We start from the raw sequence: 120211 nt of genomic DNA on the forward strand, positions 1-120211 counted from the left end.
GCAAGAGATGGAAAGATGACTTTTCCTTTTTCTTTTTGGTTCGTTTTGGTTTTTCGAGACAGAATTTCTCCGTGTAGCCCTGGCTGTCCTGGAACTCACTCTGTAGATCAGATCAGCCTTGAACTCACAGAGATCCTCCTGCCTCTGCCATCTGAGTGCTGGGATTAAAGGCGAGTGCCACCACCACCCAGCCAGTGCTGCACACTTTTAATACCAGAATTTTTGAGAGGCAGAGGCAGGCAAATCTCTTTGAATTTGAAACCAGCCTGGTCTACACATAGAGAGTTCATGAACAGTCAAGACTGCATGACTCCATAACAAAATGAACTATCCCAGAAACTGAAGGCCAATATGAGGGGACTGTTTCTAAAACCTTAATGGAATACTATGCAGTAACAATGCAGAATGAAGAGTTGGGATCTGGCTTAGTGTAGCGCTTGCCTGGCATGCATGAGGCCTTGGGTTCAATCTCAGCATTGCACGAATAAGTTTCCATGATGAAAGGCACAGTATTCTTGCATGGTACAGCATGTTTCTCCATATAGTGCACTTCTCCCAGGATGCACAACTATGACCACTTGTGGTCTGTAGGGAAATGAAATGACTTTTAAACCATAGTCAAAAGAAAGACTATCCCAGGGGGCTGGAGAGATGGCTCAGAGGCTAAGAGCATTGCCTGCTCTTCCAAAGGTCCTGAGTTCAATTCCCAGCAACCACATGGTGGCTCACAACCATCTGTAATGGGGTCTAGTGCCCTCTTCTGGCCTGCAGGAATACACACAGACAGAATATTGTATACATAATAAATAAATAAATATTAAAAAAAAAAGAAAGACTATCCCAGAGTAAACCAGACATCAGCCACTTCCAACGTTCACCAGTGTGACTGCTGGGGTGGGGGAATTCTGGCTTATGGATGCAGAGGTCTCAATCTGTGGTCAGCCTGTTCCAAGTGAGGGCCTGAGATCAGGCTGATCGCTCAGCGAAACAACCCACCCTACCGAGGACAGAAAACAGAGAGCTAGGAAGGGGCCGGGGCCCAGCATGCATCCCTAGGGTCTCCCTGGAGAAAGAGAGTACTTTCTACCACTTCCCAATCGTGAAAGACTCCAACATGGATTAAACCCTGCCTTAAGACACCCCACCTTCCAGTTGCTTCTAACAGCATCAACAGCTTGAGGGGTGCACCTAAACCCCAGCCGTGTTGCTCCTCTATGGCTGTGATGACACCTGACTTGATCACCTATTGTCTCTATTTGAATCTTAATCCGCTCAGAAACCCTGAACAGGCATATTTATCCCCATTCTACAGATGACCGTTTACAGATGTCACATAATCCTAGGTTGATTTGCACTCTCTCTCTCTGGCCTCTGTTGTCAGAAACCTGGCGGCAGGCAAACCAGCAGGAAGACGTGGGAAGCTTCAGAATGCTTATTATGTAAGGCCTTACAGGTTCCAACAAAACACCACCAACGAAGAGACTTGGGTTTAAAGTTTTAATAATAAATTGTGCCAGTAGAAGCTTTCAAAGGCAATGATATATCAATAAATAATAGTTAAATCGAGTTCCTGAGAAAGAACCTACAACATGAAACTACATCAGAGCATTGTAAATGACACGGCGTTACTATAAACTAGCGAGAATACTGTAAGTCACAATACAAGCACAGCAGACTTCAGAATTCGCCATTCATACAAATGTAAACCACGACACGGGAATGTTTCTTAGACATAGGTAAATCTGTGAGTGTTTCTGCCTAGATACATACTATGTAATGGATACATTATGCTAAGACCCTCGAGGAAAATATGTGGGGTAGTATAATGAAAATGTGATGCATTCATCTTTTAAAAAGCAAAAGAAATTGAACGTATTCAAATATAGATCACTTTAAATAGGAACCATACTAATTTGAAACAAGGAATATTTTGTGTTTATCTATAGTTATATATACACCCATATGTCTAAGAAAGAATGTATGGCTTGTTTTTATACTGCAATGTCACTCTGAAGAATCTTTTTCTTTTTACAAAGTTAAAAAATGTGTTGATTAAGCCATATTAAGATTTGACACCTCAACATATGAAAGAAACACAGTCTCCTGGTAACACCTTGGCTGACTGAGGTAACAGGAAACAACACTTACCTCGCCTGTTGGTGTGGGAACCCGTTAGTGAAAAAATTAAGTAGTAGGCCCCTGTCACAACCTTCCACATACCAAGACTGACAGCGTACTGGACTAGAGAAGCGGACAGAGTGATATGATTATGTCCAGTGTTTTGGCATAGCTGAATCAATCCCTTTTGATGTGTTTTATATATGACAAACGTTTACATTTGCCTCCAAGGAACCCAGTCATATGCAAGACACACACGTTAAAGAAAAGAAAAATCACACTTCAGTTACACATATGCATTTCTTTAACAATAAGGGCTACAATCATCACCCACACGATACATCATCAGCACACTTTCTAGAATACCTCATTTAAAAACATTCACAGGACCTGCTGTGAACGGCAAGATACGGTAATTTTATAACAGGAACCCTGCCCGTGCAGCGCTCCCCACACAGACACTGAGTCACCACCTTCTCTGCTCACTCTTTCTAGTGTAATATGCAAAGAAAAAAGCACAAAAGCAGCTTTTAAACATTACATCACAATTTTGAAATGTGGGAAAATATAAAACAAAGCCACTGTGTAGATGAACGGTCTCCGTGACTTGGAGCGAGCGCGGTCTTGTTCTCTCACCTATTGCACAGATTCTTATCTCACGTTCTTCTTTCTAAATGTGGACAAGTGCTCTCAGATAAAAACAAATGGAAGGAACAGCAGCATGATTTGTCAGAATTAATCCTTATAATTCAGTAAGAAAAATGGGTGTCCATAAAATAAGTGCTCTTTCCATATTGTACTGAATTTTTAAAAATATTGTTTTAACGCAGTGAAGGTCCTCAGAGGACCAATTCGAAGTCATGGTGACCCTCCCTGTTGCCCATTAACCAGAACTAGAAACGAAGGATCCCTAACTTGAGTTTGTCTTTAAAAAATCTTGTTTCGTGTTTCCTTGACAAAGATCAAGGCCACTGGCATTTACACGTACACTGGCTGGCAGCTCTCGGTAGCACCCTCCAGCTCTGCATCCCCCTGATCTGTGCTCTCGGCTGGCTCTGACGGCTTCGGGCACCGGAAAGGGTAGCCGTTATCGTCGAAGAACCTGCGGAAGGTGAACTCGTAGAAGGCGTGCTCCGGGTGCTTGCTGCTGGGGGATGCCAGTGTGTCCCAGGCCTTGGTGCTCTCCCCGCTGGCCTCGTGCCAGGGGCTTTCTTCATCCACCGGGTCAAAATTGGAGGTGTCCATGGGGTGGCTGATGGTGGGGACGTACGGTGCGGGCTGCTTCCGTATGTCGCGGGAGAAGTCGATGGCGCTGAAGAATGGGTGTGCCTTGAGGTCGTCTGCCCCATCCCTGCCCAGGCGGTTGTCTGCCGAGCAGCACAGCCTGGTGATGAGGTCGCGGGCCTCGGCACTCAGCTTCACCTGCGATGGGATGTGTAGCGTGTTCTCCCAGTTGATCACCTGTGGAGAGCAGAGCTGGGGTTAGAGCTTCCCCAACCCAGGACTGCAGGGCTGCGGCCTCGGACAGCTAAGGACAAAAATCTTCAGCTATGGCAACAGGTTTCTGTTGGACGACCACAGCGCTCGCTTGGTGTTTACTGAGGCTGGTGGCTGGTCTCCGGAATTTTTCTTTCCTTTGAGGTAACTGATACCAGCCGGCTGTGGCCTCATCTGGGTGGTCACTAAGTATATCTATCTGCCATGAAGCCCTGTGTCCTTCCACATACTGTGAGGAAAAACCTAATGCTGTCTGCATTGTTCAGGCTTAGGCCCAGAGTGGGACTGAACAATGGAACTGTAGCTGTTGGGGAGGCCTGATCTGCAGCAAGCGTTTCAGCGGGACCAAAACTATGAAATGTGACCCAGGTCTTCTTGACTATGATACCAAGACACCAGCAGGAAAGAAACAGTATGTCGGATTTCATACAAATCAAAAGCTCTCTGTCATGTATGACGGCACACATCTAGTAATCTCAGCTCCTGAGAAATAGGGCAGGCCAGCTGCAGGCTCAAGGCCAGGCTGGTCTACATGGTGAGTTCTGGGTCAGTCAGGGGTATGAATGAGACTGGGGCCTCACTAGCTGGACTTACTAAGAACGAAGTAAGACCATAATTGTGTCTGCAAAGCACACATGTGTAAAGGACTTACTATCTAGAATACATAGAGAAAGAACTACACTAACAAATAATCTGACTTTTAAAACTGGGTTAAAGACTATGGGCCATTTCCATAAAAATACATGGGTGGTAAATGAATACAGGAACATATGCTTGATATCACTAACGACCACAGAAACCTGACCGAAAACCTCACACCCAACACACTACCCCCGCCCCCATGAGGATGGCTGTTATTCCAAAAAGGGGGTTGGGCTGGGTGTGGTAGTACACGCCTGCATTCCCAGCACTCAGGAGGCTAAGGCAGGTGAGTGAACACTAGTAAGGAGTGGCAGGGAGGTAGGGAAAATGAAGCCTGGGCACACTATCGGAGGGAGATGTAAAACAGATGTTACCAAGCACAGGTGGTTCAAATGTGTAATCTCAGAACTGAAGGAACTGGAAACTGAGACAGGAGGATGTCTCAAGTTTAAAGCTAGTCTGGTCTATATATAGCAAGGCCGTTTCAAAATAAATAAATAAATAAAAGGATGAAAGAATGAATACATAAATATAAACAATGTGGCTGTTCTTAACAGTTTGGCAGTTCTAAGAGGGAAACAGAATGATTGTGAGGGGGGCTTGAAAGAGAGGCGATGCACCTGTGTGCACTAGCCTCAGTAGCCAAGAGGCAGGAGACATCCAGACACCTGCCGACCGGTGAACGGAAAATAAAAACACGGGACACACACTAATTCAGTCTTAAAGGAAATGTACACATGCACAAACAGGGATGAACTTTAGTATATTATGCTAAGTGAAAGAAGGCAGTTAAAATAGGACAAATTAAGTGTAGAATTCCACATCTATGAGGTTCCTACAAATGGCCGGGAGCGGGGATGGGAGAAGTTATTTAATGGGTACAAAGTTTCTGTGTGAGACGAAAATATCCAGAAATGGTTTGCAGAGCCCTGTGTGAGCACACTTAAGGTTAACAAATCATTCACTTCAAAATTGTTGAATGTAAACTTCATGTCATACCTATTTTGCCACTAAAAAAAGGTCTGGCTTAGTATCACGTAGGCAAATCAGTGAATGGTTCAGCAGTTCGACTAGTAAGCAGGAAATGCCAAAACCAATCGTGCTGTTCAGAGTTAAACTGGGTTTCGATTCAGTCTCTCTCTCTCTCTCTCTCTCTCTCTCTCTCTCTCTCTCTCTCTCTCTCTCTCTCTTGTGTAGCCTGGGCTGTCCTGGAACTCCCTTTATAGATCATGCTGGCCTTGAACTCAGATACACCAGCCTCTGGCTCCCCAGGGATCAGAGGTCTGCACACCTCCCCTCCCCCCGTGGACCAGTGTCTTCCATTCCACCATGGACTGATCAGGACGTAAGCACCCTAGAACTGTGCTTCTGTAAGTCCACTAAAGAGTTCAGGTTTTCAGCTTAACTCTGAATTAAGGATTAACTCATTCAGAAAGTGGCTGTGAACCTAAAATGAATTATTAAATGATTAACTGAGAGATACAGTTTTTTCAGTGAGGACTGGGAATATACACAACTAGCCATGGTAACACAGTATCCAAATAAGCACACTGGCTTCTCTAGCCACAGGGCTGGGTTTTCTTCAGGGCTCAGGCAGCGAGCTGCTCCACGGCTGCCACTTGTACTTCAGTGTGTGTGGTTCCTGCTTGGGAACACCAAGAGGGCAGACGGATAGATAACAATGGCCTAAAGAAAATTACAGGTAATTTTAAACATTAAAACTTAGGTCTAGTTTTGTTGTTTTAATATAAAAAATTCAAAGAGAGTCTTTTCTTTGGAAAACCCACTAAAATGACTGCCACTTCCATTCTAGTCAGAATAAGAGCACAGGGCTCTGCATCACACAGGCACACACTCCTTGCTTACCTTCAGCTGGGTTTCCGTGGGGGTAGGTGCCAAGAAAGGTGGCTGCCCAACCAACATCTCAAAAAGAATCACACCGACACTCCACCAGTCACAGAGCTGTGTGTACCCTGAAAGACAGCAATCCCTCAGTCCCTCAGCGCAGGCTCCCCTTGGCCTGAGCACCCAAGTGGGCTGGCTCAGAGGTGGCACTATGCTAATAAAAGGAGAGATCTGTGTAAATGCACGCCCTCAGGCAGGGGCTCAGGCTGCAGCTACATCGGGTTCACACAAAGGTTCAAGTAGACACGGGGCCACGGGGATTTCTTTATTTTTACTCACTGGTCTTCATAAACACAGGATGCTGGGGCTGGAGAGATGGCTCAACGGTTAAGAGCATTGCCTGCTCTTCCAAAGGTCCTGAGTTCAATTCCCAGCAACCACATGGTGGCTCACAACCATCTGTAATGAGGTCTGGTGCCCTCTTCTGGCCTTCAGGCATATACATAGACAGAATATTGTATACATAATAAAGAAATAAATAAATAAATATTTAAAAAAATAAATAAACACAGGATGCTTTTAGAGTAAAGAGACAAGACAGTCATTAAATATTTTTATAACTTGAGTGTGTGTGTGCGCATGCGTGCCTGCAGGAGTGGGCACACTATGGCATATGTTTGAGGTCAGAGGACACCTTATGGGAGTCCATTCCTTCTTTCTACCATGTGGGTCTCAGGGATGGAACTCAGGCTTGGCAGTGCTTTCCCACTGGGTTGGGGCAGGTGTAGAGGGCAGGACAGCTTCCTAGAAAATTCTGTAACTCTGTTGAGGATGATGCTGAAGAACAGGGTGGTGGGGCTGCTACGAGGAGGCAGCAGAGCCGGTTCAGTCATCTCTCATGTTCTCCACATCTCAACCAAGTCAGGTTTGCTAGTCAGCTCTGGAGCAGGAACAGCCAGTAGGGGTTTTGAACTCTACCTTCATCTCCCTCCTGGCAGTGATGGCTGCAGAACAACCCTTGCCCATGGCTGCTACAGAACACAGAACAGTACTCATGGCTGCAGTGTGGCTTCTCTCCTGGGCACCAGAATTAGCATTTGCAAGGTCTCGGGAGAGACCTTTGTGTATAGGGCTGAATGGATCAATAGCCTCTATCAGTACCACGCTGAAGGGAAATCTCATCCTGCACCCCAGTCAGACTAGGTCCAAAGGTACAATGTGCACAGAAAGACTGTCTGGATTAGCTGCAAGGTCAAGCTGACAGTCCACTGTCTCAATGGACCACAAAAGACACACTCAGGGTTCCTTCAGTTCTGAGGCAAACACTGTGTCCAGACTATCTACCCAAGAAACCAGTTTCACCAACTAGTAACTTGATGCTCATAAAGGTTTGCATACTATTACCTCCTAGGAGTTTTGGGCCCAACATGGAGAATTAATTTGTGTGTCAGACATGGAGTAGTCCAGTCTGGACAAAGGAGAGGTCAGTTAGAGCTTGAAAATGGTGGGCTGGGGGGGGGGGGGGCGGTGGCCCTAAGACCCCCAACAGTTGATTGCATTTATTAACTTATTTTTATGTGTATGGGTGTTCTGTCTGCATGCATGTGTGCAGCATGTGTATGCAGTGCCTGTGAAGTCAGAAGAGGGCACGGGATTCCCCTGGGACTACTATTAGCTATGAGCAACCACAAAGGTGCTGGGAATTGAACCTGTGTCTTTTGGAAGAGCAGTCCATGTTCTTACCAATGAGTCATCTGTCCAGCCCCTAGCCAACCCTGAAAAAGTCAGTTAGTTGGAGAATCATTCCCTTGGATCTGAGGTGGAAAGCCCACAACCCATACTCCTCAGTTAGAGGGTGAAGGAATATATCGGCTTAATCATGGTGAAAGCAAAGGCCCCTCCAGATGGAGCTTTGTTGCTAGGGAAACCATCAAGCTCCCAGGTGTTCCTAGGCAAAAAGTCCTGGACACTTACTGCTGAAGCTCTTACAAGACCAGGCAGTGAGCTGAGGAGGGAGCAGGCTGGCATACCTTTGCGGAGAAGCACCTCGGGCGCGATGTAATTTGGTGTCCCAACCAGAGAGTGAGCCAGACACCGCTGGTGCTGCCTCTGTGCTCTCTGCTCCAGGGTCTTTAACCTGTCTCCACAACGACAGTTGGAAACATCGTCCCAGAGGTCACCGGGCTCCATGCTGTCCTGTCTGATGTGGTTCCCTTTACCAGGGGAAGAGGTGTAGTGACAGAAAAGAGCAGAAAAGAACATCATTTCTGAGTCAGCACTGCAGCTAGTCCACAGCTTAGACAGAAAAGGTAACTCTGGCCATGTCAGCACAGACTCCTCCCACTGACAAACCCAGGCCTGCTGCATGCCAGGAAGCTCTCACTGAACGACTACTCCAGGAGCTTTGAGATTTATTTCCCAAGGTTTCTTTTAATAGGGCAGTGCGGAGGAAAAGAACCCTTCAATGGTCAAAATCTATTGCAAGAAATCCACTAACAAAGAAAACACCCTCACAGATACCATACCACTCCCTTAGGAAGGGAAGATGCCACACCAGATCACAGTAACATGCCAACAGGTCATTTTTAAATGAGTAGGTAGCATAAAGACTATGCAACTTCCTGGTGGGGCTGCCCTCATGTGGGTGCATGTGGTACACATGGTAGACCCGAAGCAGTACCTTTCTGGTAGTACTTGGAATTGTGAGTCCACCTGAATCCAGTGCAGAGGCCAAAATCTGTCAGCTTAATGTGGCCATCCAGGTCGATTAAGATGTTGTCGGGCTTAATGTCCCTGTGGATGAAGCCCATCTTGTGGACACTCTCAATGGCCAGAGTCAATTCTGCGATGTAGAATCGGGCCAGGTGCTCAGGGAAGACTTGCATCCGAATGAGCAGGCTCATCATGTCCCCGCCAGGGATGTAGTCCATCACAAAGTAGAGGCTGTCCTTGTCCTGGAAGGAATAGTACAGCTTGACCACCCACTCGTTGTCCGCCTCAGCCAGGATGTCCCTCTCAGCTTTGACGTGGGCCACCTGGTTCCGGTTCAGGACATCCTTCTTCCTCAGAGTCTTCATGGCATACAGGGCGTGAGTGTCCACCTTGCAGGCAAGGCACACTTCTCCAAAGGCACCAATGCCCAGAGTTTTGATTTTCACAAACATGGATTTGTCCATCTTGGCCCTCTTCAGTCTGTTGTAGTTGGACTCCTTCTGGTAGAGGATCTTCCTCATCTGCTCCTGCTCAGCCTCGCAGAGTCCGGCCTGCACACAGGAAAACCACAAAGTGGTGTTACAAGGACCCACAGCAGTCAAGTGTGGGGGCTGGGACACCTTGAACAGTGAGGACTCTTCAAAAGGACGAGGTCTATCGGATTACAGGCAAGACCCCAACCAGCCTTATCTTTAAACTTGAATGTGGACATCTACCTCTGCGTGCAACATCCATCCACATGCATGCAAATATGGAATCAAAGAAAATTCTTTCTCTAGGTGATTTTGGGCTCCTAAAAACCAGGGAAAACCACTACCATGACTACGACTAAGAAAGTATCTGTGGAAAACATTCCTGGAATCCATTGACTGTTATCATTATCTATCCCTGGAATTCATTAACTATTTCAGAAACTTAAAGAAAATGGGAAAACACAAAACAAGCAATGAATCTGGACCAAAAGGAGATGAGAATACAAATTTAAGTTTTAGAATTTGAAATGACTGATTTGTCCAATGTAAATTTACTATCTCTTTTATTTTTTTTTTGGTTTTTCACAATAGTTTCTCTGTGTAACAGCCCCAGTTGTTCTGGAACTAGCTCTGTAGACCAGGCTGGCCTCGAACTCACAGAGATCCGCCTGCCTCTGCCTCCTGAGTGCTGGGATTAAAGGCGTGTGCCACCACTGCCTGGCATTTACTATCACATTTAAATTTAAAATAATGTCAAAATCCAGAGGTCCCCAGATCAGTCCCCAGCACCCACACGACGGCTCACCATGTAATTCTAGTCTATATTTTAGTTCCAGGGGATCAAAAGTCCTCTTCTGGCCTTCAGAGGCACAAACATGGTATAGAGATATATATGCAAGCAAAACACTCACATGAAAAGAAACCTAATCTAATACAATACATACACACACACACACACACACACACACACACTCTCCTGGGCATCTGAAGCTGCGGCAGGACTGGGAGACCCAGTTCTATGGGGGTTACAGATGAACATGTAGTCTCAGAGAAGCAAGCCAAAAACACTATTTACTAATTTGGATCAATGGACCAGCAATATTCTATTTCTCTCTAAAATATCTAACTTAGAAAACTTTTAAAACATTCTTTTAAAATGTTAATAGCAGGTAATCTTTGATGTGCTTTCTTCAAAAGTAAGGACACACATTAATCCATTTGTAGACTGACTTGTAGCCAGGGTCCTCAGGAGAGAGGCAGAGAGGGGCCACACATTGCGGCTTCTCCAAGTGTCTGGCTCATGCCCGGGTCTATGGGATGGACGTGTGACGACGGTGCACAGCTGCTACAGTGGACAGGGGAGCTTGGAACAGGGTAAGGAGGAAGTGAGAAATTACTTTGGCCATTTCCTGCTCCAGCTGCAGCCTCCGGCTGACCTTCTGCTGGTAGGTTTTGATGACATTCTCTACATGTTGTTCCATGAAGAACTTGAAGGCATACGGGGAATAGCTCTTGATGCGGGACTCTCTCTTCTCTTCATCCTTGCTATTCTTGCGGACGGGCACCGGGGAGGTCTGGATCTGCTTTTTGTCCCTGCTAGCTTTGTCTCCCTTGGTACCCTTGTGGCTCTTGTCGCTCCTGCCCTGCTCGGTGCCCCCACGCAGACTCTGCTCCACACTGGCGCACAAGCTATCCATGTCCAGGTTGTATTGCTCGGCCTTGCTGGGCAGCAGCAGGTGCTTCGGGTAAGGTGGTGGTGGGCACCTGCGCTCAGAGCCACCATAGTCCACGTCCAGTGGGTGCTGGCTTGTGCTGCCCTCCTTGGTCTCCAGGCTCTCGGTGGAAGGTGCTGAGGGTGCAGGCACCCAGGCAGGATGTGAGGGCCCCACGGCTGTCTGGGGCTCGGGTCGCAGTACACGCACACTCTTTACAGGGTGCAGGATGTGCGCAGCTGTCACTGCGGTGACTGTGTTGGGGGCGGGAAGCGAGGGCTCGGGCTGTGGGCTGCTGAAGGAGTTGGTCCTGCTGGGCCCTGTCCGAAAGGCCACGTGCTGCCGGGCGGCCTCTAGACCCTGCTTCTGCAGCGAGTCGCGGCGTGTCAGTGGGGCTGCAGACCAGGGTCCTGGGGAGCCCAGCTCATACAGGTCCGCATTGAGGCTGTTCCTGGATGGCGTCAGGACTGCCTGCGTGGGGCTATCGCCAGCGAAGGTGGGGCCCCGGGCACCCAACACATGCAGTGGGTGGGCCCCGGGAGCCACAGTGGCCGGCTTGTGGTGCGCAGTGGTATACAGCCCAGTGTGGGCAGGGAAGGCCAGGCTGGCAGGAGGGCCACCCTGGGCCTTGGCCAGGCCGGAATAGGCATCTGGTGGTGTCTTGCTCTGGAAGGAGGGGCTGCGCTGCACCCCGTACCCCGGCTGCTCCGCTAGCAGATGAGCACGACCATAGTGTGTGCCCGGGAAGTGTGCGCCAGCGTCCGCCGCTGCACTGTAGCCTTTGGGAGGGTGCTGGTGACCAGGGGTGCTGTGCGGGCTGACCCCTGGGAAGAGGAAGTCTAAATATTGCCGTGGCATCTCCTCCAGCACAGCGGGGCCCTCATAGTTTGCCCCTCCCAGCTGGTGGTAGGATGGGAATGCTTCCCCTGGGCCCTCGAAACTGGGCCGCTGCGTCACCGGGGTGGGCACCACGCCCTTTCCTACGAGGAAAGAATGAAAAGTCAGTTTAAAAGCACATGGGGCCGGTGGGCTGCTACTTGCAGGCTGGTCTGGGCAAATGTGTAAGGTCTACTGAGAGTCCCGGCAGGGTGAGTCCTGTCCCAGCAGAAACCGCTCTCTAAGGTGGCAGGCAAGGTGGGGGGGAATGGATGATGGGATTGAAGGCCAAAGAGCATCTGGAAAGTCATGGGTCAGAGGGGTCCGGTGTCCTAGAGGGCACAGCACCCAAGGTCAGGCTCCAGCCATGCTAGGGAGCTACCTGGGCAGCCAGCTCTGTTTTCTCCATGACATGCAGTTACTTGGGGGAGCCAAGTTTACTTACTGTCACGGTTTCGAAAAGGCAGAACTATACCCACTGTCCAAATAATCATTTTCCTTTCGCCTATTTCCCAAATTAAAGATTTGCTGGGTTTCTGTCTTCATTAAGGACAAACAAGGTAATATATACCCAACGTAACTAAGAACAAAACCATGAAGAGGAGATGGAGAAATAGGAAGAGTGCAGGGAACCCAAGTTTGGTTCCCAGCACCCATATCAGGTAGCTTCCAACTGCCTATAATTCTAGCCTTTGAGAATTCTGTCCTGGCACAATATTGCAGTCAAGTGCACATGCATGTGCGCACACATGCACACCCCATCATTAAAAATAAAAAGCTTTTAAAAACTCCTTAATAACAGCCCACAAAGGGTCCCCTTCTCTACAAACACCAGGCAGGCCGATGGCTGCTGCTGTTTCCTTATTCCTGGCTTCTCCATTCTGAAAATCTTTCCTCATTTAAAGTGGATGCCTGGACAAGACAAAGGCCCCTTTCACTTTGCTGCGTGGACTCCTCTGCTCTGCCCCACCTGGCAGAGGACCCTGATGCACAAAGGCTGTGTCTTACCCACTCGCAGCACCACTCTCCAGGGCAAACCCCAGAAAGAGTGCCAGTCAGAACAGGTGAGCAAAATTCCTTTTCTCAAGAAAACAGAATTGTATATCCTCTAACAACACAAACACATCGAAAGCCCCTGAGATGTCCTCATTAAGGCTGTTCCTGAGGTCTTTACTGAGCAGGGATTACATACATCCTTTATCATACTCCAGGAACCCATCCACTCTATCTCTGGAGAGGAGCAACCTAACAGCTGGGGAAGCAGAGTGGGCATCCCCCCCACCTCCAGAGCTGACAAGGATCAGCACAGCCCATCTCGCTATCTCTAGAGAGGAGCATCCTGGCAGCCGGGGAAGCAGAGCGGGTAGCCCCTGTCCTTCTGGAGCTGACACACTGCTCGCAGCTGCAGCCCTGAGAGCTGTCTGCTACCAGATGTGAAAAAAGTGTGTTTGGAGTTGGAAAAGCCTTCCTTTTTGAAGACCCTCCCTAGGCCCAATAAAAGGTTTAAAAAAGTTGAACTCCCCCCACACCCTGAGATGAAAAAATTCAACAGACATATAAACCCTCTAGACAGTAACATAGGCAGCCATGAAGAGGGGTCAGAGGGTCAGGTAAGGTTAAATTCCAGAACTGACCCGCAACCCCAGATCGACTTTCAGGGACAGGTCTTACTCCCTGTGTACGCCGCACTCAGACCACAATAATTTCCAGTTCACAGTCACCCTCACCCGGGGAAGTCTGCTTGATGACCCGGACAATCTGCTCATTCCTGGGGTCCAGGTAGCCCATCTTACTGATGTACTCCAAGGCTGCTTCAATACTCCTACTGCCTGTTTGCTTGAGAGCTCTGCCAGCCATCTCCTAGGAAGAAAGAAAGCAAGGGATATCACCGATGTCACTGTCACCACCACCACCACCACCACAAAGCCCTGGTGACTCCTCTCTGTGGCTGCTGGGGCCCTGCCACGTGCTGCAGATGACCTGGAGCACACACAGCGGTTGCAACCATAGTCCATACCACACCATGCACCATTAAGAGCTTGGGTCAAGCATGTGCAGGGCTCTGATGGTGGGGCTGGAATGAAGTACGCTGGCAGTAGGAAACTGGCCTGGATCCCAGCTGCTCAGCTCTATGCTAACTCTGGAACAGGGAGAAACTGCTGAAGCCATTTATGAGATGCTTACTGAACGCCTCCTGTTGACAATGTTCTCTGCCATCTATAGCAGTTAAGGAGTATAGCAACCTTCATGAAGCCCCTAGAGCTCTGTCTGCACAGGACATGTCCCTTAAAAGTGTTTGTAGGTTGGCCGGTGGTGACACACGCCTTTAATCCCAGCACTCAGGAGACAGAGACAGAACTCTATGAGTTCGAAGCCAGCCTGGTTTATAGAGCAAGTTCCAGGACATACACCGTCTCAAGACAAAGCTGGGGCAACTCTGGGGTGTAGTCTTCAGGCACTCTGGGGTAGAGATAAAGGAAGCAGAAGGGGGAAGAGCCAGGACAGCTAAGCCCCTGAGTCTTTAGGACTGGAAAGACAGCTCAGCAGGCAAATGCAGCAATAGAGGCTTTGGGGGCTGTGAGAGGGTACCAAGCACAGTAAGAGAGAAATGTGGGAAGAAGGGACTGAAAAGGGGGCAGGATGGCAGCAGGGAACACACAGAGGTGCTCAGCAGTGGGCAGGCTTGCTGTGAAGCAGAGAAATATTGATGGGGGGCACTGTCCTTGTTGTTCCTGGCACCTGATCATTTATCCCAGTCTGCTTCCGGGGAGAAATCAGGTATGGTGGTGCACTAGCAGGCACGTCTCTCTAAGTCTGAAGCTAACCTGCTCCACAATGCAAGTTCCAGGACAGCCAGAATTACATGAGAAAACCTGTCTTAGGGGGAAAAAAACTTGTGAGTAATCTGGCAGGGTCTCAATCGCCACATCACAGAGCTTCATCCGCCCACTTCACACAGTGCCTACAACAAACCAAGCACTTAATACTAACCATGTGGTCATCAACATTAAATCCTGTTCTCTGTTCTTGGCTGTGTGACAGTTGAGTGGTAAAACAAAGCGGGGGGGGGGGGGGGGCTGGACTCACTGTAATGTCATTGGCCAGATCTGGGATTCTACAAGACTGCAGGGATGAGCCTAGATGGAGGTCTGTGGTGCCACTACAGACAGGAGGGGTGGAAGTGAGAGCTGAAGAAGCAGGCTGGCCAGTGTTCACCATCTGCAATGTGGGGGGAGGCAGCAGAGCTCAGCCGTGAAGCACTATCCAGCTCACCTGGAGCGAGGTGATGACATCTCACCTTCCTGACTTCATGGCTAAGCTATGTGATGAGGTCATGTCTACACAACTCTCAAGGACTCGGAGGAAGGCTGCTCTAAGACTGCATCTCAGCATACCACTTGAAGTCTTTTGTTCCCACTAAAAAGGTGTCAAGTGGAGCTGCCCCTAACCACAGGCCTTTGGCTTTGTGTGAACTGGCTGTGTCTCTTCCAGGGTAGGCTATCTGCCTAAGTTCCTTACTTTCAGGACCTGCCAACAGCAGGAGACAGAGCTTGTCACCTGTATATGAGGTCAAGCTCCTCTGACTTCAAGATCCATGAGCTTACCGTGCTTCTGATCTAGGGACCTAGCCAGGAGTCTAGTGAAACCTCAGGGCAAGACATGGAACGACAGGCATGTTTAAATCATGAACCCAAGTGACATTCATGAGGCAGCATGGTTATAAATAAAACCTTCACTTCTGCCCTTTGCATCACTATCTGTCCTTCTCCACACGGTTAGCAAATCCATACTTTCTACACACCAACCCTCAAATGTGCTCCTGAACATATTCCAAATGACTGTTGCTCTTGTTTCATTTTGTGGTGCTGGGGATGGGACCCAGGGCTTCACATACGCAGGCAATGCTCCACCGCTGAGTGCCCCCCCCCACTTGTGTGTTAAGAGCTAAAGGAAGCTCAGAATCTGTTTCTAAATCCACCACGAGCATAGGTCTCAGCAAGCAAGGACAATACATATTAAACTATGATGGGTGCGGCAGGGGGTCTCCTAAGGACCCAGTGTGGCTGAACTCCAGCAGAGGAACCTGGCCTTTCCTCCTTTCTCAGAGCACTAAGCCAGTGAGTGTTCTGACCACTCCAAAAAACAGTGCTGAGCTCAGAGACAGAGGCAAGATACTCGGTGCATATGCGCGCACATGTGCACACAGCCCACTCCTGACTGCTGTGCAGCTGTGCAGTCATCATAAATCTACCTATTGACTCTGAGCCTGTGTTTCCTCATCTGGGCAACAGAGCTACCCAGAGCTGCACTAGGGAGGAAGGAGAAGATCTCCACATCAGCTGCAATACTTCCCTTACGTGTCTCTGGTAGAAGATATAAAGATGATATTTGTCCATTTTAAGTGCACTCGGGATCAAATACTTCTAATATTTCTCATTTTATTCTTTTAACCATAATTACCTAATACAATGTGCTGAGCTCCTTTCACCAGCCCTTAATACCTACCTCTGGTTTTATCTAGATTACAAGCCTAGGTTAGGCTCATGGAAATGGCCAGGTCTTCCCTCTGGGTCTATATGGGAACGTCAACAGCATGTACAGAGAATGTCTACCATAGCTCCACCCACCCCACCACCATTAGTGCCTGGACACTGCTCCCTACAGAGACTGCACACTGAGATCAGCTAAACCTGCTTCCTTGGACCAGCTGTACACTGTAAACCCCGCCTCCTTGTTTATCTAGCCTTATAACCACATCTGTTCGGCTGTATGCAGCAAGGCTGCCTCCGTTCAACCATATAATAGACACACTACGGTTATCTCCATCTGCGAGTCCAGACCCCCCATGCCAGCTTTTCTGTTTTTCTGTGTCTAGCTGGCTGTCATTTCTTCACTCCCTTGCCCTGCAGCCCAGTCGGGTCAAGTCCCTGGTCGCTGTACTCCATTCCTAGGCACCAGGCTCAGCTGCCCTCTTGATGCCCTGGCAGAGTCTCTCAAGGCTGGCCTGTCATGTGAGGGGACCTGCCCAGCTTCTTTTCTGTGGCAGCTGCATCGTCACTCACTGTCCTCACTGTCCAAGCTAGGAAGCCCCGCCTTGTCCGCCTGGCTACCCACATGACAAGAACCAACCAGCTGGGAGGCCGCCATCATACTGGAAATACCAGTGATTCCACCCTCTGTGGCTCGCTTCCCCACCGCCAGGAAGGTCTGGAGGCTGCTGGGGGAGCAAATCTGTCCTTACAGGTTCACCCAGCTCCCAGGCAGGCAGAGGCTGGACTTCCAGCTGCTATACAGCTGAATGGTTTTACTAGCATCCCCTGTGACTGCGAGTTATTTAAATTCAGTGACAATTTATTATGTATGAAGGAAAGAATTTCCTATGCAGATCCTCTCCCACCCCTTCCTGGTGAGGAAGCATTTTTGAAACATTAGCAAAGCCGTATCCCATGCTTTAACACTCCAACAGTGAGGTTTGGCTGGGACTGGAAACGGAGTGCTCTGGCCTTGCCAGTCTTCCAGCGCCTGCATTGGCCTGCAGCTGCTGTTTCTGAGCCTCTCAGAACCTGTGATTTTCGCCCACGGTTGGGAGAGAGAGGCTGGGTCTGCCGACCATGGTGACTGTTATTTATTTCAAAGCCTGAAGGATTCCATTTCTTGGAGAACAGAGCGTGCGAGGGAAGGCCAGAGTGGAATGGAGGAAGCCAGAGGCTTAAGCAGTGGTTGAGGCCTCAGCTCCACCCACTGTCCTTCTCAGGCTGACTCTGCCTTTCTCTAAGTGGCTTCCAGGAACCTTCTGGAAGCACAGTGGAACACAGTGTTTCAGAGTATCCCACTGACAGTTGTCAGCCCTAACCAGAAACATGGCCCAAGGGGGACCCATGTGAGACTATTTCCACTGCCTTTGTACTTTCTGGGGAGAGCCTGGAGGGCTTAGTGTGGGCCCTGAGAACATGTCCAAGCAAAGCCAGAAATGGAAGAAAATGGAAGCAGTCTGCGCAGTTTCAATGGGTGGACACAAAGGGAGCTACGGCTTCACACCTGTATGGTATGGCATGGCACATGTAGTGCGTTGGTGCAGACAGCAACTTCCAAGTCTGCTGGGGAAGCTGCGGTTTGCTCATTGTACCATTCTCTTTACCCTGGGGCTGTATGCTAACCATAGCTGAGGAAAAGATATTTTCAAAGGTATCTTATATGTGGGGAATGAAGAAGAAATTTATTCTAAATCCAAACCAGCAAGAAAAATTGTCAGCCTTGCCAGTGATAAAGAAACACTAAGACAGCATTTTCTATCTTGTCAGCACCAAAACAGATTAGTAATTATTCAAGAAAAAAAAAGGGGCTGGTATAGATTCACAGCATGGCTCTGAAGCTATCATAAAACCACTGGCAAGCAAAAATAAATAAATAATTAAGAATAAAAAATTTGGAGCTAGAGAAATGGTTCGGTGCTTAAGAGTACTTGCTGCTCTTGGAGAGGACCCAGAATGAATCGCAGCGCCCACATGGGGAACCACGCCCTTTTTGATACCACATGTGGCATACAGACATACATGCAGGCAAAACATACATGCACATAAAACAAATCTGTAAAAAAATGAATAAAAGATTATCATACTAGTGAGCTGTCTCAGGTGAAGGCGTAGGCCATCAAGACTGACACCTGAGTTAGCAGGAGAAACACAGCTTCTGCAGGCTGTTTCCACACTGTACATCCTTGCCAAACAATACACTAGATAAATGTAATTAATTTAAAAATTGATACTTTTCTTCTAAAAATTTACTTTTAGTCTAATTTAAAAGAGCCAGTTAAAAAGCCTATCTATAATGATGTCTGTCAGAGTCTATCTTCAGAGTCGTGGGGGAGGAGTTAGGTAGAACGAGCCCGAATTTCTAGAAATGGAGAAGGCTGGTTAGTGTATTCTCGGAGTACACACAGCACAAGCATGAAGAAGCCCCCACAATCACAATTCGATCGACAGATACTTGCAGAATATCCATGTGAACAAGGCTGGGAACACTCACTGTCTCCTGGTAACAACCCAGGAGGCTCGTGAGCAAACCTTAACTAGAGCATGAGGAATAAATTTGGCTTAATTTGTTTTCATTTTGAAGTTATGGCTTCTTTTTTGGTTAAAGACAAGAACATTTATTTACTTCAAGTCTCACTGTGCTAAAAACTGCCTGTGCTATTTTATTTCCTAATAATGGACGGGCAGATCACAAAAATTCTCCAGATAAAACTGAATCCCAAGAGTGTGAGACAAGTAGCTACAAAGTTCCTCTCAACTCTATAAACTCCAGGATTGAGAGATGTCTGACAAAACACAACACAACTCTGCCACCACAAGCACAAGAATGTAATCTATCCACAGCACCCACGAGCTTTTACACAGCTGCATGCATACTTGACGGTTGTGAGCCCACATTTCTGTTCCTGTGTCCCTGGCTATGTGAGCAACCAAACATGAGCGCCAGCAAGTCCTCCCCGTCCTCCCCCTCCATCTGCATAAGCCGAGGCTCTTCTATTTGCCCCAAACAATAGATTGATATGAAGCAGTTCTATGCCAGTTCTGGGCTTTGCCCTCAAGAAGCCTGGCCGTTTCCGCTTCCTCTCCTTGGGACCATATTGCTAGACACCCAGCTGACGCAGCCAGCCTGCTGCAGCTCTGACCCATGAGTGAAGCTATTGTGCACGTCCAGCCCCAGCTGGGCAGTTGGGACCAGGCTACATGGAAGAGAGCAGAAGTGCCCAGCGGGGCCAAGCCAACCTAGGGTCATAAGCAAGGACAAGTCACTGCTGCTTTTAACCCACAGGATGGGGCTGACAACTGACAATCACTGCCTTTTCTGTGATCACCGGAGACACACCTACCTGTTAATCTTAAATTTCAAATGATCTGACCTCCTAAATTTTACCTGGATAAACTTTGATGTAGGAGAGTCTTCTATCTATCTGTTGCTTTCATTGATTAATTAATAAAGAAAACTGCCTGGCCTGATAGGTCAGAACATAGGTAGGTGGGGAAGACAGAACTGAATCCTGGGAGGAAGAAATGGGTCAGGAGAGCTGCCAGCCATGAAGCTGCCAGATCAGAGATGCTGAATTTTTCCCAGTAAGCCATGACCTCGTGGTGAGATACAGATTATTAGAAATGGGTTGAATAAATCTGTAAGAGTTAGCCAATAAGAGGCTACAGCTAATGAGTCAGGCAGTGTTTAAAAGAATACAGTTTCCGTGTAATTATTTCAGGGGTAAGCTAGCAGAGATCTGGGCAGGAATGCAGCCCACCGCTCCTTTTGCAACAAAACTTAAACTTGCTCTTCAGGTTAAAATATTTTTATCTGCCAGGCGGTGGTGGAGCATGCTTTTAAACCCAGCATTGGGAGGCAGAGGCAGGTGGGTCTCTGAGTTCGAGGCCAGCCTGGTCTACAGAGTGAGTTCCAGCACAGCCAGAGATACACAGCAAGACTCTGTCTCAAAATAAACAAATAACCTAAAAGATTAAAATATTTTCTTAAAAAGTAAATCTATACTATTAACACATTGTTTCCATGGAACGAGATTAATAATCCTATGCTAGCTGCTGATGCAATTAGTGAGGTTGGAAACTAAGTTTCATTTCCATGGATTCCATTCTAGTTTTCTATAACTCTACCTGAAAACAGTGCTGAAGTATTTACAGTCTGTGTATTTATGGGCTCTAAAGTATTTAACAGAGTTAATATTTACCTCAAAGTCATTGTTCTAGTTTTTTTCTTAATGGTATGCCAAACTCTATTATTAACGTCCAATCTCTTTGTGGGAAAAAAAATGCACTTCAATCTTTCAAAAATAAAAACCAACAGAAGGACCAGGCAGTGGTAGTGCACACCTTTAATCTCAGCACTCGGGAAGTAGAGACAGGTGAATTTCTCTGTGAATTTGAGGCCAGTCTGGTCTACAGAGTGAGTTCTAGGACAGCCTGAGCTACACTGGCTACACAGACAAACCCTGTCTCAGAAAACAAAACAAAACAAAATCAGCAACAACAGAAGATTGAAAAGGCACTTACAAAATCACTCATGGATGGACGTGGACACACACGTGGCCAGCTACTCCAGGTGCAGGAAAGCAGCCCCTCCACTAGCTGCAGGTAGGAAGTCCTTGGCTCTAACAACTTCAGGTGACACCAACTCACCTGAGACTACATACACTAGAGCCTCCCCCAGCAGGACCAACCAACCTCCTGATCCTTCTAAATAAGACATCTCTACTTCTAAGGAGGACACCCGGTACTCTATAAGCTAATTGGTATGATTCACCGAAACAATCCCCACCCCGCAAAATCCAAAGCAAATATTCAAAATCTAAAGAAGTGATCATTCACCTTACTTTCAGTGGAAAGAAACTCTTAAGAAAAAGAAAGAAAGAAAGAAAAGCAATCCATATGGAGCCAGGCCAGAGACCACCAGGAATCCCTGTGCAGCCAGCACTGGAGAGGTACATCCCAGGCAGAGGGAAGACAGATCCATAGAAAAGGAGTGCTTAAGAAAGTTCTAGAAACCACAAGTCAGGTAGGCAGACAACACCCAGACAGAGCGTCTAGTGTGATAGATGGGATGAAGCCAGGCAGGGTCAGGAGGTAGGTCTACAAACCACCACCTAAAAAGATCACAGCACGGGGGAGGTAAACACTGACCCTGACAGTGGGTTCTGAAGAGGATGGTGGACGGGATGGGAGCCAGAGCCTTGTACAAACTAGGCAAACATTCTACCTCTGAGCTTAGCTGTAGGTCCTAGTTAAGGTCTTGTGTATGTTCCAAATCACTATAGTATGATTTTAAAACAAGAACCACCAGTAAGTAGGGTTTGTTATCTGTGTTAGATTGAGCCTGCAGGAGCTATGCCACCCAGGCTGATCTTGAAACTCTGGGCTACAGTTGTAATGATTGTTCTGTCTCTTTAAGAGACAAGCCACACCCACTCCCTCCCCCATCTGCTGAGGCAGGCTGATCTTTCCGGCCTGAGCGCTCTCTCTTTTCCCGCTCTCTCTTTTCCATCTTCTTCTCAGAGAGGCAGTTTCTGCCTCTCTCCCCACTTCTCCCCTTCCCCCGCTTCTGTCTCTCCTCCCTCCCTCCCTCTCTCTGTTCTCCTTCCCCCTTTCTGCCCTTCTCCCTTCCCTTCCATAATCCCTAAATAAATGTCCAACTCCACTCTGTATGGTGTACCTATCCGTCTCTCTCACCCGCAGCTGTCAAATGGAGACCTGGAGACCTGCCGCATTGTCTCGTGCACTGTCCCTGCTTGGGACTGGCTGCTTTCAGACCCTGCAGCAAGTTGCCGGGGGACTTGCAGCAAATCCATTTCAACTGTGACTCTCCCATCTCAGCTTCCCCACTGTTTGTTTATCGAAGGTGTAAAATCTCTGCAACAGCCTCAACAGTTTTGTGTCAGACTGCAGAAGGACAGTGGAAGGACATGGCCTCTACTCCACTGCAGCCAGTGATGCCTCCAGGCACACCCATTAAACAGTGACCTGCACTGAAGGTCCTCTTAGACGTTCTGGGCAAGGAACAAACATGCCAGGTCAGATAGAGACCTCGTGTATGGTCAGAGAGATGGATAAGTGGTCCAGTGAGATGGCTCAGCTAGGGCACAGACCTGAAGACCAGAGTTCAGTCCCCAGACCCCACACGCATCAGGGCAGACCAGCTCCCAAGAGTTGTTCTGACTGCCACATGTACATCGCAACATGTGCCTGAACGCGGCATATAAACACAAAGTAGAAAAATTAATTAAAGGGGCCTTAAATTGATGTGATGCATATGTGAGAACCAAGATACAAAGTACCTTCCTATAAAACAATGAAGAGGATCAGTCATGTGTAGTTCTGGCTGCAGCTTTCTCCATGGCAACTGACGCCAATATTTGAATTAGTGCCTCTAGATCCTTATCTGATGCACACTGAAGGCTTTCAGGGCTGGAGGAAGGACATATGTGCAGGGACAGGAATCCTATGTGGCGACATCAGAAGAGTCTCCTAAGAGTCCTGCATTATTTGTACATTAGGAAAATAAAGGCAAAAGTGTCATTAGCATATCCTGCCCATGGCACACAGACAAGCAAGTAAGGCTCTGCCGCTGTGGGAGCTCAGGGCCCTTTACCTGTGTCCTCCTCTGCCATATCACATGCTATGCTAACTTCCCTTAGCTGCCATTCCCTTTCCACCTGTGAGTGACCAACCATCATTGAGACATGAGGTAAATCCCTTTGGATGTGCAAACAGACCACTAACTTCCACCACCCAAAGGCTCAGAATGTCATCAGATGGCATGAGGCCAATGGCTGAGATCTTCCTGCCCCATCTACCTGATGTTTCCACAGACCAACTTAGAAGGTCCCTTGGCTTATGACTGTCTTTATTCTGTTACTAGAAAACTTCATGACACCATTACCAAGTTGGAGCATGTATTTGGGGTAACCTAGATTTCTGTTCCAGGGCCATCATCACTCTGATTCTGGCTCCAGAATAAATGTGTCCTACTCCCTTTGAAGTGAGAGCTATGTTTCTACACCCTCAACTAAAACAGACAACCCAACTGCTCTGTGCAGAGCTACCCAAGAGGGCAGAGGTGGGCAGCTGTACTGACCACCGTATCCAGCCGCCACCCTGAGCTGCAGGTCCAGAGGGTTCTCCTGAGACTCCTGTGGGGGCTCCAGGAGGGTTTTGCCAGTCCCAGCCAACCTCTTTGCCTAGTTCCAGCTGCTCCAGACATTGGGGTCTCACTGGTTGGCAGAACCCCTCAGAATGACTCAAGACCAAGACATGCTTAGAACCAGGAAAAGAGCATGGCCCTTACTCCTTACTCTAAATTGTGGCTATATATCTTTCAAAACCAAGAGATCAACTCTTGGTATGAGTAGCCATTTCTGACGACAGGCAAAATCTGAATTTTCAAAACCTAAAACCTAAACAGGGGCTGGAGTTTAATGACAGAATGCCTGTCTTAGTAAGACCCTGCCCCAATCCCAGGACCTTAGCAGACAAAACCCAAACACAAATAGTCAAAGAAATTGAATGTCAGTAAACACAGAGCTTCATCCCATAAAACACAAGCAATGTCTCACACCCAATACACTGGTGAACATTCAGGATGCCCAAGAGTGGCAAGGCAAGGGACTTGCACAGACACACTAACAAACAAGAACTGGGCCAAAGTCAAAAACACTCAAAATCGCACAGCCCCGAGGTAACACACCCACCCTCACGGTGACTATTACACATCAGCAGAGACTTCTGTCTGCAGTGAAAACTAGCTTATCTGAATGTTCACCAACACGACAACGAAAAGGGCAGTGGTGCAGGTGTCCCCATACACCGTCCACCAGGTAAACTGAGTTGGCATCACCCATCAACAAGGCTAAATTGCAACCACACAATGAAGAAAGCAGATCACAAAATCCTACTGTACAAATCAGACACAGTTTGTCTTTGGAAAAACAAGCCAGAGCACAAGTTGGGTGAACAGCCCAGGTGAGGGGGGCAGCACACGAGAAGGGCATGGCGAGCGCAGCTCTGAGGCACATGCAGCAGAAGCACTTGTCTATAAGTCTGCAAGAAAGACGGCTCAGTGGTGACAAGCACTGGCTGCTCCTGCAGAGGACCTGGGTTCGATTCCCAGCACCCATTCGGAAGCTCACATTACCTGTAACTTAGTTCCAGGGAATCCAATGCCTATTTTGACCTCTGCAAGCACACAAGTGATGCACAGACATACAGGCAAAACACCAATAAACACAAAACAACAAACAAGCATCTCTGAAGCAGGGCTGGGGAGATATTTCCTGCCTTACCAGCAGCAGGACCTGAATTAGATCCTAGTACCCCGTCAAGTAAGGCAAGGTGTGGACACAAAGACTTGTAATTCCTGCCCAGGGAGAATAGACAATTGATCCCTGGGCTCACTGGCTGACCAACCGGATCCACTGGCAAGCTTCAGGACAGTGAGAAGACCATCTCAACAATAACAACAACAACAAACTGGACGGCACCCGAGGAATGACTAAGTTGTCCTCTGGCTTCTACTTACTTACATAGGTCTGGGTGCGTGTACACACACACACACACACACACACACACACACAGTATCTGAAACATACACGAGAAGATGTTATATTACTCTTATTGCTTTCATAAACATTGTTGTCATCAGTCACCACCAACTGGGCCCTGCACTGACAGTAAAAGCCTTGGCTGTGAGTTCCAAGCTCCTGTTGTCCACAGTGTTGCTCCTTGTCCTGTAAGCTCTTTAGGCCAGAAACTGAGCTTGTGGCCATCGTTCCAGGCCAGCACGAAATGCTCAGTTACAGGTGGGAAGGAGGGAGGGTGCCAGCCTCTACGGTGTGGCTCTGCTCAGTTCACCACTGCAGGTTAGCCCCAAGAGGTAGGCAGATGCTGGTCCTCCAATTCAGAATCATGGAGGACTTTCCCATTGGGCCTGCTCCTCTGCCGTCCTCTCCTCCAAGGAGTTCTACAGAAAATGCTCCTGCAAGCTGTTCCAGCTTCCCACGACAAGACTTTTTTCTTCTCACAAATGATGTATAAGGACTTAGGGTGTGAATAAATGTTGCTATGTTTGGTTTAATAAACAAACCAATTGGCCTATAGCAAAGCAGGATAAAGTTAAGCAGGACCATCAAACTGAAGATGCTGGGATAAAGAAGGGCGAAGTCAGGGCAGGGCAGCTGCCAAGGAAGCAGGACATGTAAAAAATGGGGCAACAAGCCATAAGCCCTGAGGTAAAGCACAGATAAGAAATATGCGCTAATCTAAATGTAAGAGTTAGATAGCAATGAGCCTGAGCTATTGGCCCAGCATTTTTAATTCATGTTAAGTCTCTGAGACAATTATTTGAAAAGTGGCTGCTGGTTGTTTGGGAACAGGCAGCTGGAACAGAAAAACTCTGCCTACAGATTTATCTTAGATGCAATTCAAAACAGCTACTTGAACTCTTGAGTTTGGCTTAATGGATAAAAAAATTGCCGATATCCCAAACGTCTCTGAAAAGCGACAGTCTGCAATTTTTTCAGTAGAATACACTACTCTGGTTTGGTTTTGTTTTTTTAATGTGTTAAGGGATAAAACTGAGTGGTAACCATTTACAGCTAGTGCTAAGTAAACGGCAATGTCAACAGCAACGAGACACAGATGGTGACCCGCTGCAGAGCGCAAACAGACAGGTGAGGAGGTGGCCTGCTCCGCAAGCATGAGGCCCAGAGTTTGGATTTTCACCACCCACTTAAGGTAGGTGTTGTCACAGGGCTAAGGATGTGGACAGAGGCAGATGCCAAGTGTTTACTGCCTGAACCAGTAAACCTCAGGTTCAGAGAGGAGGAGGAGGAGGGGGGAGGGGGAGGAGGGGGAGAAGGGAGAGGAGGGGGGGAGGGGGAGAAGGAGGAAGAGGAGGAGGAGGAGGGGGAGGAGGAGGAGGAGCAGCAGCTGCTGGAGGAAGACAAGCATTCCAAATAGGAACGCCACAAATCACTGTACTTCAAGAACTTTCCAACACAAAGCATACAAAATGATTCTACTTTTTGTAAAATTTTAAAAAATGTCAACATGACAGTGGTGGTTCCCTCCCGCAGTGGCTGTGTGACAATTAATACAGAAATACACACTGGTGAAGTGTCGAGCAGGCCAGGACCCAGAAGGCTTTCTGCCTCTCACCAATCTTAGAAGCAGCCGCTCCCCTCCACAGGCCCCAGTCAGTGAGTGTCAACTTTGGCTAGGTCAGAATCTGAGTCCCTACATCTACTGGACTTTCTCAAGGGCTCTGAGGCTCATGAAATCTGCACTCTGCCACTTTGCTGCATTGGATCCTACTGAGGTGTAACTTCTAACGGGGCACTGTGGAGTTTTGCTTCATTTGTTTTGGTGTGATACTAGCTGTCTTCCTCTATTGCTGTCCACCTTATTTTCACAGGCCTGGAGCTGGCTAATTCAGCTAGACTGGCTGGCCAGGAGTCCTGTTTGTGCTTCTCTGGTGCTGGGATTACAAGTATACACTGCCATGCCTGTTTTTTTAACACGAGTGCCTGAGATCTGAACTCAAGTCCTCATGCATGCTTAGCAAGCACTTTACTGACTGATCCATTTCCCAGCTCCAAGACTGCTATTTTTAATGAAGCCACTCCACTCACATTACAGAGTAGGCTGAGGGGTGCATGCTGCGCTCCATGGGTCCCGCAGTCACAGCAATGTTCTCAGTGTGCAGCCAGGGCAGGTTGAGGTGTGCATGCCATGTACTGGGGGTTCTGCAGAATGGCTAAGACTGTCTGCCTGGCAAATAAACACTGTCAAATTCACTTTGCCGGAAAAACATGATTCCACAGCCAGCATGGCTTCCAGTAGTCTGAAAGTCCACCCTAGCAATGAAAACAGGCATCACAGTGTAAACTGAGATTGCTTGTGCGTTTTCTGACTGCTCAGACCAGAATAATCACATAGAAACTACATTAATTACAACACTGTTTTGTCAATGACTTTAGTGTATTCCTAGCTAGCTCTTACATCTTGAATTAACCCATTTCTACTAATCTGTGTATTGCCACGAGGCTGTGGCCTACCAGTAAGGTTCCGGCAGTACCATCTTTCTCTTTTGGCAGCTACATGGCATCTCTCTGACTCCGCCTACTCTCTCTCAATATTTCTGTTTGGATTTCCTGCCTGACTTTGCTCTGCTAAACCATTAGCCAAAACAGCTTTATTCATTAACTAATGGTAATAAAACATATTCACAATGGTAACAAAACATATTCACAGCATACAGGGGGGATTCCCACATCATCATAGTGCCAAGGAAAGGAAGAACAATATGTTGAAAAGAAAGAGAAAAGAAAAAAAAGGAAAGATTATTTGCTTGCTGAGTGGTTACATTCATACATGCAACCAAACTAAAGCTCCTTCCTCAGAAATGTACAAATAACAGTAACACTATTCTCCACCTCCAACAGTCTATGCTATTCTAAGATCTTTAAGAAAATTAAGCTGTTTTAGAAAGAGGTCCAGACAGCACATGCTGCCTGGTGGATGAAGCCGGACCATAAGCTCCAAGAGGGTTCCTCAGGTCCCGTCATGGGAACCAGAGTCGGGTCAGCAACTAGTAATGTGCACTATGGCATTCTAGGTTAAAACTGGACAGCTCTCTTGGTTGTCTGTGTGAACAACCGGACAGCTCTCTCAGTTGTCTGTATGAACAACTGGACAGCTCTCTCAGTTGTCTGTATGTACAACTGGACAGCTCTCTCAGTTGTCTGTATGTACAACCAGACAGCTCTCCCAGTTGTCTGTGTGAACCGAACAGCTCTCTCGGTTGTCTGTATGAACAACTGGCCCTTCTTAAATCAGAATTTGGGACCTATGGATTAAACCAGCCTTGATCAAGAAGGTCAAAAAACTTGGGGTACTGGTACACACCCTTAACCCAGCACTCCAGAGACAGAGGCAAGCAGAGCTCTGTGAGTTAGAGGCTAGCTTGGTCTACATGGTGGATGCTAAAAATGTGGTCACTACATAGTGAGGCCCTGTCTCAAATAAATAAATAATTGAGCCATGTGTGGTGGTGCATGCCTTTAATCCCAGCACTCAGGAGGTAGAGGCAGGTAAGTATCAGTGAATTCAAAGTTAGCCTGGTCTATAAAGTTAAGTTTCAGGACTGTTACACAGAGAAAACATGTCTGGAAAAATCACACAGACACATAGACAGACAGACAGACAGACAGACAGACAGACAGACACACACACACACACAAGGTATCCCAAACATATACTGGAGAAAAGACAGCTGGAAAACTGAATATCCACATGCAGACCCACCCGGAAGAGTTAAGAGCTCAGAAGCGCGAGGACAAGAAGTCTAAGACGCAGACACAGGCACGGCTTTCCTGGAAAAGACTGATAGGCCAGGATAACGGAAAGAATTGATGAGTAAGATTCTGTGGAATTAGAAGGTTCCTGCAGAGGAAAGTCAGTGTGAGAGCAAAGAGACAGCTTACAGGGTGGGGGAAATAGTTAGCTGCACATTTGACAGGAACTTAATTTCCAAAATCTATAAAGAAATAAACAAAATCTTAACACCTGGAAAACCAAATCAATCAAGGAAGGAGGAAGAGGACTGAAGTTCCCTGAAGTACAGACAGCGGAGACGTATAAAGAAGTTCCCCATCGCAGTCACCCAGCACTGCAGAGGCCGCCCCAGCCCCTCTACCCCACACAGGACAAATGGCCGGCACTGGTGAGGATGTCGAGGAGAACAGGGCTGTTGTGATGTAGCCTGATGCGGCTCCTATGGGCGTATGGGTGGAAATTCTAGAAACAGAACTGCTCTGTGACTCAGCCCTATCATCCTGGGTCCCCCAGGAAACGAGGCCACAGACAACAAGCAGATCTGTGCTCACTGGGGCACTGTTCACAACAGTCAAACTATGGAACCAGTCTGACTGCCCATCAATAAATAAAGACAAAGGTAAACAAACACAGAGGAGCTTTACTAGGCCATACAGAAGAACAAAGTCACATTTGTTTAAAAAAACAAAAGTAGATGCAATTAGAGATCATTCCACAAGGCAAAATTAGCCAAGTTCAGAAAGATGCTATGTTTTCTCCCCTCTGCAGAACCTAGCCTTAATAACATGTGAACATAAAGGGCTGTGAAGATGGCTCCATGCCTGGGGTACACGTGTGAAGACATAAGTCTGAGTTCTGGAGCAACATGAGCATCTGTGATCCCAGGGCTGGTACCCGGGAGATGGGAGGGAGACACAGAAGCCCCAGGCACCTGCGTGCATCTGGACTATGTGTCCCAAGGGAAAATGAGGACTATGACCTCTATACACACACACGCCCATACTGCCTACAATCACAAATACTACACATGTGCACATACACACTGTGCAGATACACACACACACACACACACACACATTATATAGTGAAAATTTAAAAATACGAATCTAAGACATGTAAGTAGGAGAACTTGGGGCATCAGGAGAAGGAAGACAGGATAATGGAGGGAGTGTTCAGAGTACAGAATATAGACATACAAAAATGTCGTCATGGGACCTGCTGCTTTGGACAATGAATATGCTAACTGGAAAAACTGCCTGGACTTTCTTCTTGTTATTTACTAACTAATAGAATGTAACAGCTGCTCAGTGCTGAGGACGTAGCTCAGTGATTGAACACCAGCCTAATGCCCAAGATCCTGGGTGCAATCCCGGGACTATAAACCAGGTATTCCTAAAGCACTTACAATCACACTGGATTTTAAGCCACTTAGAGGTGGCCCGAGTCTCTGAGGAGGACTCAGAAGACTGAGGAGAAGAGACTTGAGCAACCCCAGATTTCAGTATCCATGGCTCCTGTAGCCGAGCCCTGGAGGAGACCTTATAATGGTTGTACTCACGAACTGACCAGCTCAAGATTTACCCTATAGTGTGAAAAACAGGCATGAGGGCCACTCATTTCTGGCGCATGCATTTAATCCCAGCACTTGAGAGGCTGAGGCAGGCAGATCTCTGTGAGTTCAAGGCCAGCCTGGGCTACCTAATATACTTTGTATCTAAACGAGATGGCTCAGTGGTTAAGGGCACTGGCCGCTCTGGAGGACCTGGATTGGATTCAGAGTACCCACATGGTGGCTCACTGCCATCTGAACTTGAATTCCAGGGGATCTGATGGCCTCTACTAGCCTCCATAGCACTACACACATACGCAGGCAAAACACCATACATATAAAATAAAAATAAAGTTTAAAAATGAGGTGTTGGAAAGTGCCCCTTCAGTGAAGTGGCAAGCTTCTCTGTCTAGCGTTAAACTGAAGGTGGCTAAGCCACCTCAGTGTCAGCTGTGTGGACTGCTTTCCTTGGCTCCAGTCACACAGAAGATGTACACTTGGTTTTGCCTTGGAAAGAGGCTTTGGTTGGGGGGGATTTAACAGATATGTAAATTGGTAGAGAGACCAAAGAGGCCTCTAAAACCCAGGCATTCTCTGAAAGTCAAGTGTAAAAATACTCAGAATTCAACTAGAATATAAGCATTTACTAAAAACAAAACAAAACAACCGCCTTTCTGCTCTGGAGCGGAGAGCTGTAGCCATAGCAACTGTCATGTGTGGGTGCTGAGGTCAGTGTGCAATACCACAGAATTTACTCTAGTCCAGCTGCAGGACGAGAGGACGCTCTGACACCGAGGGAAGCTGTGAACAAGGCAGAGTAAGGCTGAGAGGAGGGAAGAAGGTGAACACAGTTCAGCTGAGGCCACCTGGGCTGTGACAGTGTGGCTCAGGGAGACCATGTCCACTGGATTCTGATATTCTTTACCCAGAGGTCCAAGAAGAAGCCATCGCACACAGACGTTCTCAGAGTCCCTTCATTCTGCAACTGGCACCGGGTTTAAATGCAGGAATTGAAAGATTTGAGCCTGAATCCTAGGCCAGCCATCTTTTATGCTGCCAAGGGAAGGAGGTTCCTTAATCCCTACACGAACTCTGCGTGTGTGTGTGTGTGTGTGTGTGTGTGTGTGTGTGTGCGTGCGTGCGTGTGTACGCGCACGCGCGCGCGTGCGTGCACAAGAGCACAAGTGGAGGTCAGAGGACAACTTGTAGAAGCCAGCTTTCTCCTACCATGTGGGTCCTGGGAATCAAACTGAGGTCACCAGCCTTGGCCACAGCGCTGCTCCCTACTGAGCCTTCTCACAGTCCCGTCGTCAAAGCCTACAATTAAAGCCCATGCCTGCTATAGAGTGGACCCCAAGTAATTGTTTACTATTGTGACAGATGTAAGAACTCAAAGCATGAACCATGCAAAGGAAATTATTTTGTATTTTTTGGTTGTGAGTCTAGCCTTTAACGACAGCCATCTCTCCAGCTCAAAACTTATTTTGTATTTTTAGTTTTTAGTTGAAGTTGTTTTTTGTTTTGTTTTGTTTTGTTTTTTGTAGCACTGGTCTTGAATTCACAGAGATTCACTTGCCTCTGCCTCTCAAGTTTTTGTGTTTTGAGATAGGATTGTCACTGTACAATCCAGGGTGACCTCAGACTTCAAAGGGCTGGGATTACAGGTATGTTCCACTGTGCACATCTTGGATGAACATTTTTAATCTCTCAAACAAAGGTGAAGTTTTTTCTGTGTGATGGAAGTGGTGGGTTTGAGACTAGGCCTCATGATATGGCCCAGGCTGACCCTGAACTCAGGTCTTCATCCTTGCACACCAGCACTCTACCCAAGGAGCCATCTCTCCAGCCCACAGCCTCGTGTCTTTGTCACGTAGAGAGCAGTACACTTAAGTGTTTGTGAAGGACATCATGACAGTATTTGCTTTTAAACTACCTAGCTACCATACCCTAGCTGAAGTTGTGTTTGTTCATATCTAGAGACAGATGAGCCAAGCAGCAGAGTGAATAGTGTGTCCAAAGCCCTAGCTGATGGGTATGCCAGCTTCATGTGCTGTCTGTAAAATAAGAAGTTACAAATTCACACAAACAAGAAACAACAGTGCCCTGGGCGATGAGCTGATGGCTTAGTTTCCTATGTGAGAATGTTACGCTGTAGTTAAGTGGAGGGGACTGCTCCCTCCACCCCTTGAACTCAGCTGTACAGCGCCATAGCTCAGGTACCATGTAGTTGAACTCAACTGTGGGCAAACTAGATGGAGGTGGTAATTCCTTCTAATCCCTAGTAGAGGGAATCTACCGGGATTCCAAAGACGGCACACACACAAACAGGAATTCAGAAAACTGAGAGGCCAGCCTGCATTGAACCAAATGGTCGCAGGCACCATGGGACAGTGGGGGTGTGACTATGTGGCTCGGGACAGTGGGGGTGTGACTATGTGGCTCGGGACAGTGGGGGTGTGACTATGTGGCTCGAGTAGTGGGCTGCACTCCAGCTAGAATGACAATGAGGAAAGCCAGAAAGGAGAAGGTCACAGAGCGTGGGGATGAGGTGTAAAAGGGCAGACCCCTTTGAAGCAGGACACTTGAACCAGTAATAGGAGAAATAATGCAGTCTGCTAGGTAAGTGCAATTAGATGGAAGGAGTAAGGGACGCGGGTACCAAACGAGGAGCTGGAGGCCACATCTGGAAGCTTGCTGGAAGAGTCACTGTGTCAAGGCAACGGCATGAGAGAACCTACACATTCAGCAGATGGGCAGTGAAAAGCCCCACTAACAGAGTGACTGACGTTACAAACATTGCCAAACCCAAGTAGGATATCCAGACACTAGGAAGAATCCCAGGACTTTCCTGGATCAGCGAGTGGATAAGGGGGCTAAAAGGACTTGCAGGAAGGGAGAAGCACTAGAGAGAGAAGCCAGGGTAGCAGAGCCTCCTCTCCAGGGAAAGACCCTGAAACCATCAATGGTATCTCAGAGAGAGGCGGGCCTCTGCTTCTGATTCGCTACTCTCTCTCCTGGGACACCCAAAGGCAGAGCTGTGAATATGGCCAACCAGAAACCATTCTACCAAGACTCACTGGCTCATTCTTCTCACAGGGGAGGCTGCTGCTGCTTGCCAGAACATTTCCAAAGTAAAATAGAAAACCAGGAAGCAACAGCAAGGCGAAACAAAGGCTGGAGACAAAGTCAGAAGGTGACGGAGCTACACAGCTTTCCTTGAAGCCATCTATAAGACACCCCGAGAGTGATAGCCGACCAGGTTCAATCTGTTCTGTTCTGCCACATTCTTGGGACTCCTAGATGTCAAATGTCACCAGTCAAGACTCTTTTGCTGGATAAAAGCTTTTATAAACCAAATTAAATTATGTAAAATTTACACTGAATGCTGACTTGCTGGCTGGGGCAAAATTTGCTGTTAATTATCTATTCTTGTACAAAACAACTTTTAGGTCTAACACATGACTAAAAATTTTTTTAATATCAAAGCCAGTCAGATGTATGTCCATCCAACCCAGAGGTCTCTGGGTTTGAGAAAATATTATCTATGTGATTCCATGGAAAAGGGGATCAGAACCCCGAAAGCTGGTCAAAGGACAACAACCTTACTATTTAATGAAATATGGCAGATGGCATTGGGTGGTGCCATCACCTCCTAACATGTTCTAGCCATGTGCCAGCCACCATGTAGGCATTCTTTCTATTCCACAAGATAGCTCATGGTGCAGGATCATTCTCCTCAATAATCTAGAGACAAGATTCTCTCTGGTGAAACTGCCAGATGCAGCTGCACCACAGACTCATAACAAAAGCCACTTTTCTTTCTTCCTGATGGACAGCACACAGTTTTGCTATTGGCCTTGTGCTGGTTGACAGGCCTGTTGCCAAGGCTCTTTGGCTCCAGGTCCTGGCCTGGGAGGAGCTCTAGGAGAAACAGCAAGTGGAGTGGAAGCTCCTGTTGCTCCACCTGCTCGTGGGCATGATACTGGATGAAAAAAACGCCACTGGGGAAGTATGGACAAGACACACGAGTCCCCTATGTCAGCCACATTCCTCCTGCCCACTGCAGTTGCCCTTATCTATCTCCAGGCAGTGAGCCCCAGGGCAGGGGTGTACTACCAGTCTTGACATGGCCAGCACACTCAGGAGGTACTTTACAGTTGTCTGCCTGACACCTGAGCATCACTGAGCACCTTGCCCCTGACAGTGAGGCTGGTGCTACATAGCCCAGCACAGATGTAAGGAACACTTCATGTACATCTGTACCCTACATGCATGCAGTGCCTGAGAAGGCCAGGAGAGGGAGTCAGAGCCCCTAGAACTAGAGTTACAGAGAGTTGTGAGCTGTCAGTGTGGGTGCTGGGAATCAAATCCAGTCATCTGGAAAAGCAGCCAGTGCTCATCACTGCACCATCTCTCTAGTCCCTCCTCTACTCTATATCCACAAAATGGTTTGTGGGCAACACAAACAGTCTTTAAAAGTCCCCAACAGTTGTGCAAACCTAAGGCTGAATTCAGAGCCTCGCCCCCAAAACTTCTCCTGTCAGGTAGCTATGATTCTTAACCTGAGATACATTTGTGTTACAGCTGGGAGTCCAGCTGACAACTACACAGCTGGTGGGAAATATTATTCTAAGGTGCGTGACTTTTGTTTACGCTGCACTTGTTTAACTCTGTGAAGCTGCATTGCTGTGCCTGTCTGGAACAGCCGATGGTTTAATAAAGAGCTGACACGAGGCAGGAGCAAGGATAGGCGGGGCTGGCAGGCAGAGAGTGTAAAGAGAAGGAGAAATCTGGGAGCAAGGTGAAGAGGGAACGTCAGGGGTCAGCCACAGAGAAAGAGTAAAAGTAAGATATATACAAGTAAGAAAAGGAAAAAGCCCAGAGGCAAAAGGTAGTTGGGAAAATTTAAGAAAAGCTGGCAAGAGACAAGCTAAGGTCGGGTATTCATAACTAAGAATAAGCCTCCATGTGTGATTTATTTGGGAGCTGGGAGGCAGCCCCCCCCCCCAAAGAATAAAATACCATTAACAACACATAATTGTGCCAAAGAACTGCAGGGTAAGAAAATAGGCTTTAAGTAAAATCTATCTGTAATTGCCAGCAATCTTCCCATGATGGCACACACAGAAGATGCTTGGGATTAGGCCAAAGGCTGCGAAAGTAGACAGAGGTCAGCGCTCAGCTCACTAAAGGCTATGAGGATGAACGCCTTGCGCACTAGCAGCTGCAGTGGGGAAGGAAGCATGGCTCCAGGGTGCCTGTCGCTTGTCTCCCCATCTGCCTGACTCTCTTGCAAATTTACATTTAGTGGGGCTTCAAAGTCAGCAAAGACTTGAGAATTAGAGAGGAAATCACCCTTAAGTGTAGTCTGAATACAAGCAGGTCAGCCCAGACACTCAGCGGGAACTTCCAACAATGTAACAACTGCCAGCAATTTAAAGCCAGGAACGTTCCCACTTTCTGTTGCCTGCTGTTGCCTGCACACACGCACTCCAACGATCAAACATGGCGGAACAACTACCCTAGTGCTTTCTTGGTCAAAGTGAGCAAGGCTGGATGCCTAAGCACATTTACTAACTCACAGGTAAAACTATAAAAATGCTATCACACTCATAATTCTACTTCTAAAATTTACACTAAGGAAATCAGTGTCTTTTGTTTGTTTTGAGATAGAGTTTCTCTGCATAGCGGTGGCTGTCCTGGAACTCGCTCTGTAGACCAGGCTGGTCACGAACTCACAGAGATCTGCTTACCTCTGCCTTCCGAATGCTAGGATTAAAGGTGTGCGCCACCACCATCCGACTCAGTCCAGCTTTTTATGATAAAATAAAGGACTACACTGCAGACCTTAAAAGCAATGTTTTAAAATGGTATTAGATGACATGAAAATGTTCATGCTGAAATTTAAGTTCCTTGGTTTGATTTAGGCATTTCTGTGCTTGCTTGGCTCAGAGTTCCAGAAAGGGGTGGCTAGAACAAAGCTGTTCTTCCTGGGCTACAAGTAAGGCCTCCAGTGCTCTGCCACTTGGCAACAAGCGCTGACAGATGCTAGGCGGGAACTGCAGGCTAATGAGGGAACAGAGGAATCTAATTTAAACTGCAGGATGGGAAAGGCTCACTCCAGTCACTGGCTGAAGACAGGCTGGGAGGAGAGGGGAGAGGGCAGCAGCAGGAAGTCTGAGAACAGAACCCCTAGGACGGGGACAGCCTGAGGCTACAGGTGCTCAGTGCCTTCCCAGGATGGTGGGGATGCTTCCGGGAGTGAAAAGACCCTTGGGTGCTAAGGGAGCTTAGCAAACCACTACATGCACTGTGAACCTACTTTGCTGTACAAAAACAGAAAACAAAACAAAACAAAACAAAAAGGGGGGGAGGGCATATATAGTACATCCATCCACTGCTTAACCAGTCACAGAATACACACATCTTTAAATTAGGAAAACACTGCCCAATTAAAAAACCCAGATGGTAAAGAGGGGGTGGATCTGTGTCCATTAAATTACAAGCGATCTGCTTACAGCTACAGCACCCTGCGATGGGAGAATTGCAGGTGGTCTGTTCTTGTCTTCACTCTTCTCTCTATTTGCTAGACTTCCACAAAGGAGCACGCCTCACTTAGTAATTAGGGAGAAGACCGCACAGCAGGGTAGACAGAGAGGTAAACTCCTGGACCTCCTCAGTCATTTTATTTACTTCCTTACCGGGCTTTCTAGGCACATACTCTGCCACTGAACTACTCTTAAATCCTTTTAAAATATCCTTTCTCAAAAAGTATGTTGTTTACCTTCTGGCAGGGCCGAATTTGTCTTGAAAGCCATTGGAAGAAGGTGCCGAGGCAAACAGCTGTCCCACCCAAAGACCATTGTAAGCAGTTTCCTGTAACAGCGCTGCATTCTGTAACAGGGCTTCCTCCTTCCCCAATTACTAGTATTTTGTGTTGAAAAGTGGATCCCTTTCCAGATAAAAGGAAACAGGAGGAAATATCTGAGACCTAAATCCACTGTCCTTCCACCGGCCAATGCCTGTACTTCAGAGATTCACATGAGGCAGAGCCCATCACAAAGCCAAGAATAGTCTAGCCTTCTTCACACCCTCTTCGTTGCTTTGGGACAGGGCCTTCCTATGTAGCCCACGGAGGACTCAAACTCTGCCGGCTTACAGGTGTGCACACCACATCCAGCTCTCTATGGTTCTTTTCATGTTAACCAGATAAACTTCATAAGGAAGATCTGCTTTGTACATTATCGATTATCCCTTATCTGGTGTGGGGGGCGGTGGCAGAGGCTTTTGCCTAGACTAGTACGTGAATCACATCTGCTTGGCAAATATTAAGCAGCAGCTGGGAGGCCTGTGGGAGAATTCTTAGGAGCCCAGCCCAGGCCTGAGAGGAGGGAAGTCAGACAGCAGTACTCACAGCCTGCCAACACAGGCCTCACGAATCAATTGCACTAGAGTCGGAAACAAATTACCGTGGAGGGCTAAACAGGAACAGCTCCAGTCCACATGGGGGCTTCAGGAAAAGCCTGCTAAAGCAAAACAAGCTTGGCAGATACTAGGATCCCTCTAGGAAGCTACGAAACGGCACCTTGAAATAAATAAACCCCAAATAAACAGACAGGAAGTCAGCTCCGGGAGGAGAATGGGCAGTTGGGAGTGTGCTGAGGACCACAGCTGCAGCTGGAGCACTGGGGGTGCCAGCACTTGCAAGGGCTGTGCGCTCAACCAGCAAAATGCCAGAAGAGGAGGTGATAATAACCCACACCCTCAGTAGATACAAGGGAACAAGACGGAAAAGTCACAGCACATGGAAAACAGACTGTGAAAAGCCAGCAGCCATCCAACACTGAGCCTAGTGACAGACACTGTGTCCAAACCAGAACAGGCAGCCACCACTCAGGGAGTCAGGCACTCCAGACCTGCACTGGCAGGTACTCTGCAGGTAGGGCTCTCTGACTCCCCTCAATTCACTGTAGCTGAGAGCAGGGACTAGAGCCCCTGTCACACGGCTGCTGTACAGCTGTAACAAAGGACAAGCTCGGAGGACCTGCTGCAAAGAGCACACTCCCTCCTAAGTGAGCTCCTGCCCCTTCAGGTGCTGCCAATGACTCGTGTGACTGCTGGGGAACTTCACATTCTTCCCTTGATGGCTTAAAAATGTCACGAACTGACTTCCTTTGCTCGTTTTCCACAGCATCCCACCATCCCTTGAGGGCCTGCTGTCAGGAAGCCACTGTGAGAAGTCACATCCTGGCCACTGCCTGTGCTCCTGTCCCACCGTAAAGAAAGTCTGTTTGTTTACATTCTCTCTACCCTGGTCCCATTAAAGATCTGAATGACTAGAGCACATGCAGAGTGGGTTAGGAAAATTACGGCTGACACAGAAATCCCGGACCAAGGAACTGTTAAGGACGTGTACAAACCACAGGAGTCTGGGGGAGGGGGAGATCACTCCTCAAGGGAGGCAAAGCCATTTTGCATCTGAAAGAAATTTCTCATCTAAGTCTTCCTCTAGGGTACACAACCTGAGAAAGGAGCTCTAGCCAGGAGCCACACGTCTGCACATCCCTCAAGACCTCAGGCTCCACAACACCCGGGGCTCCCTGAGAACAGGAAGCCAAGTAATACCCCTCCATCTCTGAATGCAGAAGCTGTCTACCAACCCAGCAACACCTCTGCACCGTAGCCATGCCACCTAGCAACACTCTGTACCCCCATGCAGGTGCTCCACCTGTCACCCAGCAACACCCCTTTATCTCATACACTACCGTAACAGGTACTCCGCCCGTCACCCAGCAACACCCATTCATCCCATACACTACTACCATACAGGTGTTCCGCCTGTCACCTAGCAACACCCCTTCATCCCATACACTACCATACAGGTGCTCTGCCTGTCACCCAGCAATACCCATTCATCCCATGCACTAACATACAGGTGCTCCGTCAGTCACCCAGCAACACCCATTCATCCCATACACTACTATCATACAGGTGTTCATCTGCACCATATGGAAGCTCCTGTCACCAAGCAACACCTCTGTACCGCCATGCACATGTTCAGCCTGTCACTCAACAACTCTGCAACCCTCCTCACCATGCAGGTGCTCCACATGACAATCCTCAACATCACCTGGTTGTTCCCCACTACAGCTTAGGGAGATAATGGGACCCACATATGCTACCCACATGAACCAAAGCTGCAGAGTGTCACAATGTAATTGGACCCTTACCTCCCAAGGCCTGAATCTCTAGCTGAAGATCAGCTAACTTCTCCTGAACAGTAACCTAGTCACCTACTTATCTCAGAAGGCTTTGTTAAGTTGGGAGCGTAGCCCCCAGCCCCTGGCATCCATCTCAGCACCCCTGGCCTGGGAGTTGCTTTGGTTTGGACTCCAAATCCCAGCATGCCAGATCCTTACCCCTGGGGGGGGGGGGTCAGGACCACTCCCACAGGGTATTTAAGTGGACTCCCAGAGGAGAAACACGTGGTTTTCGGGTCTGCATGGGCTCCCTGCTTTCCTGTCTCCCCACCATGCGTTCAGCCACCCAAGAGCGTCATTCTTAATAAAACGATGGGCATTTTGATTCGGTTTGATTTGACCTAATTAGATTTCTTGTGCCGGCGGAGCTGCCTCTTTCTTATTATTTTTACTTAATAGGCTTCACGCCATCTTTTACAGAAGTTGGTCAGATTATGTAAGCAGTACATCATTTGGCAAACACATTACACTGTTATATTGAAAATACCCTAACGTCTTTCACTTTTCCCTGATACTTCCATTTTAAGAGGTTTGATTACAAAAGTACCCATGCATGCTAGATGGGTATAATTAATGTATGAAAATTAATGGAGGGCACAGGCTGGAGAGATGGCTCAGAGGTTAAGAGCATTGCCTGCTCTTCCAAAGGTCCTGAGTTCAATTCCCGGCAACCACATGGTGGCTCACAACCATCTGTATTGAGGTCTGGTGCCCTCTTCTGGCCTGCAGGCATACACATAGACAGAATATTGTATACATAATAAACAAATATTAAAAAAATTAATGGGGCTGTAAGTTTATAAACTGTGCACGTTTAAGATGTAAACTTATTTTAACGTTTGAAAGAAAATGCTCATTTCAAGCAGTCAAGTAAATATTTTCAACTAATCATAGTACAAATAATATAGAAAAATACATGTGTGTGCGCACAGGCAATAAGCTACTACTTTTACAGTTAAATGCAGTAAAGCAAAAGGGGAGGGTGAGAGGGGTGTGTGTGTGTGTAAAAAGAATGAGTCACCACCACCAGGGAAACATGATGCTATGGCCGCTCAGTAGGATTTCAGAAAACAAAGCCAGCACTTTAAGTCAAATTAGCATCTAAACAATGCACCTGATGTGACAGGGACAAAGAAGCTACTCGGTAAGAATGCCCCTCACCTGGTACACCAGATCTAACAATGAGCCTGAATCCACCCATACACAGCTCCAGGGCACTGTCAATCTTCCCCTCCGTCTGTGTTCACATAATGACTTTCCTACCAGAATGCTCAGAAAGCAGATGCACTCCTGTCTGAGTTGGAGGGGAAGTGGGGAGGGTGCAGCTGTTCTAAGTTTTAAAGTAACACTAGACAGCAAACTGACTGAATTGTTTCGGGAGCATTAAATATGGTAAAAGGGAGGCCTTTCTGCTAGCAATTAACATAAATTAGATGTCGATGGGCCCTTTGCAAGCATCATGAGCCTTGGCTTCCCTGTATTTGTATTTCATGTATTAGAGAAGCAACCAATTCATTTCTGGCTCTGCAATTAACACTAATGGGTTTTACTAATGAGTAAGGATCCCACCTGTACTTTGGATTACTTGACTTCTTTCTCTTATATTTGAAGTATAACTCCAAAAACACCAGGCTCTGATTGCCTCTTTTGTTTGCAGTGATTTACATTAGAAGAGGATCTTAAAATTTGCTGCTGGCCTGAAAGCCCCCATCCAACCTCACAGGCTGTTTCCCAGGGCTTCCTCCCCTGCTCTGAAACTACTCTGTTCTGTTAGGAAACAGCACTGGCAGCACACCGACCCGCACACTCTCACAAGGAGATGGGCCCTGCAGCTACCATCAGACTCCACTGCTAGCGCAGGCCACGTTCCTCAGGAAGCTGTGCTGCACAGAAGGGGTTCACTGACCAAGCTAATCCAGCACAGCCCAAGTGTCAGAGAGGACAAGACATAAAGGTGGGGTGTTTCACAAACACATCATCTCAGTAATCAGTTCTCTAAGATCTGTATCAGCAAACTACAAGAGGATTGACACTCCCTTTGGAAGTAAAGAGTCACATGGTTAGCCTGTGCTATGACTGAGGCCCAGTCATTAAATTATTTCTAAGAAACTAAAAGTATTTAAGCCATCCTGATGCTCTTTGAGCAAATCTTACTAATTGTCTAAGGCAGCAAGAAGACTTCACTTAATTCTAGTTCACACAACTGTGACTTTTACAATGGTAAATGGAAGTAAATTATGAGTTTTCACAAGTCATTCCACAACATAATTACATGTCTGCTAATTACATTTTACTTACATTTAATTACATTTTACTTGGCTGGACACTAGCTCCCTTTCTATGGTCCTGTCCCTCAACCTGGATTCAGTCAGGTACAAAGACTTTGAGGAGATCCTAACCACGCAGCTCTGAGTTGATGCTGTCAACATATGCTCTCTGTTCCCTCAGTGCAGACTCTGACTCTATGCAATCCCATGTTGATGACTGCCACACAGTCTAGCACACCTTCTGCCTTTCTGAACATGGCCATGACTTCTGGAACAGTGTGCACGCTCTTTAAACAGGAGAGGACAGCTGACTATGGTGGCACACCCTACAATCCCAGGACTAGGAGGTGTGGGCCGGAGGACCAAGGCCAGCATGATATATGGGACTTTGTCTCAAAACAAATAAGTCAAATAAATCAGAACGAACACAGGTATAAATTTGCCAAAGAGTAAAATTTTTAAGAAAACAAAAATAATAAACATTAGTAAATACATGTTAAATAGCACTCCTACAGGAAGGAAATAAATGTACAAAGCAAAAACAAGGTAAGAGAAGTCAGGCTCTTCCCCAGAGAAGCTCAAAATAATCCCAAGCAGGTCAAGGAAAGACTAAGAATAGAACTGGAAAATGGCGTAGCTCAGTAGGGAAGCATAAGCTTAGAGTGCACAGGGCCCTGGGCTCCATACATGTACACACAAACCACGACAGAATGAAAAGGTCACAAGGAACAACTTCAACAAGGAAAAGCAGCTAAGATTTTCCCTCGGAGAGAAGGAGCCCATAGGCTCAGGACACAGAAAAGGCCATGTGTTAAACAGTTAAAAGTTTGCATGGAGCTGCTGAAGGTGAAGGGTGCTAGCGCCTGAACCCACCTGGTCACACCCGGCGTTCACCAACTCCTGAAGCATCTGCCGGTTTACTTCTGCTGTGGCCGAAGTGCCCGATTCATTGGCAAAAGGCAGTAGGGAATATCGGATTTCCCTGAGCGCTTTTTGATAAGGTCCAAACTTGGGGGTGGCTCTCATCTGCTGCTGCCTGGAGGCATCTTTGCTCCCCAGGACTTTGGCATCCAGGGAGGTGTCACTGTTTGGTCCCACAGGCAGCCCCTGGGTGGAAGACTTGGAAGGCTGCTTTAGCCCCTCTCGGATCTCTTGCAATCGCTGCCGGCTATTTCCAGAGTAAGTTGTGGCAGGAAAGGTCTTTGGCCTCATCGTTAGTCCAGTTTCCTTTTACCATAAATACAATCTTCTCAAAGTGTCTTATTATTTAAAAAGCGAGTGGGCAATCGCATCAGTTAATTGTAAACATATTTTCAGAACAGCTTCCTTTCAAACATCTTCTGTCCTTCAATTTCTGTAGTTCTAAAGAGAACCTAAAATTTTCCAGAGTTTTCATTTTGAAGATCATCATTCTCTGAAAAAAAAAAAAAACAGGACAAAAGCATTCGTTTGTGGATTTCACATCCTGTTAAAGCTGCTTTCCAGAAATGCATGGTGATTTTGGAGATATTCTACCCAGAGAGTGAAGAAGCGGCACATTGCCTTCAGAAGGGTCAGTACGATCTTGCTCGAGAGCTGTCCCAAGAAAGCTCCTGTAACAGGAAGCCTACAGCTGAGTGCACCCCCACAAACACCATGCGGGCAACACTGTAGTCTCAACGATTGCCAGCTCACTGTCATGTAATTCTGGACACAGCGTGAGGATTTGGGGTTAAATGTACTAAGTAGATTTCTGGCTTGTCCCTAGTATCAATCAATTCCTGATCCATACCACTGTCCCTGTGGCTCTCCCCAACATCCTCAACCACCTGAGGCTGTGATCCTTCACATTTTTTGAAAATTTCCCTGATGAAACCCTCTCCAATATTCTGAAAAATCAGATCAAAACTCATCATATTGAAGGTATCCTCCACTGCAGTTCAGAGTGGTTTGCACTCAGTACCTTGAGTATGCTTTATGCTCTCCAGCATAAAGGGGCTGGAGCGATGGCTCAACAGTTAAGTGTTGTTCTTCCAGAGGACCAGGGTTCACTTCCCACCACCCACAGGTAGGACACAACCACTGTAACTCCAGTTCAGGGGATCTGATGCCCTCTTCAGGCACCAGCCACAAATGTGGCGCATATACATACATGCAGGCAAAACACTCAGCCGTGTAAAATAAATACATCTTTAAAAGGGAAGTGCGAGAGAGCCTGAGAGTCCCTCTTAGCAAAGTCACGCTTAGGAGTCTTCAACTCCAAGTGAGGAAGAAGCAGGCACTGGGAGACTTGTCCCTGGCCTGGCCAACATGTGCGCTGCTCCTCTCGACGCTCGTCTACAGCCCAGCCACTAGCTGCTCCAGGATCACAGGGAGAAGCACGACACTGCAGCGTTCTGAGCTGTGAGGGTCTGTGGGCTGAATATATCTTCCGCTTATAGTATTTCCAACTTACGATGCATCTACCAAAAGGTAACCCAATCACACACCAAGAGGCACTGGCACTGGCAGCAGCGAAGCCCTGGCCCTCTTCACTGTGCCCACTCACAACTGTCTTTACCCGCAGGGGCCTCTTACCTGTTGTCTTTTGCCCTCCCCCAACTCCCTCTCACTCTACAAAGCCCAGTAAGTTGACTTCAAAGGATAAACTTTTGAGTTTCAATAAACAAGGGAAAACTGACTCCTCAAAGAACAGCCTCTAAAGAATCGGGGCTTCTAGCTTCAGTAGGTAACCCCACAACCACAAACAAGACCCTGTTTATAGACATCTTCATGTGTGGTAGAAATAAGAATAGTATTATCCAGTACTGACTACAGGCCAGAGACTGTCACAAGTTTTATTTGAATTAACTCATGCTACATAACCACATACAGCAGGAAATACTAGAAATGACATTAAAATGACTGCTTTGTATGGGGACAGCGGTCTTTACTGCCACAACTGTCCACGTTATTGGAAGAACTGAGGAGAATCCACAAAAAGAACCAGACTAAATTCTCAACATGAAATCTCTATTTTAATGCAAGGTTTCTAGTATCCTGAGTCACTGAAATAGTTATATAAGGCAATAAAGAGAACGGGCTATGAGATCCAGACAGCTGAGCCCCTGGGCCCAGGCTGGCTAAGGCCCAGGAGCCCAGAACTCTGCTGGACTGATGTAAAACGGGACATATTGCAAGCACATGCATTTCCAGGGACTTCCTGGTCTGAGCATCTGTTTTGGAAGACCTAGATCTCTAAAACCATAAGCTCACGTTTCAACAAGCCCGGAGGGCTCCCAAGAGCCCGCAGAGCACGTGCGGAGGGTCCTGGAGAGGCTCGAAAAGGACACTGCTTTCCCGCCCAGAACTCACACAGACGTGTGCTGTCTAAGCTTTAATTTTCTTCCCTTTCTTTGAAAAATTACAAGAGAAAATACCTGTGATAAACACCTGACAAAGGCACTTGGGGAGAAAGGGTCTGCTTGGAGCCAGGTTACAGCCCATCATTAAATGACACCTGTCAAATGCAGAGAGAAAACGCAAGCATGCCTGCTCCCTCACTCTGTACTCCGACAGCCTGGGATCCCCCAGAATGGTGGAGCTCACATGAGTGAGTCTTCATCAATGGAATACAATATAATCAAAACTGTCTCTGCAGACACGCCCACAGGCCAAACTGATCAAGCAATCCCAATAAGACTCTTTCCCATGTGACTATGTTGTGTCAAGTTGACAATTAATCTCACAATGCCCTATCTTTATAAGGCATGAACTTGACACAGTGCGTTTATCCTACCCTCTACTCAGTATCTAGCCTATCCACTCTGCAAACAGGGAAGAAAGTGTCTTTTTTTTTTTAAGGTTTAAAAAAATTTACTTTCTCTGCATAAATGTTTTGCCTCTATGTATGGTGTGCACCCGATGCATGCCTGGTTCCCGGAACTGGAGTGAGACCCATGTAGGTATTAGGGATGGGACCTTCATCCTCTAACACCTGAGACATCTCCCCAGTCCCTGGGGGCATCTTTTTTGAGAGAAGGCCTTGCTATACAGCAAATACAGGAAGAACTCACAGTCCTGTTGCCTCAGCCTCCCCAAAGCTTATGCCTACCAAGCTTCAGGCAGTGACAGAATGACCAGGAACCTCACCTTCGGCAGTTCACAGTGAACTGGGGCAGAGGGTAAGGTAAGCAAGGGCTGGGAGAGAGAGAGAGGCCGAAAGGAGATGAATCGGCACAGGATGGGAGGATGGAGGGGAAAGTCAAAGAAACAGGAAGATAAGGAGTCTGACTGGGGGTGGGGGTGGAATTACAGCTGGAGGGAAGAACGCAGGCTCCCCTACAGGGCTTAGGACAGTGAGGTTGGGGCTTTCCCGGAGACTGGGGACAAACCACAGAGGATTCTCCTGAAGTGCCTTTAGCAAGTGTCATACCTGGTCTCGGTGCAGAAGCCAGGCTAGGAGGAGGGCCCTAGCCAGGAATCTGGGGACTGACTGAGAGATGTGGAACAAAGAAGGGCTTCCGGACCTAGTCACACCAAGCCAGAGGTCTGGGCTTAAAGGCATAGGTAGCTGTCGTCAGAGTCCCAGGTATTTAACCAGCCTGTAGGCTACCCACTCACACATGCCATAGGGTCATCAGGACAGAGAGTAGATGTCCCTCCTGGAACTTTCCTTTAGGAAGGTATGGTCTGTGACAGTCAGATTTTACTACCAAAGGACCCTAGCAGACTACAGAAAATGACAGCCTGGGCGAGGGCTGTGCAGAAAACAGCCATACAAAGTTCTGTGAATGAGAGCAAGCCACATTTCCTGCCCATCCCATAGCGAAGGCTAGGCCACGGCAACAAAGGAAGCCCTGGTGGGCTCAAGCCTTCCAAGCTTCCCTGGGATTTGTTCTCAAACAGAGGCTGCTCAAGCTGGGAGGAAAAAAAGGACTGGGGACCATGGGCAATCTTTTCCTACACACCATCATTAGGCTGGCAGCATTCACAAGGAGCTCAGATGCGCAGAAGCTACACCAGTCACTCAGACGGCACACCACTACCCCATCCCAGATTGGAGGCACCTGTTTTCTTGACTTCTAATACCTAGGATCAGTCTGACGGCTTTTGTACTTTCTACCATTTTCTACCATGTGGTTACGCAGTCTCTGGCTTCTGTTTCACCACTCTGGGCACAACGCTTGCTCACTCATTCATGCCACGAACGGCGGCAGCCATCACCATCGTAATATGGTGCTGGTGCCTCTCAGGTCACACTGGCACAAGCTCAGGGCCTGTAGCAAGAGGCAGGGGCGAGGGGTCTGCTCTAAGCCCTCGCTTCCCACATCAGCACTTGCTACGGTCCCTGGGAGGCCCTGGTAGCTGATGTGACATCTGTGAGGAAAGAAGATGATGCGTTTCATTTCTATTGTGCAGCAGGTCTTGCCCCGGGACATTTCCCAAGGCTGGTAGGCACAGCCCCAACCACAGATATCCAACTCTGATGCCACCTGTCATAACCTGGCAGAGAGTGGGACAAGAAGAGTCTAAACCAAAGGGATGGCAGAAACTGGACCAACCTCCAAACGTGGGAAAAACTGAAAGGGTCTCAGCAGCACAGGTCACAGAAGAGGAGTCACGTGTACTGTGCAGAAAACGTTCATACTACCAACGACGGTGACTGCTGCTGCCTGGGTCCTGGGAAGTGGCCCAGAGTCGCCAAGTACGCTGAACATACACTCAAATGAATGATTGTACTTGTGGTATGAGGCCCACCCTCATACATGTAGGACTCCTGACCAGTCGACAAGCTGAACTTCCATACAAGGGGTGCCTCTCACTGGTTAAGAATGAGATTCAGACTGTGCAGCTTAAACTTCAAGATGGAAGACAGACAAAATAACCAATTATTTAAGCACAAATGTTAATGAAAAAATGACAAAAATAAAAAAATTCTAGGGCTCTAACACAGGCTAGTATCTGGAAGATAAAGAGAGAAGTAACCCAGTCTAAAAGGACTGAGAGGTAACACCCATCAGACCTGGTGATGCTCATGGGAAGGGTTGAAGTAGTGTATTACAGCGATATACACCTAAGGGTTCAGAATGAGCAGGTATAACATTTTACTCAGATCAGGAGACAAGAAGCAGCCAAAACTCAGCCTGGTAACTGAAGACACCAAGTTGAATACAAAAGCGGGATGTCCATGTGTCTCCTTTGTCAGTCGGTGTGAGGACAGCCTGAGAAAGTGAAAACGGACTTCTGTGTGTGAAAGAGAAAAGCACAAGGAAAAAAAAGCCAGTCAGGCCATGCCCCAAGCCACCTGAGACACGGACCTGAAGCCAAGCACTAGGTTGCACAGGTCTGAGCAGTAGCTCAGCTTCAGGAAGTGACCACAGCCCAACAGACAGGTGGGAGTTGACTCTTAGGTCCCACCCAAGTTAAAAGCACCAGGTCTTTCCTGGCATCTGAATCGCACAGACCTATATGCCACTGAGAAGAGACAATCCCAATACCTGCTGGCTCACTCCCCTGGACTGCACTTCTACACCTACTCCAGTGCAATCTCTGAGTATGGACTGGCCAGTGTGTTTCTCTGCAAACAATTTGAAGGATGGGCAGGTGCCTTCTTGTCTGCTCACCCCCTCTGCTACCCGACATGTGGCCATATACACCCAGGCAGGATGCGCCTGTTCAGAAACAGTCCCCAGGGCCTCAGCAGGTGCTACAGAGCACGGAGCACTAGGCTGGGCAAGAACGCTCCATTCACAGGGAAGCCCTTTTTCTAAGCATAACTCCAGTGGCCAAAACAAATGTGCCTGAGTGGGGTCAGGCATGGTGGTGCACCCCTTTAATCCCAGAGATAGAGGCAAGTGGATCTCTGTGAGTCCGGGGCCAGCCTAGTTTACATAGCAAGTTCCAGGCTAGCCATTACATACTGAGACCCTGTCTCAACAAACCAACCAACCAAGCAAAAAAAAGTGGCTGGGGGAAGTTCTCACAAAACTGTCACAAATCATCACACGTACATGCTGTGGAACAGTCTTTGTACACTGTAAATATGTATTGCCCTCACTGTTGATTTTGGGGGCAGAGAATGAGGGGAAGAAGGAGGGCAGAGTCAGAGGGTTACCAGCAAGACAGAAAGAAAGCAGGACATGCAGAAGAGGTAAAAGCCTTGAGCCAAGGGGCAGGATGCAGATTAATATAAATGGATTAATTTAAGTTGTAAGAGCTAGTTAGAAATAAGCCTGAGCTGTTGGCTGAGCATTTATAATTAATATTAAATCTCTTGTGGTTATTTGGGAGCAACTGCTGGAACACAGAAAAACTCAACCTACCTAGTGCTCAGCCATCAGAGGGAAGTCCCATTACAGGCCACACGGTAGATGACCTTAGAAATATCATGCTAGCATTGAGTTGAGTGAAATTAGCTGCTCAGAAAACGAAATACCAGGGTGAGTGGAGTGGGGTGGCACACACCTTTGATCCCAGCACTGGGGAGGTAGAGGCAGGCAGATCTCTGAGTTCGAGGCCAGACTGGTCTACATATGGAACAAGTTCCAGGACAGCCAGGGCTCCGCAAAGAAATCCTGTCTTGGGAGAAAAAACAAAAACAAAAACAACAACAACAACAAAAAACAAAACCACGGAATACTATACCATCCCGTGTATGTTGCATACCTAGAGGGCCAGAGACAGGACAACAGAGATTAATCAGAAACAAGAGGACAGAAGTGACTGCCTGATGGGCCCAGGAGAAGGCTTTAGGGATAGACAAGTGTTGCTTGTTGCAACGACATGAATATATTTAATGTCATGGGACTAAACTGTACATACTCGTAAATAGTTACACACACACACACACACACACACACACACACACACACACTCTTCTCTTTCTCAATCATAGTTCCTAGATGAAGATCTGGCCCTAGTCACTGGTTCCACTCAGGCTGGAGTCTAAACTCTAGGGGCGGCTCCCACACCACTCTAGCCCCTCTGTCACTCTATTACAGACACTGAAACGCCAAGGGAAGGTGTCCACACAGCATCCTCACATGTGGGAGCGTGTCCACACAGAGTCCTCACGTTCCACAAACACTCCAAGCATAAAGTCAGCCAAGGAACAGGAGGTGCGGTGCAGCACCCACCTAGCAGTCAGGGGCTCCGAGTTCCAGTCACACCGCTCCTACTGCACAAGCCACCCTCCAAAAACAAACAAACAAACAACCCACAAAGTTGGGCGCGCAGTCAGGAAGAGCAACAGTTTAGCAATTGGCTACATAATGAATTTGCAGCTAGCCTAGGCTGCAAAGGAAAATTGTTAACTAGAGCTAAGAAATACCAAGTGGTGGTGGCCTGGACCAGCAGTAGGGTTGAGGATTTTGCTGCTGCCTCCCCTTTCCAGGGTCACAAAGCACAGGTAAGCAGAGGATTTCAGTGACCCCCATGAAGCTACCATCAGTTTTCTTGAGTGTTCTGATTTTTCTCCCCATCTCTCCCCAACATTCTGTGTGAAGTGTTGGTCCCGGACGCCCCAGGAACGCTGTCTATTTAAGAGGTAGACAGCACTCACCAGATGTCCCAGGTCCGGGACGGAATCATCCAGAAAGAAGAAGGCTTTTGGTATCATTAAAAAGAGAATTCTTTTCTCAGCTTGGAGACTCTGCATTTTAAGGTTTAATTTGAAGACAGTTGGTTTTACAGCCAAATCTTGAACTTTTAAAAGAATTTTTTCATGGAGACGTCCATCAGTCAAATGAAGACTACAGCTGGGGCGAGCTGCACTGAACTACTCCCACGCCACTTCAACAAGACCTCACAGATAGGAATTTTCCTTCATCAGTAAGTTTATAAATATGACTCTAAGGAATATTAAATAAAGGAAAACATTTTTTAATTTGTTTGGCATTAATACCTGATTTAAATGTATTTTAAAGGAAACTGAGTAAGACACTGAAACTGAAAACCTGAAACAATTTAGTCAACTCACACCTGCGATCCCAGCATTTAGTCAGCTCACACCTGCGATCCCAGCATTTAGTCAGCTCACAAGACAAAAGCCCTTCACTGCAAAACTGAGCCCATTAGTAGACCTTCTGCTTAGCTGGGCCGACCAGCAACCAAGTGCGGCATTTTAAGCATTCCTTCCATGCTTCCTACCAAACCCAGTCCAGCCCTCAGCCTGATCCCGGAGAATGCTAGCAGATGTCCAAGGATTCTTACTCTCCCTTCTCCTTCTGCTTCCCAATCCAAACCAGGCTGCATACACACACCAATCAGCAACCACCAAAACAGCCAAAACCCGTACCTGGTAGGATAGTGCTAACGACACACACTGGCTCTAGTTTAATTTAGGGGTTTTATTTTAATTATACAATTGTTTTACCTTTGTTAGTATGTATGTGTGTGACCAGCACAGCACACCTGTGGGGGTCAAGGACAGCTTACAGAAGTCAGTTCTTTCCTTCTTTCTATCATGTAGGTTCTGGGGACTCAAACTCAGGTCATAGGCTTGGGGCGTTTTGTCAGCCTTGGTCCATGTGGCCCGGGCTGGCCTCAAACTCAGTCTTGGTGCCCCCACATTGGCAGGGCAAACACGCCACCCTGCTATCAGTTCCCTTCATTTGCTCATATAGTCTAGAGGTCTGGGGGAGTGGGTATTATTTTAAAACACTAGTTCTTAGCCCAAAACCTCCAGTTATTATTCAAATCACATTCCCACTATAAGCAACTAACAAAGATGAAACTAAATCAAGTGGACAGGTCAGGCCTTGTGCCAGACACTAAATGTTAGACTCGCATACCACCCCAGTCCCATCCAGGCCGGAAGGCCACAGGCTGAAACCGTTCCTGCTCTAAGAAGGGCAGCAACTGTCTTCCTAGAGGTTCAGGAAAACACCGTTTTCCCACTCTCCAATAACCAGCATACAGCCTGGGGCGCCTGTGCAGTGGCCAGAGTAGCCAAATGCACGCTCCTCCCTGCAGAATTCCTAAGAATAAGTAGCTAAAGCGGACAGGGAGGTCACTCTCAGCAGGGCTGCACATCTCTGAGCAAGCTGTGCCTCCTCTGCACCCATCCCTCTCAAGTTTCCCCGTATTCCCCACTTGGGAGTCAGAATGCATATCCCATTGGAGAATCACAGCAGTGATCAGCCCAGCTAAAGAACCGTGTGTGTGTGTGTGTGTGTGTGTGTGTGTGTGTGTGTGTGTGTGTGTGTGCACCTGCCTGTTGATGCAAGAGTCTTTCAGGCAGAAGACCACTTAGAGAAAACCCTCCACAGGGAGGAAGAGCTGAAGGGCGCTGGCTGCTGGAGGAATGTGGAGCAAATAGTCTTGGAGTGTCCAACTTCCATGTAAAGGCTTGAACACACACGAGTGAAGAATGTATCCAGGGAGACAGACAATGTTGGGGAGGGGGCAGGTGCTATCTGGGAGACTTTTAGTATTTAAGAAAATAAAGCAGAAGAGCCAGGAGGTAGGGTGGAGTTCATTAGTAATGGAAAGCGCTAGCCCTCAGCGTTCTTGCTCCAGATAACTGCTGAGAGGCAGGGAGCTTCCTGGTCTAAACCCAGGCCTACTTCAGTCAAAAGCAACTTCCTTTTCTTCAAGGTCTGATTTAGAGATCTGTGGGGTCTGCAATGGTATCTCAGCAATCAGGGCCAACAAGAAAAGCTGTTAAATGAAACGGCTTTCCTTCTTCAGCCAGAAAAATCCCACGTATGCCAAATATTGGCACATAAACAAAAAGTACTTATTAACTTTACAAAAAAAAAAAAAACTAAACCCACCACTCTTACAATTAAGTCGACAGAGTCTAGACATTAACCAACCTAAAGTATTTGCCAAGTGAATGGCAAGCATTAAGGAATGCCAAATTTACTTCCTAATTTAGCATCACCACCAATTATCTTTATTTCCAACATTACTGTTTTATTATACCTTCAAGATGAAACAATAAATCAAATACCATTCGGCTTCAAAGCATTGAGTTGAGCAGCACTCAGGGATACAAGCAACCCAAGCAGGTCCTTGAACACTCAGGGCGCCCCTCAGAGGGTGGCGCAGAACTGACCGACGACAGGAACAGAGCCTCTACCACAGGGGAATCAGCAATCCACAGGCTCTTTAGAAGGACGGAGATTTCTGGGAATTTCTACCGCTTCCACAAAGCTGATCTCTGAGGACTCCTGGAAAGTCTACCCACTACAGAACTGATTTAGTCAAGACAATGTAAGTACATTGTCTTCATCAGCAGCGGTCCTTCAAGCCTACTATTTTTAAATAGTATAGAATACTGCTTGGAAGTTTCATATTACAAGCACGAAATAGAAAACGTTGTGTTGGTCTGGATTTCCCAATACAAACACAACACCCTCACCCCCCACGTTACCCTCCCCGCGACAAAGCTCCCCAATAGCTTTCGTATACACAGTTCCAACCCCTCCATTCCACTCTCCAGTGGGCTTTTAAGAGCATAGGGTAGGCTATTTACAACACAGCATTTAAAATAACAAGGCATTTTATTGTAACGTGTTCCCCGCCCACCACTGAAAGTCCCTCCCACCAAAGCTGTGATTTGCTAAGAAAAGAAATACCGACAGCTCCAATTTACACTTAATACTATTCCAACTAGATGGAGAGGCTAAAGAATAACTCTTGGCCAAAACTTCGGGGATTCTGTAACTGTTCTAATGACTGCACAGCAGCCTCTGTTGGTACCATACGCAGCTGACACTTGAAATGCGGCAAAAGTTCAGCAATTTCAAAGGAACCATGGTGGATTTGTTCAACAATCTTCTCTAGACCGGGATAACGAGACAAAATTTTACAAGAGGCCGAATACTGTAATGTCTTGTTAATTACAGTTAAGTTAAAACAGGCTTCCTAAGCAGCCTCTGCATTCCTGTACTGGGAAATTTTTGTTAACGCCTTATTAGAATAGTTGCCAAAGGGGGGGAAATCATAAAAAAGTATCTTAATCTCCAGATTTAGCACTCAAAAATGGTGAGCATCATTTAACCAAGGGTTAAACTAAAAGTACGGCGCAAGATTTCGCACAAACCGCTAATAAACAGCCACATTACGCACGCAGGAAAAGTTTAAAGAAGTAAAAGTCCTCCCTTAAACTTTTTGTCAACAAAATCTGCACGTCCCGTTCTCTCCCGTTCCCTCGCAGGCGTTTGTTTTCACCCGGCGGCCTCGAGGACGAGGCCACCGAGGTCGCCCCGTGTGAGACCCGGGCCCCGCAGACGGCTCGTGTGTGGGTGACCCGGGCTGGGGACGAGCGCTACGAACTCAGGCCGCAGAGTGGCGGCGGGGAGGAGCAGCCGAGGCCGGTCGGGGAGAAGTCGGCTCCGGAGAAGGGTTACGCAACGGTCTCGTACCGGACGGCGCAGCCGGGGACGGGACACCGGGTGAGGACTGCGCCGCCGAGGGCCCGGGAGGGACAGCGCGCAAGGCCGCGAGCGCGCGTGGTGGACGGCTCGGCGCTCCGGAGGCCCAGGCTGGGCGGGGTCGGCGCCGCGGGACGCGGGGTCTCGGCCTCCGGACGCCGCCGCCGAGCACAACAAAGCCGTCCCACCGCCGCCACCCACTGCCCCGCACCCGCCCGGTACCGGCCCGGTGGACTCTCGGCGGCCCGCAGGGCGGCTCGACCGCGGGACCGGGCGGGACCGCGCGGGCGGAGCCCCGTCCGGACAAACTTCCCGGCCGCGGCCCCTCACCTCCGGGAGCGCTCTACAGCCTCGGCGGCATCCTGGCCCGCGGCTCCGGGACCTCGCGCGCCGGGAGACCGGGCGCCGGTGGCGGCAGTGGTTGCTGACCCCGTAGAGTCGGGGGAGCCGGGAGAAGTGGTGGCGGCGCTGGCGGCGGCGGCGGCTCCATCTTCCCGGGGCGCTCACGCCGCGGTTCCGACGCGCAGACCCGAGCGGGACATTCGCTACATTGTTGGCATTCCACGGGCGTCACGTGACCCCCTCCTCCCGCGTCACTCCCGGCCGCATACCAGCCCGGGCGGGGCCCCCGCGGCCTCGTTCCCCGCCGTCCACCCGCTCCGCCCCGCCGGCCGCTTCCTGCGCCGCCCGGCCCGGCCGCCACCTGCCCTGAGCGCGGCTCGCCTCGGAAGTTGCCGGTTCTCCCAAGCTCCTCGTACCAGTCGGCTAAAAAAAAAAAAAAAAAAAGTTCGTTCACGGGCCCTGGTGCCAGCCACGAAAAGTAGAGCCGGCTCTTGAGACCGGGGCACCGAATAAAAAACCGGGACGCCTGACAATCCGTGCTTAATAGGACCCAGTTTAACCAGCTCCCTCCCTAGATACGCTTTCTGGACAGTGCCTTATGGTTTTATAGACCAGAACAGTACGAACCAACCAGAGAGACAGGAGCTAAACTTCAGCCACTCCTTTAGCCTCCATTTGGGGATTTGGTCCAGGGACAGACGCTGAGAAGAAATAACAGTGTGGAAGCCAAGTCCTCCATCTACTATTGGCTCTCTAACATCACACTTCTCACCACCTACGGTCTGTGGTAAGTGATGGTGAGGACTAATGGTTTTTAAAAGTCAACCTGATTTCCTCTTTAATTAACAATCGTGACATTTGAAGTTTCCATTCCGGAAGAAACAATAACGAAGATCATTTGTTCCAGCTTTTATTTTATTTTTGTGCTGGGAAAGGAACTCAAACCGTCTCTCCTGTACTAAATTCTGTAGTAAATCCTGTACTAAATACTTGTCCTGATTGCTTAAACTGACTCGCCAAGCCTTTAGCCCTGGACTGCCCCCTCTCCCCCATCCCTTAAGTCTTCCAGAGAATCTCCTCAATTCTCATTTCTCCACCCTTTGAACTTTAATAATTAGCATTCATTTTCTTTTGTCAGTCTGACCCTGTGTTCTTACACTGACATCTTGCAGGATGATGGAAACCCAATGCATCTCCAACAATTTAGTCTGTAAAAGAGGAACCCACTGGCACCCACCTGTGTACTCCTCCCCCCACGGCAAGCACACTGGCAGCCTTCACTGCATGGTGTTTAAAGTTCTTGCCTCTTGCCCTTTAAAGGTGTAAGAAGCTTTGATCAAGCCAACTGTTAGTGATGCACACCTATAATCCCAGCCCTAGGAGGCAGAGGCAGTCGCATCTCTGAGTTCCAGGCCAGCCTGATCAACACTGATCAACAGCCTGAGTTCCAAGACAACCATGCTACTCAGAGACACCAGTCTTGAAAAACAACAAAACAAAAGAAAGAAAAAGTTTACTCAAATAAAAAATGCTATAAAATGATTCATGGTTTAGATTGTAAATGCCCCTCAAAAGTACACGTATTCGGGGGGCCATGGCGGCGCACACCTTTAATACGAACACCTTGAGTGGACAGCACAGCAGGAAAGTTCACCACATGGCGGTACACATATGGGAGCGAAGGCACTGGCCTTGTTTCTGCCAAAGGATAAAGGGCTGCAGATAGAATTCAGACCGGTGTGGAGTAAAGCAAAGCAATGTGCAGAACTGTATGCGTTATGACACCATATTCATAAATACACAGAGCCTTTGGAACCTAGGCTAATATCTTGTGTGAGTGTAAACTCTTACACACCAAATCCATGACAACTCTGGCCTATATAGAGGGAATGGAAATTGGACTGAGGAGAGAAAAATCTTCAACCTAATCTATAGTGCTTGATTGGTTTAATGAAAAAGATGATGGTGGGGGCTGGAAAGATGACGCAGTGGTTAAGTACATCGGGCTGCTCTTCCAGAGGACCTGGGTTCGATTCCCAGCACTCACATGGCAGCTCGCAACTGTCTGTGATCTAGCACTCTTGCTCAAACTATACATGCAGGAGGAAATGTCAATGCACATTAAAAAATGTATTTAAAGATGAAGGTAAATTTTTAACATTTTAAAATGTTTCTCTCTTTAGGTTTGTGTGTGAGAGTTTTGCTTGAATGTCGGTACATGCGTCCCACCTGTGCCTGGTGCCCACAGGGGCAGGAAGGGCGCTGGGTACCCTGGGACTGGGATGGCTGGAACTGAGTCACAAACACCTTGAAGTTTTAAAATGTTTTTAATTGCATGTATTTGAGACTAGAGACAAATTGGAAACAGATGTCTAAGACAGCCAATCAAATCAGGCGTTGTGGTGCGTGCTCAGGGCCCCAGCACTCATGAGGTGGATGCGGGAGGATCAGAGGTTTAAGGTCATCCGAAGGTACATAGTGAATTCTAGGCCAGCTTTAAGGCCAGAGACCCCACCTTTAAAATAATAATAGTGAGAATAATAATAACAAAATATAGTCTCTGAATACAGTGATTCTAGGTGATTTTTTGTCGTAACTCTTGATACATCTATAGTAGGGTAGCCCACAACAAAAAATATTTTTAAATTAGCGAACTATATACACTCATATGATGTATGTAGCTGAGGAGAGAAAGATAACACAGGGTCAGCTAAGCACAACATCATTCATGACAAAATGACCATGTATACACTGATACATTATTTGTGTGTTCTGTGCTGTAGCCTTCTCCCTCCCGGTGATGCGCTGGTGTTTCCGACTTATCTAATCTCCAGAGTAACCCGTTATTAACCCTTTCTGATAGAAAACGACCTTGAAGTGCAGAGAGCCAAGTAATTTGCCCAGGATCAAAGAGCTGGGATTTGAATCTAGATAGCTCTAACTGCGGAGCTTAGGAGCCCTGAATTACTAGGCTCTCTCGAGGTAATCACAAGACGTCATGATTACAATGTGCTTATAAATACGGAAACAAGCCAGATTAACCCCTTTATGTGTTTAGTGTTGCTGGTTTGTTGTTGCAATGCTAGAGGTGGCAGCCAGGGCCTCACAGGCGCTAGGCAGACCCTCCCACTGCCACTAAGCTGGACCCTGAGCAGTGAACAGGGCCTGAAGACGGGAGGTGTCAGGAGGAGAGGAACACAAGAGCCCAGGACAGAGCATCAGTCAGAGCAGAGGGCTGTCATAGACCTGGTTACGCTCGCCACAGAGGCTCCTGAGGTAAGGAGACGATAGTTTAGGTGTCCGCCCAAGCAGACTATCCCCTAAGACTCACACCCTGCTTACGCCGTCTCATCTCTGAGTGATTATTTACTCAGCCCCTTCGTCCTGCAGCTCTTCCTACAGTAGGCATTCGGACAGCAGGCTCTGGCCTGAAGCTTATGCTTGTCCCTTCTATGTCTCCAGGGTGACTGAGACTCGTGACATCTTGCCTCCCCCAAAAAATGGTTCTCTCAGCCGGGCGGTGGTGGCACACGCCTTTAATCCTAGCACTCGGGAGGCAGAGGCAGGCGAATCCCTGTGAGTTCGAGGCCAGCCTGGTCTACAAGAGCTAGTTCCAGGACAGGCACCAAAAACTACAGAGAAACCCTGTCTCGAAAAAAAAAAAAATGGTTCTCTCTGGACGGTCATAAAAACGTAGAGCAGGATGAGATCACAAAAGACCCGGATGACTGGGAAGAAGGCATGCCATACTGATTCTTTCCAGTTGGGGGTTGGTTTAGCCCATATGTTTTGTCTCATTAGCCAGACCACAGTTTCCTCCACGACCCTAGACTGTACAGAATGTCTTCACTGACAAGCAAAGCAGATACACTTTAAAGCCATCTTTAGTTTGCCAAATATCAGCGCCTGAAGCATTGACCATTTCTGGTCGAGTGTGGGGGTGCCAATCCAAATGCCATCACTCAAGGATTGAGGAAGGAAGGGCTGAGAGGTCCAGGCCAGCGTAGATTACGTAGAGTCCTGTGTGCTGGGCTGGGTATGGATGAGCGGAGTGGACCTGTTTCTCCAAGTCAGCTAGGGAACGCTCCTCCATGGTTCTTTGGCTATTTTGGCTATTTTGGTTCTAAAAACAGAACTTTGAGAAAAGAGTTAACCATGTTAACCATGTCACTTCTGTTACTTAGGTTTTGTATTTTTTTTTTTTTTTTTTTTTTTAGAAAAGGCAAAATAACCACAACAAAAATTACCGTCTTAATCCAGGGCCTTGCCTTTCAAGCACTCTACCTCTGAGGCACATTAATCATATTTAAGTATTTTGCTCAACAGTGAAACAGTTTGGATGTCAGAACTAAATCCCTAGAATATCAGCTGACTCACTTACTGTGCAGTGTTAAAGTAGGGGGAGGCGAACTCTTCCCTGATTTTAAATTATTTCCAATCACTTCTAGCTATTGTAGAAGAGAGACCCTCCTAGAAAATGTTCACAAAGTCTTGGAAAGGCCTTTAATCCCAGCTCTCAGGAGGCAGAGACCAGCAGATCTCTTGAGTTTGAGGCCAGTCTGGTCTACAGAGTGAGTTCCAGGACAGCCAGGATTTCACAGAGAAACCCTGTCTCAAAAGCAGAAACAAAAATAAAGAAAAGCAGCATACACAAGCTTCCTATGTCTAGCTGGAACAGTTCAGAAACCAGGGCCGTGGTGGTGGCTCCTGCAAATCCCCGAGACCTGCTCTTCCAGATGCCTGCAGTGATGCTAAGGCATTTTCATTCTCCGAATAGCCTCTCTGCTTCTCAGATGAGTAAGAAAGTATGCGGTTGCATCAGCCAGCATTGCTCAATACTTTGAGATTTGTTCCCAGGAAAGTTCAAAGCAGCAATTTCTGCTTTTGACGATTTATGTAAGTAAGGGAATTGGTAGACATTCTCCTGTACACCCCCTCTTACGCTTTCCTGGTTCTGTTTGACTGTACTTGAGTATTCTTCATTATGTTTATGGTTTATGGTTAGCTGCAACGTCCGTCACATCCAGATATGAACAGAATGCTGCTATGTCTGTATCTGGAAATGTTCCACTGAAAGGTGCTACTTTACTTCTGTATGTTCTGAAACCTTCCATTAAAAAGTGTAAAACAAGGACGGGGGCATACATTTAATCCCAGCTCTAGGAGACAGAGGTAGATGGATCTCTGTGAGTTCAAGGTCAGCCAGACCTACATAGTGAGATCCTGTCTAAACAATAACAAAAACATAAAACACATAAAACAGGGACTAGAGAGATGGCGCAGTGGTTAGCACTGACTGCGCTTCTTGATGACCCACCTATCTGGCAACTCACAAGTGGCTGTAACTCCAGTTCCAGGGGATCTGATACCAACTTCTGGTCTCTGTAGGCACCAAGACACAAAAGAGGTACACAGACATATATAAGAGGAAACTTTTTTGTTTTGTTTTTTGAGACAGGGTTTCTCTGTAGCTTTGGAGCCTGTCCTGGAATTAGCTCTTGTAGACTAGGCTGGCCTCGAACTCACAGAGATCCGCCTGCCTCTGCCTCCCAAGTGCTGGAATTAAAGGCGTGCACCGCCGCCACTACTCAGCGAGAAAACTTTTTTAAGAAATGAATTGAAAACACTTGAAATAGGCCAGGTATGGTGGTACACATCTTTAATTTCAGCACCTGGGAGGCAGGGGCAGGGAGATCAATGTGAGTTCCAGGCCAGCGTGGCCTGCATAGGGAGAGATCTTGTCTCAGAAACAAAGACTAAAACATAATGAGCCAGTGCCTCTGATCCACTCTGCTCCCAAACTTCTGGGCACGAACAGTGTTGCTGCCTCTGTCTCCCAGGCACTGAGTCTATGCCCTAGGAGGTTCGGGTGGCTCATTGAAAACCTTTGTTTGTTCATTCATTTATTTTTGAGATAGGGTCTCACGTAGCTGATGATGACCCTGAACTCTTGATCCTCTGCCTCTGCTGACTGTTACATGGTGTGCTGCCACACCTGCTAAAAATCTGAATGGACTGTTTTGTAGCAAGTGTTGGTAAACTTTATGAAGAGTAAGTCCAAGACCTTTGTCTTATCACAGCCAGTTTCTGTAACAAAATGAACATTTCAGAGTTCTTGTGGGAACATCCAGTCTGTCTAAATTGACAATAAATCATTAATTGTATAATGCAAAGGAAATGTTTTGGTGATCCATTTTTAAGTTTGACTTTTAAATGAACTGTGAAGTGCTGCTTGGGTTGTTAGCTGTTATGTTAAACAACAAGCTATTTCCACTAATCTACCAGGTACCGGAGGAGAAACAGAAAAATGGAGTGTGTTATCATTAGATGCTCGATAAACCTGGCCAGAAGAAAGCCTGAGAGATGGCGCTGATTCCTCACGCAAAAGCGGGAGCAGGCCGGTGAGGCCTCGGCTGCCGGGGCTGCAGATTGTGTTAGATTATGCCTTGTGGTGGAAGGCCCAGGAGAGTTGGAACCGGGCGAACGCCCCAGTGCCAGTCTCTTGCAGAAGGACAGAGGTGAGAGGGAGTACCAGCTTGAAATATGCTTGGTAGAAAGGGAAAGCGGCTGAACAGTCGAGAGGGAGGCTGGTATTTGAGGCATGCAGAGAATGGACTTGCCAGAGAGAGGGAGGATGTTTGAGCAGCAGGGATACCAAGTAAACAAAGCAAGGAGAAGAGATGACAGAACTCTGTGATTAGGTACGGCCAAATCAAAAGCCATCATGGTAGTAGTGGATGTCTGTGGTCCCTAGCCAAGGGGCTGAGGTGGGGGGGGGGTCCCTTGAGCCCAGAAATTCAAGGTCTGCTTGACCGATGACCCTGAATAAACAAGCAGACCACAACCATCAGCTATGAAGCAGAGCATGGTGGGCACACCTGTGATGCCGGCATTTGGAAAGCGGAGACAGGAGAATGGGGAGTTCATGGTCAGCCTAACTACCTCGTGAGTTCAAGAGTTCAAGGCCAGCTTGGCCTACAAGACAGCCTGTCTGAGAAACACAAAACAAAGCACAAAACAAACAAATTTTTAAAAACCCATCTCTTCAAGCAACAAGAAAGGAACAGGGGACCGCAGTGCCCTCCTGTGTCTTTTTGCCAGCTCTTATGAAGTCAACCAGACTCCTCTGCACGTCCGCCAGGATGTGCTTGCTGCTGTAGGCCACAACCAACAGGACCACTTGAATGGAACCTCTCAAGCTCCCTGTGGTAACCTGGTTTCGTCAGATATTTTGCCATAGTAACAGAAAGCTGACCAACATGTTTAAGGATGGGGTTAGGATTTGTGTCAGTGTGGTAGCTACCACAGAATCTAATCCCTTATCTAGTGCCCAGAGGCCACTTAACCAATCCATGTCATATAATAGAAAGAACAGACAGAAGCCCTGCTAAAGACAGAAACAAAATAATCACAGTACAGTACTTGCACCCTTTTTGTGTCTTCTGAAATTAGAATAGCTGCCTCTTTTTGTCCCTTCCCCACTTCTGTATCTTGGTTGTGAGTCTAGCTAGCCTTTAACAGCTGAGCCATCTCTCCTGCCCTTCTTCCTTATTGCCTTTTCCTATTTTTCTTGCAGACAATTTTACTATATAGCTCAGACTGACAAGCTTGTGATTCTTCTGCCCTAGTCTCCCCAGGGCTCGGATTATAGGCATACAAATCCATCAAGTATTTGAATATGGGTAACAGGAAATAGAATTCTTAGCATATAATTGATTTTAATCAGTTATATGTCATGTCTTTCCAAAGAAGAGGACCTTAGAACCTAGGAATCAGTAGCAGGTGTAACAGTACTTTCTAATCAGAACCGCCAGTCCACAAATAATGACACAGAAACTTATTATGAAAGCTTAGCCTTTGGCTTAGGCTAGCTCTTATAACTTTAAGTAACCCATTTATATTAACCTACATTCTATCAAGAGGTGTTACCTCTCTTCCATCTTGCACTTTCTGTTTCCTCTTTGTGTCTCCTGGCATCTCCTCTTGAGCTTAGCCTCTCTCTCTCTCTCTCTCTCTCTCTCTCTCTCTCTCTCTCTCTCTCTCTCTCTCTCCCTCCCTCTCTCCCTCCCTCCCTGGAAATCCCATCCATACCTCCTGCCTAGCTATTGGCCATTCAGTTCTTTATTACACCAATCACAGCAACACATCTTCACACAGTGTAAACAAATATTCCACAACAAAAAGGTACTTTTATCTGCAACTGGCTACTGCCAGTTATTTTTATAAGAGATAAATTCATACCAGCAAGACTTGGCCTCCTCGTGAGTGCTCAAGTCTGTGTGCTTGCTTATGGCATTGGGGATTGAATTTAGAGACTCCTGCATCCAAGGCTCACTCTGCTGCTGAGCTGGATCTCTATATCATTTGGAGGCAGGGTCTCCCAGCATCTCCAGCTGGCTTCGTCCTTGTGACATTCTCCCTTCTTCCTGAGCTGCTGGCATTACCAGCAGACCCAGCCCCAGGATTACAAGGCTGTACTTCCCAATAGAATTAGGAGCAGGGGAAGAGTATGAGGTGATAGAATTTGTGTTTAGACTTAGAAAGGGAAAGATAATTTAAATTTAAAGCTCAAACTTCCCCTGGGTTCAGAAGCACACTCATAGCCATGTATTCCAAGGAGATGCCTGATGTTAATGGGCAGCACCATTACAGGCGCTTACCCCGCCATGGGCACGAAGCTATATTGTTCAAATAGTTGAAAATCAAGCTGTCTTCAAACACTGGCTGTGATTTACCCTTTGACAATGGAAGCATGACACTGGGAGACCCCACGACTTTAAGACACAAAGAAGAATCTTCTGTTGTGCTTGTGTGTGGACACATGTGTGGCCACAGTAGAAGTCAGAAGGCAATTTGTGCTGATTGGTTCTCTCCTATCACGTGGACACTCAGGTAGTCTGGGTTGGCACCAGACACCTTTAGCCTATCAACCGTTATTTGTTTGTTGTTTGTTTAGGGTGTGTGTGTGTTCCTGCTTGTCTGTATGTGTGACATGTGTATTCTGGTACCCTCGAAGACCAGAAGGAGGGTTCAGGATCCCCTGGAACTGGAGTCCCTGGTGATTCTGATGTGGGTGCTGGAAACCACAGGAAGGCCTCAAACTCACTGCAGAGCTGAAAATGACCTTGAACTTCTGCCCCTCCTGCCTCTACTTCCTGAGTGCTAAGCTCACACACACAGGTTATCAATATCACTCTTGGTTTCAAAAGAAAATATTTTAAAGTTAAAATTATCTTTAAAGTAACAGCTATGGGTTGGCTCCGTGAATAAGACCGCACGCTCTTACAGAGGATCCAGGTTCAATTCCCAGCACTCAAATCGGGCAGCTCAGAGCCACCTGCAGCTGCTCTTGCAGGAGACCTGCAGTCCTCTCCCTGCCTCTCCTGCAGGGACTGCACTCCTACGCACACAGCCCCCCTCCCCCCAATTAAAAATAAAAACACAGCCCAACTCTGAGTTAAACCCACAGACTAGGTGTGTCTGGAAAGACAAGGCATGATGGTGTAGGCCTTAGCAGGGTCTTGCTTCTCGGCCTCTTGTCATGCGGCTCACTTAGCAGAGAGGATAAGATCCCCTGATGACTGCAGCTACACAGCCATAAATGCAGTTTACCTATGCAAATTCAGAGAAAATGCAGCTAGAGTCTGGCTTTGCCAGGAGTTGGGACCCAGGAGGACCTCAGGTTCAAGGTTAACCTGAGCTATGTAGAGAGATTATTTCCAAAGATAGATGGACAAACAAAAATCTGAGAAGAGGCATGTCAGAAAACAAAAGTCTGAACATCTTCATACGATCTCTCCACCCAATCTGGTCAACATTTTCTGAGCAGTAAACAAGGGACACTTGTGACGGGATCCGCCAAAGGTATAAAGCCTTGAGCGCAGGACTTTGTCACTTTAGGTGGAACTGGAAGTGTGTTTTCACTTAGCTGTGAGTTACCTAGCTTGTGAGTTTCGGGCTCGGTGCTTAGACTGAACATCGCGGTGAGCCCCCACACAGCCTGTCTCCACAGAGCGTGCACTCTGTAGGGAGAACCAGGGCTAAGTCAAATCATCCCCAAGAGAAACGTGTGGTGAGAATCAGTACCGCGTGCCACTTAATTTCTCTAACAGACAGCAATCTGTCTAGTGGGCAGGAGAGACCCTCAGGCCTGGCCTTCTGGAGGGGATGGCACTGAGTGGCGGGGCTGAGTGAGTGGGAGCAGCATTCCAGGTCGGGGCGACTGCACCAGCGTGGGCCTGTTCACTCTTTCTCCAGACAAATCCTTTGTGGTAGCCATCGCAGGGCCATCGAGGGCCACAGCTGGCTGAGACAAATGTGGAGCTTGTCCCAAGCTGCTTTTTTCCCAAGTCACCAGTATGTGGGTTGTCTATTTTATTGGAGGGACTGAGGACCCCAAATCCCAGAGCGTGCAATGCTGTTCGGACCCCATGAACATCTTTTCAAGTCTTAATTTCTTCAAAAACCATGAAGAGGAAGTGAGCGTAGCAAAAACTGCACAGTAGTACCCACCCCCTATCCAAAGTCTTCATCTCCCCACAGTCAACCATGCCCCCAAATTTTGGAAAATTCAAGAAATAAACAATTAGGATAAGATATAGCTCGGTCACTAAAGTACTTGCCTGGCAGGTGGGAAAACCTAGGTTCAACTACCAGTACAAAAAGAGGAGGGTGGAAAGAGAGGGGAGGAGGGGAAGGGAAATAAGAGGGGTTACTGTGCCATAACCACTTCTGGGGAGACCATCCATAACATACCACAGTGTGGTGTTAGACCTCCCGTTTTACTCTGACTGTGGTGAGTCCCACTGAGCTAACTTCCTAGCCTAAACTTTACCACAAGTATTCCCAAGAGGAGGAAGTGTCACAGAGGGCAGTGCAGCCGGCTTCAGGCATCTCCTGGGGATTTTGCTTGGAAGATGTCCTCAAGAAAAGGAGGGGATGCTATGTGTTTAGGATATCAGTGCCACTCCTGCGTCCTCCCCTGCAAAAGCCCAGGCCTCACGGCCTCTTCTGCCCGCTAGATCGATTGCTGTTAGGAAAATTACACTGTGTGGCATGTGGTACTGTTTCTCACCACGCTTTTCTCCGCAGGATGATTTGATTTAGGCCTAGTTCCTCCTGCAAAGTGCTCCTTCTGTGAAGACAGGGTGTGTGCGCTGCTCACACTAAGCACTGAGCTAACCCACAAGCGAGGTAATAGGTAATTCCTAGCTAAGTGACAATATACTTCTAATATAAGCAGAGTCAGCTGTGCTGATAAGCATCTGGGGCTCCAGGTCAGCCCTGAAATCGCCCAGGGGAACAGTACGGCCATAGCGTGCTATGTGACTGAGCTACTACTGTGTTTGCTGACTTGGGTTATTAAAGGCATTTTCTGCTTCCTTCCTGGTCTTTTCAGCTCATGGTGGTTTATCGGGACACACCTCACCGTGGACTAAAGAGCAACTGTTTCACAAACCGAGTCACCTAAGCAACAGAAACCAAGTTTCTCCCTCAAATCCGCAGAGGCTGGAAATCCTCCAGCAAGGTGTGGAGAAGATCGGTGCCCACAAGCTGAGGAGAATCTATTTCAGACTCTTCTCCTTCTCTTGGTAGCCTTGGATAATCTTTTCACGTTCCTGGCCACCTCCTGTGTTTCTCCACGGGGTTGGCCCTCTGTGTTTGTCTGCACCCCCTGCTTTGTGTCAGGAGAGTGGCTTCACTTCAGAGTGACAGCATCTAACACAGATCCTATCTGTACATAAGGTCATGTTTTGAGGTAAGGTAGTCAGGGTTAGGGTGCCAGCATCTGCACTTTGGAAGAACACAGGCCCACGCATCACAAGCTCACATGGAGCAAGTCTGGTCCGTTGTCTGTGTATTTCTGGACTATTTATTCATAAGTTATTGGGAGAAGAAAACCAAAAGAAGAAAAGCATTTCGTGACCCGTGAACAGGATGTGCAATCCATATTGCAGTGCCACGAAGCAAGCTGTAGCTGGACCGCAGTCATGCACATTCAATTCCCTATCTCCCCGGGCTGCTTGCTTTTACAGCAGAGCAATTGCAGCACACTCCACGTGGCTTATAAAAGCCTAAATATTTGTTATCTGTCCCTTACATGAAATCTGCCAACCTCTGCTCCAGAGCAATGGCAGCAGGCATGGAGAAATTGTGAATGGGAGGGAGAGTCATTGAGACAAGATCAGCACAATGTGGGGGTAAGGCCAGGGAACAGGAAGGGGTTCTCAATGACTCTTGCTTCTCTAGCATCCCCTGCCCCACCCACATTACCGAATAGCCCAGGATGTGCCCAGTGACTGAACCTGTACTAGTGGGCAAATGCTTAGCCTACAAGTTTGCAAAAAAGAAAAAGAAAACCCTTTTCCCTGTGAGAAGCACTATACTGATGAACCGAGACACACAAACTAGAGGCCAATCCTGGCTGATCTGCTAGACCACCACTCTACGACTTCAGTGAGTGACTGAGAGTCCAGTGAGCCTCCCAGGGCAGTGGTAGAGTCCTTTTCAGTCAAACCCCAGGGTCCCTGTTGCTGTGATTGAATGCATCCCCACAAAAGCTCATTTGCTGGAAACCAATTCCCCAAAGTATTTGCTGATGGGGTTAGATAAGAAAATGAGGGCAAAATCCCTTGATAGGCTCAATGGGAAGGGGAAGGGACTTGGTATCTACAGGGGAATTAGTTTGATTTCTATTGCTGTGATGAGCAAAGCCACTTGGGGAGGAAAAAGTGTACTTCATTTTACAGTTAGCAGTCCATGATGGAGGGACATCAGGGCAGGAACGGAAGCAGAGGCCATGGAGGAACACTGCTCCTGGCTTGCCCTCCATGGCTTCCTTATACAACCTAGGACCCTGCACTCAGGGATGACTGGGCTCTCTCACATCATTCATCAAGCAAGAAAATGCCCCGCAAGGCTGGAGAGATGGCTCAGGGGTTACGAGCACTGACTGCTCTGGCAGAGAATCCAGGTTCTGTTCCCAGCACCCACATGGTGGCTCACCATCATCTGTAACTCCAGCTCCAGGGGATCAGGTTCTCTGCTTCTCACCTTTACCGACACCAGGTACACAGATGTCACACATACTCACAGGCAAAACACCTATACACAGTAAATACATAAATAAAGAGAGGAAGAAGGAAGGAAGACAGGAGGAAGGGAGGGAGGGAGGGAGGGAGGGAGGGAGGGAGGGAGGGAAGGAAGGAAGGAAGGAAGGAAGGAAGGAAGGAAGGAAGGAAGAAAAACACGTCCTCATAGATATGCCTACAGGCTAATCTGATGTTCACAATTCCTCGGTTGACATCATTTTCTTCCCAGATACCTCTAGCTTGTGTCAAGCACAGCAAGCGACTGTAATTCCCTTTCACCATGGCAGATGCAACAAGAGGCTCTGGGCAGATGCTGGCACTTTGATTTCGGATTTTCAAGATTCTTGTGAAAAATAAATTTCTTTATAAATTATCCAGGCTCTAGTGTTATGTGGACGAACATATTCGGGAGACTAGAGAAAGGGCTCGTTGATTATGGCTGCTTACTCCAGCCCGGTGGATCCAGTACCTTCCGCCCACCTCTGCAGGCACCTGCACATACAACATACAACACACACACACACACACACACACACACACACATTCCCGCACATACAAAACAGACTAAGATACCTGCCCAGCTGGTGTTAGTGGATGCCAGGCCCAGCCATCTTTCTTTCTGAAGGTCGTCAGCATGTTTCCTGGAATGTTATTTTCCCTTCTAGGTTTTTAGGTTCCTCCATCACTCAAACTCAATTGATCTCCTGTATCCTTGCCTGGGGAAAGCAGCAGAGACAGGAAGGAGCTGACTTCTTGGGCCCACAGAAGGAGAGGAAGTGGTAGGCGGCACCTTCTGCAGGACTGTAGGCCAGGCAACCAGAGTAAACAAAGTGAAGGACAGTGGAGACGCTAGGAAGCCTAGCAGGTGTGAGTGGGCCTTCCCCTCTGCCAGCCTGCGGCTGCCAGCCATGCGTTTGTGCCATCAGGCTGGAGAGGAGCTATAACAGAGATGCTGTGGGTGCCTCTGCTCCCCTGGGGCCCCACCTCCAGCTGAGATCTGCTGTGAAGCTATGCTGGAACCTCCTCTTCTTGAACAGGGGCTAGAAATGAACCCCTGGGGTATTGGTGAGAAACCTCATCTTGCTGCACTGAAGAACACTGCAGAGACAATTTTCACCTCGAAGGGTTGACCAGGCAATGGCGTGGGCTCGTTCGTGGTCAGGTCAGGTACCCAGGAATTCTGTGTTAAAGTTTTATTTTCCTTATGGGTTTCCGTTTGTTTGTGTTTGGTTTTGCAGTTTTGAGACAAGACTATCACTCTGTAGCCCAGGCTAGCCCCAAACTTAGTGTAACCCTACTGCCCCAGCTTCCTGCATACTGAAATCCGTGGGTGCAGCACAACCAAGGCTTCCATACGTGTGGGTTTTACTTGTGATAATCCCCCTCTCTTTTTTCAAAAGGAAAAAGTCTCATTTATCCGACCTTAAAACATTTCCTCCTCCTGCCATCCTTTTCAAGAAGAGCCGTTCCTGATCTTGGATGGCAGGTTGACAGCCTTTTGTCTGGGAAGCAGAAGGGTGTGTGTGTGTGTGTGTGTGTGTGTGTGTGTGTGTGTGTCTGGAAAGACGTCACCCACCTCCCACCAAGCTTGGAAGACAACAAAGCCAGCCAGTGGTGGAACCTTGACCAAGTTTCTTAACTTTTAGGGCCGTATTTTTCTCATTGGTAAAGCAGAGGTCTATGGCTATCTCTAGTGCCAAGAGAATCAGGCGAGGTAATGTGTGAAGCCCCTGGGGGAGAGCAGGTGTTGAGTAAACCTTTCACCCGAGCTTAGTATCACGAGTGGAAAGAACATTCTAGAAGGGAGGGTAGAAACCTTCCGGAATGTCCAGTCTTCTGAACCAGATGACTAGCACCAATCTGAAGAGGGAAGTGGAATTCTCCAGAAGGAAATGGCCCTATGTACTGCCAGTTACCTCCCAGAGCTCCGTGTTCTTAGGACTCAGCACAGCCCCTAAAAAGAGGCAGTCTTGGTGGCTTTTGAGTAAGACACAGTTACAGCAAACATCCTGTAGCTTTTGAATAGTTTTTTTTTTTTTTAAATAAAACTATTAGGCTTTATCCTACAAGCTGCACATGCCAAGGAAAGCTAAACGGATCTGGGGACTTGGGAATTTCCCTAGCCTTAGCAAGGAATACCACCAACTCAGCATCACAGCTGCAGCTGCCGCTGGGGAATTAATTTTAAGCGTTTTAAGGCCTGACAAGTATTTTGTTTGGCGAGAGTAGAACACTGTTGTGGAGGATTTGAAATTTGGGGGTCTCGTTCAGGGATAACCAGAGTCTTCCTCAACACTATATGCAGAGAGAAGAAACAGAACTCACAGGTTAGACTAGAAATAGGCAGGTGATTTGACCTGAGAGCCCGTAGCACTGCATCACTTCCTCCCTCCTTCCTGCCCGTCTTCCTCCCTCCTCCCTTGCTTCCTCCTTCCCTTCTTCCTTTCCTTCTCCCCCCCTCCATCCCTCCCTCTTTTTCTTCCTTCTATTTTTCCTTCTTTCTTGGTGGATTCGGTTTGCATTCATCATATAGTTAGTTACTTGAGCTGATCCAGTCAAGCAAGCTCTGTGCCCGCCCTGTGCTCCTTTACTGAGAAGGATCCAAGCCAGGCCTGATGATGCAGGCCAGTAATCTCTTTTTGTTGTTGTTGTTGTTTTGTTTTGTTTTTGTTTTCCGAGACAGGATTTCTCTGTGTAGCTTTGGAGCCTATCCTTGTACTCTGTAGACCAGACTGGCCTTGAAATCATAGAGATTCGCCTGCCTTTGCCTCCTGAGTGCTGGGATTAAAGGCAGACACCACCCAGCTGGCTTGTAATCTCTTGAGTGAGGAGTTCAAGGCCAGCCTAGGTTACACAGTTAGATCCTGTCTTAAAAGATCAATAATTAAAATAAAACAGCGTACATGGAAACGCACACCTCAGCAGTTCAGAGCACTGGCTCTCTGGGCAGGAGTCCCCACAGTGTGGTGTTCATAGCTTCAGGCAGCTCTCAGCTTCCTCAGTTCATACGCCTGCAGAATGTGTCACTGAAAAACTTGCAGACTGTCAGGAAATTGAGACCCTGGGTGAAGTGAGCTGGTCAGATGATTCCGATTCCTTCCTTAGGAGAAGCCATTCCTCACACCACGAGGAATGCTGAGAGGAATTTGCCCTTTGCTTCCAGGAAGCAGCTCTCCTATCTAATGCGCATGTGCATGGCGATTTGTGCCAGAGGGGCTGACGGAGGACGCAAGCCAGCAGGAGGGGTAAGACACCCAGACTCCCTGGCAGCTGCTTGCTGTGGACCATTCCCTAGACGTTAGTCTGCAGTGAAGTCATTACCTACAAATTCTCGAAAAATCAGAGCTGACTAAACACTGGCACACACGTTCCAGTTAAGCACGTCTCGGCTCCGTTGAAATAGGTTTCATATTTGAACCTTCATTCCCGGCTCCGCTGAGTTAAAGAAAGCAACCGGGGGTAGTTTTCTGAGGTGCTGGGTCACAGCCACTACCTTCCTGGCAATACCCAGCAGCCCTCAGTGGTGTAAGACTTTGTTTCTGTAGGTGAGCCTTTTAGTCAGATTGGAGAGGACTGGATGTCGGCCGGAGGCCTCCATTGAGCGCGTTTGTGCTGAGAGAACATGAACAGAATGAATGGTATAAACCGAAGGGGAAGTCCCACACAGGAGAGAAATAATGGCCGATGCTTTTTATAGCACAAGCTGCCAAGAAGCTCAGAGCAAAAGACTAACCAAAGTTCAAGTGCCCGGAGAGCATCGAACAGCAATTAAGGGCTCAGTTGGAACCCCAAGTTCAAACCGGGGCTGCTGTGGAAAACACACAGGCGAACAGCACAGCCCTCATGCTGGGTTCAGTGCTGTGACAACCCAAGCCATTCAAACCCAGGACCACAGCCTGGAAACACAATTTTAAAACCACACCCCCAAACTAGCATCAGAGAACTATAATTTCACTCCAATATCTTATTTTTATTGCTCAATCAAAAGCGCTATCTGCTTCCCTGAACTGCAGTGGGTAAATGTAAAAAAACCCTGAGTTTCTGTGACTGCATATTAACTGACGTTTGATTTCACGACAACCCTTACACGTGTGGGGCTCGATGGTAATAAGACATTAAGAAGAGGTAGAACGTATTCAGCTACGGGGGCTTCGTAACTGTTTCCCCCTGGAAGTTTTCGAACTGAGTGGTAAATTAAGGCAATTTAACATTTCTAAGCACAGAGTTAGGCATGGTACTTGGGATGCTGAGGTGGAAAGGAGTCTGGGGCCAGCAGAGGCAGGTCCTTGGTGATGGTGGATGGGCACCTTCGCTTTGGCTCCTCGAAGACAGGTTTTTGTTTGCCGAAGTACTAGCAAGGTAAAGTCGAGGAGCGGTTCTCAGAGTAGAGGAGAGACACCGTCTTCATTATCACAGGCTGGGCCCGAAAGCCTCCGGAAATACGGTGTGCAGTGATGCACAGACTCAGGGTGTTGGGTACAAGCGTTGTCACTGTGACAAGATACCTGACTAAAGGACCGTACGGGGAAGGTGGGACTTAATGTGACTCGCAGTCTAGGGAACACTCTACAATGGCCGGAAGTCATGGAGGTAGGGGCATGAGACACTGGTTGCTTTGTGTCCACAGCTGGGAAGCAGAGAAGCAGAGAGGGCGGGGAGGAGGGAGGGAGGAAGTGGGGAATGCTGGTGCTCAGCTTGCTTTTTCTTTTCTACATCACCTGGGAGCCCCAGTCCATGAGGGGCAGTGCCCACGTGCAGGGTGTGTTATGGAACACTGTCCTGGTGCGAGGTAGTCATTGCACTCCTGAACTGTCAACGGCTGTGACCTTGGAAAGAGAGATGCCTGCACAAGGTTGTTCCCTCTCAGTTGTGAAAGTGGGGAAGGAGCTCATGAGGTCTCCCCTCCCCAAGGGCTCATCCAGTGAAAGGCTCACAAGACTCCTCCCCTCCATGGGGGTTTGTAGACAGTTTTATTGTTGCTTTTTTTAAATTTTATTTTATTTTATTTTTTGAGAATGGTCTTTTCTGTGTAGCCCTGGCTATCCTGGAACTCGCTCTACAGACCAGGCTGGCCTCAAACTCATAAAGATCTGCCTGCCTTGGCCTCCCAAGTGCTGAGATTAAAGGTGGGCACCGCCACCACCCAGAAGTTGCTGGAAGAGAAATTTTTCCTTCATTGCTATAACTACCTGTAAAGTTTCCCGTGCTCCTGTAAAAAAAATCAGTTGTACTCACTGGTTCACCAGACCATGCTGGCCTGCAGTCATTTCCTTGTTCCTGTCGCCCCGGGGTGAGCAGATGTTGCTCAGGTCTCCTTAGAAAAGTTCACACACTCGGAGCCTGGGAAAGGGGCCTGACATAACCTGAGATGAGTCCTAGAGGAGCCCTTGCATGGTCTCTTCCCTGAGTGACAGGATGTGGCTGAAGCTAAGCTGTTTGAGGGTTCAGCATTCATGGGGCATAAGCCCAGTGAGTTGTCCTCCGTGTGGTGCGACTGTTGTTCTTGCTGCAGTGACAGTTGCATTGTCCACAGTGTATGAAGATGTACAACTCAAGCTGCCAGGCGAACCCTGGGGTGGTTGTCATCTTCTGTGTGGTATGCAGTGGTGGGCCTTCCTGATGAACCCTGGGGTGGTTGTCATCCTCTGTGTGGTATGCAGTGGTGGGCCTTCCTGATGAACCCTGGGGTGGTTGTCATTCTCTGTGTGGTATGCAGTGGTGGGCCTTCCTGATGAATGGGGTCTACACATGCGTATGCGGTGGTGGACAAACCAGAGATGCTATTACAATCTGAAAGTGGTGTGTACGGGATGGGATGGTTAGCAGGCTGTGGCGTAGGCCACGTGGCTCTGGGCTGTAAGACATGTGATTGAGGCTGAGCTCTCTGCCCAGAAAGAGTATGCATGAGGGAGGAGGGACGCGTGGATGTTGCTACCTTCTGCACTAGCTCTAAATTAACAGGAAAGGGGCTGGCGATGGTGGGGAAGGACATGGAGGTCCTAACTTGCTATTTCTTGTGGCAGGCAGGGGAAAGGAAAAGAGAACAAATTAGAGTATTGCTAAACAGCCCCTCCTGGAATCCCCAAAGCCGGAACTCAGGAAGAATTAGACAATGAAGAGGGAGGGAGTTAATAAAATGCTGATTGGCCAGCCAGGCAGTATAGGCGGGAAAACCAGACAGGAAGTAGAGGTGATGCAATGAGAACAGGAGAATTCTGGGAAGCAGAGAAGTTCCTCAGCCACTCCTGCACAGACCACCAAAGAGGCAACATGTAAGCTGTCACACTGAGAAAGGTACTGAGCCCATGTGGCTAACATAGATAAGGATAATGGGGTAATATATGTTATAAGAGTTAACAAGAAGCCTGACCTAATGGGCCAATCAGTTTATAATCTTATGGAGTCTTGTGCGTGATTTTCTTTGGGACTTGCCGGCTGTGGAGTACCAGGTGGGACAGATACCCCAACAAGCCAGGCCCTGTCATGTTACAGCTAGCCTTTAACAGGGGAAAGGAAAGTCCATTCCATAACACAGATTGGGGCCCTTACTAATGGCCCTGTACAGGAAACGATGATGATCGGGGAACATTTTGCCTTTGGACTGTTTGGATTGGGAACAGACTTCTAAACAACAGATGGGAAACCTCACAGTGTGGCCGTGCGACTGTGGGACATGGGGCAAATGGGATCAGTCTGAACGCTGAGCAAATGGAGAAACTGAGTTATATAACCAAGGCTGAATAATCTGGGACGCTATGAGGAAAATCGGTCCCTCTGGACTGGTGCATACGAGCATGAAGTAGAGCAGGTATTGTCAGCCGCGGTCCCTGTGAGCATCAGGGCCTGGAGGAAAACACAGGAGGCATTACTGAGTGCACTGCACACGAGAAGGGTGTGCCCAGCTCACCGTGTCAAACCGGAGTTTAAGGCCAGGGACCTCAGGACTGGTGTGGGGCTTTAGTGGCCTTGCTGAGCTTCATGGTAGAAGAGGATCATTCAGGTAACAGAGGCTCCTCAGGTCAGAATAGTTTACAGAGGCACGGAAGTCAGGTTCATATCAAAACAGACAAAAGGGTGTTAGGAAAAGAAAGAGCAGACAAAGGATTTTTTTTTTTTTTTTTTTTTTGGTTTTTCGAGACAGGGTTTCTCTGTGGCTTTGGAGCCCATCCTGGAACTAGCTCTTGTAGACCAGGCTGGCCTCGAACTCACAGAAATCCACCTGCCTCTGCCTCCTGAGTGCTGGGATTAAAGGCATGCGCCACCACTGCCTGGCTATCTGTGTAACTTGAAGGCAAATGTGGGAAGATTTGTGTTGTTTATTTAACTTTATTTTATGTGCATTGGTGTGAAGGTGTCAGATCCCCTGCAACTGGATCTTCAGACAGTTGTAAGCTGCCATGTGGGTGCTGGGAATTGAACTCGGGTCCTCTGGAAGAGCAGTCAGTGCTCTTAACCACTGAGCCATCTCTCCAGCCCCGAGCTGGAGTTTCTGAGGAGAGAAAAAAAAAAGATTGAGCCAAATTCATTGCTTATGAACTTCTAGAAGACTAAACCCAACAGAAGTTCAATGGACGTCAAATCGGAGGGCAGTGAAAGGGAAAAGGCCACGCTTGACCCCATCCCATCCTGAGCTAAGTCATTTCTCTCCCAGCAAGAAAGTATAGCGGGGGGTGGGAGGGGGTGGGGGAGTGGGTTGGGGATGGAGGGGGCTTTGCTGGAGTGGGTGTGGTCATTTTTAGAGAAACAGTGTGGAGGCAGGCTTTGAGGTCTCATACACTCAAGCCACACCCAGTGAAACAGTTGACTCCCTGTTGCCTACAAGATGGAGGACTCTCAGCTCCAGCATGGCGGCGTCTGCCTGCATGCTGCCATGCTCCCTGCCATGATGATAATGGACTGAACCTCTGAACTGTAAGACACCCTCTCAATTAAATGTTTTCTTTGTAAAAGTTGCCGTGGTCGTGGTGTTTCTTCACAGCAATAGAAACTCCAACTATGACATTTTCTCAGCACCCAGGAGCGGCTGATCTAGAGAAGGCAGCGAGCTGCAGCTCTGCCCCAGAAGCCTTTCCCTTGGCCGTAGGCTCGTCAGCTTATGAGTAGCCACAGTTACACCAAAGCTTCTGGAGTTGGGGGAGACGCAATGTCAGCAGCCCGGGACAGCCAAGACTACACAGAAAAACCTTGTCTCAAAGAAATCAACAAAACAAAACAAAAAAATAAAGAAAAGAAGAAAGGATGGTAGATCAATGGAACAGAGGGCCCAGAGAGAAGCCCACACAATTATGACCTTCTGATTTTTGACAAAAGCTACATTGGAGGAAAAAACAGCCTCTCCAAAAGATGGTGCCACGAAAACTGGGTACCTCCATGTAGAATAATCCAACTAGATCCTCCTCTCTCACCCTGGATGGACGGACACACACCCCAAATAAATAAACTTCAAATGGAGCAAAGACCTTAAGGTAAGGCTTGAAATCCTGAAACTGCTAGAGGAAAAAGGCAGGAAGACTTTGCAAGCTTTCGCTCCAGAGTGGGCTTCTGATATAACTCCTGCAGTCAGAGATGAGCTGACCGCTGACAGACGAGACCTTGGGAAATGAAAAACCTCTGTATAACAAAGGAAATTGTTACTGGGGTGGAGGGACGGCCTACAGAATTGTCAAAAATCATTTTACAAAGGGTTAACATCTAAAAGAATAAACAACAACATAAAACCCTCAACAAAACAAAACAAAGCAAAACAAGGAAACAAACAAGTCAGCCAAGAAGTAGACTAAGGGAGACTGGAGACATGGCTTAGTGACTGAGAACGCTTAACTGCTCTTCCAGAGGACCCTGGCTGGGTTTGTAGCACCCTTAGTGAGCAGCTCACAAGCACTTGTAACTCAATCTCCAAGGGATTTTATCCCCTGAACTGGCTTCCATGCACACACGCGCATGTGCACACACACACACACACACACATGCATGCACGTGCACACGCGTGCACACACACATGCACGCGCACACGTACACATACACACACACAGCATTTACTCAACATGCACGTGCACACGCGCGCACACACACATGCACGCGCACACGTACACATACACACACACACAGAGCATTTACTCACACAGACACATATATGCACATACACAAAAATAAGTTAATGGAACTGAACTTCCTCCAAAGAAGAAACACAACTGGATATAAATGTTTTCATGGTATTCAACATCATTAGCTATCAGGGAAAGTAAATTAAAACTCTTTTGAGATTCCATCTCAACCCAGATAGAAAGTCTGTCATCAAGAAAAAAAAATCATGGCAGCACACACCTTTAGTCCCAGCGCTCGGGAGGAAGAGGCGGGCGGATAGGAGTTTGACTGGAGAGATAACGCAGAAGTTAAGAGCTTCTCCAGAGGACTGGGGTTTGGTTCCCAGCACCCACAGTAGGCAGCTCCAGGGGATTCAATGCCTCTGGGCTCTGAGAGCACCTGCGCTCATGTGTACATAGCCACATGCAGACACACACCTACACACAACTAAAACAAAACAAAAAACAACAGTGAAAACTAGAACTCGAAGGTGACCCAGCTCTCCCGCTCCTAGGCATACACTCAAAGGGCTCCATATCCTGCTGGAGATACTTGTGCAGCCATCTTTGCTGCTACTCTCGTCCCAGTAGCAATGATGTAATCCGCCGAGATGTCTGTCAGCTGATGAATGGATAATGAAAATGTAGATTTTTATGGAGCTGTGAACCTAGTTAAAAGCCCATGGCTGGGGAGATTGGAGGTCCTAGTGAGAAGCCACCCCCATTGTTATAATAAATGGACAAAATGTGCCTGTGGAGTTGTTTTCCAAACTGTGTTTCTGCCTTCACAGTAGTGCTCCTATCAGCTCTGGTTCCAGAAGTTTCTTTTCCGAGTGCTTACTGGTTACCGCAGACGCTCAGCTGGTCAAGGTGCTGAAGAGAAATGGCTGCTGAGTGCACAGCCATTGTGGGGCCTCTACATCAACTTTTCTAAGTTTCAGGGAGCTTGGTGAAACAAGGGGCATCAAGAACTAGGAGCCCGAGGAAGGAGTGAGGAGCAGTGTGAATGCGGACTTCTACGTGTGTTGTGTTCCTTCGACTCTTGAATGCTAGCAGCTGTGAGTGCCTACCCAGGATCTGCAAAAGATTGAGGCCAGCGGTACCCTAGCATGCAGGAGGGAGGGACTTCCGGGGCATACCTCTCCTTGAGGATTTATTCATAGTTAACGTTGATGGCGGAGCAAGAGCTGTGTTCTTCAGTATATATCCACAGGTAAGGTGCCCACATCCTGGAAATAACCCAGATGAAACTCACCAAGTCATTGCACACACCCAAAGGACACGAATGTTGAGTGAGGAGTAGAGGATGGGGGTTAACAGGAGAGGGATGCAGGAGAGAAACACAGGGGTGAGATGAATATGACTGAAACACACTCTGTCCACGTAATAAACCATAATGAACCTTACTATTATACATAATTAATATATGTTAATAAGACACATTTAAAATACGTGAGATTAAAACATTTGTCTAGCTTAGCCGTGCTCCTTGTCCTTAACAAGCTCACTGAGGTGTATCTAATGACATGCCTGTCTGTGTTGATTAAAGGGGACCTTGTTAGTAGATGTTACTCACTGGGACCAGAAGTGCAGGGTTGAAATTAGTCTATTATTAATCTTTCTCTGGGGAGAAATAAATCTAAGGTGAATACGAGCAACCTAGCACACCTGTGCCGGAGGCAGTGTGGCACAGACAATGATGGTGCTGGCTACAGTGCTAATGAGGGAGAGGAAGAACAGGAGGAGGAGAGATTGCCAACCATGGCTCTTAATTCCGTGCCTACCATGGCCCTTTCCCTGTGGAAAAGGCTCTACGAATATTTCAATTTTTTTGTTGTTTGTTTTGTTTTGTTTTATTTTTTGGGACAGGGTTTCTCTGTGTAGCTTTGGAGCCTGTCCTGGAATTCACTTTGTAGATGAGGCTGGCCTCAAACTCACAGAGATCCACCTGCCTCTGCCTCCCAAGTGCTGGGATTAAAGACATGCACCACCACTGCCCAGCCAAACATTTTAATATTTATGTTGGCCGTCTGGTAGTATCTCATATGAAAACAAAGAAAATAAGGAAGCTTCTAAGCTACCTTCATCATCTTCAAGGAAAGGCATGTGGGGAGGGGAGGGCAGCTCGGGAAAGAAGGTGTTTCATAAGAAAAACTGACCTTTGACATCTTTGGCAATTTGGTCTCAAGCTCTAGATGGTAGGAAAGAACAGCTTGCCAACAAGAGAGTGTGAAGGCAGGAACAACATGGGGCCATTGCGTTTTTAAAACTGAAGCTAGAATTCAATCATCTTAGGAACTCAGAACCCATCACAGGGAGCCAGAACCCATCAAAAGAGGCCAGAACTCATCACAGGTAACCTGAAACCATCACAGGCACTCAGAACCTATCACAAGAAATCAGATCCCATCACAGAAATTCAGAACCAATCATAGGAACTCAGAACCCATTATAGGAACTCAGAACACATCACAGGCAGCCAGGAACTATCAAAGGATCTCAGAACCCATCACAGGGAATGAGAACCCATCACAGGGAGCCAGAACCTTATCACAGGGAATGAGAACCCATCACAGGAACTCAAAATCCATCACAGGAAATCAAAACCCAACATAGAGTCTCAGAACCAATCACAGAAACTCAGAATGCGATCCCATTACAGGGAGCCAGAACCCATCAAAAGAACTCAGAACCCATCACAGGTACTCAAAACACATCACAGAAACCCAAAATCCATCACTTAAAACTCAGAATCCATCACCAGAACTCAGAACTCATTACAAGAACTCAGAACCCTTCAGATGGAACTCAGAACCAATCACAGGGTATCAAAATCCATCACATGAAACTCACAACCCATCACATGGAACTCAGAACTTAACACAGGAACTCCAAACCCATCACATGGAACCAAAAGCCACCACTGAAAATCAGAAACCATCACAGGAACGCAGGACCCATCAAGGGATTCAGAAACCATGACATGGAGCTCAGAACCTATCACATGGAGCCCAGAAGCCATCACAGAGAATCAGAAACCATAAATTTGGACTTAGAACCCATCACATGGAATTAAAAACCCATTACAGGGAACCGGAAACCATTACATGGAACTCAGTAGCCAACACAGGAACTCAAAAATCACCATAGGGAGCCAGAAACCACATGGAATTCAGAACCCATGACAGGGACTCAGAACCCCTCACATGGATCTCAGAACCCATCACAGGAACTCAGAAAACATCACAAGGAACCAGAAACAATCACATGGAACTCAGAACACATCACATGGAACTCAGAACCCATCATAGGGAACCAGAAACTAGCACATGGAACTCAGAACCTATCACATGGAACTCAGAACCCATTACAGGTAGCCAGAACCCATTACAGGAACTCAGAAGCTACCACAGGGAACCAGAATCTATCACAGGAACACATAACCCATTACATGGAACTTAGAACCCATCACATGGAACTCATCAGATGGAACTCAGAACTCAGAACCCATCACAGAAACTCAGAACCTGTTGACTGAGGTTTTTGTCCTGCCTGGTCCCGCAGTCATTCAGTCCCAAAGAAACACACAGAGGTCTACATCAATCAAAAACTTATTGGCCTATTAGCTCAAGCTTCTTATTAACTATTATAACTTATATTTGCCCCTGATTCTTGTCTGTGTTAGTCACATGGCCTGTTTCCTTTATCAGAGAGGCATTCTCATCTTGCATCCTCTGCATCTGGGTGACGACTGCAGAATGAGCCTTTCTTCTTCCTTGAATTCTATTCTCATTGCTCCACCTATACTTCCTTTCTGACTACTGGCCAATCACCATTTTATTGAATTAGAAGTGATAAATCTTTACAGGGTACAAGATCATTGTCCCAGAGCACTTCCTTCACCTTTTTTTTTCCAAAACAAGAACTCTGAATCTAATATTCCTTGTTTAGTTTTCTTCCTGGCCATTATCCATAACAACTCATAACTAACACTCTAAACAAAGAAAATCATCCATAATCCATTTTTTTTTGGAATGTGGGCATAGTTTTCTAGGCTACTTCCTGCTAATTGGGGGTGCTGATCATCCTATGGGGAGCTAAAGATAATTGAGAATTATGGTCAAGTCCTGACTGGAATATTCTGTGAGGCTTGATGATCTCAGTCAGCAGTCTTGAGGTTGTTCTGGATGTAGAAATCAGACATCTGGGTCATCCACTCCTACTGGAGATTTCTCAGGGGATCTTCCTTGATCAAACCTGATTTTTCTTAGCACAGAATGAATCCGCAGCCTCTCATTTCCTGTAGAAACAAAAGCAAAACCTATTCTTGAAAGTAACATATCTTTTGACTTAAATTTTGAAGACAAAGCATTTTCAAAATATATATGTTGGGTTAATCTAGCAGCATTTATAATCAAATGTCTTTTAGCAGCTGTTCCTCCTTCCTCAGTCATCAAACAATTTAAAGAAAACACAATAACATAAGGTATCCTGATTCTCTATGTAGTTTCCATCTTTATGTGACTTTATTTTAACTTCTATTTCTTTTATTTTTATTTTTAATTTTTAACTTTTTGAGGTAGGGTTTCTCTGTGTTATCTTTGGCTGTACTGGAACTCTTTAGACCAGGCTGTCCTTGAACTCACAGAGATCCGCCTGCCTCTGCCTCCCAAATGCTTGGATTAAAGGTGTGTGCCACCACACCCAACCTCTCTCTCTCTCTCTCTCTCTCTCTCTCTCTCTGTGTGTGTGTGTGTGTGTGTGTGTGTGTGTGTGTGTCTCATTTTAAGGACTTTATCCTTTTTCTTTTCTCTCCCAAGTCTACATATATTTTTAAAGACAAATAAACCATTTAGAGTTTTTTTTGTCTGAATCTATCTTTATGTATATCTCTTTTTCTGACCCCAAGAGTCTTTAATTTGCTAAGTGATATGGATAGGATTAAATTTGTGGCTTTGACGGCTGGGTCCAGTCCATTCCTTCACTTTCTGTGAGTCTATTCTCATGGTGGAGGTACTGGCCAGAGCCATGTTTATTGTCACAACACTATGGGGTTCAAGGTCCCTGCCACCACCAAGAAGCATGTTGTCAGCTATTCATCAACACCATTTAAGTGCTTTGTGACAGGCCTCTTAAAAGAGCTGCAAAGATTTTGCAGCTAAAGTTGAATCAGGAAGCCTCTCTTAAATGAGATGTCCTTGCCTCTAGCAAACAGAAAACACCCAAGAAAATGCTGCTACCAGAAGCCATACTTAACTCTGTTCTTTTGTGTCTAGAATTACTTCCTAAGCTCTCTCAGCTTTTTTGTAGATGCAATTGTTCAAGTTAGGCACCATTTGTTGACCATGATTTTCATCCTGCTCAGTCCTGCAGTCATTCAGTCCCAAAGAAACATGCAGAGGTCTACATTATAAACTGATTGGCCTATTAACTCAGGCTTCTTCTTAACTCTTACATCTTAAATTAGCCCATAATTCTTGTCTGTGTTAGCCATGAGGCTTGATACATTTATCAGTGAGGCATTCTCATCTGGCATAGTCTGCGTCTGGGTGACAATTGCAAACTGAACCTTTCCTCTTCCCAGAATTCTCCTATTCTTGTTGCCCCACCTATACTTCCTGCCTGGTCACCCCCCCCATACTTCCTGCCTAGATACTAATCAATCAATATTTTATTAAACTACAACTGATAAATCTTTACAGGGTACAAGATCATTGTCCCACAGTAAGAACCCATCACATGGAACTCAGAACCCATCACAGGAGCTCAGAACCCTTCACAGGGACACAGAACATCATCACAAGGAATCAGAACCCCTGCCACAGGGAACCAAAGTCCCATCCCCTTCCATCCATCAGTCCTCTTCCAAGGAGAGTCACTTGAACAGTATTCATGATTGTTAGTGATTTCACGTTTTTCTTTGTGAAAAAAGAATATTTTAAAAAGCACATTGGAAATTTAGTGTCTTCTTAGGAAGCAGCTAAAATTACTTGAAATGAGCAGAGCCTTTCACCTTATATTTTATGGGCACTTCACATGGCTGAAGTAAAATTAGTTCCAACTAAAAATGTGAACAAGAGCAAAGCAAGCCAAGGATGTGGTATGAATGTGTCAGGAAACAGAATCTTCCATTTCTACAAAACTGTTCCCTACAATTTTGAGCATAAGGCTAAAGGCCACACAGGATGCTCTGAACCACAGCTACCCAGGATAGACATATGGCAGATGGCCGTCAGGCAGACGATCTTTCTTCTCATAGAACCTTGAGTTATTTGAAAACATCATAGGAAGGGTTTCTTTCTTTCTTTTTTTTTTCCATAGGAAGGGTTTCTTTCTTTTTTTTTTTCTTTTTTTTTCTTTTTTTTCTTTTTGAGACAGAGTTTCTTTGTGTTGACTTGACTATCCTGGAACTCACTCTGTAGACCAGGCTGGCCTCGAACTCACAGAGATTCACCTGCCTCTGCCTCCTGAGTGCTGGGATTAAAGGCCACCAACACCCAGCTTGTAAGTAGGTTTAATATGACAATGATGGTTCTTTTTTTATTTTTAAAAATGTATGTGTGTCTGTACGCGTGTGTGTGTGTACAGGTGTGTGTGGCGATGAAGGAACCCACAGAGGCCAAAAGAGAGCTCCACTTGGGTCCTGGAGTCCAAACTGCTGTTCTGGTGATAGAACAGCAAGTGTTCTTAAATGCTAGCAGGACCATCTCTCCAGCCATTCTTTATTTGATGACTAAAAAACGTGTGTCGCCTTTCTGCAACAACAACAACAACTAACAACTCCAAGTGTAGATTCATTTTGAAAGATTGTAAAGGTGGCAATGTGCTTGCCACCAAGCTTGATGACTTGAGTTTGAGATCCAGGCCCATATGGAAAATGGAGAGAATCAACTTTTGAAGGCTGACCTCTGATCTTAATGCTCACACTGTAGCATGAAATCTTTGTCCACTCCATCCCACTCCCTGATAAATAAATATTAAATTAGGTGGGGTGGCACATGACTTTAATCCCAGCACTTGGGAGGAAGAAACAGACAGACCTCTGAGTTTAAGACTAGCCTGGTCTACAGATTGTGCTCTAGATCAGCCAGGGCTATGCAGGGAAACCCTCTCTTGAAAAATTAATAATAATAATAATAATAATAAAGTTTTTAAAAGATTGGAAAAGGGTATACGAGGGTAATTGGGATGAAAGTCAGTTCTGGGAATTTAGGTTGAAAGAACCTAATACTTTCTCTGTATTCTCTGTTCTTGCCCTGGCGTTAATGTTTGGATGGTGAATGTTCCCCTGAGGTTCACATGCTAAGTCCCATTGGTGGCTGTAGTAGTTTGAAAGAAAATGACCCCTAAAAGAAGTGACACTATCAGGTGTCAACATGTTTCTTCACAGCAATAGAAACCATAACTGAGACAGAAGTTGCTACCAGGAATGGGGTACTGCTGTGATAGGCCTGACCATACTCTTGTTTGAAGGAATATGGACTTTGGGACTGAAGATTAGAAAAGCAGTTGAATGAATGATTTGAGTGTCGCTTAATGGGCCATCCTGATAGGAACATGGCAGACAGTGGTGATAAGTGTTATTTAAACTGTGAGAAGCTCACTCAAGAGGTTTCAGAGGAGGAAAATTTTTAGTATGTTGCCTAGAGATTGTTTTTGTGATATTTTGGTGAAGAATGTGACTGTCTTTTACCCTTGTCTGAAGAGTCTGCCTGATGCTAAAGTGAAGAGTTTTAGATTAATTCTGTTGACAGAGGAAATCTCAAAACAGCCTAGCACAGACTCTGTCCTGTGGTTATTAGTGGTAACTGTAATTAAGATTTATAATGAAAAGGAATAAGGAAATGTACAAATTGAGGGAAAAAGAAATACCAGGAAGTGGAATGGAGCTAAATCCTAGGATATAAACAGAGTAAGAAAAGGAATAAAGGGAATGGTGACCTCAGGGCAAGATCCCTCCCAGCTGAGTTTCCAACCTGTGATATGAATTAAAGAAAAGTTTAGGGCTGGGTGTGGTGGCACATGCCTTTAATCCTAGCACTTGGAAGGTAGAAGATGGCAGATCTCTGAATCTGAGGCCAGCTTGGTCTATAGAGCAAGTTCCAGAGCAGCCAAGCTTAGGCAGTGAAAGAAACCATGGAAAACAGAAAGTTGGTGAAGTTGGCTATGTTCCAGCCCCAGTAAACAGCAAAACTTGGCAGCTTCAGCCATGTGGTCCTGGAGTTAGGAATAGAAGAAAGGGGCTATTGAATTTGCCTCTGAGACTAAGGAAAGCCACTGTGTCAGGGATGTCCTTGAATAGAGGCCTAGAAAGGCCATTGCTAGAAGCTATGAAGTTCAATCCCGGATTGAACTTGGAGACTTCAAGATGTTAGAATTGCCAGAGTTGTGGGACACCTGCAGAGGAGAGCTGCTAACAGGAAGTGGAAGCTGCCCAAGAGAAAGAACTGTGTTTCAGGCGAAAAGCCGGAAAGAGTTGGAGATCTAAAGAGCGTTTTGACATGAGATGTGGAGATGCAGAGTTTGAAGTTTGTTCAGCTGATTTTTGGTCTTGCTTTGGTCCAATATTTCCTCACTATGCGCCCTTCCCTGTTTTGGAATGGTAATGTGTATCCTGTTCCATGATCTTCTGGAAGTATATTATCTGCTTTTTGATTTTGAATTTATAGGGGATTACAGTAAAGAATTTCATGAATCTCAGAAGAGACTTTCTTTTATTCCTTAAAAATATAATGTTGGTGTGACCGCAGCTGCCAGTCCAGGCAGAGACGACTGGAGCGGTGCAGATTCCCCGCAGCCAGTGGCAGAGCAGTGGCTCATCCCGGACAGGCTGGTGCTGCCATGCGGCAGGGAGAGTCACCCAAGCGGGCGGGTGGAGATGGCGGATAAAAGGCTTACAGTACATAGTAAAGAGACATAAGGCTGAACATAAAGCTGAACATTTATTACTTAAAAAGAGAAAGAAAGACAGAAATAGGAAAAGGGAGAGAGAAAGACAAGAAACACGTATTCACACGCCAAGAGAGGGAACAGAAAGAAAGAAAGATGGCGACGAGATGTCAGAAGTCAGAAGTCGCTAGGAGTGGGCGTGGCTTGCTGCTTAAAGGGACCAGAGACCAAAAGAATAAAACTTTCAACTTTAGTCTTTTTTTTTGGGGGGGGGGTATTCAAGACAGTGTTTCTCTGTAGCTTTTGTCATTATCTGCTGGCCTGGCACCTGGTACCCTATCCCTTTACGAGACAAGCCCCGCCCACTCTCAACCCTCCCCTTCTCTGAGGCAAGCTGATCTATGGCTTCCTCCAACCCGTGCTCTTTCTCTTTCTACGGCTCTCTCCTGAAGTGGTAATTTCTGCTCTTTCTCCTCCCTCTCTCTCTCGTCCTCTTTTCTTCCCCCTTCTCTCCTTCCCTCTTTCCTTTTCCCTCCATAACCCACTAAATAAACTCTATATCCAAATTCTCTCTGCATGGTGCATCTGTCTGTCTCTTACCTGCCTCGGTCTCCTACCCACCAAGGTGACCCGTTGAGGCCTCAGGTCACCTGCTTCCTCTTGTGGGACCGATGCCCCTTGTGGGACTGTTCCCCACCTTGGTATCTTTAAAAGAATATCAGCTTTAGGGCCTGTCCTGGAACTAGTTCTTGTAGACCAGGCTGGCCTCGAACTCACAGAGATCCGTCTGCCTCTGACTCCTAAATCCTGGGATTAAAGGCGTGCACCACTACCGCCCAGCTTCAGCATTAGACTTTTGAATAAGTTTGAGAATATTATAGACTATGGGGGCTTTTGATGTTGGACTGAATGCATTTTTGCTAAATTATGATATAACTACAAGCCTTTGGAGAAGGCCAGGGAATGGAATGTGGTGGTTTGAAAGAAAATGGCCCCCAGAGTGGCACTACTGGGAGGTGTGACTTTGTTGGAGTAGGTGCAGTTTTGTTGAAGGAAGTGTGTCACTGTGGAGGCAAATTTTAAGGTCTCATGTGCTTAAGCCACACCCAGTGAGACAGCCTGCAAGTCAAGATGTAGGACACTGGGCTATGTCCCCAGCACCATGCCTTCCTGTGCCCACTATGCTGTGCCATGATGGTAATGGACTGAACCTCTGAGAATGTAAGCAAGCCACCCCAATGAAATGGTTTTTCCTTTGTAAGAGTTGCTGTGATCATGGCGTTTCTTCAAGAATATAGGGACCCAAACTAAGACAGTGTCACTACTGAGGAATGGCGAACCCTGTAGGAGGGAGAGACTATTAGGAGATCCTTGGGTTGGTGCCTGGAGATGGTGGGACTCTGACCTCTTTCTCTCTGCTTCCTGGCCCACAAGGTACAAAGTTTTTGTTCTGTCATAGGCCCCTGGTCATTGCCATCCAGCATTCCCGCCAGAGGCTCAATGCATGTGTTTTTCTGGCTTTGGTTAGAACCCAACTGTGAGCCACACTAACCTTTTATCTAAGTTGAAACCAATTTCATTTATTGGTGGAAAACCAGCGGAGACACCTAAGAATGCAATTCTTTTCATCTTCTTCCTTAATAGGTTCAGGGAGTCTAGGTGACAGGAGAGACTTAATGGCCTGAAATCTTTATGCTTAATTGCGAACAGTGCATGAATTCAGTAACTGTTACTCTCGTTGCTTTGTGATGTTTTTCAAATTTTTATTTAAAAAAAATTTAAATTAGACTTATTCCTTTTACTTTATACAAATGTTTTATCTCCATTTGCATGTGCATACCTCATGTGCTCATTGTCCTTGATGTCCGAAGAGGGCATCAAACCTCGGGAGCTGGAGTTGTGGATGATTTGAGCCACCATGCAGGGACTGGGAATTGAACCTGGGTCCTTTGTAAGGGTGAAGAGTGCTTTTAAGTACTGAGCTGCTTCTCCGAGTCTCACTTTGTAGCCCTGGATAACTTGTAATTCCCTCTGTGGACAAGACTGGCCTTGAACTTGTGGCAATCCTCCTTCCTCTGCCTCTTGAGTGCTGAGATTACTGGTGTGTACCCGAGTGCCCGGTTTGATTGTGATTTTAAATGCTTTTATTTACTGTGTATATGTGTGTGCCTGCAGAAACCTGAAGGAGGCATCACAACTGCAATTCTAGGCAAACCACTATGTGAGTGCTGGGAGCCAAACCTGGCTACCTAGCAAGAGCAGCAAGTGTTCTTAACTGCTGAGCCACCTCTCCAGTTTCTTGACTCTCTTTAAAATACCAGTGCTGGGACTTCCTCGAAGAAGCCCTAATTCAGTGGGTCCAGAGTGGGGCCTAGACATCATTTGGAAGTTCCTCGGGTGAGGAAGTTACTGTTTAATGAGTTACTGTTCATGCTAATGAAAACTTTCTGGAGAAGTACGGTAGTGGTGATCACACAATACTGTCATATACGTGATGCCACTGAGCCAAAATAGTTCAAAGGTCATCTTAATATCTATATATTACCACAACAAAACAGGTCCTTCCTTCCCAGGCGGCTGCTCTCTACAAGCTCAGGGGGAGCCTGGCTGAGGCATAAGCTCAGGATGCAAGTCCTGGGGTAAATTCCCTCAAGGGTTTTCCTCATCCTAGCGTCAGAGACATCCTGTGAAATGAATGATCTGACAGATACCAGCTACCATCGGGTATTCATTGCTGTCAAGAACACCAGGACCAAAAGCAACCTGTGAGGGACAAGGTTTATTTCAGTTTATACTTCCAGGTAACAGCCCATCACTCAGAAGTCAGGACAGGAACTTGGAGACAGGAGCTGCTGCAGAGGTCATGGTAGAGCTGCTGTCTGGTTTGCTTCTCATGGCTTGCTCATCCTCCTTTCTTATAATTTCCGGAACCACCAGCTCAGGGTGGCACCACCTACAGCAGACCAGGCCACTCCACATTGTTCACTAAGTAAGAAAATGTACCTTAGGCTTTCCTGTAGGCCAGTCTACAGGATGGTGGGGATGTTTTCTCGGTTGAGTTTTCCTCTTCCCAGATGATTCTAGATTGTGTTAATTTGATATAAAAGTAGCCGGCACACCATCTGATATAAATTAAAATTAAGAACAAAGCTTTTTCTCCCCTCCAGACAGGGTTTCTTTGTGTAACGGCCCTGATTGTCCTGGAACTCTGTAGATCAGGCTGAACTTGTACTCACAGCAATCCGTCTACCTCTTAAGGTTTTTTGGTTTTTTTTTTAAGATTTATTTTTGTGCATGAATGTTTGCCTGCTTATATGTATGTACGCCATGGGAGGGCCTTGTGCCTTCAGAAGCCAGAGAGGGCTTTGGGTTCTCTGGAGCTGTTGTTATAGACAGTTGTAAGCTGTCATGGGGGTGCTGGGAACTGAACCCAGATCCGATCCTCTACAGGAGCAGAAACTACTCAAGGCACGTCTCAAGCCTCAGGCACGAAACTTTTGATTTAACATCTCGCAGGGAGGAAGTGGCAGAACCAGGTCCCAAACACATATCTGACCCCCTTCCCAAGTCATCACATTGAAATTAATCAGACCAATGATGTCAGCCAGATGGTGGGAAAAAAAGACCAGAATTCTTTCTCTCTGTGGACACATGCATTGAACAACGCTCCATATACATTTCTTCCTTATGAGAAATTCAGAGACTAGGTGAGAGACCCCTGCACCCTGAACGAGTGCAGAATCACATTTATCAAAAATGGTAGGAAAAGTCAAGATATTTGTGACCATAATCACTACCCTCAGCACAGCACCATACAACCAGGAGACTGGAGTCCCTGGATTCTTCCTGAGAAAGGAGGGGGTTGGACTTGATACTGGTAAGATGTCCATAGTCCCAAAGCAATCTTTGGAATCAATGCTATCCCTGTCAATGCTCCAGTAGTGACATTTAGTTATAGAAAGAATAACTTGGGGCTGGAGAGATGGCTCAGAGGTTAAGAGCATTGCCTGCTCTTCCAAAGGTCCTGAGTTCAATTCCCAGCAACCACATGGTGGCTCACAACCATCTGTAATGAGGTCTGGTGCCCTCTTCTGGCCTGCAAGCATATATGCAGACAGAATATTGTATACATAATAAATAATAAATAAATCTCTTTTTTTTTTTAAAAAAAAAAGAACTTTGAGATTCATTTGAAATCTGAAAGGGTCCCAAATAGACACAAAAATCTTGAGGAATGACAAACCTGGATGCCCCACAGTTGCTGGTTTCGACATCCATTTCAAAGCTATGGTCATTAAAGCCACATGACACTATTATACTGCTAGTACTCCTGATATTTAGATAAATGGAGCAGAGTAGGGAGCCCAGAAGCAAACTCATCAATCAGTTCCTAAAGAGAGTAACCCGCAGTGGGCAAAGACCAACAAATGATGTCTTGCAGAGCGATGGACTGAACGCTGACCTAGCCTGCTTCTCTGTTCCTATGTTAAACACTGACCGATACCAACTTGGGGGATGGAGGGGCCTATCTGGCTCACAGGTTACTGTTCATCTTTGAGGAAAAATGGGGCAGGAACTGAAGGAGAGACCATGGCTTGTTCAGCTCCCTAACACCACCCAGGATCACCTCCCCTATTAGGCTTGACCCTTGTACATCAATTAGCAATGAATAAAATACCCCAAAGGAGATGGAAAGATTTAAGAATCAGAGGCAGTGGATGACTCCAGGAAGCAGGGTCTTCCGTACACAACAGGACTGACGCTCATGCACTCCCGGAGAGTGAGAACACTCGTAAGACCCGCACTGGTTCAAGCCAGACAAAATCTCAGCACCGAGAAGCAGAAGTGAACACAAAGTCCCACTTAACCACACTGATGCCTGATGGGAATGGGTGCCAAGCCAGCTGGGTGTCACCGGTGTATCAACCACACACCATGGCAGGTCCTATGTCCAAGAGGAGCAGGCCAACACAAGTAGACTCCATGGTGTTTTTTGTTTTGTTTTGGCATTTTTATTATTGGGTATTTAAATTTTGTCTTGCTTTTGTTGTTGTTGATGATGATGTTCTGCTTTTTTTTTTTAGAAAAAAAAGAGAGAGACCATGAAGTTGGGTGGGTAGAGAGGTAGAGAGGATCTGGGAGTTGGGGAAGGAAAAAGGATTTTACCAAAATATAATGTAACAAAAACTAAGTAAAATAAAGTAATTATAAAAATAAAATTAGTAACAAAGAGAGAAAGAAAAAAACCCTCACAAACAAGGTTATAGGTCAATTCAATGAGGGCAGTTCCTCAGTTGAGACTCTTTTTCCTTAATTGTCAGGTTGATGACTGAAGCTAAGACAGTCAATATCTTCCATCATCCACAAAAATTGATTCAAAGTAGAGTCAAAACTTAGGTATAACCTGAATCTATAAGACCTGTAGAAGATGCAGCAGGAAAGCTTCAAACATTGATCCTGGTGATGCACAAAAGACTTTCTACAAGTTCAATATCCCTTCATGATCACAGTCCCAAGAAATGAGAGAGGGGGCGTGACTCATGTAACAGAGGGCGAATGTGAGAGACGTCCGACTAGTGGGGAAGCAACATTATGGTTTTAGTAAAGAACGTCATTTTGTAAAGAATATTCTTCTCTCTTTTCTTGAAGCTGTTGAGAGTGTGGTTTTTAGAATATTGTGAAAATGATTATATTGTTGAAAGTGATTAGTCAACCCAAATCCTACCAAAATCCAATGACATTCTTTACAATATCCATTAAAAAAATCCAATAAAATGCATATAAAAGTACAAAGGCCCCAAATAGTCAAAGCAATCATCTACAGAAAGACCAATGCTGGGCATGCCACGATGCCTACCTCAATGTCCGCTAAAGAACTGCGATGCTGGAAGAAAAACACCTACGGATCAAAGAAACTATCTGGCTACCGGCACCCGATTGTTGAGAAAAGTATCAAAATACGAACCGGAGAAAGAGCTTCACTAACACGTGGCGCTGGTAAACTGGGACTCCAGATGTAGACACGAGCCTAGACCAGCGGTTCTCAGCCTTCCTGACGCCATTTCTTCACCCTGCTGATTGCTTCCTTCGCTTACAGAGCCTTTACATTTCCTGGGACCCCACGTCAATTCTCCTGATTGTTTCCTGTGCTACTGACTTCCGGTTCAGAAAAGCTTTGTTTACACCCATACCTTGAAACCTCCTCCCGTTCTTCTAGCGGTTTCAAGGTCTTTGCTCTACTTTAAATTGGCCTGTGTGAAGAGCAAGCAGTATGGATCTAGTCCCTTGTTTCTCAACCAGTGGATGGCAACCCCTGATCAAATGGCCCTCACACAGGGGTCGCCTAGGACCATTGGAAAACACAGATATTTACATTACTTGTTTTTGTTTGTTTTCGAGACAGGGTTTCTCTGTGTAGCCCTGGTTGTCCTGGAATTCAATTTGTAGACCAGGCTGGCTTCAAACTCACAGAGATCCACCTGCCTCTGCCTCCCAAGTGCTGGGATTAAAGGTGTGCACCACCACCGCCCGGGAGGCAGATGTAGGTGGATCTTTATGGGTTTGAGGCCAGCCTGGTCTACAAAGCGAGTTCCAGGACAGCTCGGGCTGTTACACAGAGAAACCCTGTCTCAAACAAAACAAGTACTGAAGGAGAAGTAAATGATGAGGTAAAGAAAGGGACAAGGACAGGGAATTGAAAAGAAGAGTGAGTGTAAATAGACGGAAGGGGAAAGAAGATTCTGGGAGATTCGAACAGGAGAAACTGTGGAAGAGGACAGTAGAAAGCAGGAGAGTAGGAACTTTTTTTTTTCCAGGAAAACGAAACATTTCAAATGTTAAAAAAAAAAATTATGCTAGTCCGTGGTGGTGTATGCCTTTAATCCCAGCACTCAGGAGACAGAGGCAGAGGCAGAGGCAGGCAGATCTCTGAGTTTGAGGCCAGCCTGGTCTTACAGAGTGAGTTCCAGAATAACCAGGGCTACTCAGAGAAACTCTGCTCAAAAAATAAAATAAAGAGTATTTTTAAAGTGTGAAGGGGAAAAAGAAATAAAAATTGAGCTGGGTGGTGGTGGCGCACACCTTTAATCCCAGCACTCGGGAGGCAGAGGCAGGCGGATCTCTTATGAGTTCGAGGTCAGCCTGGTCTACAAGAACCAGTTCCAGGGCAGCTAGGACTGTAATACAGAAAGACCTTGTCTCGAAACACACACACACACACACACACACAAAGAGAAATAAAAATCCAAGGCTATTTTTTTTAATGCCGATGAAGGAAACTCAGAATATTACTTAATGCATTTGGTGCCCACTGGAGGGAAAAAGAAAAACTAAACAAAGAAAACAAAAACTATTGGTTAAAAATGGATCTAAATTAGATGAATATATGAAAGAGAATAACATAAAAATATTTTTAAAATGTTTAAAAAATAAAATGTGGTAAAACTCTGCTAAATGAGTTTAGGGGAGGAATAAAAAAATTCTAGCATTTTATCCTATCATTTCTCTATCTGCCCTTTTTCCTTTCAGAACAAGATCCCTGAATCTAATCTCCTTTGTTCAGTTTTTTTTTCCTGACCATTACCAATAACAGCTTGTAACCCAGCCCCCTAAAGGATGACAAATACATAACCCGATGAATGACCAAAAGCTGCTTACTCAACCTCCTGGGAATAGAAGTGTTGTGTTGCTAAAATTACTTCCTGTTGTCTGGGGGTGGTGGCATCGTTAGAGGACCCTTAAAACTAATTGGACTAAGTGTCAAGTCCTGGGAGAGCCAGTTGTATCACTTATTGTCCGGTCTCTGTGTGATGGGAAGGTGCAGGGTTTTTCTCACGTCCTGGCTAGAGTAGTCTGTGAGGCTGGACCATCTCAGCTAGCCACCTTGAAATTGCCCTGAGCAGTTTGTAATCCAAAGCTGATATTTGGGTGATGTTTGTCAGTTTAGTGGCATTACCGCAGTCCAGGCAGAATCGCTGTGGGGCCCCAACTTCGCTTTAGAGACGTCAAAGGACGCTGTTAGAAATAGTCATGATTCACTACAGGAAGCTTAAACGTTTGAAATGTCACATGCATCAGGTCTCAGAGAGTTTGAAGGACCATAATTTATTATGTACATCCAGAGTACAAAAGCTTAATTCCTAGTCACCTGATAGAGACTCAAATCTGAGATCAGGTACAGGAAGCTAGATGAAGCCTTTTTCTAGAATTAGTCAATGCTCTCTCTATATGACCATTAATATCATGACAAAGAGTTAATATATATATTAATTATATAAATTTTGACATAATATTCATATCTTAAGAAAAGTTTTAAAGAGTCAAAATAAAACCAAAGAATTATGAAATTAGTGGCAATAAAATAGTCCCTGAATGTTGATTTTTCTTCTGTCCCACATCAGGTGGCAATTCTGGCATGAGACATAGATTTTGAATTTTCCTTTAACAAGCATGCTTGTGTTTAGAGAAGGAGAGAGCCACACTCCAACTCCAAAGTCAGATTTAATCTTTAATTCTACTGGGACCACAAAAAGACTATTTGTCCCATACGTCTATAGAAAAGAACAGAAACAAACATTTGGGAAGATTTATGAAATTTATGTGATATACCATTAGGTCAATTTACTCTTTTTCTTGGGACATTTCTCTGGATGATTTGTCTTTTTTATTCAGATGTCTTATTTGTCCTATGGTCTTCTGACTCTTTAGTTGGATGCCTTCATTCTCCTGGAAAAACAGAAACAAAACCCTGCCCCAGCTCTAACTTTGTGGTGTTTCCTTTTTGGCAAGCTATATATGGTCAAATGAAAAGCGTGTGTTAGGTTTTTTGTTTGTTTGTTTGTTTGTTTAAGATTTATTTATTTATTAAGTATACAGTGGTCTGACTGCATGCATGCCTGCACACCAGATGAGGGCACCAGATCTCATTACAGATGGTTGTGAGCCACCATGTGGTTGCTGGGAATTGAACTCAGGACCTTTGGAAAAGCAGGCACTTAAACACTGAACCATTTCTCCAGCCCACATGTGTATAAGTTAGTTTAGATTACATGGTCACACTGTTTGATGAACACCTCTTTTAATCAAGAGGTGTTCTTGTTCAAATCTAATATTTATCGATTTCCATGGTATCCACAGCTTTTCTTCTCCTGTAGAAACAAAAGCAAACCAAAAATATCACATATCCTGGTTTCTATTCTTGGATCAATACAGCTTTAAAGTATAGAGGCTGATTTAATTCAGCAGTTTTTTCTATTACCCAATGTCTCTCCACAGCTGTTGTTCCTTTCTCATTAGTATTTAGGAAATTTAAAGTTAATAATGTTATGGTAAAAATAAAACACCACAGGTTCCCGAGTTGCTGCAGTGGGTAGCGGGCCACAAGACCGCAGTGGGTCATGAAGGCAGCCGGTCCCCGGCAAGGAGCTGCATGGTGGGTGAGTGACAGAGACCTATTAGGCAAGTCATGTGGAGAAAGTGGATAATTTATTTAGTGGGTTATGAAGGGGGAAAGGGAAAGGGGGGAGGGAAAAAGGGAAAAGAGCAGAGAGAGAGGCAGAGAGAGAGAGAGAGAGAGAGAGAGAGGAGGGGAGAAGAGGGGAGAAGGGAAGAGAGGCAGAAGCTGCCTCTTGGGGAAAGAGCTGGAAAGGAAGGAGCTCAGGCTGGAAATGAAAGGAAGATCTGCTTGCCTAGGCAGACAGGGAAGGGAGTGGGTGGGGCTTGTCTCTTAAAGGCACAGGACAGATCATGACAAATAAAGCATTGTGCTATCTGTCTCTGGGGGTCTTTATTACCCCTTTCTGTTTATTACACATAACTTTTAGAACTCGATTAGATCTTTCTCTAACTGCTTGTCCTGTAGGATTGTGTGGTATACCTGTGTGGAGCCACAAGTATTATACAGTAGATGCACAGCTGACAGATTCTTAGACAGACACACAAGTGTACAACTTGTGGGGAACCCAATTGCCGAGCTTTGAGAACACTTGTCTTTTAGATAGTCACTGTCAATTCTGTAGAAACCTCGTGGAGCCATGACTCTTCTCCCTTTTAAAATGGGATTCATCCCCAAAATACCTCATCACTGTAACTCCCTGCTGTACAGACAACATAGTGACCTTCCATGGGCCTTAGAGCAATAACATTCACTTCTTGTTCTAATAGCCAACTCTATTTAGTCATAAAGTCAATCCCTCACAATTCCCTTTGCTAATAGACCATGTAGGAATTTCAAAAAGATAGGAAGACAGTGTGCTTGCTCTTACTGACAAACAGGTTATCTCAGTAGAGATTGGAGTGAGGGGAATGGGTGAGTCCAAGGTTCAGGGATATTTAGTAACCTTATCTAATGTTTTGGATTGTCAGGTATTTCCCCTTGGGTGCTGGCCCTTCCTGGGTGGTGTCATCTTTTCCTGGAGTACTGCTTTGCCAGGATCTACCCGTCTTTTATTTTTTATGATTCTGAAACCCATACTGATATCATTGTTTTGGCTTATGGAATTTTTTAAAAACATGGTTGTAAACTACAAACCTGGTGGAGATCACCCCTCTCTGCTCCTTTGCCCAAAGAATAAAGAACATGCAGAGGTAATGTGCTTAAGTTAATTTATTCCATTTACCCTCAGACATCTTTACTTGCTGCAGATGTCCTGCTCTGAGCCCGGAGGGGCTGCCGAGGGGCTGCCGAGGCTGGCACTCAAGACCGCCTGTAATATGTTATATGTTGTAATATGGAAGAAACTATTTCATCTTACCAGAGACATATGCTGGAGCATTGTCAGTCTTGATTTGCACAGATATTCCCATGATGGCCATAACTTCTAATAAATGTGTAATTACAGAATGAGCCTTTTCAAAACTCAAAGTAGTTGCCTATTGAAAGCCTGAATATTTATCTGTGGTATAGTACATGTTATTCCTTTGGGACACTTTAAGAACTAACCACGCCCACCCCAGCCACTTCAGACCTCCCTCGCGGCCATCTTTTCTCTCTCTCTCTCTCTCTCTCTCTCTCTCTCTCTCTCTCGTGTGTGTGTGTGTGTGTGTGTTTCATGTCGTGTGTACGTGTGTCTTTGTTTTCTCTATGTTTGTCTATGTCTCCCTTTCTTTAAGTAATAAATGTCTAGCTTTATGTATAGCCTTATGTCCATTTACTCTGTCGTCCACCTGACTCTGCCGCTTGCCCGGGGACCCTGCACTGCTTTGGTGGCGGCAGCCTCTGCCTGGCTCGCATGTCGCCCGGGGCATCCCATCATCATATTCTTTTTAAAAGAACAATATTAGAACAATATTTGGTGCCGGGACTCGAGAGATTCACCCGCCAAGGGCCGGTCCCGGCTTCACATATCGTCCGGGACTCTGAGCTCCAACTTCCAGGACTGAATCGGAACCAAGGACTTCTCAACACCGCCAACTGCCTGGACTCCTTCCTACAAACAACACCGGCTTCTACTTGTAAGTTTCCTCACTCCAGCCAGCTTATCTGAGCCTTTTTAACCCGGGATTGACTGGTCCTCCCGGTGTTTCTGGGCTGGGGGGGGATGGGGTACTTCTCTGCCCTGTCGCTGGTGTCCATTACAGCTTGCATCCTGTTAAGCCCGTGCATTCCCTCACCTAGTGGCCCGGGGCCTCCAGTCATCTTCCTCTCTTATTTCATTCTTTTCTTCTTTCTCATCTTTCTCACGTACGAAAAGGCTGATCCGGTTTGGCCTATACCACCCCACACATGGATTGAGGACGCTCACCCACGTGTCCTGGGTGGTTGATTACGATTTGCATCTCACCTAAATGGGGAGCCGTTCCCCATAGGCTCGAGATGCCACGGTTTTTGAGGGATTTTCACGGTCTTGACCTGGGAAAGCAAGTCGTACCAGCCTATGCGGGTTTTACACGATTCAACAACCAGGCGGCCCCTGGCTTTTAAAATTCCCTCGGCTTTCCATTCAAGCCACAACACGTGGCCACCGCCATGTTCATTGGGGTCAGGTGACTTTATTGCTAGATTCAGTGAGTGCCAGATCACGCGACCAAGCTCTCTCATTCTTATGAATGTCCTGCCTTTCCTCTCCCCCTCCTCGATGTTCTCGTTAACTCTGATTACAGGTGTTTTGCATAGTGACATGCTTTCTGATAGGGCCCATCAGAAACATACACTTTGCCTAATTCCTGTTCAGTCTCTCTGTATATAATGATTGTTCATTTCATCTCCTTTCAGACTACAAAATCATAAGTCTCATATTTTAAACTGGTATGGACTTTTAAGCTGTTTTCTACCATTGTCAGTTCTGCCACTAATCTTAATGTTACAAACAGTTTTTTTCTTTCTGTCTGTCTTTTTACAAATGTGGATCTTACCTATTAAGAGTCAGTACAGTCAAACTCAGACCCAACCTTCCAGACAGATTCTATACTGCAGCTATACCTTATAATCAGCCCTCAACTGCTCAGAGATCTGGGAAATGCGATAGTTAAATGTTTAATTATTTAAAAAAACTTTTCATAACAAAAAGAGACAGTTTTGCTAGCTAGTGCTCCTAGCAAGCACTCTGTTTCCTCCGAGAAGACACAAGACAAACCGTCACTGACCAACGTCCATCTGCACTTTGCTTCGACTGCCAAGCGCTGACCATTGGGCAAAGACTGCCTTTCACCTAAACTGGAGACCTCTAAACGTGGACAAAATCACTGGAATCGACAGTCTAGCTGCCCAGGGTCAAGGTAGGCCTGTCTTCCTAAAGATTTCTTAGTCCACAGGGTCTTCAAAAACCTGGCAGACTCTACATTAAACAACAAAGGTCAAATGCAACCTTCAGCGACCAGGTAGGACCAAAGAGTAGCTCTGGGTGCCAACCAAGTAAGTTCTCTGTCATTTTTTAATCATTAACTCAAGTAAAATCTTATCCTTCTCAAAGATCTCTGACAGCCTGATAGCTGAGAGGTTCTGCCAGGTTGTCTCACCAAATAAAAATACTTTTCATTATAATTTCTGTTTTTTACAAACCCAAGGAGTTCTTAATACAATATATATGTCTAAAACTTCTGTTTTTCTTATAAGTTTCAGGGAGCCAAATTAAAGAACCCATCATAAACAGGTCAGATACAAACCCCTCAATTCCCTGGTCCTAAAAAATTTTTTTTTCTCAATTTAACTTTGTCCTCTGTTCTGCCAATACCCTAACCAGGTACAAGGGACACCAGACATTTCCATGCCACAGACACCTGTCCTGTCGGGAACAGAGACCAACTATGCCAAGATGTGACCAACACCCAGCCTTCTCTCGCATCCCACACACATCCCTCCCAAAGACGACGCCCACAAATCAGCCGGAAGCAGCCTTGAGAATTCGCCGCCCCAATTCCTTCAACCTGTAATGTCTAACCTTCTACTTTTTATTATAAAAAGGATCTGGGAATGTTATTCCTTTGGGACACTTTAAGAACTAACCACGCCCACCCCAGTCACTTCGGACCTCCCTCGCCGCCATCTTTTCTCTCTCTCTCTCTCTCTCTCTCTCTCTCTCTCTCTCTCTCTCTCGTGTGTGTGTGTGTGTGTGTGTGTGTGTGTATGTATGTGTGTGTGTGTGTTTCGTGTCGTGTGTACATGTGTCTTTGTTTTCTCTATGTTTGTCTATGTCTCCCTTTCTTTAAGTAATAAATGTCTAGCTTTATGTATAGCCTTATGTCCATTTACTCTGCCGTCCATGGCATCCAGCTGCCTGACTCTGCCGCTCGCCCGGGGACCCTGCACTGCTTTGGCGGCGGCAGCCTCTGCCTGGCTCACATGCTGCCCGGGGCATCCCATCATCATATTCTTTTTAAAAGAACAATAGTACACATATTTTAATTTACCAAACTCTGCAAAATGAAACATTGATTTGTCAAATTTCATTTGTAGGGGAATGTGGTACAGTAGTGGTTGGATATCTTGACTTAGTAGGAAGCCAGGATATGCTTAGAGCTGCAATAGGACAGCTCTGGAGGGGTAGAGCAACAATAAGATAATTCTGGGGGGATGGGTAGAGCTGCAATAGGACAGCTCTGGGGGAGGGGGGTGTAGAGCCGCAATAGGACAGCTCTGGAGGGGTAGAGCCGCAATGGGACAGTTCTGGAGGGGTAGAGCTGCAACGGGACAGCTCCCCTGGAGGAAAGGTGTCCTGACTATCGAGAAGCCAGGCTACCTGAAGCTGGAGTGTTGTGGGGGAATGGTCTCCCCACAGGATATAGGGATCCTGCCCTTCTCCTAGAGAGCCGCTACAGCTGAGTTCTGCTCTGCTCCCTTCCAGGAGCGTCCTAGCTGAGCTATGTGCTTCTTCTCCAGCCCAAGATGCTTCTTTTGCTAACACTCTGCTGAAGTCCCCTGCAGAAATGTAGCAATCTCCTCCAGTTCCTGCGAAAAGTTGTTACTTTTTCCTGCTTGACTTTGCTCATCCTCCTTAGGTTTTTCTGTTCTGCTCCACCTTGCTGAGGCTCCCTAGGGAGCATCTCAGCAAGGTTTTTCAGCTCAGTCCCCTAAGGGATGTCCCAGCCAGGTTCTTTGTCACCCAAGACTCTTTTGAGAAAGAGATTTATTTGGGAAGAAGGAGTCCAGGAGAGTGGCTGCCTCTGCCAAGGAAGGATTAACTGCAGCTCTTAACTGAAGGGGTGGAGAGGCTTATATAGGGCTTCTTAGGGGCAGAGTTTTCCTAGGAAGATGGGGGATTGGTTAGTTTTTCACTGCTCAGGGATTGGTCAGTTTAGCTGATGGGGCAGAGATGGCTTTGACTTTGTGGCCAAACTGTGAAACTGTGTTTCTTTCTCTGGTCCTTTTTAGCTTTTTGACTCTAATCTTTTTTTTTTTTAAGATTTATTTGTTATATATACAGTGTTTTGCCTGCATGTATGCCTGTAAGTCAAAAGAGGGAACTAGATCTCATTACAGATGGTTGTGAGCCACCATGTGGCTGCTGGAAATTGAACTCAGGACCTTTGGAACCTTTGGAAGAGCAGCCAGTGCTCTTAACCTCTGAGCCATCTTTCCAGCCCTTGACTCTAATCTTAAGACCAGGGCATATTTCTTTCACTGACTCTAATTCTAGGGACAAAGTATGTTTCTTTGACAATAGTTTCAGAGCCAGGGCACGTGTCTTTAGTCCTGGACTCAGGGGTCAAGATGTTTCTCTCCCTGGACCAGGTCTCAAATCCATGCTGTGTTTCTTTCTTCTGACTCTGGGTTCAGAGTCCAGCTGCTCAGTGATTGGTCGGTTTCCTACTCCAGTTGTCCCTTTTACCCTACATCATTTCTTTGAGTACCCTTTGGGTTACTTCCTGCTAGTATTGGAGTTTGGTTATACAAAGGATGAATAGGACACTTCCCCTTGGCTTTTTGCCAAGCGATGGAAAAATCTTTTTTTCAAATCCTTCCTATTAACACGGTGCTTCTTATGAAATTTTGAGACTTCTAACACATTTTCTACTAATAACTGATCAATTTCATCATTATTTTGTGCTCAAGATATTAGACACCCCACCCTGTATGGGAATCTGATATGTGCTATATACAAGGTATAATTTTTGTTTTTGATTATTTCTTGTAATTGAATGAATAAAAAAGTTAATTCTTAATTGTCTGGAATAAGTTCAGCAGTTTCAACTCTTTCTGTACATTGAGAGTTAGTAACTGTATTAAGAGGTTTTGGAAAATCTAATAATACTATGAGAATAGCATATAATTCTGACTTTTGAGGAGAATTCCATAAAGGCTTTGTTCCACTTTCCTTAAATTTCCTGACTTATAACCTGCCTTTCCTGATTTGTTTGCATTAGTATAGAATGTAGGGACTCCAGAAATTGGTGTCCCTCTATAATGTGAGGAAGGATTCAATTGCTGCTTTGGGGATATTTGTTGTTAATCTCTTTCAAAAATTTACTGCAAGCTCTTTGTCAATCTTTTGTCTGTAGACAGAGACTGCTCATTCTTTTCCCAACTGCTCAGACCTGAAACTATATTGCTTATATAACACAGAAACTATATTAATTATAATTCTGCTCAGTCAAATGACTCAGGCATATTTCTAGCTAGTTCTTACTTCTTGAATTAACCCATTTCTATTAATCTGTGTGTCACTGCGAGGCTGTGGCTTACTGGTAAAAGTTCCGGGTTTCTGTCTTCTTTGGCAGCTACATGGTGTCTCCTTGACTCCACCTACTCTCTCTCTATACATCTGTTCGGTTTTCCAACCTGGCTTTATTCTGCCCTACCATAGGCTGAAACAACTCTATTCATTATCCAATAAAAGCAAACATATACAGAAGGATATCCCATATCATCTGTCCATAATAAGGAGCTTTCGATATAAGTAAAAGGTACTATAGTTTCTGCTGGGTCTATTCCTGCTAATTGACGAAGTCTTAATTTTCCTTTTAGAATCAACCAGAAACCTTTTCTACATGGGTCTTTAATTTCTTACTGTTTGTGTGGTAAAAAAATTATCCATCCTAGGATATTTTCTAATTCTTCTCTCTGAATTAGAATTCTAGTAGGAGATACATAGAAGGTAAAATAGCGAGAATATAATCAAGTGTGGATGCAAATGATCCTCATGTATATTCTGTAATTTCTTTTCTACCAAAGTCAATTCTCTCTCAGCCTCAGCTGATAATTTTCTTGAACTTTTTAAGTCCTTGTCACCTTGTAAGGTTTGAAATAAATTACTTAGTTCTTGAGTTGTCAGTCCAGTTATGAACTTTAGCCAGTGAATATCTCCAAGCAATTTTTGAAAACCATTAAGAGCTCATAATTGATTTCTCTTGATTTGAACATTCTGTGGTTGAATTTTTGATAAATCTATCTTATATCCTAGGTAATTAATAGTATCTTGTCTTTCTATTTTTTCAGGAATAATTTGTAATCCCCAAAAAGACAAATTTTTTTTTTTTACTTCTCTAAACATTTTCTCTAAGGTATCTACATCTGAATCAGTTAGTAAAATATCATCCATATAATGGTAAATTATAGATTGAGGAAACTGTTTACTAATTATTTCCAATGACTGTTGTATAAAATATTGAGATAAGATAGGACTTTTTAACATTCTTTGTGGAAGGACTTTCTATTGGTATCTTTTTATAGGCTGGGAAGTATTATAAGTAGACATTGTGGAGGCAAATTTTTCTCTATTCTGTTCTAGCAAAGGTATATTTAAAAAGAAATCTTCTAAGTCAATCACTAGAATAGAGCATCATTTAGGTAACAGAGAAGGCAAGAATCCCAGGTTATAAAGAGCCCATTGGTGAGTCACTTTATTAATAGCTCTTAAATCTGTCACCATTCATCATTTTCCAGATTTTTTTTAGTAATAAATATGGAAGAATTCCAAGTACTGTTCTATTCTTCAATATGTTGAACATTTAGCAGCTCCTGTGCCAACTGCTATGATTTTTCTGATGTCAAAGGCCATTGATCCACCCAGACAGGTTTGTCAGTTAACCATTTTAGAGGTCTAGAGAGCAAGTTCCAGGTCAGCCAGGGCTACACAAAGAAACCCTGTCTTGACAAACAAAAGCAAAAGTCTGTGAAAACACAAACAGTGCAATGAAATAATGAGTAGTCCAAACCATGAAAGTACAAATAGAATTATTAGAGAAAGCCCAAACCAAGATAAACGGGAAAAGAAAAATTTAGGAAGCCAAACAAAAACTTCAGAAAAGTAATCAGAAGATATAGGAAGAATACTACGTACTCATTGATACTGCATACTAGTTTAAAAAACTCCAACAGGAGGATATTACAATTCTAAACATTTGTGGACCAAACACAAGATCACCAAAATTCATGAGAGAAACACTTTTACAGCTAAAGTCACATATAGATTCTTACACAATAATAATGGGAGACTTTAATATCCTATTCTCACCAACAGATAAGTCATCCAGGCAAAACTAAGCAGAGAAATACTGGAATTAAATAACATCATGAATTAAATGGATCTAACAGATACTTACAGAACATTTCACACAAAAAGTATACACACAAAGGAGTATACACACAAAGGAATATACACACAAAGGAATATACACACAAAGGATTATACACAAAGGAATATACACACAAAGGAGTATACACACAAAGGAATATACACACAAAGGAATATACACACAAAGGAATATACACACAAAGGAATATACACACAAAGGAGTATACACACAAAGGAGTATACACACAAAGGAGTATACACACAAAGGAGTATACACACAAAGGAGTATACACACAAAGGAATATACACACAAAGGAATATACACACAAAGGAGTATATACACAAAGGAATATACACACAAAGGAATATACCTTCTTCTCAGAAACTCTGGTACTTTCTCCAAAATTGAACACATACTTAGATACAAAGTCTCAACAGACATAAGAAAATTAAAACAACACCCTGAATCCTATCTGACCCCATGAATTAAAGCTGGATATCAATCATCACAGAAAGAATAAAACTCATGGAAACTGAACAACACTCTACTGAGTGAAAAATGGAACAAGACAGAAATTAAGAAAAAAATTAATAACTTTTTAGAACTGAATGAAAATGAAAACACAATATACCCAAGCCTATCAGAAACAATGAGGACAGTTCTAAGAAGCAAGTTCATAGCACTGAGTTCCTACATAAATCCTTGGAGAGTGCACGTATCAGCAATTTAATGGTGCACTGAAAGTTCTAGAAGAAAAAGAAGAAATAACTCTGAAAAAGAAGAGACAATATGAAATGAACAGGGCTGAAATCAATAAAATAGAAACAAAAAAATTCAAACCTCAGTGAAATTTTTTTTTCACAGAGTTTTTTCACAGAGTTTTTTCTTTGAGAAAATCAGTAAGATTGTTAAGCCCTTGGCCAAATTAACTAAAAGAGGAAGAGAGAAGATCCAAACTAAATAGAATCAGAGGCAAAAAGAGGAACATCACAACAGACATCAAGGAAATCCAGGGCAGAAAGAGGAACATCACAACAGACATCAAGGAAATCCAGGGAATCATAAGGGTATGTTTTTAAACTATGTATTTTACCATACTGGAAAAAATGGATAATTTTTTGATATATATGATCTACCAAAGTTATATCAAGACTAGATGAGCAATTTAAACAGAACCACAGCCTCTAGTGAAATAGAAGCAGTTACTGAAAATGTCCCAATCAAAAAAGCCCAGGGCCAGATGGATTTAGCACAGAATTCTACCAGACCTTCAAAGAAGAATTAGCAACAGTAATCCTCAAATTATTTTGCAGAATAGAAACATAAGGACCATTCCTATTGCTTTTAGTGATGCCATAATTGCCTTTTAATCCCAGCACTTGATAGGCAGAGTCAGGAGAATCTTGTGAGTTCAAGGTCAGCCTGCTCTCTAGATTTGATTTATTTTCAGGACAACCAAGGTTACACAGAGAAACCCTGTCTTGAGAAACCAAAAAAAGAAAAAAAAATCATGGAGAGACTGGGATATAAAGAACATTCCTAGACATAATAAAAGAAATTTACAGCAAGCTCACAACCAACATCAACTTAAAGAGAGAGAAACTCAAAGAGATTTCACTAAAATTAGAGACAATAAAAGAATGTCTAGTCTTTCCATACCTAGTCAATATAGTAGTCATTTGAAGTCTTGGCTAGAACAATAAGACGACTGAAAGAGATCAAAGAGATACAAATTGAAAAGAAAGAAGTCAAAGTATCTTTATTTGCAGATTGTGGTAGTTTGTAAGAAAGTGACCACCTTAGTCTCTGTGGCATGTGACACCGGTAGGAGGTAAGACCTTGTTAGAGTAGGTGTGGTGGTGTTGGAGGAAGTGTGTCACTGGGAGAACGCTTAGAGGTCTCAGATACTGAAGCCAGGCCCAGTGTGGCACTCTCTCCTCCTGCTGCCTTTTGATCCAGACGTAGAACTCTCAGCTACTTCTCCAGCACCACACCTGCCTGCATGTGGCCATGCTTCCCACCATGTTGCAGAATATTTATTTAATTATGTAAAGATATGTTGCATTTGTTTATGTTGTGGACTATTTGTTTAACTATGTAAAGATGTGTTACATTTGTTTGATTATGTAAAGATGTGTTGCTGTTTTACCTTGCCCACCTAAGGTATCTTAGGCAGTACATTAGATTGATCTAATAAAAAGCTGAACAATCAAGAGTGAGGGAGAAGGTACAGGTGGGATTTCCAGGCAGGGAGAGTAAGTAGGAGAAAGAATTTGGCTTGGGGGAAAGAAAAAAGAAAAAGAGATGACAGGAAGATTTCAGGGGCCAGACACACAGACACAGAGGAAGCAGGAAAGTAGGACATATAGAATATAGAATGAAAGAAAGGTAAAAAGCCCCGAGGCAAAACACAGATGAATAGAAACAGGTTGAATTAAGTTAAAAGAGTTAGTGAGACAAGCGTAAGATAAGGCTGAGCATTCATAATTAACAATAAACCTCCAGGTCTTTATTTGGAAGCGGGCTGACAGCCCAAAGAAAATATCACCATGATCATAATGGACTAAATCACTGAAATGTAAGCCAGCCCAAATTAAGTGTTTTCCTTTATAAGAGTTGCTATAGTCATGGTGTCTCTTCACAGAAATAAAACCCTAAGACACAGACAATGTGATAGTATACATAAGTGACCCTAAAAATTCCACTGGGAATCTTTGGCAGCTGATAAACCCTTTCAGAAAAGTAGTGGAATACAAAATTAGTACATAAAAAAATCAATAAATAGATTTTCTATATACAAATGACAAACAAACCGAGAAAGAAATCAGGGAAACACTAGCTTTCACAATAGCCTCAAAAAGTTAAAATATCTTGGGGTCACTAACTGAGCAAGTGAATGACTTGCATAATAAAAACCTTTAATATATTGAAGAAAGAAAGTGAAGAAACTGTCAGAAGATGGTAAGATCCCCCATGCTCATGGATAAGTTGGTTTAATATTATGAAAATGGCCAACCTATCCAAAAGCAATCTACAGATTCAGTGCAATCCCCATCAAAATTTCAATACAGATCTTCAGAGAAATTGAAAAGACAATTTTCAACGTCATGTGAAAATACAAAAAATTTTGAAAAGCTAATACACCTGAGTAATAAAAAAAGTTGCTGAGCGTATCACCACGTCCAATTACAAGTTGCATTACAGAACTATAGTAATAAAAACAGCGTGACATTGATATACTGCTGAATATAATTGAAGACCCAGATGTAAATCCACACACCTATGGAGATTTGATTTGTTACAGAGAAGCCAGAAATACAAACTGGATAGAAGGCAGAATCTTTAACAAATGGTGCTGCTCAAACTGGATGACTGGAGAAGAATGCAGATAGATCTGTATTTACCACCCTTTACACAACGCAACTTCAAATGCATCAAGGACCTCAACATAAAGCCGGATGCCATGAATCTGATAGAAGTGAAAGTAGGGAGCAGTCTGGAACTCATTGGCACAGAAGACTTTCTGAACAAGACACCATTAGCACAGTCACCATAGTCGACATTAATAAATGGGGCCTAATGAAACTGAAAAGCATCTGTATGGCAAAGGATAGCATCATTCGGACAAATTGGCAGGCTACATCCAATACAGAGTTAATATCTAGAGATATATAAAGAATTAAAAACCAAAGCAAAGCTATACATCAAGAGAACAAATACCCCATTAAACATGGGATATGGAACAAAATAGTTCTGAAAGGATAAAACACAAATGGCTGAGAAACACTTAAAGAAATATTCAACATTCTTAGTTATCAGGGAAATGCAAATCATCTTACTTAGGGTTTCTATCACTGTGAAGAGACAACATGACCATGGCAACTCTTAAAAGCAAAATAATAACAACAGCAACCACAAAAACCATTTAATTGGGCTGGCTTACAGTTTCAGAGATTTAGTCCATTCTCATCGTGGCAGGACATGGTGGTGCGCAGACAAGCATGGTGCTGAAGGAACAGCGAGTCCTACATCTTCATCTGCAGGCAGCAAAAGGAGTCTGTGTCCACACCGGGAGTAGCTCAAAACCCACCAAGATAGTGACACACTTCCTCCAACAAGGCCACCCCTATTCCTGCAAGGTCACACCTTCTAATAGTGCCACTCCCTCTGAGTTTATGGGAGCCAATTACTTTCAAACTACTATGCAAATCAATGCTATTCTGAGATTCCATCTTACCCCATCAGAATGGTCATGATCAGTAAGCTTATGCTGGCAAGGATGTGGGGGAAGGGAAACACTCATCCGTTGCTGGTGGGAGAGTAAAATCAGTGTGGTGGTTCTCAGGAAGCTGGGAGACCCAGCTACACCACTCTTGGGCATATACCTCAAGGACACTTCATGCTGCTCCAGAGCCACTTGTTCATTCACACTCATTGGTGCTCTATCCATAATAACCATAAACTAAAAACATCTTAGATGTCCACCACCTGATGAATGGATAATGAAAATGTGGTATGTTTACATAATGGAATATTATTCAGCTGTCATAAAATCAAAACATAAATTTTTCAGGTAAATGAATAGAGCTAGAGAAGCAATCCTCTTGAGTGAGGTAACCCAGACCACAAAGACAACTATTGTATGTGTTCTCTTACATGTGGATGTTAGCACTTAAGCCTCTGATAGTTGTGCTACAATCTGTATAGCCACAAAGGCTAGGCATGGAGGGAGGAACTAGGAGGAAGGATGCTCTCCTAAGGAAGGGGAAATAGAATATATAGTAAGGAATATGGGGAGGGACAACTGACACTAAAAAGTGTCATATGGACACTTTTGAAAAGTCATATGGAAGCCTGCTACTGTAGAAGCTTCCTAAAACACATGTATGCATGAAAGGAATCTAAGTGGAGTCAGCAAACTGTAGGGGAGATGAAGCTCCAACTAGACTTCTTATGCCACCAAGTAAGACCTCTAGTTCCTGGAATGGGTTACATCTTGTTGAATTGTTGGCCAAAGGGACCCCATAGAAACCCCAAAACATCACAAACTATTACCAAGGTAATACAACCTGGTCCTACAACCTGGTCCCTGTTTCTGGAGTCAACACTTACATATCTCATATGTCACTGAACACAGAAGTCATAATTAGAAGCTTCCTCCCTACTGACTAGTGTTCATAGTCTCGGAAGGTAAACATCAATCCAGCTGCAAACTCTGCACTCTACAGTGGTAACCTGTCTGCATGATGTGCTGGTATAACAGTGGCACAAACATTGTGGGAGTAACCAACCACTATCAGATTGGATTTAAGTCCCACCCCATGAGATGGAATTCACACCTGATACTGCTCCTATGGCCAAGAACCTGACACTAGACAGACCACAGGCCTAAAGGAAACCCAAAAACTATTATTCTACTAAAGGAACATAGCAATAAAATGACTCCTAGCAACGTTCTGCTAGATTCACAGATCCATGTCTTGCTCAGCCCTCATCAGAGAAGTTTCTTCCTGCAACAGATGGAAACAAACCCAGAGACCCACAACTAGACTATATGCAAAGAGTGAGAGACTTTGGAAGACAAGTGAAAGCCTTCTCCTCAGAGTTCAGGGAATTCTGCAAAGAGGAGGGGCGGGGATTGTAAGAGCCAGTGGGGATGGATGGGTGACTCCAAGGAAACAGTGTCTTGCAGACACAACAGGACAGATGCACACATAAATGCACAGAGACTGTGACACCATGCACAGGGCCTGCACAGGTTCAAGCTAGTTCCCAGCACGGAGGGGGAAGTCAAGACAAGCTCCCCTCCCTAACCCAGAAGCTATCTATCTCCAATTAACAGCCATTTGCATAGGAAAAAAGTCTGGTTTTTTTCAATGGAGTTTCACTGGGTGTATAAACCACATTCAGGGGCAGGAGTAGATGGCCAACAGAAAGCAAACTCAATAGCAGTTTTAGAGATTTTTGTTTGTTTGTTTGTCTTTTCGAGACAGGGTTTCTCTGTGTAGCCCTGGCTGTCCTGGAATTTGCTCTGTAGATCAGGCTGGCCTTGAACTGGCAGGGATCTGCCAGCCTCTGCCACCCTAGTGTTGTGATTAGAGGCATGTGCCACCAGTGCTTAGCTGTTTGAGATGTTTTTTTCAAGACAGGGTTTCTCTGTGACTTTTTGAGCCTGTCCTGGAACTAGTTCTTGTAGACCAGGCTGACCTCAAACTCACAAAGATCTACCTGCCTCTGCCTCCTGAGTGCTGGGATTAAAAGCATGTGCCACCACCACTGGCTTTGAGTATTTTTTATCACATACTTTTTATCTTTATATATTATGGCTTCCAGCTTTGTGTTTTTCTGTGTGTGTGTGTGTGTGTGTGTGTGTGTGTTACTGTGCATTCTTTTTTATTTTTTTTCTTTCTGCCTGCTTGTTTTCTAAAGAGAGAGAGAGAAAGAAGGCATGGAGTTGGATGGGTGGGGAGGTAGGGAGGAACTGGGAGGAGATGGGGGAGGGGAAACTGGTATCCAAATCTATTGGTATGAAAAAATTTATTTTCAATAAAATGGAAAAAAACAAAGTTAATAACTTATATTAAGCATTTTCACACTTTTTTTTCAGAAAAGGGAGAAAAAAAAACCAGTCATGACATAACAACCAGAAATCACCTTTTCTATAAAGCTGGAGTCTACCTCCTCTTCCTCTTCCTCCTCCTCCTCCTTATTAAATTAAACACACTGCTCATCTCGAGCTTGGAACAGCTTCTATTTGGCTTTACAGCAGCCAGATCAAGAGATGTTTACCGTGACATTTTATACAATGGGCCAAGACTGAGCTTCCCTGAAAACTATGTAATACATTTGCAATAAATTTACTTTAGTTTTTATTCCCCTGAAAAGACTGAGGCTCATCTCAAAACCGAGGAATTCGAAGATTGTTTTTCATAACAAAGAATGTCAACGAAATATTATCAAGTCACCAGACCCACATGGGAGGTTTGGGGCACTCAGAGGAGGTGACAGAAGTGGACCTAGCCAGCAGCCTCCTCTTCTGGCCGCCTCCTCCAGCAATGCTTATCAATAGCCCCTCCCTTCAGTCCAGCCAACTTCAGACTTCGGGATAATGCAAAGTCTGATTGGCAAGGACCCAGGAGTGGTTTCCAGCAAGTCTGTGCCATTCAGGAAATCTCAGGGGAATCTCAGTCTGGACCCTGTTTTGAGTCATGAGCTCCCAAATGAGACTGGGAGTAGCAGTGGACCGCTGCCTGCCGTGTGTGAGGTCAGAGTTCAACCCCCAGCATTGAGTAACAGTAGCAAAAACCTAATAATAGTGGTAATTTATGAGACAACTTTTAGCTGGTATGATGGCACATACCTGTAGTCTCAGCACTTGGGAGGCTGAGGCAGGAGAATAGCCACCAAAGGCCTACCTGGGCTGCATATATTCCAATATTAGCCTAGACTTTTGTCAAAAAAATGCAAAATTTTAAATTAAATTAAATTAACCACATATTATCATAAAAGAAGCCAGTTTTGCTGAAAGACCATGTGATCTGGTTATTATGTGTGCACACAGGTGCATGTATCAGGTCCTGAGGGCGGCGCTCTGCAGTAGCAATTGGTATCCATGGCATTCCAGGAATGGTGGTGGGAATACCCAGAATTTCTGTGGGCAGTGCGGTCACTGGAAGTGCCAGTGTTACCACGGTACACTATATTTACACTAAAAAGAAAGTCAGTTTTAATGAGAAGTCAGATACAACAAAGATACAGTTCTCACCAATGCGCGAATCCACTTGGGTTCTATCCACTTGCGATTAAGACCCTCTCAGATGGACGCCTGTGTCTCCAGAGAGCCCAGAAGTTCAGAGCCAGCTTCAGCAACACAATGAGACTTCCACATCCAAAGGAAATAAATAAATAGATAAATAAATAAATAAATAAATAAATAAATAAATAAATAGGAGATGAAAGGAAGAAAAAAGACAAGGAAGAAAGGAAAGAAGAAAGCAAAGAGGCATCATAGCCGGTGGGCAGGCAGGCAGGCAATAAAAATACAAGCTGTACTCACACTGACACTGTTTTAGTCTCTTTCCCTGTTGTGATAAAATACTCTCACCAAAGCAGCTTAAAGGCAGAAGGGTTTATTTGAGCTCACAGTTCCAGTTACTGTCCACCACTGCACGGAAGCAGCTGGGACACTGTGTGAAACGTACATATGGTGGTGCTTGGCTCTCTCTCTCTCTCTCTCTCTCTCTCTCTCTCTCTCTCTCTCTCTTTCTCTCTCTCTGTGTGTGTGTGTGTGTATTTAAGACAGGGTCTTACTATGTACCTCTGACCGGCCTGAAATGTGCTGTGTAAAGCTGGCTGGCCTTGAACTCAGGGAGGCCCGCCTCCCTTTGCCTCTTCGCCCATTGCTTTCTTCACTCTTACACAGCCCGCAGTCCCCTGCCTCGGAATTGAATGATGTCACCTGCAGTGTGTGGTTGTCCCGCTTCCATAATGTAATAAAGACAACGACCTTAGGCATGTCCAGAGGCCCGCCTCCCTGGTGATACCAGCCTCTGTCATGTTGATAGTTAACAGCAACCCTCACAGCTCCACGCAGGGGTAGCCTGGGCTAACACAGTGTAGGGTCAGTACTTGTCAGAAGCAACCGCAATATGCACTAAGTTACTCCCTTTCCTTCCACAGGGAATGAACTTCCTAGCATAATCTGTAAACTTTTTTCAGAACTCGGGTGAAATGGAGACGCCTCGTGTGGTGACGTGGATGGGAATGGCCCCCACAGGCTCATTTGTTTGAATGGTTGGGTCCCAGTCAGTGGGGTGTTTGGGAAGGATTAGGAGGTGTGGCTTTGTTGGAGGTGGTGTGTCACTGACTTTGGGGTTTCAAAAAAGACTCTACAATCCCAGGGTTCTCTCTCTGCCTCCTGCTTGCCAGTCAAGATGAGATCTCTCAAATGTTCTCTCTAAGCCTACGAAACTCTAAGTCAGTTAAACACTTTCTTTATAAGCTGCCTTGGTCACCATGTTATGTCACAGTAGAAAAGTGACAAAGGTAACAACATCATCTGTAGGTGACAGAATCATTGTAGGTGACAGAATCATTGTAGGTGACAACATCATCTGTAGGTGACAGAATCATTGTAGGTGACAACATCATCTGTAGGTGACAGACATCATCTGTGGGTGACAGACATCATCTGTAGGTGACAACATCATCTGTAGGTGACAGACATCATCTGTAGGTGACAACATCATCTGTAGGTGACAGACATCATCTGTGGGTGACAACATCATCTGTAGGTGACAGAATCAATGTAGGTGACAACATCATCTGTAGGTGACAGAATCATTGTAGGTGACAACATCATCTGTAGGTGACAGACATCATCTGTAGGTGACAACATCATCTGTAGGTGACAGAATCATTGTAGGTGACAACATCATCTGTAGGTGATAGACATCATCTGTGGGTGACAACAACATCTGTAGGTGACAGACATCATCTGTAGGTGACAACATCATCTGTAGGTGACAGAATCATTGTAGGTGACAGACATCATCTGTAGGTGACAGACATCATCTGTAGGTGACAACATCATCTGTAGGTGACAGACATCATCTGTAGGTGACAGACATCATCTGTAGGTGACAGACATCTGTAGGTGACAACATCATCTGTAGGTGACAGAATCATTGTAGGTGACAGACATCATCTGTAGGTGACAGACATCATCTGTAGATGACAGACATCATCTGTGGGTGACAACATCATCTGTAGGTGACAGACATCATCTGTGGGTGACATCATCTGTAGGTGACAGAATCATTGTAGGTGACAGAATCATTGTAGGTGACAACATCATCTGTAGGTGACAGACATCATCTGTGGGTGACAGACATCATCTGTAGGTGACAACATCATCTGTAGGTGACAGACATCATCTGTAGGTGACAACATCATCTGTAGGTGACAGAATCATTGTAGGTGACAGACTTCATCTGTAGGTGACAGAATCATCTGTAGGTGACAACATCATCTGTAGGTGACAACATCATCTGTAGGTGACAGACATCATCTGTGGGTGACAACATCATCTGTAGGTGACAGACATCATCTGTGGGTGACATCATCTGTAGGTGACAGAATCATTGTAGGTGACAGACATCATCTGTAGGTGACAGACATCATCTGTAGGTGACAACATCATCTGTAGGTGACAGACATCATCTGTAGGTGACAGACATCATCTGTAGGTGACAGACATCATCTGTAGGTGACAACATCATCTGTAGGTGACAGAATCATTGTAGGTGACAGACATCATCTGTAGGTGACAGACATCATCTGTAGATGACAGACATCATCTGTGGGTGACAACATCATCTGTAGGTGACAGACATCATCTGTGGGTGACATCATCTGTAGGTGACAGAATCATTGTAGGTGACAGAATCATTGTAGGTGACAACATCATCTGTAGGTGACAGACATCATCTGTGGGTGACATCATCTGTAGGTGACAGAATCATTGTAGGTGACAGACATCATCTGTAGGTGACAGACATCATCTGTAGGTGACAACATCATCTGTAGGTGACAGAATCATTGTAGGTGACAGACATCATCTGTAGGTGATAGACATCATCTGTGGGTGACAACAACATCTGTAGGTGACAGACATCATCTGTAGGTGACAACATCATCTGTAGGTGACAGAATCATTGTAGGTGACAGACATCATCTGTAGGTGACAGACATCATCTGTAGGTGACAGACATCATCTGTAGGTGACAGACATCATCTGTAGGTGACAACATCATCTGTAGGTGACAGAATCATTGTAGGTGACAGACATCATCTGTAGGTGACAGACATCACCTGTAGATGACAGACATCATCTGTAGGTGACAGAATCATTGTAGGTGACAGACTTCATCTGTAGGTGACAGACATCATCTGTAGGTGACAACAGACAGACAGGCCCCAGAATGTCTGCCTCAAGGCCTCTAGCTGACAATACACACTTGGAGATGCATCGAGGGACGCAGATGCCACTCTGTGCCCACATATCAATTTGAGACTCACAGATCATGGTGCTACGCCGATACTTTGGAATACAGTCACAGGCCACCTCACTGTGGTGACAATTTCTGTACTGGATGAGTTGCTAATTGTGTCAACTTCCCAGAGGGCGCTTGCACAAACCTAGCGGCGCAGGCCAGCCATGTTAGCCTCTAGATGTGACAGGAGACAGTATGTAAACACAAGGCATTAAAAAGCTGCTGCCGGGGGCATCACAGTGTACAGGGCCATGTGAGGGTGCTCTACGACGTTAACAGCTACATTGTCGCAAGCTGCCAAAAATTCCTAATAATGTCACAGTCTTCTATTATACATATGAGCCGTTATTGCCTAAGATGTCATTATGTGGTACACAAATACTTATCTTATCACACGTCTATCTATTTAGTCTTCCATGTGTCTATCCGTCCATGTTATTAATGTCGGGATTTATTTAGACAGCAGGCACCCCTACTGTTGCCCCGAACACTCCAATTTGCCAGCCATTAACTGCTCAGCAGCGTTTGTGTATGGATTTTTAAAGGTTAGTTTTCAAGAAAGATTTTAAAGAAAATCTTTTCTGTGAGGCCACTAGGCAGGCAGGCTCTCTTTAAGCTTACGTGTAGGCAAACTGATGCACTGATGCCCAATGAAAAGACTCAGTTAGAAACCTAACTGAGCTTTATGTAGGGAGTCCCCCGCCAACCAACCAGACTGACTTTTCTCCGCCTCCTGGGCTCATTTTATCAGAGTTCTCCCCTCACTCTCTCGGTGAGCTCTAAGCAGCTTCGTAAATCTTTTTAGAGGACCTGAGTGTGATTTTTCTTTCTTGTCGCTGTTTTGTTTTTCAAGACAGGGTTTCTCTGTGTAACACTGACTGTCCTGGAACTCACTCTGTAGACCAGGATGGTCTAGAACTCAGAGATTCGCAAGCCTCTGCCTTCCAAGTTCTGGGAATAAAGACTTGTGCCAACACCTCATGGTTTTGATTAATCTCTATCTCTCTCTTTCTTTCTTTCTTTCTTTCTTTCTTTCTTTCTTCCTTTCTTTCTTTTAAAAAGATTTATTTATTATATATACAGTGTTCTGCTTGCATGCATACTTGCAGGCCAGAAGAGGGAACCAGATCTCATTACAGATGGTTGTGAGCCACCATGTGGTTGCTGGGAATTGAACTCAGGACCTCTGGAAGAGCAGTCAGTGATCTTAACCTCTGAGCCATCTCTCCAGTCCTCTTTCTTTCTTTCTTTCTTTTTTTCTTTCTTTCTTTCTTTCTTTCTTTCTTTTCTTTCTTTCTTTCTTTCTTTGTCTCTTCCTACCTTCCTTGCTTCCTTTTTCATAAGCTTTATTTCATTTTTATTTGTGTGTGTATGTGTGTGTGTGCACATGCATGCATGCATGCATGCGTGTGCCTGTGTGTGCCCTCTGTGGCCTGAAGCTGCGTGGAATTTCCTGGAACTGGAGTTACAGAAGGTTGTGGCCTAGATGCTGAAAATCACACTCAGGTCTGTACTCCTAAGCCGCAGTGTCCAGACAAGCCCCTATGTCTAAGTGTTCCAATTTACCTCACAGTGGCTTGTGTGTGGGAATGAGTAATTCACTTTTTTTAACATGCAGCTCTGAGTTTGGACAAGAACTCACACAGCGCGGTCCCACAGGGATGCTTACTCCTCCCCTACCCCACCTTTCAGCTCCTGGCAATCACTGGTTGTTCCTCCAACCCCACAGCATTGCCTTTCCCAGGATGATTCAGGAATGAAATCACAGCACCATGGGAAGCTTTTCCATCCCTTCTCCTTTCCCTTTGCAGGATGGTGTTTGAGACCTGTGGCTGTGAGGAACTGGAACCCATTCCTTCCAGGCTGCAGGCAGGCTGGTCACCAGGCATTCTTTGAGTTAACTCACATGGAAACTGACTTGCAGCATCATGCAAGCTGACTGCAGATTAAAATTAAATTACAGATGTTTAACATCTGCCCTTATGAGATGCCCATGTGTCCTGCCCTTCACCTCCGTGTCTAGTGTGTGACTAAATGGTGCCCAGCATGTTGTCTCTTCCCTCTCCCATTGGCTTCTGGGATAGTAGCTCTCTATGGTGGCAAGGTCAGCCAAGGACGGGATCAATGATGTTTGGAGACATTCCTTACATAATAATGTTCTGCTCTCTCACCAAGTTCTCATTCGGGCCAACACACTGTTCTTTTTAACCCACGAAACTTTAAGGCGAGTGTTTTATCAGAAGGATGTCTGGATGTAAAAACCCTATCCAACAGAAGTATGAGGCAAATCAAACACCAGCTTTGGAAAAAAGCCCTCACAGCTCTTTGTCTGACCATTGGAGTCTTTAATTTGCTAAGCGATATGGCTAGGATTAAAGTCATGGCTTTGGTGGTGGATCTGGCCCATTCCTTGGCTTCCTGAGAGTCTAACTTCATGGCAAAGGTACTTCTAGGAGCCATGTGTTTTTTTTTCCTCCCCACAACTCACTAGAGTTTCTAGATCCATGCCACCACCAAGAAACATGCCCGAGGCTGCTTATACACACCATTTAAGTGCTTGATGGCAAGGTCTCTTAGAGAAGCTGTGAGGGTTTTGCTGCTAACACTGAGTCAGGAAGCCTCTCTTAAAGGAGCTGCACCTCTGCTGGTCACCAGCAAACAGAGCCCACCTGAGGCAATAGTGCTACCAAGAAGCCATGATTGACTTTGTTCTTTTGTCTGTCTAGAATCTTTTTTTTTTAATCTTTCTCTTGCCAAACTTTTGGGTACCATTTATAAAAGGAGACTGTACTTTAGTTTCCTGGCCACCCAGACCTGAATAATCACACAGAAACTGTGTTAATTACAACACTGTTTGGCTGGTGGCTCAGGCGTATTTCTAGCTAGCTCTTACATCTTAAATGAACCCATTTCTATTAATTTGTGTATCGCCATGAGACTGTGGCCTACCAGTAAGATTCTGGCATCTTTCTCCTTCAGACAGCTACATGGCCTCTAACCTGGCTCTGCCTTCTTTTTCTCTGTATCTCTCCTCAGATTTCCCGCCTGGCTTTACTCTGCTTGGCCATTGGCCAAAACAGTTTTATCCATTAGCCAATAAAAGCAATGCATATACAGAAGGACATCCACATCAAAAATGTTCACAGTAGCTATAACAACCTAATAATGTTGTGAACAACTTAAATTTTTCTTTTATTATTTTGATTTCCTCACAAAATTTTGTATAGCCAATGTGCTGTTTTTATTTTCTCCTTTTTTATTTTTTAAGACAGTGTTTCTCTGTGTACCCCTGGCCGTCCTGGAACTCACTTTGGACCAAGCTGGGCTTGAACTCAGAGATCCTCCTGACCTGGCCTCTCAAGTCTGGGATTAAAGGCGTGCACCACCACCGCCCAACGAATGGGCTATTTTAATAAAAAGGCAGTGAAAATTAATTTTACCTAATATAAGTACTGTTATAAAATAACGCTTGTTTAATAAGTCGATGGTGGTAGGTTCTCTGCCAACAGTGTAATAGGTTTCTCTGCCAATGCAGTAAGCCAGATGAAGCTGAATTGAAAAAGTATAACAACAGGTTTATTTGACCAAAGCAACTTCTGGGCAGGTTCTCCAGTCCCAGAGATCGAGATCGAGGCCGGAGAAGCTGCACACCAGAAGTAAAGTAGAGAGATTACATAGCCTGTGGGTGAAGGGTGATGACATGTCCACCAACACCAGAAGTAAAGTAGAGAGATTACATAGCCCGTGGGTGAAGGGTGAAGACATGTCCACCACAGGCTGGGTCTGTGCCCAAGCACGGAGGGGAGCTGGAATGCCTAGACAGGGACTTGAGCTGCATTAGTCCTAGGAATGCGGGCCTGTTTTTTTTTTGTTTTTGTTTTTGTTTTTTTTTTTGCACCTTTTCTTTGTTGGAGATTCTCTGAGAGGGTGGGGTTTAGAGGGGAAAGAGGTGGGGGTAACAGGGCTTTCTGGATCATGCAGGGTAAGTTGGAGGTTTCAATCCAACTGGTGAGTACATCTCACAATTTCATGTATAATGGACGTTACTAAATGTATGTTAATATGTGTATACTGACAATTTGAAGGTAGATATCGGAGTCTACGTGATTATGGTGTGTGTGTGTGTGTGTGTGTGTGTGTGTGTGTGTGTTTGTAGCAGACTCTCCAATAGCCATGGTTACATGTACTGAAGCTCCAGTGGCCATTATTTACCATGGTCCAAAGATATTAAAGGGGAAATTTCTGGACTAACCATGTTCACGCAAATACAGTATGGATCGTCCACTTGGCAAGCATATCCACACTGTATACACTAACTACCTGTTAATCCCTGAGAAGTCATCTGTTTTACCAGACTGATTGTCATAGAGTCTTGGTGGTAGCATTTAAATGACCCTTATATTACTTAATAATGACTCCAAACGTCATAGTAGTAATAATGACAATTATGATAAAGGAAGTACATTTTAAAGCTGGGTGGTAGTGGTGCATGCCTTTAATCCCAGCCCTTGGGAGGCAGAGGATGTGGGGTTCTGTGAGTTTGAGGCCAGTCTGGTCTACACAGTGAGTTCTCAAAAAGAAAGAAAGAAAGAAAGAAAGAGAAGAGAAGACAGAAAGAAGGAAATAAAGAAAGAGAAGAAAGAAAAAAGAAAGTAAGAAATTTTATAGGAGTGGAGGGGAATGTGAAAGACTATGATAAATAAACTATATGAAATTCTTTTTTCTTTTCTTTTCTTTCTTTCTTTCTTTCTTTTTTTTTTTGGTTTTTCAAGAAAGGGTTTTTCTGTGTAGCTTTGGAGCCTGTCCTTGAACTTGCTCTGTAGACCAGGCTGGCCTCGAACTCACAGAGATTCACCTGCCTCTGCTTTAATCCCGAGTGCTGGGATTAAAGGTGTGTGCCACTACTACGTGGCCATGAAATTCTTTTCTTTTGCCCCCTCCACCAGTCATGAAATTCTTAAGGACTAAAAAAAATTTAAAAAATAATTTCCTGGGGCCGGAGAGATGACTCAGTGGTTAAGAGCACTGGCTGCTCTTCCAGAGGTATTCAGTTCAAATCCCGGCAACCACATGGTGGCTCACAATCATCTGTAATGAGATCTGGCGCCCTCCTCTGGTATGTGGGCATACATGGAGGCAGAATGCTGTATACATAATAAAATAAATAAATCTAAAATAAAATAATAATTTCCTTTCTTGTTCTCTGGACATCTTGGCTGCTGCTTTTGGTTGGGGGCAATCCTACACCTAGGGCAGGAAGATGGCCACGAAGGAGATGGAAAAGTTCCTGGAGTGGATCAACTCTGGGCTCCATCTTCTTATGGAAAAGATAAAGTACATGCTGGGATATGACCAGACTTGAGGACGATCAGACAGGGCAAAGTCAAGTGGTCATCCTTGTCAATAACGGCCCAGCTTTGAGGAAATCTGAAATAGGACATTAGCCAAGTGCGGTCTGCCACTACGGTGGCAGGAACTGGGCATAGCAGGCAGAGACACTCTGGAGTGAGAGAGCACACGCTGGCCCTCACCGGCCTTCCAGATGCTGGTGTTATCACGAACATGCCGGGGCAGACATGCACCAAATAAATCAAGAAAACCTTTCTTTAATAAAACATGTTG

General features: G+C 45.8%; 2 protein-coding genes across 3 annotated transcripts; one reads left to right on the top strand and one right to left on the bottom strand.

Moving 5' to 3' along the window:
- Positions 1 to 1483: 1483 nt before the first annotated feature.
- Lats2 (large tumor suppressor kinase 2) lies at positions 1484 to 54650 on the bottom strand. Of its 2 annotated transcripts, XM_085698585.2 has the most exons (9): positions 54512 to 54650; positions 42714 to 43254; positions 13603 to 13735; positions 11636 to 11979; positions 10685 to 11602; positions 8783 to 9365; positions 8133 to 8315; positions 6124 to 6230; positions 1484 to 3579 (listed from the first exon to the last, which is right to left on the bottom strand). In XM_085698585.2, exons 2-9 carry the CDS (start codon positions 43050 to 43052, stop codon positions 3097 to 3099), a joined length of 3090 nt encoding a protein of 1029 aa, XP_085554711.2. In that variant the 5' UTR covers positions 43053 to 43254; positions 54512 to 54650; the 3' UTR covers positions 1484 to 3096. The 2 variants fall into 2 exon arrangements, with proteins under 2 accessions (XP_085554711.2, XP_085554710.2); XM_085698584.2 differs by having other exon boundaries at positions 10685 to 11979.
- On the top strand, positions 48442 to 67674 carry LOC146892261 (uncharacterized). Its single transcript, XM_087911853.1, has 4 exons — positions 48442 to 48504; positions 49802 to 49918; positions 53903 to 55310; positions 65922 to 67674. The coding sequence occupies exons 1-3, from the start codon at positions 48442 to 48444 to the stop codon at positions 55016 to 55018; spliced, it is 1296 nt and encodes a 431-aa protein (XP_087767979.1). The 3' UTR covers positions 55019 to 55310; positions 65922 to 67674.
- The last annotated feature ends 52537 nt before the right edge of the window (positions 67675 to 120211 follow it).

Source organism: Myodes glareolus, chromosome 12 (assembly GCF_982192425.1).
Source record: "Myodes glareolus chromosome 12, mMyoGla1.1, whole genome shotgun sequence".
Lineage (NCBI taxonomy): Eukaryota > Metazoa > Chordata > Mammalia > Rodentia > Cricetidae > Myodes > Myodes glareolus.

Excerpts from the sequence above, each read along its gene's own strand:
- Lats2 (XM_085698584.2), bottom strand. The coding sequence starts at position 43,052 with ATGAGGCCAAAGACCTTTCCTGCCACAACTTACTCTGGAAATAGCCGG. Across the intron at positions 11,980-13,602 it reads CATCAAGCAGACTTCCCCGG|GAAAGGGCGTGGTGCCCACC; the intron begins GTGAGGGTGACT and ends CTTTCCTCGTAG. Across the intron at positions 6,231-8,132 it reads CGAGGTGCTTCTCCGCAAAG|GGTACACACAGCTCTGTGAC; the intron begins GTATGCCAGCCT and ends GCTGTCTTTCAG.
- LOC146892261 (XM_087911853.1), top strand. The coding sequence starts at position 48,442 with ATGTGGCCATATACACCCAGGCAGGATGCGCCTGTTCAGAAACAGTCC. Across the intron at positions 48,505-49,801 it reads AGTCCCCAGGGCCTCAGCAG|ACACTGAAACGCCAAGGGAA; the intron begins GTGCTACAGAGC and ends ACTCTATTACAG. Across the intron at positions 49,919-53,902 it reads AGTCAGCCAAGGAACAGGAG|TCCTCCCTTAAACTTTTTGT; the intron begins GTGCGGTGCAGC and ends AAGAAGTAAAAG.